Source organism: Ranitomeya variabilis, chromosome 2 (genome assembly GCF_051348905.1).
Source record: "Ranitomeya variabilis isolate aRanVar5 chromosome 2, aRanVar5.hap1, whole genome shotgun sequence".
NCBI lineage: Eukaryota > Metazoa > Chordata > Amphibia > Anura > Dendrobatidae > Ranitomeya > Ranitomeya variabilis.
The window spans coordinates 141,434,039-141,578,217 of NC_135233.1; the positions used below are offsets into that span (position 1 = coordinate 141,434,039).

The 144,179-nt window shown below is 43.8% G+C and overlaps 1 protein-coding gene across 3 annotated transcripts; it reads right to left on the reverse strand.

The window, feature by feature from the left end:
* Nucleotides 1–239: 239 nt before the first annotated feature.
* On the reverse strand, nucleotides 240–108,959 carry STX11 (syntaxin 11). 3 transcript variants are annotated; one of them, XM_077283036.1, is made up of 2 exons: nucleotides 98,989–99,383; nucleotides 240–3,570 (listed from the first exon to the last, which is right to left on the reverse strand). In XM_077283036.1, exon 2 carries the CDS (start codon nucleotides 3,563–3,565, stop codon nucleotides 2,708–2,710), a length of 858 nt encoding a protein of 285 aa, XP_077139151.1. In that variant the 5' UTR covers nucleotides 3,566–3,570; nucleotides 98,989–99,383; the 3' UTR covers nucleotides 240–2,707. The 3 variants fall into 3 exon arrangements, with proteins under 3 accessions (XP_077139151.1, XP_077139152.1, XP_077139150.1); XM_077283037.1 differs by lacking the exon at nucleotides 98,989–99,383 and adding an exon at nucleotides 108,831–108,959 and having other exon boundaries at nucleotides 246–3,570; XM_077283035.1 differs by lacking the exon at nucleotides 98,989–99,383 and adding an exon at nucleotides 36,381–36,530 and having other exon boundaries at nucleotides 246–3,570.
* Nucleotides 108,960–144,179: the final 35,220 nt, after the last annotated feature.

Below are 144,179 nucleotides of genomic sequence, written 5' to 3' on the forward strand. Positions count from 1 at the left end.
TCAGGTAGTCTTTATTATGGTACATAGACTTTCTTTATCTGAGTGGTTGCGATTTCCCTGCAGTAACCACAATGTCTGGCTGGTCACAGCTTACCTCAGTAAAATCAGGCATTTGGTGTGGATGCCAGTAGGTGTAGAATATTATTCCGTAGGGTCGGTAGATGATCCTAGTCAATTTTCTGAGTGGCTTTAAAATATTACATTTTAAAATCCACATAAACAAACAATGCAAGATTAATCATTCAGCTATGAGAATTTTAATTTTTATTCAAAAAAATAAGACAAAATGTAACACAAACATGATACAGTATGTGAAAAACTAAAAAATGGTTTACATTTATGACATGCATGGGTTTTTACACATGTATAAAGATATAAGACAAATTGTAAAAGGGTTGTCCCCTTCTGCCTATTTTTAGGCCAAAGGGTTAGCGATATGTAAAATAAACTGAGCTTTAATGTCTCTGTTGATTGGCTGAAGCACTGATATCGGCACCGCAGCTTGTCACGGACTTCAGTGGCTCAGCCGAAGCAGACGGAACAAGCGACTGAATGCTGATTAGGTGTAGTGCTCACGTCAGCAGCGCAGCATTACTGGAGACCAGAGCCACAGATGGACTTAAGGAGGGCAAGTAGAGCAAGGGCATGTAGAGCTCAGTTTGTTGTTTTTCTTATCCCTGACCCTCAGAACTAAAGATAGGGGAAAGAAGACAACTTTACCATTTTTGCCAAAGTGTGCCCAATTAGCTTTTAATTGGAATATGATTACATGGCTCACATTTTACTCTTTTCAGAGAAAAGCATAGTTGAAGTATCTAGTCCAAGAGGCAGGTTCCCACCAACTTCTACCAGTCTGTTCAGCCAGATGGACAGCTCTCTCCCTATACACATTTAGTCCAAGAAGCAGGTCCCAGCTATAAACACACACAGGGAGAGAACTGTCAGTCTAGCTGAGCAGCCTAGAGTCAGTGGGGACCTGCCTGCTGGGTTCACATTGCGTTAATGGCAATGCGCTGACGGCATCCGTTACATAGCGGCACTAACGCTATGTAACGGATGCGTTAGCGCACCCATTAGCTGCCATTATGTAGCGCATCGCTAATGCATGTCATAATCGGCATGTGTTAGCGATGTGCCGTCATTCTGTGACAGACCCTCAGACGCAGTCTGCAGCGTTTTCGGGTCCGTCACCGCTAGCACAGATGAAGCATCTGCGCTAGCGCGATCGCATAACGTGATCTTTAAAAGGCACTTGCGTTGCGCAGTCCGTTTAACGCATGCGTTGAACGGACTGCACTAACGCAATGTGAACCTAATAGGCACATCGTCCCAGCCATGCTTTCAACTAGGGGTTTTGGAATAAACAGTATCCCGTTTCTAATTCATGGTGCCTGTGGTTCAGGTAGCATGAATCAGCTGACAGGTTTTCTGTAAAGCACCACCATCAGGACCAGCAACTAAGAAGCACATAAAAGGATCATTGTGCTAAGACCTCTGCCCATTAACTATGCATTATTGAAGACCCTCCTAGTCATGTTGAATACACAAAAGTAGTCAGCTCCTAATCCCTTCATGTGTTTTTAGTTGCTACAGACACTTATTGTAGTGTGGCAGCAGTGCTCTCATGTGTGCCCAAGGAGTGAACAAGAATGTCCTCTCCAACCTAAAGAGGAGGACAAATCCCATTCATTGGGCATTAGCAAAACAGTGCATTCTCTTAGGCAGTTTCTGCAGCACCCATTCATCTATATTGGCAAAAGCTCTGCATGTGCAACAGGTGATCAAAGCCTCATATATAAAAGACCATATTATAGCTACATAGAACCTCCAAGTGGTACGGAGCCAAGGTAGGGAAACTTAAGACTTCTACAGCTACCTATGTAGAATGGATAACGATAAAGCGTTACTGGGATTGGTGAGATTATCGAGATTATAGTACTGACACAATCAGTGCTCAGTGATATTAATCCAATCAGTCAAAGTGTTATATTTGGAAAAAACAAAATTTTAATAGAACAATGAACAGAAATATTGTGTCAATAGTTAGCATCAAGTGTTAAACTGCTTAAGCGTGCAGTGTCACAATAACCACAACATTTAAAGTAATAGGATTTTAAGTGCACAGCAATTCTTGTATGTGCATAACCGCTAACTCTTAAACATCACAAGGGATGCAAAAACTAACTTTCTGCCCGTTGAAACAAAAGATCATGACACAGGTTATTGTTCCTTTTCTGTCATGATTATTACCTCTCAAGATTCTAAAACATGAGGGGTTTTTTGAAAACATGGTGCAATTACGAGCAATGAAAAAACAAACAAAAACCAACCAGCTATTTTTTTTCTCCCATTTTAAATGAGTTACCCATCTAATGTAAGTGTGGTGGAGATAAAATATTGTATGAATAAATATTTGAGTGTAAATAGTCAGGTTTGGGATGTTTTTCCTAATATCTTTCCTTTTTATTAAGAGCTCTTTGAAACATCTATACTAGTTTTGATATTCAATATATAAAATTTAAAAAACGTCTGCAAAGCATAAAACCAGTTGAAAACTTTTAGTTGCATTTATACATACATAAAACAGCCACAACATGTGACACTTCACTTGTTGGGTTCTTGTAACGCACTGCAATTCTATAAATACAGTAAGAAGCTTTATGAAGGATTGATCATGGTCTCAAAGGTTTGTATATAGTTTAGAGCTTTAGTCACAGCAAGGACAGCAACAACAGAACATCCTGCGGCATGGATGCTTTTTCTTGTACTCTACAGCTTGTTTGATTTGAGTCTTTGCTGCCCCAACATAATCTTTTACTTTTTCCATGTTTAATTCAACAACATTCAGCGTCTCAGCCTGCTCTTCAACCAATAAAGCCATTTGCAAGAAGAGATCATGGACCTCTTTTATACGGGTCTCAAGCTTTATGAGCTCCTTGTGTCGTGTTTCTATTTCATTCAGTGCTGATCGTGCAACTTTAACATCAGAAAGAAGATTTTCAGAGAAGACATCCCATTTCCCATGTTCAATCATATCTTCAATCTGGTTTCCAGAAACATCTTTCCCCATTATCTCAAGCTGACGTTGGATTCGAATTTTGCAATTCTCCCGTTGAACCATCTCTGCTTCATTATATTCGACCATGGCTTGCTGGAAAGCACGTGTAAGGGTAATATACTGAGATTTGGAAACACGTGCTATAACTGAACTTTCCCCATACTTGCTATCTGCATCTTCACTGAGGTTTTTGAGGTTCTGGAGTCTCCTGTGGATACCTTCTCCCCGTAGCTTAATGTCTTTCGCTATACTGTTGGAGTCCCTTTTTATGCTGCTAAGGCGACGCATAGAAGTAAGAAAGCGTGTTGTTTGCTTCCCCAAACGTTTCACATCAACCTTTAACAAGTGGTTTTCCGTCCGAATGAGTTGCATTTCTCGGTACAGGACTTCTAAAGAATGGTCAGTTTCAAACATAGCAATGTCTTGTGCAATGTTCTCATCGCTATTCTCAACATATTGACTGTGAAGTCTTGCATATTCCAACAGCTCACTGAGACGGTCCTTCATGATGACTGTGAAAAAAATAAAGATATCTAGTAAATATTGGCAAAAAAAATAATGAATACATATACGTTCTATAAACTACTCTAATGACCAAGACATTACTGCATACAATATTGTGCTGCAGTGTTTAAGTAGACCATAACTGAACTAAAGTGGGTACAGAGAAGAACAACCATTGCTGTTAAGGGAAAGGGAGAACTGCAATACCAAGACAGGAGTCATGACCCAGTCCGGGTTTTGAGTCCTGTCTGCCCTTTTCCCGGGCTGCTCATTTCTTTTCAAATAATTTTTATTGTATCTTTTGAAATTTAGTATTAACATGCGAAAATAGTCATATAATCAGCTCTCAAGGGAATAAGGGTAAGGAGAGGGAGGAAGGTAAGGGAAATGGGACTGGGAAAAGGTAAGTACAACTTTGTGGACACGCTGTCCAGACATAACAGAATTTGATAGTTATTAACAATTTTAACAGATTAACATATTTTATCCTCACAGGTATGCGGTAACCACCATCTTTTCTTTTAATGCGGTAAGTTGGAGTCTACCTCAACCCACTTCTTCCATTTCCTATCATATTTGTTATAATAATTGTTTGCTATTGCGAAGTTTTCTTCATATGTTTTATGTAGGTTAATTTGGTCTATAATTTCGGTAAAGGCCGGTAAGATCGGATTTTTCCAATGGAAGGCTATAATTTGTTTAACTACGAGACAGATATGAATTATAATAGATCTCACATTTGTGTCCGTGCTTTCCCAGTTCAATGACAACAAGGCCATTGCAGGGGTGACTATAGTGTTGTCTGTTAATAGTTTATTGATTAATTTTATGGCCGGTCTCCATAAGGGTTTCACCCGGGGGCATGTCCAAAACACATGTAGCAAACTTCCGTGTTCTCCACATTCTCTCCAGCACAATGGAGATCCTCCTGACGGTAGATGAGAGAGGCGAACCGGAGTATAGTACCATCTTGTGATGATTTTATAGTATGCCTCTTTCAATGTCATGCAGATGTTTGAGGCGTAAGTAAAGGGGATCGCATTTTCCCACTGTTCTGGAGTGAACGTTGTATTCAGATCCCTTTCCCATTTTGTCATGTGAGATAACTTATTAAATTGTGTATCATTGTTAAACCACCGATATATTTGCTTGTTGCTCCAAAATAGATGATGTTTGTTTTTTTTAATAATTTAATAATTGCTTCAGATATTTTTGGTTTGTTTGTGATGAAGTTTTGAGCTTGGTCCTTCAGTGCCAAATAAGGGAAAAAGGCTGAGGAGGGAATTTTAAATTTTTGTTTTACAGAGCTGAAGCTGAGAAATTTAACCCCATCGTGGATATCATTTAATTTTTTGATCCCATTGTCTCTCCATATGGGAGAGGGGTTAATATTTTGGATAAGCATGATAATCTCTATAGGGGTGTTGTGAAGAAGGATTTTCCTGTTGGATCCTCTCTTTCGTTTAGACAGTTTGTCCCAGGCGTATATAATGGGAGAAAAGATAGGGTGATGAGCGTAGGCATTACAAGGTCTGTTTAGAATATGGTCAAAAACCAATTCTTTAGGTGATTTATTATGGTTATGTGCAATTTCAAGATCAAGCCAGTTCAGAGAGTCTTCTTACATAAACCAGTACTGGCTTTGTTTTATTAAATTCGATAAATATAAAGCAGTTATGTTTGGTAGGCCTGTGCCCCCAAATTCCTTGCATTTATATAAAATGTTTGTGGGAATGCGGGCCCTTTTTTTATTCCAAATAAACAGATTAATTGTGGATTGAATACTAGTCAGGTAGGAAGTGTTGACTTTTAGGGGGAGTTTTCTCAATATATAAGAAATTTTTGGGACGATAAAAGTTTTTATTGCCAATACTTTGCCCCACCATGAGAGATCTTTGGTGCCGAGGAAATTTAGGTCCTTGTTTATAGTCTCCAAGAGTTTGTCCAGATTTTTCTTCATTATTGTGTCTAAGTTTTTTGAGATGATTGTACCTAGATAGTCTAAGTCTCCTTCTGACCAACTTAATGAAGCTATGTCCTCAATTTTCTTTGTTTCCGATTCCGTCAAGTAAAATGGCAATATTTTCGATTTATTTTCATTTATCTTGAAGAAGGTAATATTTGAAAAAATTTGAAGGGTTTTTTGTAGCTCAGAAATTGACTCATAGGGATCCGTCAGGGTAAACATCAGGTCGTCAGCAAAAAGCCCGATCTTGTAATGACGTGTTCGCGTTTGTAAACCTTTTATGTTATTATTTTGCCTAATTGATTGCGCCAGTGGTTCCATTGATAAAATGAAAAGAAGCGGAGATAAGGGGCAACCTTGTCTTGTACCATTTGAAATATCAAATGGTGTAGAGGAATAATTGTTTGCATAAATTTTAGCTTTTGGCCTTGAATAGAGTGCCATGACGCTGTTGATATATTTTTCGTTACACCCAAATTTCCGTAAAACTGATGTTAAGTAAAGCCAGTTTAGTCGGTCAAAAGCCTTTTCGGCGTCTAGAGTTATAATTACCGTTGGCACTTTAGAGGAATGAATCAATTTGATTGAGTTAATAAGTCTTCTAGTGCCATCTGGTGCTTGACGACCCGTAATAAAACCCATCTGGTCCCCAGGAATCAATGACGGCAAATAGGATTTGAGCCTATTTGCTATTGGCTTGGAGTAAATCTTCAGACCTGTATTAATTAGGGAAATTAGCCTGTAATTTTTAATAAGGGTTAAGTCGGAATTGTGTTTGGGGATCAAAATAATTGTCGATTCTAGCATTTCTGCTGGGAAATTACCTGAGGAACTAGCTATATTAAAAAGATTTTGTAGATGTGGGGAGAGTAATTTAGTGAAAGTTTTATAATATTCGTTTCCGAAACCATCTGGGCCTGGCGATTTAAAGTTCTTGAGTTGGAGGATAGTTTTTTCGATTTCTTCTTGGGAGAATGGGGAAGTTAGGTTTTCTAAATCGTCGTGGGTCAATTTTGGAAGGTCAATTGAGGTCAGAAATTTTTCGATGTCAGAAATATTGGGATGTGGGGTGGAAGGTTGGGAATGTAAATTATACAATTTGCTGTAATAATCTGCGAAGGAGTTGGCTATATCTTGGGGATGAGATACTGTTGTACCATTTTGAGTTTGTATTTTGGTGATCCTGTTTACTTGAATTATTTTTTTCATTCTATTAGTCATGTATCGCGTTGGCTTATTAATTGAGGAATACTGCTTCATTTTGGAAATTTTGACCATGGTGTGGTATGATGAAAATATGATTTTCTTGAGCTCCTGCCTGAGTTTTAGTAGCTCTGTTTTAATTTGAGTAGATGGAGGGTTTGAATTTAGTTGTTCGCTTTCTTTATCTTTTATTTTATTTTGAATATCCTCAATCTGGATCCTAAACATTCTTTTCCTTTTTGCAGAGATTTGGATCATGATGCCCCTTATGACCGCTTTATGGGCGCACCAGTGGGTGAATGGGGTTGTTTCAGTAGGTAAATTTTTTGTGAAATAATTTGTTAATGATTTTTCTATTGTTGATCTGTGATCAGGGTTGTGTAATAGATTAGCGTCACATTTCCATAGTGGATTTTTATTAATCGTGTGGCCAATTTGAATTTCCGCTGAAACTGGGGAGTGATCTGAGAAGGTTTTCCAATCTATAGTAATGCTATGGATTTTGGGGAGCGTAAAGATATCTGATAAGATTAAGTCAATTCTTGACGCTGATTGATGAGGGTCAGAAAAATGGGAGAATTCAATTGAAGTGGTGTTTAGGCACCGAAAGATGACAAATAATTCGTTTTGATGTATCCAATTGTCTAAAGTGTGTGGTCTGTATCTATTTGGGTTGGAGGAATCCATATTTGCATTCGGAACCATATTAAAGTCTCCTAACCAAATCATGGCACCTCTCTTGACTGACATGACTTTTTTATTTACTTTGTTCAGGAAACCTATTTGACCCGTGTTGGGGGCGTAGATATTAACAATTGTGCAAATCTGGTTATTCAGAGAACAAACAAGAATATGAAATCTCCCTTTAGCATCTTTGATCTCCAGAAATTCAAATGAGATAGTTCCTTTGATGATGGTGACCACGCCGGGTTTCTTTTTTGTGTTGTCAGACTTGTAGATATATGGGAAGTTTTTATGCGAAAATTTTGGGTTATCTGTGTGTTTGAATTTGGATTCCTGTATACAAATTATTTCGGCATGGCTTTTAATTAGTTCCCCGGGCTGCTCATTTCAAGGGTTAACTTTGCTCTGCCTCATTCTGTGTTTGGGTTTGCCATTTAGCTTTGCTGCATCCTGCAGACGGTGTCAGTTATATTTTCTGCCTACGGCGTGAGTATCTGACTCTGGTAGTACCTTGATTGGTCCTGCTGCGCTTTCTGACCTTGCCTGTGTCTATTCCTCCTTCCCTGCCCGTCCTGTTGTGAACTCTGTTTTTGGGCTCCCTCTTGTGGTCACAACTGGTACTGTGTGAGTGCTGTCTTTGGGCTCCCTCTGGTGGTTCTTTGTGTCATTCTGCAGGTCTGAGGCAGGATCAGCTGTATCGTTATCTCTTAGCTGGTTTCCTATTTAGTTCACCTGGACTCTCAGTTGTTGCCTGCTGTCAATGTCTTCAGTGCTATTTTGGAGCTCTCCTGCAGTCCTTCGTTATCAGTCTCTTCAAGAGAAGCTAAGTTTTGCTTGGTTCATTTTTTGACCATCAGTGGTCATATGTTTCTTGGTTTATTTTTGTTTCTTGTCCAGCTTGCTAATATGTGATTTCCTTGCTTGCTGGTAGCTCTAGGGGGCTGAGTTTCTCCCCTCACACCGTTAGTTGGTGTGGGGGTTCTTGTATTCTCAGCGTGGATATTTTGCATAGGGTTTTTTACTGACCGCACAGTTCCCTATCTAGTATTAGCGGGCCTCATTTGCTTAATCTGTTTTCATTTCTACGATTGTGTTTTCCCCTTACCTCACCGTTATTATTTGTTGGGGGCTTCCTATATCTTTGGGGTGATTTCTCTTGAGGCAAGTGAGGTCTTACTTTCCCTCCAGGAGTAGATAGTTTCTCAGGCTGCGTCGAGACGTCCAGGATTTTAGGCACGTTCACCGGCTTCCGTTAGTGTGTTGGTTAGGATCAGGTTTGCGGTCAGTCCAGTTACCACCTCCCTAGAGCTCGTGTCTATGTTCATAAACTTAGCTAGTCCGTTTTGTGATCCTCAGCCACTAGGATCATAACAGTACAGCAGGCCAAAAAAGTGTTTAATGCATCGCAGAAGTGGGATAAGAGAAGCCCTGAGTACAATTTTTTTTTTCTTTCTCTATCTTTGCTGCAGTTTGTCCAGCTTCTCTCAACCCCTTAATCTCTGGGTGGTTTTGTGTTCAGCTGCAGACATGGATATTCAGAGTCTGACTTCTAGTGTGGATCATCTTGCTGCAAGGGTGCAAAGCATTCAGGATTTTGTTGTTCATAGCCCTATGTCAGAGCCAAAAATACCTATTCCTGAGTTGTTTTCTGGAGATAGATCTAGGTTTCTGAATTTTAAGAATAATTGTAAATTATTTCTATCTTTGAGACCTCGTTCCTCTGGTGATTCCGCTCAGCAAGTTAAAATTGTTATCTCCTTGTTACGTGGCGACCCTCAAGATTGGGCCTTCTCTCTGGTGCCAGGAGATCCTGCATTGCTGAATGTGGATGCGTTTTTTCTGGCGCTTGGACTGCTTTATGAGGAACCTAATCTTGAGAACCAGGCAGAAAAGGCCTTGCTGGCTCTTTCTCAGGGCCAGGATGAAGCTGAGGTGTATTGTCAAAAATTTCGGAAATGGTCGGTGCTTACTCAATGGAATGAGTGTGCCCTGGCTGCAAATTTCAGAGAAGGTCTTTCTGAAGCCATTAAGAATGTTATGGTGGGGTTCCCCACGCCTGCAAGTCTGAATGACTCAATGGCTTTGGCCATTCAGATTGATCGGCGTTTGCGGGAGCGCAAATCTGCGCACCATCTGGCGGTGTTTTCTGAACAGAGACCTGAGTCTATGCAATGTGACCGAGTTCTGACCAGAATTGAGCGGCAAAATCATAGACGTCAAAATGGGTTGTGCTTTTACTGTGGTGATTCAACTCATGTTATCTCAGCATGCTCTAAGCGCGTTAAAAAAAAAAAAAAATCGCTAAACCTGTCACCATTGGTACTATACAGCCTAAATTCATTTTGTCTGTTACTTTAATTTGTTCTTTGTCATCCTACTCTGTTATGGCTTTTGTGGATTCAGGTGCTGCCCTGAATCTGATGGATTTGTCGTTTGCCAGGCGCTGTGGTTTTGTCCTGGAGCCTTTGGGAATTCCCTATTCCACTGAGGGGAATTGATGCTACACCATTGGCTGAGAATAAGCCTCAGTATTGGACTCAAGTGACCATGTGCATGACTCCTGTACATCAGGAGGTGATTCGCTTTCTTGTGCTGCATAATTTGCATGATGTTGTCGTGTTGGGTCTGCCATGGCTGCAGGCCCATAATCCAGTTCTGGATTGGAAAGCTATGTCTGTGTCAAGTTGGGGTTGCCAGGGGGTTCATGGCGATGCTCCTTTGGTATCAATTGCTTCTTCCACTCCTTCTGAGGTCCCTGAGTTTTTGTCGGACTACCAGGATGTATTTGATGAGCCCAGATCCGGTGCCCTGCCTCCTCACAGGGATTGTGATTGTGCTATAAATTTGATTCCTGGTAGTAAGTTCCCTAAGGGACGACTTTTTAATTTGTCTGTACCAGAACATGCCGCAATGCGGAGTTATATAAAGGAGTCTTTAGAGAAGGGACATATTCGCCCGTCCTCCTCCCCTTTTGGTGCAGGATTCTTTTTTGTGGCCAAGAAGGATGGTTCTCTGAGACCTTGTATAGATTATCGTCTTCTAAATAAAATCACGGTCAAATTTCAGTATCCTTTGCCATTATTATTTGATCTGTTTGCTCGGATTAAGGGGTCCAGTTGGTTCACCAAGATAGATCTTTGTGGTGCGTATAACCTTGTGCGTATTAAGCAGGGGGATGAATGGAAAACAGCATTTAATACGCCCGAAGGCCATTTTGAGTACTTGGTGATGCCTTTTGGACTCTCTAATGCTCCTTCTGTGTTCCAGTCCTTCATGCATGACATCTTCCGAGAATATCTGGATAAATGTATGATTGTGTATCTGGATGACATTTTGGTCTTTTCTGAGGACTGGGAGTCCCATGTGAAGCAGGTCAGGATGGTATTTCAGGTCCTGCGTGCTAATGCCTTATTTGTGAAGGGCTCAAAATGTCTCTTCGGAGTACAGAAGGTTTCCTTTTTGGGTTTTATTTTTCTCCTTCTACTATTGAGATGGACACAGTCAAGGTCCAGGCTATTCATGACTGGACTCAGCCTACATCTGTTAAGAGTCTTCAGAAGTTCTTGGGTTTTGCTAATTTTTACCGTCGCTTCATTGCTAATTTTTCTGGCGTGGTTAAACCCTTGACGGATTTGACCAAGAAGGGTTCTGATGTGACTAATTCGTCTCCTGCGGCCGTGGAAGCCTTTCGGGAGCTGAAGCGCCGGTTTTCTTCGGCTCCAGTTTTGTGTCAGCCTGATGTCTCTCTTCCTTTTCAGGTCGAGGTTGATGCTTCTGAGATTTGAGCAGGGGCTGTTTTGTCGCAGAGAAGCTCTGATTGCTCTGTGATGAAGCCTTGTGCTTTCTTTTCAAGAAAGTTTTCGCCTGCCGAGTGAAATTATGATGTTGGTAATTGGGAGTTGTTGGCTATGAAGTGGGCATTTGAGGAGTGGCGACATTGGCTTGAGGGAGCTAAGCATCGTGTAGTGGTCTTAACTGATCACAAAAATCTGATTTATCTCGAGTCTGCCAAGCGGCTGAATCCTAGACAGGCTCGTTGGTCGTTGTTTTTCTCCCGTTTCGATTTCGTGGTCCCGTACCTGCCTGGTTCGAAGAACGTGAAAGCTGATGCTCTTTCTAAGAGTTTTGTGCCTGACTCTCCGGGAGTTTCAGAGCCGGCTGGTATCCTCAGAGAGGGAGTGATTTTGTCTGCCATTTCCCCAGTTTTGCGACGAGTGCTGCAGAAATTTCAGGCGGATAGACCGGACCGTTGCCCACCAGAGAGACTGTTTGTCCCAGATAGATGGACCAGCAGAGTTATTTCCGAGGTTCATTCTTCGGTGTTGGCAGGCCATCCTGGGATTTTTGGTACCAGAGATTTGGTGGCTAGGTCCTTCTGGTGGCCTTCCTTGTCGCGGGATGTGCGTTCCTTTGTGCATTCCTGTGGGATTTGTGCTCGGGCTAAGCCTTGCTGTTCTCGTGCCAGCGGTTTGCTTTTGCCTTTGCCTGTCCCGAAGAGGCCTTGGATGCACATTTCCATGGATTTTATTTCGGATCTTCCAGTCTCTCAGAGAATGTCTGTCATCTGGGTGGTGTGTGATCGTTTTTCCAAAATGGTCCATTTGGTGCCTTTGCCTAAGTTGCCTTCCTCCTCCGATTTGGTTCCTCTATTTTTTCAGAATGTGGTTCGCTTGCACGGCATCCCTGAAAATATTGTGTCTGACAGAGGATCCCAGTTTGTGTCCAGATTTTGGCGGATCTTTTGTGCTAAGATGGGCATTGATTTGTCTTTTTCGTCGGCCTTCCATCCTCAGACGAATGGTCAAACCGAGCGAACTAATCAGACCTTGGAAACTTATTTAAGATGTTTTGTTTCTGCTGATCAGGATGATTGGGTGACTTTTTTGCCATTGGCCGAGTTTGCCCTTAATAATCGGGCTAGTTCTGCTACTTTGGTTTCGCCTTTTTTCTGCAATTCTGGTTTTCATCCTCGTTTTTCCTCGGGTCAGGTTGAGCCTTCTGACTGTCCTGGGGTGGATTCTGTGGTGGATAGGTTGCAGCAGATTTGGAACCATGTGGTGGACAATTTGAAGTTGTCACAGGAGAAGGCTCAGCGCTTTGCCAACCGCCGTCGTGGTGTGGGTCCCCGACTTCTTGTTGGGGATTTGGTATGGCTGTCTTCTCGGTATGTTCCTATGAAGGTTTCCTCTCCAAAATTAAAGCCTCGCTTCATCGGTCCTTATAAGATTTTGGAAATCCTTAACCCGGTGTCATTTCGTTTGGACCTCCCAGCATCGTTTGCCATTCATAACGTGTTCCATAGGTCTTTGTTGCGGAGGTATGTGGTGCCTGTGGTTCCTTCTGTTGAACCCCCTGCTCCGGTGCTGGTTGAGGGCGAATTGGAGTACGTGGTGGAGAAGATCTTGGATTCTCGTATTTCTAGACGGAGGCTTCAGTATTTGGTTAAGTGGAAGGGCTATGGTCAGGAGGATAATTCCTGGGTTGTCGCCTCTGATGTTCATGCGGCCGATTTGGTTCATGCCTTCCATGTGGCTCATCCTGATCGCCCTGGGGGTTTTGATGAGGGTTCGGTGACCCCTCCTCAAGGGGGGGGGGGTACTGTTGTGAACTCTGTTTTTGGGCTCCCTCTTGTGGTCACAACTGGTACTGTGTGAGTGCTGTCTTTGGGCTCCCTCTGGTGGTTCTTTGTGTCATTCTGCAGGTCTGAGGCAGGATCAGCTGTATCGTTATCTCTTAGCTGGTTTCCTATTTAGTTCATCTGGACTCTCAGTTGTTGCCTGCTGTCAGTGTCTTCAGTGCTATTTTGGAGCTCTCCTGCAGTCCTTCGTTATCAGTCTCTTCAAGAGAAGCTACGTTTTGCTTGGTTCATTTTTTGACCATCAGTGGTCATATGTTTCTTGGTTTATTTTTGTGTCTTGTCCAGCTTGCTAATATGTGATTTCCTTGCTTGCTGGTAGCTCTAGGGGGCTGAGTTTCTCCCCTCACACCGTTAGTTGGTGTGGGGGTTCTTGTATTCTCAGCGTGGATATTTTGCATAGGGTTTTTTACTGACCGCACAGTTCCCTATCTGTCTTCTGCTATCTAGTATTAGCGGGCCTCATTTGCTTAATCTGTTTTAATTTCTACGTTTGTGTTTTCCCCTTACCTCACCGTTATTATTTGTTGGGGGCTTCCTATATCTTTGGGGTGATTTCTCTTGAGGCAAGTGAGGTCTTACTTTCCCTCCAGGAGTAGATAGTTTCTCAGGCTGCGTCGAGACGTCCAGGATTTTAGGCACGTTCACCGGCTTCCTTTAGTGTGTTGGTTAGGATCAGGTTTGCGGTCAGTCCAGTTACCACCTCCCTAGAGCTCGTGTCTATGTTCATAAACTTAGCTAGTCCGTTTTGTGATCCTCAGCCACTAGGATCATAACACCGTCCTGTCTTAGTGATTCCTTGTTGCTTTTGGATTTCCTGGTATTTGACTCGGCTTTGACTGACTTGACTTTGCCTCTGGTCCCTGGTACTTCTGCCTTTTGTCTGGTATTGACCCTTTGGCTATCCACTGACTGTGCTTGTTTTTACCCTTTGTACTGCATGACAGTCTAGGTTTTGACTCGGCTTGTTTGACTATTCTGCTGCCACCTGGTTGTAGCTTCGCTGCAGCACTGCAGGTCTGCCATTGCAGACTTGTTACTATCCTTCCACTCTATTGCCATCTAGTGGAAGTGACGGTTACCTGCATAGCTGCAGTGTGACAACAGGTTATCAAACTTGGGGTCATTCAGATTATAATAAGATCGCCCGTAAACCTTTGTGTTTCCAATGTACAAATATATGAAGGGACAGTAGAGAGAACTTTCTTTAACTAGGCCTACTAGAAACTAAAAGGTTTAATCAAAAGGATGGATTTTTTTTTTTCAAGAAAGGAATCTCTATCACAGGTTATAGGTACTAGATTTTGTGATGTGACATTGATCCAGGGAACTGGTCTGATGCCAAATATGCAGTTGGGAAGGAATTTTTCCCTAATATGGGGCAATTAGGATCAGCCTCTTGTGTTTTTTGCCTACCTCTGTGTTGCTTGTTATGGTTCTCAATGGCAAGAGAACATAGCCCAGCAAACATACGAACTAGCTCTTGGAAGGATGGAAACTAAACTGACCATGAACTAAACCTGCCGCACAACTAACAGTAGCCGGGTAGCGTAGCCTGCGTTTATCCCTAGACGCCCAGCGCCGGCCGGAGGACTAACTAATCCTGGCAGAGGAAAATATAGTCCTGGCTCACCTCTAGAGAAATTTCCCCGAAAGGCAGACAGAGGCCCCCACAAATATTGGCGGTGATTTTAGATGAAATGACAAACGTAGTATGAAAATAGGTTTAGCAAAATTGAGGTCCGCTTACTAGATAGCAGGAAGACAGAAAGGGCACTTTCATGGTCAGCTGAAAACCCTATCAAAATACCATCCTGAAATTACTTTAAGACTCTAGTATTAACTCATAACATCAGAGTGGCAATTTCAGATCACAAGAGCTTTCCAGACACAGAAACGAAACTACAGCTGTGAACTGGAACAAAATGCAAAAACAAACAAGGACGAAGTCCAACTTAGCTGGGAGTTGTCTAGCAGCAGGAACATGCACAGAAAGGCTTCTGATTACAATGTTGACCGGCATGGAAGTGACAGGAGCAAGGCTAAATAGCGACTCCCACATCCAGATGGAAACAGGTGAACAGAGAGGATGATGCACACCAGTTCAATTCCACCAGTGGCCACCGGGGGAGCCCAAAATCCAATTTCACAACAGTACCCCCCCCTCAAGGAGGGGGCACCGAACCCTCACCAGAACCACCAGGGCGATCAGGATGAGCCCTATGAAAGGCACGGACCAAATCGGAGGCATGAACATCAGAGGCAGTCACCCAAGAATTATCCTCCTGACCGTATCCCTTCCATTTGACCAGATACTGGAGTTTCCGTCTGGAAACACGGGAGTCCAAGATTTTTTCCACAACGTACTCCAACTCGCCCTCAACCAACACCGGAGCAGGAGGCTCAACGGAAGGCACGACCGGTACCTCATACCTGCGCAATAATGACCGATGAAAAACATTATGAATAGAAAAAGATGCAGGGAGGTCCAAACGGAAGGACACAGGGTTAAGAATCTCCAATATCTTGTACGGGCCGATGAACCGAGGCTTAAACTTGGGAGAAGAAACCCTCATAGGGACAAAACGAGAAGACAACCACACCAAGTCCCCAACACAAAGCCGAGGACCAACCCGACGCCGGCGGTTGGCAAAAAGCTGAGTCTTCTCCTGGGACAACTTCAAATTGTCCACTACCTGCCCCCAAATCTGATGCAACCTCTCCACCACAGCATCCACTCCAGGACAATCCGAAGATTCCACCTGACCAGAAGAAAATCGAGGATGAAACCCCGAATTACAGAAAAAGGGAGACACCAAGGTGGCAGAACTGGCCCGATTATTGAGGGCAAACTCCGCTAAAGGCAAAAAAGCAACCCAATCATCCTGATCTGCAGACACAAAACACCTCAAATATGTCTCCAAGGTCTGATTCGTCCGCTCGGTCTGGCCATTAGTCTGAGGATGGAAAGCAGACGAGAAAGACAAATCTATGCCCATCCTAGCACAGAATGCTCGCCAAAATCTAGACACGAATTGGGTCCCTCTGTCAGAAACGATATTCTCCGGAATACCATGCAAACGGACCACATTTTGAAAAAACAGAGGAACCAACTCGGAAGAAGAAGGCAACTTAGGCAGGGGAACCAAATGGACCATCTTAGAGAAACGATCACACACCACCCAGATGACAGACATCTTCTGAGAAACAGGAAGATCCGAAATAAAATCCATCGAGATGTGCGTCCAGGGCCTCTTCGGGATAGGCAAGGGCAACAACAATCCACTAGCCCGAGAACAACAAGGCTTGACCCGAGCACAAACGTCACAAGACTGCACGAAGCCTCGCACATCTCGAGACAGGGAAGGCCACCAGAAGGACCTTGCCACCAAATCCCTGGTACCAAAGATTCCAGGATGACCTGCCAACGCAGAAGAATGAACCTCAGAAATGACTTTACTGGTCCAAACATCAGGAACAAACAGTCTACCAGGTGGGCAACGATCAGGTCTATCCGCCTGAAACTCCTGCAAGGCCCGCCGCAGGTCTGGAGAAACGGCAGACAATATCACTCCATCCTTAAGGATACCTGTAGGTTCAGAGTTACCAGGGGAGTCAGGCTCAAAACTCCTAGAAAGGGCATCCGCCTTAACATTCTTAGAACCCGGCAGGTAGGACACCACAAAATTAAACCGAGAGAAAAACAACGACCAGCGCGCCTGTCTAGGATTCAGGTGTCTGGCGGACTCAAGATAAATTAGATTTTTGTGGTCAGTCAATACCACCACCTGATGTCTAGCCCCCTCAAGCCAATGACGCCACTCCTCAAAAGCCCACTTCATGGCCAAAAGCTCCCGATTCCCAACATCATAATTCCGCTCGGCGGGCGAAAATTTACGCGAGAAAAAAGCACAAGGTCTCATCACGGAGCAATCGGAACTTCTCTGCGACAAAACCGCCCCAGCTCCGATTTCAGAAGCGTCGACCTCAACCTGAAAAGGAAGAGCAACATCAGGCTGACGCAACACAGGGGCGGAAGAAAAGCGGCGCTTAAGCTCCCGAAAGGCCTCCACAGCAGCAGGGGACCAATCAGCAACATCAGCACCCTTCTTAGTCAAATCAGTCAATGGTTTAACAACATCAGAAAAACCAGCAATAAATCGACGATAAAAGTTAGCAAAGCCCAAAAATTTCTGAAGACTCTTAAGAGAAGAGGGTTGCGTCCAATCACAAATAGCCTGAACCTTGACAGGATCCATCTCGATGGAAGAGGGGGAAAAAATATATCCCAAAAAGGAAATCTTTTGAACCCCAAAAACGCACTTAGAACCCTTCACACACAAGGAATTAGACCGCAAAACCTGAAAAACCCTCCTGACCTGCTGGACATGAGAGTCCCAGTCATCCGAAAAAATCAAAATATCATCCAGATACACAATCATAAATTTATCCAAATAATCACGGAAAATGTCATGCATAAAGGACTGAAAGACTGAAGGGGCATTTGAAAGACCAAAAGGCATCACCAAATATTCAAAGTGGCCCTCGGGCGTATTAAATGCTGTTTTCCACTCATCCCCCTGCTTAATTCGCACCAAATTATACGCCCCACGAAGATCTATCTTAGAGAACCACTTGGCCCCCTTTATGCGAGCAAACAAATCAGTCAGCAGTGGCAACGGATATTGATATTTAACCGTGATTTTATTCAAAAGCCGATAATCAATGCACGGCCTCAAAGAGCCATCTTTCTTAGCCACAAAGAAAAAACCGGCTCCTAAGGGAGATGACGAAGGACGAATATGTCCCTTTTCCAAGGACTCCTTTATATATTCTCGCATAGCAGCATGTTCAGGCACAGACAGATTAAATAAACGACCCTTAGGGTATTTACTACCCGGAATTAAATCTATGGCACAATCGCACTCCCGGTGCGGAGGTAATGAACCAAGCTTAGGTTCTTCAAAAACGTCACGATATTCAGTCAAGAATTCAGGAATCTCAGAGGGAATAGATGATGAAATGGAAACCACAGGTACGTCCCCATGCGTCCCCTTACATCCCCAGCTTAACACAGACATAGCTTTCCAGTCAAGGACTGGGTTATGAGATTGCAGCCATGGCAATCCAAGCACCAACACATCATGTAGGTTATACAGCAGCACAAGAAAGCGAATAATCTCCTGGTGATCCGGATTAATCCGCATAGTTACTTGTGTCCAGTATTGTGGTTTATTGCTAGCCAATGGGGTGGAGTCAATCCCCTTCAGGGGTATAGGAGTTTCAAGAGGCTCCAAATCATACCCACAGCGTTTGGCAAAGGACCAATCCATAAGACTCAAAGCGGCGCCAGAGTCGACATAGGCATCCGCGGTAATAGATGATAAAGAACAAATCAGGGTCACAGATAGAATAAACTTAGACTGTAAAGTGCCAATTGAAACAGACTTATCAAGCTTCTTAGTACGCTTAGAGCATGCTGATATAACATGAGTTGAATCACCGCAATAGAAGCACAACCCATTTTTTCGTCTAAAATTCTGCCGTTCACTTCTGGACAGAATTCTATCACATTGCATATTCTCTGGCGTCTTCTCAGTAGACACCGCCAAATGGTGCACAGGTTTGCGCTCCCGCAGACGCCTATCGATCTGGATTGCCATTGTCATGGACTCATTCAGACCCGCAGGCACAGGGAACCCCACCATAACATCCTTAATGGCATCAGAGAGACCCTCTCTGAAATTCGCCGCCAGGGCGCACTCATTCCACTGAGTAAGCACAGCCCATTTACGGAATTTCTGGCAGTATATTTCAGCTTCGTCTTGCCCCTGAGATAGGGACATCAAGGCCTTTTCCGCCTGAAGTTCTAACTGAGGTTCCTCATAAAGCAACCCCAAGGCCAGAAAAAACGCATCCACATTGAGCAACGCAGGATCCCCTGGAGCCAATGCAAAAGCCCAATCCTGAGGGTCGCCCCGGAGCAAAGAAATCACAATCCTGACCTGCTGAGCAGGATCTCCAGCAGAGCGAGATTTCAGGGACAAAAACAACTTGCAATTATTTTTGAAATTTTGAAAGCAAGATCTATTCCCCGAGAAAAATTCAGGCAAAGGAATTCTAGGTTCAGATATAGGAACATGAACAACAAAATCTTGTAAGTTTTGAACTTTCGTGGTGAGATTATTCAAACCTGCAGCTAAACTCTGAATATCCATTTTAAACAGGTGAACACAGAGCCATTCCAGGATTAGAAGGAGAGAGAGAGAGAAAGGCTGCAATATAGGCAGACTTGCAAGAGATTCAATTACAAGCACACTCAGAACTGAGGAAAAAAAAAAAAAAAAAAAATCTTCAGCAGACTTCTCTTTTCTCTCCTTTCTCTGTCAATTAATTTAACCCTTTTGGGCCGGTCAAACTGTTATGGTTCTCAATGGCAAGAGAACATAGCCCAGCAAACATACGAACTAGCTCTTGGAGGGATGGAAACTAAACTGACCATGAACTAAACCTGCCGCACAACTAACAGTAGCCGGGTAGCGTAGCCTGCGTTTATCCCTAGACGCCCAGCGCCGGCCGGAGGACTAACTAATCCTGGCAGAGGAAAATATAGTCCTGGCTCACCTCTAGAGAAATTTCCCCGAAAGGCAGACAGAGGCCCCCACAAATATTGGCGGTGATTTTAGATGAAATGACAAACGTAGTATGAAAATAGGTTTAGCAAAATTGAGGTCCGCTTACTAGATAGCAGGAAGACAGAAAGGGCACTTTCATGGTCAGCTGAAAACCCTATCAAAATACCATCCTGAAATTACTTTAAGACTCTAGTATTAACTCATAACATCAGAGTGGCAATTTCAGATCACAAGAGCTTTCCAGACACAGAAACGAAACTACAGCTGTGAACTGGAACAAAATGCAAAAACAAACAAGGACGAAGTCCAACTTAGCTGGGAGTTGTCTAGCAGCAGGAACATGCACAGAAAGGCTTCTGATTACAATGTTGACCGGCATGGAAGTGACAGAGGAGCAAGGCTAAATAGCGACTCCCACATCCAGATGGAAACAGGTGAACAGAGAGGATGATGCACACCAGTTCAATTCCACCAGTGGCCACCGGGGGAGCCCAAAATCCAATTTCACAACAGTTGCTGTAAGCCCCGGAAAATTTCTAGTCTCACACTGGCTAGGCAGGCGTATGCAATTGCGAAATTATTACTCACCCCTTTTCCTGTCCATAATTCAGCCCACCCCTCTGCATCGGCGTCGGTGTTTGGGTGCAGTAATTCTACCATATTTCTCACCCACGGATCGCATCGCAATCCTTGGACTAGCTGCTTGCTCTCCTGACCCGAGCATAACCGCATGTACTTCTATGCAGCTTTCACGCTCAGGTCAGAAGAGCTGATGGCCAGTCCAAGGATTGCAATGCAAACAGGCAAGTAATACAATAGTCTGACTGAATCAATGACGCCGGTGCAGAGGGGTGGGAGGGAGTATGGTTGGAGAAGGGGCGAATATTAATTATGCGGCTATACATTTTCTCAGGTTTACAGTAATACAATGAGGCAACGTACAGCAATAGAAAAGTAACATATCCTGAAAGAGCTGCCCAAGCCCAGTTTTGGGATACTATTAGTAGTGTACGCAAAAATGATCTGACAGATTCCCTTTAACCTTACAAAATATGAAACATTGCCCCAATTAACAGCTAAAAGATAAAGCACATTGCTAAAGTTTCTGTGACTTCCTTTTTAAGTCCTAAAGTGTGATCAGCCACATTGGTGTCACAGATGTTAGGGTGCGAGTAATTAACCGTGTCTTTTTATTTTAAAAGAGGTTTCTTATAAGCACTAATGCCATAGCTTTTTTACAGATGGTTAGGGTGAAGGGTGCAATGGCTCTTTTGGCCTTTGCTCCCAAGTTACCAAGTTAGTATGAGCAGCAGGGTCTAATAGCATTTAGCACTACAACCATTAAAATGTAGCACGCAGTGTACAAACAATATGCCAACAAATAAACAATGTTTGAAACAAAAGCTAAAGTCTGTATTCTGGATTAATTAACATTTGACAGGAGAGCCAGGTTATTCCTGAACTAATAACTGTCTGGGTTTAATCCTTGTTGTATAAAGAATTTGCCTTTTAATGCCATTTGGCATGCTCTCCGTGCAACATTTCTAACATGGCTCATCCTTCTGATGCTCCGACCAACCTCTAAACCCAAGATACATTTTAGACATTCATAACATGAATTCCTTTATATGTTAAAGTGCAGAATTCCTTTAAATAACAACTACTGGTACATTTTTAAAGTTGCTTTCATAAATCAACAGACAAGTGAAGATTAGAAACTGCGTAATAAATGAGGAATTTCTCAGTCACTTCTATCCTGTACTGATCATTCACTCTCAAAAACTGCTCAAATCTGTCTACAGTTATGCCTTAAAGGAAAGGTGCCGCATTTTATTTTTTGTATTAAAAATGATTGTTTATATAAACAATTATTTTTAATACAAATTTACATTTTTTAACTTTAACATTTTTTTTATTATTAATTTTTTTTTCAGCCACTGGGCGCCGCCATTTTGCTTTTCAGGAGTGTAAGTGTAGCTGCACGGCACTTTCACTCTGCATTTACGGCAGCCCAGGGCATAGAGATCTGCAGTCGGGAGCCGACTCTATACCTACCATTATAAGCTGCTTTCTGCTGTGTCTGGCCACGCCCCCTGAGCCGTCCACAGCACGGCAGAGGCAGGAGACCAGCGCCATCTTCCTGGAGCTCACACTGCCTCTGTGGGCTCCAGGCCAGCTTTCCAGGATGATCGCAGGAGCCCTGCAGTCATAGGAGGAGGAGGAGACCATGGACGGGAGGGAGAAGGACTCAGCAGGCAGCCGTGAGTATCAGTGGGGAGGGGGAGAGGGAATCTAATCCTCTCCTTTGTGGTGCTGACTCTGAGCAGTTATCTCCTCCCATGTATGTTACTGAGCTGTGTATCTACTCCTCTCCTGTGTGATACTGTCTGCTTAGCCATGCATCTAATCATCTCCTGTGTGATACTAACTGAGCTGTGTACCTAATCCTCTACTGTGTGCTGAGCCATGCATCTAATCCTATACTGTGTGATACTATGCTGAGCCATGCATCTAATCCTATACTGTGTGATACTATGCTGAGCCATGCATCTAATCCTATACTGTGTGATACTATGCTGAGCCATGCATCTAATCCTATACTGTGTGATACTATGCTGAGCCATGCATCTAATCCTATACTGTGTGATACTATGCTGAGCCATGCATCTAATCCTATACTGTGTGATACTTTGCTGAGCTGTGTACCTAATCCTATCCTGTGTGATACTGTGTGTTGAGCCATGTATCTAATCCTATACTGTTTGATACTGTATGCTGACCTGTGTATCTAATCCTATCCTGTGTGATACTATGTTGAGCCGTTTATCTAATCCTCTACTGTGTCATACTGTCTGCTGAGCCGTGTATCTAATCCTATCCTGTGTGATACTATGCTGAGCCACTATGCTGAGCCGTGTATCTAATCCTATCCTGTGTGATACTGTGTTGAGCCATGTATCTAATCCTATACTGTGTGATATTGTATGCTGACCTGTGTATCTAATCCTATCCTGTGTGATACTATGTTGAGCTGTATATCTAATCCTATACTGTGTGATACTGTCTGCTGAGCCGTGTATCTAATCCTATCCTGTGTGATACTGTCTGCTGCGCCGTGTATCTAATCCTGTGTGATACTGTGTTGAGCCATGCATCTAATCCTATACTGTGTGATACTATGCTGAGCCGTGTATCTAATCCTATCCTGTGATACTATGTTGAGCCATGTATCTAATCCTCTCCTGTGTCATACTGTCTGCTGAGCCGTGTATCTAATCCTATCCTGTGTGATACTATGTTGAGCCGTGTATCTAATCCTATCCTGTATGATACTGTTTGCTGAGCCGTGTATCTAATCCTGTCCTGTGTGATACTGTGCTGAGCCGTGTATCTAATCCTATACTGTGTGATACTGTATGCTGACCTGTGTATCTAATCCTATACTGTGCTGACCTGTGTATCTAATCCTCCTGTGGAATACTGACTGCTGAGCCGTGTATCTAATCTGCTCCTGTGTGATACTGTCTGCTGAGATATGTATCTAATAATCCTCTCCTCTGTGATACTGACTGCTGAGCTGTGTATCTAATCCTCTCCTGTGTGATACTCTCTGCTGAGCCGTGTATCTTATCCTATCCTGTGTGATACTATTACAGAGCCGTGTATCTAATCCTATCCTGTATGATACTGGCTGCTGAGCTGTATATCTAATCCTATCCTGTGTGATACTGTCTGGTGAACAGTGTATCTAATCCTCTCCTATGCATTCCTTTCCCCCCTGCATGTCTTTCCCCATTGCACACACAACTCTATGCGTGCGATAACAGGAGCTGCAGGGGTCATGCTGTATTATGGCATTATGTGAGATCTATATGACGGTATTATGTGATCTGTATGGTGGTATTATGCTTGATCAGAATTGTGAGAATTATATGGTGGTATTGTGTGTGATCTATATGGCGGTATTATGTGAGATCTATATGGCGGCATTGTGTGATCTATATGGCGGTATGCGAGAACACTGGCGGTATGTGTGATCTATATGGTGGTATTATGTGAACTGTATGACAGTATTGTGTGATCTATTTGATAGTATTGTGTGTGATCTATATGGCGGTATTATGTGTGATCTATATGGCGGTATTATGTGAGAACACTATGGCAGTATTATCTTCAGAAAGCCGACCCATTCTATGGTGGTTCTGGCTGAGCACCTGCACGCGGGTCTGGGGTAATAGAGGGGGCAGCATGACCTCCAGTTAGGTGCAGTCAGGGCTGGTGAGGCAGCTTTAGAGAGGGGTCTCATTTTTATCGTTACTATATGGCTACATTTCCCCCCAGCGTCACCCCAGACTGCGCCTGTCGTCTCACTTTCACACATCGCCAAGACAGGATCTGAGGAGCCCGACGTACCGACGCATGCTGTGAAAGAAATGCCCGACGTGGGCAGCGGAAGCAGTCTTACAACGCTTCCGCTGCCCCATTGTAAGGTCTGGGTAGGAGGGGGCGGAGTTTCGGCCGTGCATGCGCGGTCGAAAATGGTGGCACTCGACAAACAAAAAAAGTTACATGTAACTTTTTTTGTGGCGGCGGTCGCACGACGGTTGCGACGTGTGGCAATACATCGCAATGCGTCGGTAATGTTAGTCTATGGGGAAAAAACGCATCCTGCAGACAACTTTGCAGGATGCGTTTTTTCTCCTAAACGACACATTGCGACGTATTGCAAACAACGCTAGTGTGAAAGTAGCCTAAGGCTGCGGTCCCACTATCAGTATTTGGTCAGTATTTTACCTCAGTATTTGTAAGCCAAAACCAGGAGTGGGTGATAAATGCAGAAGTGGAGCATATGTTTCTATTATACTTCTCTAAGTGTTCCATTCCTGGTTTTGGCTTACAAATACTGAGGTAAAATACTGACCAAATACTGCTAGTGTGACGGCAGCCTTACTCTGCAGTCACCAACAAAATGGCTGCTCACTGGATTCCTGAATATCATCCGCTCTTATCCCTTAGCAGACACCCAGAAGGGAAGGAGAGGAGACATCACACACGTCAGCAGACTCCGCCCATAATTACTGCAGTGCTGTAATGTGAGCTAGTTGTACACTAGGTTTTTCTGAAATTTCAGCAGCTGCTCCCCCTAGTGTTTAAAAGTGGAAATTCCAAAACTTTTAAAATTATTTTTCATATTTTACTAAATTATAAACAAATGATAATATTTTTTAAGAAAATGTAAACATTAATTCTTTACATTTTTACAATTGCTGTAAAAAAAATTTTTTGATGGCACCTTCCCTTTAAGTGAAAAATCAAATTTCACCTGATTACTGTAATAGTCTATGGAAAGTGCATAACGAAATAGATCGAAGGAAACACAAAGTAATGACTAGATACCTCAATAGTTTGAGCATAGAGAGGACGAAATTAGTTAAAAAGGCAAGATACAAGTCATTTAATGGCCAGAAAAATATTGGGCCCATGCAGGCCAGTCTTGATGAGGGGTATGTTGGAGTCAGATGCTCTCAATTCATGAAGAGGCGCACAGCGATTATTGGATGAGTGGAGTCTGCCTCACCAGAAATCCTACTACAGTCCCTGCTGAAGTAAGACGTGTCATAGGGAACAACGATGCTCATCATAAATTTGAATTGCGCCGGTCGCCACACACCCGTCCCATCCCAGCTCCACACGTTTTGGCAGAGCTGAGAGAAGACGCCTGAAGTCGAAAATTTAAAAGCAGCTCCAAGTTGCGCCTTAATTTTGCGATTTTTCAAAGCTTTTAGTCCAGAACTCTGGTTTGGAAGCTTTGATGCATCAGTCCTAATAGTGTTTATCCTCATGCACAGTTTATTCTGACTTCTCGAGAAAGTGCATTTCCTCTTTAAGACATATTTAAAGGGATTTTACAACACCATTAGGAAAATGATTAGGTAGGTGCTCACACTTCAGTAAGCAGCATCCTTCATCTTTGTGTCAAATTGACTCCATTATAAAAATAACTAATCAGCATTAAATATAAATAGGAAATGTATCAAAACTAGAATACCTGTTAAATGACTCATTAAGGGAAGCTGCAAATAAATAGCCTTACACCACAGATAAAACATTTGTGTAAATGTACTAGAAAATAAACCACAAGTTTAAATCAAAAGCGTGCATGTTGTCGACTCTTGTTAGGGTCCTGTGGCAAACATGATGCAAATCATAGGACAAAATTATTTTCATAAAAACATTGGAAACAACTACAAAATTAACAAATTCAATTATAAAGCAATAGATCTATTAAGCTCGGTGGTGTTCGCCATACAAAGGAGCTGGCAATTCTGTTTGTTTCACAACAATGCCTCTCAACCCCTGCCCTCTTCCCCCACCAAAAGAGGTTTAGGTCTTTGTAAATAAAGGTTTGCCCGATTCTTTCATTGCATTGGCAAGTAAAACAACGGCAGACCTTATTCTGATCTCCCCAAAGATGGAAAAGAAAAAATGGAGAGGGGCACATAGGGTAATAATGTATTTTAAAAGTGAATTTACAACTCCAATAAATGCCTGTAGATCACTCAACTGCTGCAGTCATGTCTGCAGACAAAGAAAAGGTACTTCTACTGCATGTAGATTGACAAGAAGTAGGAGATAGACAGTCCAGTAGACCACGCTGCTGTGAAAAGGGAATACCGGTAGTTCCAAGTGTAATAATACTTTAAGTAGCTTTTATTAACACATTGTACAGAATAATTTCTCAAAACCTGAACTACATATACCTATTTACATGTATTTCAGTTTTGAGAAAGGGTTCAGTTTGAACCCAATATGAGTTAACAAAAGCTTCTTAAAAGTATTACCAAATGTGGAACTATTCCCTTTTTCACAGAAGTGCGGTCTACCAGAAAGTCCATCTGCTACTTCTCCCCACAAATGGGGGTGTTGGGGGATTTTATTAGTGGCGTTTTCCCATGATACTTCTTGCATTAAGCATGCATGATAAGCAGAATGTACAGAAAACAAAATCCACGTTTGCTGTATTCCCCAAGATCAACTGAAACTGAGCATAACAAGTGAATAATAGAAAGTACATAATAGCAAGTCATTTGAACCTTGCTGATATTAACATCTCCTTTATTTACTGCACAACAGGTGACAGAAGGCCAGAAAAACAGGCTTCGGAGGTTCAACTTAAAGACTATACTTTGGATAAGAGCGTAAAGGGTGTGCCATGTTTTGAAACCGAAAACAAAACATGGCACACTATAAGCATGCTGCAATTTGAAATAAACTGAAGAAATTTTGGAGAAAAAAAGAAAAGAAGTTCCCTCATGGTTCCCGTTCCACTACTAGGATCACAATAATGGACAAAGCTTTAGCTGCGCTATGCTTCTGATAGACATCTTTTAAAAAAGTGTAATTTCTAGACCGCATCCATTGGTTGGTTATCTGCAGGAATTGAAAACAAAGTAGTCACCATAATGTCCTGCAATCAGTCTGACATTCCACGTAGTACCCGAGTCACTCACTTCTACATACATTAGAACAAGATATTTGCGCAGTTGACAGTTATGTGTAGGCGTGACGTCCACGCTGCTGCTCAGCTTCTAATGCAGGAATGAGTGTTGGTGAGAACCCCTTCAAAAGGTTTTATTGTAAGAGTTAAAACATATTACTGATATTGATCTTAAGTTGTTTGAAACAGTAACTTTGTAATGTACTCAGGGTCTGCAAAGGACCTTAGTTTCGAGATTTCATTGCAGATCATGTGGCACATAACTACCAACAACATCTAAACAATAAAAGTTTCGGCCACCCTGCTGCTTATGTGCTGTTACAAGTAAAGTGCTGTCTTGCTACTTATTGTCAGCACCTGGCAGGGCACAGTGTAGTGCCATGTAGATAGACAATAGATTGTGGGACACACTCACTGCTGCAGGGAGGAGGCAGGAGGATACAGCAGCTGAAATACTGCACTGTAAGTCTCAGCAAGACAGCAGAGCAGTGGAGAAGACAGGGAGGCAGGCTCGGACTGGCCCACAGGGTAACAGGGGAATCCCCCGGTGGGCCCCTGTTCAGATCTGGGCTCCCAACCCCACTATATTGTCAGTACTTGGCATAATTCACTTGATTCACTCTGTACAGAAAAAAGCAGCATCTCATCATTCACTAACCACGCTACCCAGTTTATTATTATATAGAGATATAGGTAAATTTGTGAATGAGGGTAGTGTAATATTTGCATGCAGGTGAAAAGTGGGCCCACCAAAGTCAATGTTATTGGTGGGCCCTTGTCACCCCAGTCCGACACTGCAGGAAAGAGCCACTACACCTTTTTAGAATCTGCAATAGATTCATGGGAATCGTAGTTTGAGCACAGAAAAACTCTCCACATTAGCAACCAGAGAATGTAAACACGTGGCGTATGACAAGATCATTGGAACCAGTAAACTACTTTTTTTTTTTCACTCTCAAGGTTATATTAAGTTTAGCAAAATCTGTAAAAGCTTCCTATGGCTAGAGCACTAGCCAGTGGAGAATGCATTTATCTTCAGGACATTTAATGTAACCACGGCTTTCAGGCATCGAGCATTCAGTTTTAGACACTAAATCTTGCATAACTATAAATACGAAACTAAAAGTAAATAGATGTAAACTGTCACACAGTTAGTCTTAAAACATTCACTTTAGGAGGTGGTCTGTATTTTAGATAATCTAGCCAATACTTCCTACCACAAAGTTTAAGGAAGTTGCAACAGTCCAGATTAGCACTGTTGTTAACGGACCATTGCGTTATTAAAGACAGGCTGTACAAACTCACTGTTCTGACAAAACAAATAATCAAGAACTCGAGTTGAAAAAAAAACAGAATGAGAAAGACCAAAAAGACACAACTTAACTACTAAATACAAAGTGTATATTTGCCAGGCCAAGCAGCACAGAGATGGGTACTTTCTGGGAAGCGGATGGGAGGAGGAGAGAGAACTATTGCAGTGGTGCAAGTGGCTGCATGTTAGTGTCTACATGTTTGAACGGAACCTGTCACCAGAAAAAAAAACACTATTAACCTTGTGGTGCGGTGACCCATGTTACAGCCAGGGGGCGCTGTACGTGTGCTTCAGGATGCGCTTGGAGGCATAATTATGGTGATGAGACAAAGTCCGGCAGGATTGTAAATGGCCGGTATGTGTCGCAGAGGTGCTCTGCGCTGTAAGCCCAAAATGATATGGTTATGCTGGGACTTTAGTTCCACAAGAGTTTGTTGTGTCTACTTATAAGGGCGGGCTTATAGGGTTAGCTGGTGAGCTGGGCGGAACTGGCTAACCACCCACACTCCCATCTAGGGGAGTGGTTACAACCATATAATGTGACTGAGGTCTGGTCACATGGTCAGAGCATATGGATCTGTTTGGTCCATGTGCAAGGTCCTGGACGGTCGGTGTTGGAAGCTCCTGTGAGTAGAGTCTTCCTGGAAGCACCTGAGAGACCGTGGACCTGGTGGTCGGTGTTGGAAGCTCCTGTGAGTGGAGTCTTCCTGGAAGCACCTGAGAGACCGTGAACCTGAATGCTCAGGGTGTTGGATTGTCCTGGGATGGACTGGAGTCCTGCAAGCACCTGGGGAGACCATGGACTGATGGCCTGTGTGTTGGAAGTGCCTGTGTTTGGACTTATTGAAAGCGCATGGAGAGGCTGCACCTACAGAGCCTGAAACGGTTTCTGTGTTGGGGAAGTTACAGTTCCTACTGTGGGTCTGGACTATCCGAGGTGCCCTGGTCACAAGGACGGTGATCCCAGTGAGGCAGCTTTCCCCTGAGAACCAGCATTGACAGGAGTCAGTGTGTGGAGCCAGAGCTCCTGTAAGGTAACTCCAGATAACAAGGGGTTACGGGCAGACACGGATCTGCCATTGGAACAGACTGTAGATGGTAAATGTGTTCTGTTGATCTATGTAATGAACTGTTTGTCTTATGGTTTATGACGCTTAATAAACCGAATAAGACTGTTTAGCTGGAGAAACCGTGCCTGAGTGCTTAAATCCCGTGCCAAGCGAGTGTTCCCCAACCCACTCAGGTAGCGTTTCACCACAACCTGCAGATATGGGGTAAATCTGCAGGTTATAGCATTACTAACCTGCCCAGTGCCTGCATTTAGCTAAAACGCTGCTGGGAGAAAATTAACTTTAGGCCGGAGTCACACTACAGCGAGATACGGCCGAGTCTCGCTGGTTAATAACAACCTCTGGCACCGGCACTGCAGAGCGGAGCATGCGGCTCCATGTATTGCTATGTGGCCGCACGCTCCGCTCTGGAGTGCCGGTGCCAGACCTTGGTTTTAACCTGCGAGACACGGCCGTATCTCGCTGTGTGTGATCCCGGCCTTATTTTCCCAGTCACAGGGGCGCCACTGGCCCTGACTGACAGCTGACCCCAATGCAGAGTGAGTATCATTCAGTGTGGGGACAAAGTTACAGGTGCCACTCTCTATACTCAGAGCGGTGACTGAACCAGCGCAGGAGCCATCCCCATAACTGAAACCAGAACATTGCCAAGGCGAAATGTAATTTTCTCTCGCAGCGTTAGACTACGTGCAGGCGCTAGACGGGTTGACTCCATATCTGCAGGTGCTAATAACGTTCTTGTGACAGGTTCCCTTTAAACCCAAATACCTAAACTAAAGCTCTACTGTATTCAAGAAACTTAACTATTGGTTAACGCAATGAAAATTCTCAGATTCTATTGATATATATCATTACTGCACTGATCAACCAGTTAGCACATTCTCCAAATAGGAAACCCATAAATGTTCTATCGCCTCTGCTAGATCAGTGGTGGATTAAAAAAGCTGATTAGGCGATTAGCGTTTTTATATTCTTTTATAACGTGTGCATATTTTACAAACTTCCTCTAAAGTATTTTGCCATTAAAGCTGTTTGACATAAAAAGTTGTTTCATCCTCGATTAAATGTGTCACGATAGATCTAATTAAACTTATGAACTTCGTGCTCTTTAATTTTAAAACACCACCACAAATGTTTTGATGAAGCAATAGGAAATTATAATTCCCCTGGTACCTCTGCTGTATTTTCAGAATTGCTATTACTGGCAATGAGAACATTTTCCTTTATGTGTAGGGAAATTTCTGGGTTCCAAGACACACTGCGTTATGCCTTTTTTTGGTGTTTTTTACAATACCTGTATCATGTATTGCGCTTTAGACCCCGCAAAACATCATATTTATTTCGTCACACAAAAAGTTTGAGTTTTAAAAGTTTGTCACAAAAAAACAGAAAAAAACATGTATATCATCATGCGTTTGGTGTAGGAAAGACTAAGTGCAACATGAAGGGATAAGGGGAAGGAAACCCAAGACTAGGGAAGGGGTGAGTGGAGACCACTGGCAAATCTAACGTCACCCTGTCTGCCATAAACATCCCTACAGTCAAGGCCAAAAGTATTGACACCCCTGCAATTCTGTCAGATAATACTCAGTTTCTTCCTGAAAATGATTGCAAACACAAATTCTTTGGTATTATTATCTTCATTTAATTTGTCTTAAATGAAAAAACACAAAAGAGAATGAAGCAAAAAGCAAAACATTGATCATTTCACACAAAACTCAAAAAATCTGCCAGACAAAAGTATTGGCACCCTCAGCCTAATACTTGGTTGCATAACCTTTAGCCAAAATAACTGCGACCAACCGCTTCCAGTAACCATCAATGAGTTTCTTACAATGCTCTGCTGGAATTTTAGACCATTCTTCTTTGCCAAACTGCTCCAGGTCCCTGATATTTGAAGGGTGCCTTCTCCAAACTGCCATTTTTAGATCTCTCCACAGGTGTTCTATGGGATTCAGGTCTGGACTCATTGCTGGCCACCTTAGAAGTCTCCCGTGCTTTCTCTCAAACCATTTTCTAGTGTTTTTTGAAGTGTGTTTTGGGTCATTGTCCTGCTGGAAGACCCATGACCTCTGAGGGAGACCCAGCTTTCTCACACTGGGCCCTACATTATGCTGCAAAATTTGTTGGTAGTCTTCAGACTTCATAATGCCATGCACACGGTCAAGCAGTCAGTGCCAGAGGCAGCAAAGCAACCCCAAAACATCAGGGAACTTCCGCCATGTTTGACTGTAGGGACCGTGTTCTTTTCTTTGAATGCCTCTTTTTTTCTCCTGTAAACTCTATGTTGATGCCTTTGCCCAAAAAGCTTTACTTTTGTCTCATCTGACCAGAGAACATTCTTCCAAAACGTTTTAGACTTTTTCAGGTAAGTTTTGGCAAACTCCAGCCTGGCTTTTTTATGTCTCGGGGTAAGAAGTGGGGTCTTCCTGGGTCTCCTACCATACAGTCCCTTTTCATTCAGATGCCGACGGATAGTACGGGTTGACACTGTTGTACCCTCGGACTGCAGGGCAGCTTGAACTTGTTTGGATGTTAGTCGAGGTTCTTTATCCAACATCCGCACAATCTTGCCTTGAAATCTCCTGTCAATTTTTCTTTTCCGTCCACATCTAGGGAGGTTAGCCACAGTGCCATGGGCTTTAAACTTCTTGATGACACTGCGCAGGGTAGACACAGGAACATTCAGGTCTTTGGAGATGGACTTGTAGCCTTGAGATTGCTCATGCTTCTTCACAAATTGGTTTCTCAAGTCCTCAGACAGTTCTTTGGTCTTCTTTCTTTTCTCTATGCTCAATGTGGTACACACAAGGACACAGGACAGAGTTATTGCCAACACCTGTTAGGTGCCACAGGTAAGTTACTGGTGCTGTTAATTACACAAATTAGAGAAGCATCACATGATTTTTCGAACAGTGCCAATACTTTTGTCCACCCCTTTTTTATGTTTGGTGTGGAATTATATCCAATTTGGCTTTAGGACAATGCTGTGTTTTTTCATTTAAGACAAATTAAATGAAGATAATAATACCAAATAATTTGTGTTTACAATCATTTTCAGGAAGAAACTGAGTATTATATGACAGAATTGCAGGGGTGTGAATACTTTTGGCCATGACTGTATATAGGTTCTGCACTTATCTGCGAGCAGGATACCTAACCCCTGCCAGACCCTGTCGATAAGCCCTGCATAGGGAAGGATGAGCACTAGTCAATCCCCATTACCACTAAAGACATATGGTATGCACAAACAAGGGGAACAATTAGCTTGAGTAGACTCAGAGAGAAACAAAGACATCCTCCAAACAACAAAGAGGAAGATTAACTGCTATAGCTGCAAGTCTCAACAGGGAAATGGAAATATCACCAGCAACTCCCAACAGCAAGCTGGGAGTTATAAACACCCCAGTCCAGGTGTGTCAACTAGAGTCGGCGGAGGTTGTCACTGGGTTCTGAAGTCAGAAGGACTAGGAAAGCCAACCGCTGAGACCTTCTGCAGCTAGATGCAGCGCAACTGTCTGCAGCCTCTGACACACCAGTGACAGTTTTGTGGCTTTTTTTTATTATTGTGCTACATGTTGGATATGGATTTTTAAAAATTTTTTAAAGGGAACCTGTCACCGCCAAAATCGATGGTGAGGTAAGCTCACCGTCATCGGGCTTATCTACAGCATTCTGTAATGCTGTAGATAAGCCCCCGATGTTACCTGAAAGAGGAGAAAAAGAGGTTAGATTATACTCACCCAGGGGCGGTCCCGCTGCAGTCCGGTCAAATGGGTGTCTCAGGTCCGGTCCGGCGCCTCCTATCTTCATTCCATGACATCCTCTTCTGGTCTTCACGCTGCGGCTCCGGCGCAGGCGTACTTTGTCTGCCCTTACTTATTTACAGCAGACCTCCAGCAGAGGAGATCCACAGTGATACCCACATTGGTATATACCACTGCAAAAATCATTGAGAAAGCTGCATATTTCACTAGTTGCTTCGCAAAGGGTGGAACTCGCCTATACATGCAGCACAAATTGACATGCTGTGGATCTCAAACCCACAGCCTCTATCAGTTCCAGACAAATTCACAATAGAATATGACTTTTATATGCAATTTTTAATGCAATTGTTGTAGAATGGTTTTTGACATCAATATATTGTTTGGTGCAAATCTCACAAAGAATTTGCATTAAACAAGTAACGTCATTATTTTTGTTTTGTTAATGTTTCAGACCCTTCAAAAATAAAATCTCACTGTATGAGCAAGCAGAATCCGCTCCAAATTCCACACGAAAAACTGTAAGCATACCTCAAGTCTATGTGCACACAACGTCTTTCAAACGCAGTTTTTTCAAGCAAAAGATGTGTCTGGAAACTCGGATTTTCTTTTTACTGAAGAGTTTTTTGTTTCGTTTCCTGAGCGTTTCTCAGACGGTTTTAGCCACCGGTGTTTTTTTTGGAGGGTTTTCCAATGGCTTTTATAACTTTTTTTACTGTCATTTTGCAGTCTTTTTTACGCCATTGACTAATGAAACAACCACTAACAATTATTTTTAAGCAAAAAGAACTGACAAAACCATAAAAAAAGCCTAGTCTTCCGGGCACCTTTAGGAGTTTTCCCATTGACTTTCCCATGCCTACAAAAAAGTACAAAGTGTCTTCTGAGCAGAAAATGTCAGTAGAATGAACAGGTCACTTCCTTTAGGATGCTTTCACACTGCGCTGAGGCACCCGTTCAGTAGGCCCATCGGGGCTTACATCCTAACCCCCCCACAAAAAGGAGTTTGGACATATGCGCTACGGGGACATGTAATGGTGCTTGTACAGCGAACGTGCGCTCTGCCGTGCATAATTTTTGGGAGTATACTCCTACTGGGGCAGACACCCAGACCCAGTCTACTACATCTGAGTGTCCGCCTCCAGTAGACGCATACGCTCGAAAATGATGTATGTCAGAGAGAACATTGGCTCTGCTGGCACCATTATAGTCTGTCTATGCCCCATCGGCGCATATGTCCAAATCCCATTTTGCTTGGGGGCTTGGATGTAACCCCCTGGCGGGGCCACCTAATGGGTGCCTAAATACAATGTGAAAGCTCCCTTACTTACCAGTTTGGTGCTTTTAGAAACCTGAAGTGGTTAATAGAAGTTCCAAAACCTGAACAAATGTATAGCTTTTACATAGAAATGCTTATGTTAATTCTTGTTAATGTTTTGTGGGGGTTTTTTTTCCCCCCAGACGGAATACGCTTTTAGAAAAAAACTTCTTGTGCGCATAGCCTAAAAAAATGTGGTCAAATCTATGAATTTTTCAATGGAAACCACTTTAGGACATGTTCCTTTTTTGGGGGGAGTTTGTGTTTTCTGAAGCAATTTTGGAAGAGTTTTAGAGTGAATTACATCAGTAGCCACTATAAAAAAAGTGACATTTGTTCCCCACCAATCAAGCATTTTTTTCTTTTAAACCTGGAGGCAGCACACACACACACACACACACACACACACACACACACACACACACACACACACACACCTCAAAGAATATACATATGAACAGCAAATGGTTTTACAATAGCGATGAAGAATCAAACTTTTTAAATTGATTTCAGACATTTTTTAAAATGAACCCCCCCAAAAAGTCTTATGCCCATACCTTAATAATTGCAAAAAAAAAGTCTAGAAACTTTAAATGCCTTCCATTGTAACATCTTATATTATTTTACATTTTGAAAGCTAAAATTTATCCAACATTTTTTTTTTTAAATAAATAAATTTAGCTCATAACAATTCTTAGCTTCTGCTTCAGAGTCTTGTCTCTAGATCCCTGCTGGGTTTGCATAGACATTCAGATCCCTTGCATTGTTTGTGAATCTGTTGGGTACACTGTGATTATCACGTGTGAATAGATAGCAATCAGCATTTGTTAATGCTATAGAACCTCAATCAGTAAAAAAAAAAAATGCATGTTAAAATTTCCCCATCATTAGAAGTTATGGAACACGTGCAAAATATAGCAAGATATCACACAAAATGTATGGAAATGCTCGCCTCTTAACACAATTTGTGCATCTTTGCCTGTCAAAAAAATCATAAAAAAGTAAGAGAGTATAAAAGAGTATTGTAAAAAATTAAAAACTTTACACTTTCCGAACACAGAGGCCCTTCCATCAGTTGCACATTGCAACTTTTCAAAGCAAAGTCAAGTTTACCAAATATCCTTATTGGCTAACAAAAATATTATATAGATATATTTTTTTATAATGTTTGCCATAAAAAAGAAAAATCTTTCCATAAATCTTCTATGTTACATGTTCCTCTTTTTGCTCCATGCTCCCTTCCTAGTTAATACCCCTCCCCATCTCTTTACAGCTCTCACCCTGTCCTGCACTGCACCATTGACTACCAATACAGTATGTTGATGTATTAAGAATACATTCTAGCAATGACGTGTTATCAGAGCATGCTCGGGTGTTATCCAGGTATCTTGAGCGTGCTCGAATAGTATGTTCCCGCGGCTGCATGATTTGTGGCTATTAGGCAGCCTCAACACATGTGGATTCTCTAACAAACAAGCAATCCTCGCATATGTTGCAGCTGTTCTGCTCCATTACAATTTACCATTATTTCGTGTTAGAAAAGGGTCAATAGTGGATCTGTGGGACTTTGCTATATTTAGAGGTAATGCCTAGAGTGCCATTTCAGTTTTCATTCTGTTAATGTAACAGAAAGCATATGTGACAAAGAAGAGTATTAAACACCAGGTTCAACGTTTGAGGGGTTTAAGGCAACATTCATATCATCTCTCTCTACAGACGAGACAAAAACTAACCTGGATTCTCAGCCTGCTCGGTTCTTGAATCCTCCATCTTCTTACTAAATTAAAATTACCACCAGAGACTGAAATAAAATAATAAATTCTAAATGAAATATCTGAATGTGATGCAGCTATAAGCCCATTGAGCTTTTAGAGTGTCTGACTGTGCAGACACCGCTGGTGGCTGGATACTGAAGAGACAGCTTGCTCTTGCTTCTTTTGCAAGACCAATCAAATGAGTCAAGTTGCCAAAAAGGAAAAAGAGGATGTTTGATAAAAGCAGAAATAGCAAACACTTCTGTTTTTTTCTTCAAATTATTAAAAAGAGTGTCGGCGTGTCAGATTCTGTCATGGAGAGATATGAACAGCTTATTCATCCAGATAAATTGTGGAAACTGAGGTGTAACAATCGGGAAGAGAGGTTGGGACCAGAGGGTGGTCCACCCTGATCCCCGGAAAGGCAGACACAGCTTTCACCTATGCGCATCCTCATGACATAGATACAGTTGACAAGTTAACTTTGCAAAGCGCACGTCAAGTGTCGCAATGAAATCACTTCACTGTGCCACCTTTGCCAGATTGACTGCAATGAGGAGCAGAGTTGAGTCAGTCACTCATTGTGAGTGGGGATAAGGAATATTTGGTTGTTTTTTTTACTTTTTCTGCGCTTTCAAAAAATAAAAGTGTTGATATGTTGGGTATTTGCGCACTCAGGAAATTTTTTTTTTTTACGAGAAACTAAGGTCCATTTTTTCCTATTAGGCCTTAGAAAAATTAAAAATTTGAGGCCAAAACAACATGCTAGTGGTAAAAATGTAATTATTTTTTCTGTACCACCCAATAGTATAAATATTTGTGAGGCACATTTGGTGTCAATAGGATCACTGCACCCCTAGATGAATTAATTGGGGGGTGTAGTTTGTAAAATTAGGTAATATATGAGGGGTTTCTGCTGTTCTGGCTACCCAGAGTCAAATTCCAGTGGAAGTACTTGCGCTCAACACTAATGATCTTTTTTAACTTTTTGAAAAAACCCTATTCCCAACCCTAATGGCAAAGTATGAAAGAACTAAAAATGAAAGTGTAATCTGACAAAAGGGGATGACACACATTTTTTCCCCAGTAAGTTTTGGTAGAGGCCCAGGGACAGAGCTGGAGGGACATGGAATGGTGGAGGTGACGGGGGGATGGTTTAGGGACCCCATTTCTCTCTCCTCTGACATGTATATCATGATAGAGCTACCCCCAGTAGCTGAAACCCTGTAGAATTTCTGACGACGGGGGGCACTATACCCTTACTCCCGATCACCGTTTTAAAATGGCAATGAAGGAATAAGGCCCCCTTAACGGCCGCTGTTTTAATGCGTATCTGTGGCCGTTAAGGGGTTAATACATATGTTAAACAGAGACTGTGATGTATACTTTGCAGTGATGGCCATTGCCCATAGACTATGATGGCATCTGTTTCACCACTTCATGAGCTTGCAATTTTCTGAGGGTTTTTTGTTTGATTTTTCCTCCCCTTTTTCCAAGAACCGTAACTTTTTTATTTTTCCTTCAATATAGTCGTATGAGTTCTAATTTTGAATGACACCATTCATTTTATCATGTAATGCACTGGAAAGCAGGAAAAAAAATTCCAAGTGCATTGAAATTCCCCAAAAAGTATAATTTCACATTTTTTTTTTTACCATGTTCACTCACTGACCTGCCCCCTATATACAGCTCTGGCAAAAATTAAGAGACCACCACATCAAAACCCTGTCATGGACAGCCCAATCTCCAGACCTGAACTCCATTGAAAACCTCTGGAATGTAATCAAGAGGATGATGGATAGTCACAAGCCATCAAACAAAGAAGAACTGCTTACATTTTTCGCGCCAGAAGCAGTGTGAAAGACTGGTGGAAAGCATGCCAAGATGCATGAAAACTGTGATTAAAAATCATGGTTATTCCACAAAATATTGCTTTTTGAACTCTTCCTGAGTTAAAACATTAGCATTGTTGTTTGTAAATGATTATGAACTTGTTTTCTTTGCATTATTTGAGGTCTGAAAGCACTGTTTTTGTTGTTGTCAAAAGTTTACAGAATAAAAGAGCAATTTACATTTTATTCAAAAATATACCTATCAAGAGAAAACTCAGACAAAATGAACATTTTGCAGTGGTCTCTTATTTTTTGCCAGACCTGTATATAAAAAATGGAACAGCACAATACCTATAAGCGGGTGCACAGGCCTCCTCAGCAAAGTATCCAAAACTTTCCCCAATCCAGATAGAGAAAAAAAATTAAGGCAATGTGGATTTTATTCAGACCCACATGGCCCATTATATAAAATAGGGGGAAGGTCACTGAGGCATCAGTGACCTGTCAGAAGCCATACAGATGAATACCTAAGCAGAACACCTCATGAAGACCCCCCACAGACTGCCCCGGAGCACGAGCATATCATTAACTCAAAACTGAAAATAAAGATTAAACAACCACAAGACTGATTTCATCAACCAAGGTGTAATTTTAATCAGTATAACGGCGCCAACCTGACACTGTGTGTAGGTTACTGAGCAACATCCTGCTAACAGGTTCCCTTTCAGGCCATGTGCACACGTTCAGGATTTTTTGCGGTGTTTTCGCGTTTTTTCGCTATAAAAAACGTGATAAAAACGCGAATAAACGCGAAAAAAACGCTTACATATGCCTCCCATTATTTTCAGTGTATTCCGCATTTTTTGTGCAAATGTAGCCTTTTTTTCCGCGAAAAAAATCGCATAGCGGAAAAAAAAGCAACATGTTCATTAAAATGCGGAATTGCAGGGGATTCCGCACTCCTGGGAGTCCATTGATCTGCTTACTTCCCGCACGGGGCTGTGCACACCATGCGGGAAGTAAGCAGATTATGTGCGGTTGGTACCCAGGGTGGAGGAGAGGAGACTCTCCTCCACGGACTGGGCACCATATAATTGGTCAAAAAAAAAAAGAATTAAAATAAAAAATAGTCCTATACTCACCTTCGATGTCTTCCCGCCTCTCCACTGCACGCTGTCGCTTCGGTTCCTGTAGCTGGTGTGTGGTGAAGGACCTGCCGATGACGTCGCCGTCTTGTGATTGGTCGAGACCGGTCATGTGACCGCTCACGTGACCGCGACGTCATGGAAGGTCCTGCGCGCACACACCATCTATACGGAACGGACGCCGGTGAGTAGATCAGCTGTCTGCGGGTGAGTATAAGCATTTTTTTTATTATTTTTAAACATTCTATCTTTTACTATAGATGCTGCAAAAGCAGCATCTATAGTAAAAAGTTGGTCACACTTGTCAAACGCTATGTTTGACAAGTGTGACCAACCTGTCAGTCAGTTTTCCAAGCGATGCTACAGATCGCTTGGAAAACTTTAGCATTCTGCAAGCTAATTACGCTTGCAGAATGCTAAAAAAAACGCGAAAAAAACGCAAAAAAAAAAAAGCGGATTTCTTGCAGAAAATTTCCAGTTTTCTTCAGGAAATTTCTGCAAGAAATCCGGACGTGTGCACATACCCTAAGGCAACCAGTAAGAGAAAAAAACTTTAGTCAATGAAATTTTGCAACTGTTCTAAATCCCTTAGTGAAGCACAAGAAAGGAAAAATCTTTTGATTATTGGACCTGCATATTTTGTGCATCAAAGAAATTACTGTTTGTTTTATAATTATTGACCATTTCTTAAAACTAAGCATTGATAAAAGAGCCACAGTCAGCAGGAGTAGGTCAAGTGAAGGCGATGTATGCCTTAAAATGCGATGGACTCTTAACTATGTCATGAATTTTCTATGACATCTAGGGCCCTAGAGCTAAAAAAATGCTTTGTTGAAGACATCTGTATTTGTCCTGTGTGTTGTGTTTGGTGCCTCATCTAGACTCTACATAAAATGCAATGGATGAAATTTTACCATGCACAATTATTAGGAACTAAAACAAAACACTTGTTAAGGGTGTGATAAATAACAACAAAGTGGAGTAAGGACATTGTGCACTTGTCTATGGCTCCTCTTGACTTATCCCTACCATTATTAGCCCTGCAGAGTCTGCTGTCAATCAAGAAACATGGGCGTTATAAGTGGGGAGAAGCGAATATGATCCATAGACTCCAAGTGCACCGATTCATGTCTAAAGCGCTGTGAAATTAAGTGGCGCTTATAAAAGTGAGCAAAATAAATACACCACCAGTGTCATTGCAAAAATTTGCATATCAATAAAAGAAACCTTTTAGAGTAACAATGTAGAGGATGCTGCTTTAATAGGGTACTGTAAAACAATATGAACAATACTATAATGTCTAGTTAAAAAGTCACTGAGCAATATATGTTAATTACATGAATTCCCATGTTTTCTGGATTGCCCCACATGTAACGTGATGCTCCCAGTGCTTTTTCTGTCTTCCTGTGATGCTACAACTGGTCCTTTGCATTAACCCATTTGAAAAGAAGTAACAGCTAATGACACATGCAAGGTTTATTGTAAATAAGAGTGTGTAGGGAATCTGCAATTATTCTGTAATAAGGTTTAAATTGGTGGGGGGTATATTTGATAAGAAATTTCAGAGCTTTAAAAAATAAGTGCAATAAAAATAATGGAAAACGACTTTAAAAGGTAATCTGTCAACCCCTGGGATGTTTTTAACCTATTAACGTGGGCATACAAGTGATAGAATGGTTAAACTAGTCATACCTGTAAGCCCGTATCTGCGGCCTTGTTGAAAAATCAACATCTTTTATTTATTTATGCTAATGATTTATTCCCGGCTCTGGGGCATGCAGAGCCTGGAAGAAAACTCTGCCTCCAGTCTTAAAGAGAACCTGTCACCAGGTTTGGTCTATACGAATTATGGCCATCATCTTTCAGGGCTTATATACAGCATTCTATAATGCTGTAGATAAGCCCCTGGTCCAACCTGCAAGATAAGAAAAATACGTTTTATTATACTCACCCGGGGGGGGGGGCGGTCCGGCCCCTCCCATCTTCTTGTGATGCCGCCCTCCTGTTGCTTCATCACTCCTTGGCATCGCGTTCCTGCGCAGGCGTACTTATCTGCCTTGTTAAGAGCAGAGTAAAGTACTGCAGTGCACAGGCGCTGGGCCTCTCAGACCTTTCCCGGCACTTGTGCACTGCAGTACCCTCAATAGGGCAGATAAGTACACCTACGCAGGAGTGCGATGCCGGGGAGTGATGAAGCAACAGGAGGGCGGCACCGCAAGAAGATGGGAGGCGCCAAACCCTGAGCTGCGTCACCCATCAGACCAGACCGCCCCCCGGGTGAGTATAATATAACTTATATTTCTTATCTTTCAGGTCAGACCGGGGACTTATCTACAGCATTATAGAATGCAGTAGATAAGCCCTGGAAGGCAGTGACTGTATCTTATATTGGCCAAAACTTCTGACAGGTTCACTTTCATTTGTGTATCACCCCATTCCCATCAGCGTCACAGAGGGATATCCTTTTCTTGACCGCCATACATGGTGATAGCAGCATCCCCACAGCTATACAAGGTACCTCTACACAGGAGTATACAATAAGGGGGGGGGGGTTAACTCTCTGATCATGTCCTCCAGCCATACAATGCCATGACAAAAAACAAGGTGTGGTACAAGAAGCTGACTGTACACAGCGTACAGATGGCAATGTATAACGCTTTCATGCTATCATGATGTGCAGGCCAGACAGGGACCTTCCTTCAGTTCCAGGAGGTAGTGATCAAGGCCATAATATTTGGAAGTCAGGAAGGAGTTGGTCCCAGTACTTCAGTAACTGAATGTGCCCGTATCATACCAGGGCAACATTTCCTCAGTGAGGTTTCTCAAACAAGAAAGGAAAGTCGCAAAAAGGTGCCGAGTGTGTTACATAAGAAGGATAAGAAAGGACACCATGTGACAATGCGACAACTGCCAAGAAACCTGGCCTGTGTATAAAATAATGATTCAAACTGTACCACACATCCATGGACTACTAAATATATTTCTGACATACACAACTCACGTATGCCAACCAGATGCACTCTCCACAACTCTCGTATGCCACCACATTATAAAACTCACATACCGGGAAAAGACTAGATCAATTCCAATATAGGGTTTCCACTGTTGAGACAAATTAAGGGCTCTCCAAAGACGACATGGTATCCGCTCTCGATTCTAGCCATTTTCGCATTCAAAAAGTCAAAACGTTCTTCTTCCCTTTCGAGCCCTGCGCCCAAACAGTAGTTTTCTCCCACATATGGGGTATCTGCAAACTCAGATGTTGCACAACAAATTTGGGATTTTTTTTTTTTTTTTTTTTTTTTTTTTTTTTTTTTAACAACATGTTTCTGGTATTCAAAAAGAAAAAAAAATAGAAAAATCTGTTTGATAAAAGGTTAAAAAAAAAAATGAACAAGACAGCTAAAACATCTGACATGTCCCTATGATCTTTGAGGGCAATATCATTTTTTTGTGACTTAAGTAGTTATCAATCCATGAGCAGACATCCCAAAAATCATAAGAACATAGTACTCCTATGGCTTTTCTGCAATGAATGCCATTGGTTAAAAGGACTCTGCCAGCACAGAATGACTGTTAAAACCAAGTACAGGCACTCGGTGCTTCATGGCGGAGTCAATCACTTAAATTCACCTTCCCACCTGCTTGGTTTCCCCATCTATCTCTACCCGTCCTTGACAGCTCTGTCTTTATAGAGCCAATCCAAGAAGATGGGTTGGGTGATGAATTGGATCTTGAGAGAAAACGTGTATTTAAAATGATTGGCCACACCTTTGTGCACCAAACGCCTGTACTACGTTTGTACAGTAATTCTGTCTTGACAGAATCCCTTTAATTGGAATCACTCAGGATATAAAAGATTTGTACGTCCAGTGCAATCATTACAACGTGACTCCTAAGCTTCACAAGTTAAACAAGTAATAAAACCTATAAAAGATGAGCTTGCCTATATGCCTATTGCCTATAAATCAGTGTAAACGCTACAAATCTACAGGTTGCCGTGAACTTTACACAAAGTGACAGAAGCATGGTGGTTTGTCACCAAACCCTAAAACAAGCTCAGACAGTAAAACCTACATTCCAGCAAATACAAGGCAAATCAACAAGAACAAAAGTTACAATAAACAAAAAAAAAAAAGTTCTTCCTGGAAGTTTAATACAGAACAATTAAATTAATTACATTTTTTACCATTCCTTATGGATTTCAATTATGCTTTATTTTATTCAAAGGGAAAAATAAAAGTATAAGAATTAAGCCATATTTCTGTCTAAGCATATCTCATATGTCCCCAATACCAAAATTAAGCATTTTAAAATAATTTTTTCCTACTATTCTCTTGCAGTCAACGCCATGACTTATGTTGTTTACCACGCAATTCTCATGGGTAAAGCCATCACCATTGTCCAATGACGCCATTGTCTAGCTACCTAGGTTTTTTTATTCTTTACTTTCAAGAGTGTGTTTTCATCGAGCATGCACAAGAGCTTCCACTCACTTGTTTGCCACTCTAAGGCTATGTGCACACTTTGCGGCGTCCTCTGCGGGTTCTCCCGCAGCGGATTTGATAAATCTGCAGAGCAAAACCGCTGCGGTTATCCCTGCAGATTTATCGCGGTTTGTTTTGCGGTTTCCGCTGCGGGTTTACTCCCTATACTATTGATGCTGCATATGCAGCAATATGCAGCATCAATAGTAATGTTAAAAATAATAAAACATGGTTATATACTCACCCTCTGACGTCCCGATCTCCTCGGCGCTGCACGTGGCGGTCCGGTTCCAAAGATGCTGTGCGAGAAGGACCTTCGTGACGTCACGGTCATGTGACCTCGACGTCACGGTCATGTGACCGCGACGTCACCGCAGGCCCTGCTCGCACACCAACCCTGATACCGGACGGCCACGTGCAGCGCTGAGAGGTGAGTATATCATTATTTTTTATTTTAATTCTTTTTTTTTTTTTTTTTTTTTTTACACAAATATGGTTCCCAGGGCCTGGAGGAGAGTCTCCTCTCCTCCACCCCGGGTACCATCTGCACATTATCTGCTTACTTCCCGCATCGTGGGCACAGCCCCATGCGGGAAGTTAGCGGATCAATGCATTCCTATGGGTGCAGAATCGCAGCGATTCTGCACAAAGAAGTGACATGCTGCGGAATGTAAACCGCTGCGTTTCTGCGCGGTTTTTCCCGCAGCATGTGCACAGCGGATTGCTGTTTCCATAGGGTTTACATGTAAATGTAAACGCTATGGAAACTGCTGCGGACCCGCAGCATCAAAATCGCCGCGGATCCGCGGTAAAACGCGCAAAGTGTGAACATGGCCTACGGAGCTGAATAAAGCAAACGTCCATGAAGTCTCCTACTCAGCTGCACTTGACACATTGGTGGACAGCTAAAGTCAGTGCAAGCTGCTCTTTCACTTTTTGTACAATATAAAATTATATTGTGGTACCATGCTAGCCAGAGAAAACACTATCTACATATACGTTTTAGCACACAGAGACAAAGCTTCCCTGTCTCCTCTCCATAGACAATAAATGGTTGTGTCGCATGACCTCTATATTCCTTCTCTTTTAACCCCTTTCCGACATATGGCGTAATACTATGCCCATGTCAGACTCAACCTGTTTGATGCAGGGTCCGGCACACATGACAGCTGATATGTGCCTGCAACAGATGCGGGTGGAATCTCGATCCACCTGCGGCTCCCAACTAGTTAAATGCCACTGTCAATCTCTTACAGCGGCATTTAACTCGCGTTTACAGGACACATGTCGCTAATCCAGCTCATCGGTGACCCCGTCACATGATCGCGGGTCAACGAAGGGTCGGCATGACAACCAGAGTTCTGCAGTAGACTTCTATGTTTGTCATTGCCAGATTGCTATGTGCGCTGCCCTGTGGTTGGCGCTCATAGCAAGTGAGCATTTCTGCTACACACAGGTGATCTGATCATCCCCTGTATGTACAGTAGTAGAGGTGATCAAAGTATTGCAGCTTATAGCCTCCCATGGAGCCTACTGAAGCATGCCAAGAGTTAAAAAAATGTTTTTAAAAATATTTAAACAAAATATAAAAGTTCAAATCACCCATTCGCCTTATTCAAAATAAAACGGTAAAAACAAAATAAAATAAAAATTCGGAAATTTTTTTGTACCACTTAAAAAAAGAAAAACCTCTGAGGTGTCCGTGAACTAGTAATGACCTGGAGAATAATAATGGCAGGTCAGCTTTAGCCTTTAGTGAACATGGTACAACCCCCCCCCACACACACACACACACACACACACACACACCCCTACACCTGCCCTTTTTTTTTGCAATTTATTCGCACTTGGAATTTTTCTCCCGTTTTCCGGTACACGATACGTTAAAACTAGGGTTGAGCGAAACGGATCGGTCAATTTCATAGGTCGCCGACTTTCGGCAAAGTCGGGTTTCGTGAAACCCGAGCCGATCCTAGTGTGGGATCGGCCATGTGGTCGGCGATCTTCGCGCCAAAGTCGCGTTTCATATGACGCAGGGGGTGGGGGGTATAACCGCCACCTTACCGTTTTGGATGTAGCGATATACACTGTCCGAGGAGAGAGAGAGAGAGAGAGAGAGAGAGAGAGAGAGAAAAACGACTCGAAACCCGACTCGATCCTAAAAAAGTAAAAGTTGCTCAACTCTAGTTAACACCAATAGTGTTGTTACAAGTAAAACTTGTAAAACGAGCCCTCACGTGGCCATATTGACCAAAAAATAAAAAAGTTATGGCTCTGGGAAGGGGAGCAAAAAACGGAAATTAAAAAAACTGAGATACCCCTGGTCGTTAAGGGGTTAAGCAAGACAGACTTGAGCTGACTTTTTCACAGTGGATGACAAGATCAGGAAGCAGGGTGAGAAAGATGTAAGTGGGGAAGGAAGCCAGTTTCTCTGATAAGAGACATTGCAATAGTTTCTTACACCGTAATTGCATGTACTATCGATTTATGCAAAGACTGATACAAAGTACAGTTCTGTGTTGAGCAACATTTCAAAGATATTGCTTTATAGTTATCTTGTGCTAATCATCATGTCTTGTAACCAACTTATCCAGGGCTGGGTACATATTCAGCTGATTTCCAGATCGATATCACATCTACCAGCTCCTGTAGGCTGCTTTCACACATCAGTTCTTTGCCATCAATCTCAATCCGTCGAATTTTGAAAAAAAACGGATCTGTCGCAGATTGTGAAAAACTGATGCGATGGATCTGTTTTTCCCCAGATCCGACTAGCTGATCCGGCTATTGGATCCAAAAAAAAAAAATAAATCAGAGCATGCGCAGTTTAAAAAAACGGAATCTGTCGCTGTCCGTTTTTTCGCTGAACATAAAAAACGTTTCTTTGTGTGTCTCCGGCAGCCTAATCGACAATTTTCAACGATCCGGCGAACAACGGATGAAACATGAAGCCATCTGCAGCAATCCGTCGCTAATACAAGTCTATGAGAAAAAAACGGATCCGGTGGCATCAGTCGCTGGACCCGGTTTTTTTTTTTTCAAAATTCGACGGATTGCGACTGATGGCAAAAACTGATGTGTGAAAGGGGCCTAATGTATACACTGCTGTAATACATGGGATGTAGCATACTGCAGTATATACTGTAAGTTATTGAATTTGGCACCAAAATGTTTAAAGGGAACCTGTCACCCCGTTTTTTGAAGATGAGCTAAAAAAAGCGTTAAATAGGGGCAGAGCTGGGCGTTACATTAGTGTCTTTTGTGTGCCTTTATTACCCACCTATGCTGCTGAAATACCTTTGTAAATTCACAGTTTTCTGCTGTCACTCACGCTGGTCTGGTCCTATGGGCGTGGTGACGGCGCTGTTTCTCCCCCAGATCAGGCTCATCATTCCGTTGGTGGCGTAGTGGTGTGCGCATGTCCAACAGAGAATATCCACTGCCCAGGAGATGAAAAAGAGCGCGATATGCGCTATTCAGCCGTTTACCGGTGGGCGCGGCCATCTTTCTGTGGCCGCGCGTGCGCAGATGGAGCGCTCTGCTGCCCGGGGCTTCAGGAAAATGGCCGCCGCGATCTCCATCTGCGCATATATATATATATATATATATATATATATATATATATATATATATATATATATATATATATATATATATATATATATATATATATATTATAATCCTTCCCCATACTTGCATATTCCACCCCCATAGGAGTATAATGCACCCCTATACCAGTATAGTGCACCCCCATACTGCGGCTTTACAAAAAAAAAAAAAAAGTTTCTCCTTACCTGGCTTTGATTAATGTAGGGACAGAACGCAGCTGGAGAGATGGACAAAATTCAACTGCGCACGCTGCAAAAAAGCCTCTTTTTGTACTCTGCACGTGGGAGTACTGTACCAAAAAAAAAAAAGGCTGTGTTCTCTGCACCCTCGCCTGTGGGACTAATGTGACTTTAAGTCTGTGTATACTCTAAACCCATATATGTGGAAGTACTGTACCAAAAGGTCGCTGTGTACTCTGCAGCCATGTCTGTACGAGTAGTGTGCCTAAAAAAAATAAATCTACTATGCTACCATCTCTTTGCAAGTAGTGTGCAGAAAAACCACTTCCAAAAATGAGGAAAACATCAAATAGGGGACGTGTAGGAGCTGGTGTAGCTGCTGCAGGGAGAAGACATGGTCATTCTGTGCCTGCTACATGCCCAAATGAAACACCGTCCTCTGGTGCACCCAGGTGACAGGACGTTCAGCGTCATTTCGTAGGGCCGAGTACCGCTGCATGAATGGCGAGTCCACAAGATGTTGATAAGGTGTTAGACTGAATGGCTGAGAGTACCTCCAGTTCCTTCACATTATCTTCCACCCAGTCCACTGTAGAAAGTGCCCAGTTGGCACCTGAGTACCATGGTCATCCGGCTTCCACAGCACCCCCTTGCAAATCAGCCAAGCGGTGTGAGTCCCAAGTCATGCAGCAGTCTCTCCTGCTTTTTTGTGACTCCACTGGCTGCGGTTCAGTGGCCCATCCACCTGGCCCTGCCCCAGAAGTGGAAGTGCACTGATTCCCAACCACTTGTTAGGTTGGAGGAGGAATATGTGGGATGATTAGAGCACATGGTCAGTGGACCACCAAAGAACATGTCAGAGGATGACGAAACACAGTTGCCAACTGCAGAGTCTTTCTGCAGTGTGCATACCGGCAAGGAGGGCAGAGTTGAGGAGTCAGTGGAAGATGATGCGGGAAATGATCCTACGTGGAGCAAAGACTATCCTAGTGACTTACTCAGTTGGATGAAGAGGAGGTGGCCATACTGGCCCAGCAAAATAGGGAACAGGGTGCGAAACACAGCTGGCGGCCCCTAGCTAGTATGTCGGCTGCTACTGCCTACTGAAATCAGAACACCAAAGACAGCTCAAAAGAGCTCTCTGGAGTGGCATTTTTTCAGGAAAAGAAAGTAGAGGAGATACCTACGAGCCATGGTCCCAAATGTCAAATTACTGGTCTTTGAAACGCTGCCATTCTGGCTGGTGGAGGCAGAAAGTTTAAAAAAACTGATGGCGGTGGCTATCCCACAGTACATTCTTCCCAGCTGCCACTACTTTTCCAGGCGTGCCATCCCTGCCTTGCACACACATGTCACGGACAAAAGTGTACACTGTGCAACGCCATCAGTGGCAAGGTCCACATAACCACTGATAAGTAGACCAGTAAGCATGGCCAGGGACATTACATCTCCGTAACTGTCCACTGGGTAAATGTAGTGGTGGCGGTGACAGAGGCGGAAGGCGTTCTAGCCCTTGTCCTTCCACTAGGATTGTTGGACATTTCTCTGTCCAGGTTGTCTCCTCCTCCTACTCCACTTGCAGCAGCTCTGGGCTTAGCCAGTTTGAAGCACATCTCTTGGCGCATGTGGTGCAGAGCTTCATGAAAAACTACCCACAAATGCCAGAGCTGCAGCTAAAAGTGCCGGCAGTGTATGTGTGCTTTCAGCATTCTCATCCTGCTGCTGCTCACCTGTCTGCGCTGCAGCGTCACTTCTGCCTTTCCGCACACTGCCTCATATGTGACGAACCAACAAGGTGGAACTCCACCTTGCATATGCTGGAGAGACTGTGCGAGCAGCAGCAGACAATAGTGAAGTTTCAGCTACCGCACGCATACCTGTGTCGCTCTGTGGAACAACACCGCTTCACCATCAATGAGTGGGCCTACATACGGGGTGTGTGTGCGCCATGTTACACGGCTTCTAATATTCCACCTATATGGCCAGCGCTGATTACACCATCATCAGCGTTACAATACCACTTATATACCTGCTGGAAAATACAATTCAGGAGATGGTTGATGAGGTGGTGGCACAGGAGGAAGAGGAGCAGGGCCAATTCACATAGTTAATCGGGCCTGTCCTCAACACATTGCTCAAAGGGTGAATTACTGCCCCAACGGCAACCAGGTACCCAACGCTACAGCCAGGGGTCAGTTTGGGAAAAAGGAACAACAGTGTTCACGCCAGGATGGCACTCAAAGCAGCTCATAGGCATCACTGGAGCATGGCTGGGAGGGATTCAGAGGACCCAGACAATACACCTCCCACCGAGGACTGCTTGTCATTGCCTCTGGGCAGCCTGGCACACAAGCCAAAACAAAAAATCCAAAAGGCTTCCCTATCACGCAATCTTTTTTCCCTATCGCCACCTCGTATGTCTTTGTATATCTGTTCTATGGCAAAAACTCTCAAAGATGAGGTTTGTCTATTGTGGGTTTTTATAAAATGATTAGACGCATTAGACACATGGCGAATTGTCGGTTGTACGATGTCATGAAGATGTTCACGAAATCTATCTTTTAGTTTTCTTATTGTGGAACCTACATAAAGTAATTCGCAATCCACACATTCTATGATATAAACTACATAATCCAAATTACAATTTAAAAAACGCTTTATAAAAAAGTTCTTTTGTTTTTTAGAACAAAAAAAAGTTGCAGTCTTTTTTGTGAGATAGCAGGTTTTGCAAGGATATGATCCACAGTTGAAAAAAACCTTTTGTAGACAACCAATTTGAGGGATTTTTGGATGTATTGGAATTGAGAAAGCTTGGAGAAAGAAAGTTGCCCAATGTGGGAGCTCTTTGAGCATGCCAAAATATCCGGCACCACCTTCTGATATGGTCCGTATTAGCAGGCACCGTTACAACAACATGATGGAAGAGTACCTGACCACACATCTCCACATACTAACTGATGGTTCTTCCAAATTTAACTTCTGGGTCTCCAAATTGGACACATGGTCTAAGCTTGCCCTTTATGCCTTCTAGGTGCTGGCCTGCTCTGTTGCAAGTGTATTGTTGGAACGTGTGTTTAGTACGGCAGAGGGTATGAACACAGGAAGGCGCATCTGCCTGTCCGCAGTCAACGTGGGGATCCTAACATTCATTAACATGAACCAGGCGTGAAACCCACAGCACTTGTCCATAATTTTGTATGACTAGACAACTATACCAGCAGCACCCAGCCAGTATTCAACTCTATTTGCCATTAGATACATTTGGGTGACTCCTCTCCAAATAAAAAAAAACAAAGCAAAACCTTTGTTGGCTACCCACTCTTCCATTTCCACTTACTTGTCCACCGCCTCTTCCAGTTGGACCTCCGCCCATTCTTGTAGCTTATTAGTTTATTTTGAGTTCATTCTATGTTCTTTAACCCCTTCATGACCTTGGGATTTTCCGTTTTTCCGTGTTCGTTTTTCGCTCCCCTCCTTCCCAGAGCCATAACTTTTTTTTATTTTTCCGTCAATTTGGCCATGTGAGGGCTTATTTTTTGCGGGACGAGTTGTACTTTTGAACGACATCCTTGGTTTTACCATGTCGTGTACTAGAAAATGGGAAAAAAAATTCCAAGTGCGGTGAAATTGCAAAAAAAGTGCAATCCCACACGTTTTTTGCTTGGCTTTTTTGCTAGGTTCACTAAATGCTAAAACTGACCTACCATTATGATTCTCCAGGTCATTGCGAGTTCATAAACACCTAATATGACTAGGTTATTTTTTTATCTAAGTGGTGAAAAAAAATTCCAAACTTTGCTAAAAAAAAAAAAAAAAAAAAAAAAAATTGCGCCATTTTCCGATACTCGTAGCGTCTCCATTTTTCATGATCTGGGGTTGGGTGAGGGCTTATTTTTTGTGTGCCGAGCTGGCGTTTTTAATGATAGCATTTTGGTACAGATACGTTCTTTTGATCGCCCGTTATTGCATTTTAATGCAATGTCGCGGCGACCAAAAAAACATAATTCTGGTGTTTTGAATTTTTTCTCGCAACGCCGTTTAGCGATCAGGTTAATTCTTTTTTCTATTGATAGATCGGGCGATTCTGAACGCGGCGATACCAAATATGTGTAGGTTTGATTTTTTTTTAATTGATTTATTTTGATTGGGGCGAAAGGGGGGTGATTTAAACTTTTATATATTTTTTTATTTTTTTAACTTTTTTTTTTTAACTTTTGCTATGCTTCAATAGCCTCCACAACGCGATCGGCTCTGCTACATAGCAGCGATCTGATGTTCGCTGCTATGTAGCAGAAATGCAGGTGTGCTGTGAGCGTCGACCACAGGGTGGCGCTCACAGCTACCGGGGATCAGTAACCATAGAGGTCTTAAGGACCTCTATGGTTACTATTCAGAAGCATCGCCGACCTCCGATCATGTGACGGGGGTCGGCGATGCGCTCATTTCCCGACGCCCGGCCGGAAGCGGTAGTTAAATGCCGCTGTCTGCGTTTGACAGCGGCATTTAACTAGTTAATAGGCGCGGGCAGATCGCGATTCTGCCCGTGCCTACTATGGGCACATGTCAGCTGTACAAAACAGCTGACATGTCCCGGCTTTGATGCAGGCTCACCGCCGGAGCCCGCATCAAAGCGGGGCTTCTAACCTCGGACGTACTATCCCGTCCGAGGTCAGAAAGGGGTTAAAGGTCGGTTCCTTAACAAAAAAAAAAAATATATATATATATATATATATATATATATATATATATATATATATATATATATATATATATATATATATATATATATATATATATATATATATATATATATATATATACACACACACACACACACAGTGCCTAAAAGTAGTATTCAAACCCCTGCAGATTTAGCAGGTTTAATAAGATGCAAATAAGTTAGAGCCTTCAAACTTCAAACAAGAGCAGGATTTATTAACAGATGCATAAATCTTACAAACCAAAAAGTTTTGTTGCTCAGTTAAATTTTTATAAATTTTAAACATAAAAGTGTGGGTCAATAATTATTCAACCCCTAGGTTTAATATTTTGTGGAATAACCTTTGTTTGCAATTACAGCTAATAATCGTCTTTTATAAGACCTGATCAGGCCGGCACAGGTCTCTGGAGTTATATTGGCCCACTCCTCCATGCAGATCTTCTCCAAGTTATCTAGGTTCTTTGGGTGTCTCATGTGGACTTTAATCTTGAGCTCCTTCCACAAGTTTTCAATTGGGTTAAGGTCAGGAGACTGACTAGGCCACTGCAACACCTTGATTTTTTGCCTCTTGAACCAGGCCTTGGTTTTCTTGGCTGTGTGCTTTGGGTTGTTGTCTTGTTGGAAGATGAAATGACGACCCATCTTAAGATCCTTGATGGAGGAGCGGAGGTTCTTGGCCAAAATCTCCAGGTAGGCCGTGCTATCCATCTTCCCATGGATGCGGACCAGATGGCCAGGCCCCTTGGCTGAGAAACAGCCCCACAGCATGATGCTGCCACCACCATGCTTGACTGTAGGGATGGTATTCTTGGTGTCATATGCAGTGCTGTTGTGAACTCCGTTTTCAGGCTCCCTCTTGTGGTCACAGATGGTATTGTGTGACTTTGGTTTTTTGGCTCCCCCTGGTGGTTTGGTTTATTATCCTGTGGGTCTGGCTGGATCAGCTGCCTCGTTATTCACCAGGGAGGCTCCTATTTAGCTCTGCTTCACTTCCACTTGTTGCCGGCTGTCAATGTATTCAGTGCTATTCTGATTACTCCTGATTATCTCGTTTTCTGCCTCTTCAGGATAAGCTAAGTTCTGTTTGAATATTTTTTGCTCATCTGCCTGCAATATGATTTCTGTGTATGATGAGTCTAGTCCAGCTTGCTAATATGTGATTTCTTTTTGCTGGTAAGCTCTGGGGTATGGAGTTGCTTCCCCCGCACCGTTAGTTGGTGCGGGGGCTCGAGCAATCTCTGCGTGGATATTTTGAATAGGGTTTTTTTATTGACCGCACAGTTTCCTTCCTATTTTCTGCTATCTAGTATTAGTGGGCCTCATTTGCTAAATCTGATTTCATCTCTGCGTTTGTGCTTTCCCCTTAACTCACCGTTAATATTTGTGGGGGGCTATTCTATATCTTTGGGGTCATTCCACTGAGGCAAGAGAGGACTTTCTTTCCCTCCAGGAATAGTCAGTTTCTCAGGCCGTGAAGAGACGTCTAGGATTTTTAGGTAACGTTCCACGGCTGCCTATAGTTGTTTGCGGATAGGATCAGGTTGCGGTCAATCTAGTTACCACTTCCCCAGAGCTAGTAGTCTGTTCAGTTACTTAGCTAGTCCGACCTGCGATCCTTGCCACTAGGATCATAACAGTACAGCCGGCCCGGTAAAGTGTTAATTGCATGGCAGAAGCAGGAGAAAAGAAGCTTGGAGATATTTTTTTTTTTTTGCTGCAGTGTGTCTAGCTGCTGTGTGTCTGGCTTCTCTCCTCCTCTTAATCTTGGTGTGGCTCTGAGTTCAGCTGCTGATATGGATATCCAGAGTTTAGCCTCCAGTGTAGATCATCTTGCTGCAAGGGTACAAAGTATTCAGGATTTTGTTGTGCACAGTCCTATGTCAGAGCCTAGAATACCTATTCCGGAGTTGTTTTCAGGAGATAGATCTAGGTTCCTGAATTTTAAGAACAATTGCAAGTTGTTTCTTTCTTTGAAACCTCGTTCCTCTGGGGATTCTGTTCAGCAAGTTAAGATTATTATTTCTTTCTTGCGTGGCGATCCTCAAGATTGGGCTTTCGCATTGGCTCCAGGGGATCCTGCATTGCTCAGTGTGGATGCGTTTTTTCTGGCCCTTGGATTGCTCTATGAGGAACCTAATCTTGAGAACCAGGCTGAAAAAGCGTTGTTGGCCCTCTCTCAGGGGCAAGATGATGCAGAGGTGTACTGCCAGAAATTTCGGAAATGGTCGGTGCTTACTCAATGGAATGAGTGTGCCCTGGCTGCAAATTTCAGAAAAGGTCTTTCTGAAGCCATTAAGAATGTCATGGTGGGGTTCCCTACGCCTGCAGGTCTGAATGAGTCAATGACTCTGGCCATTCAGATTGATCGGCGTTTGCGGGAGCGCAAACCTGCGCACCATTTGGCGGTGTCTTCTGAACGGACACCTGAGTCTATGCAATGTGATAGAATTCTGACCAGAAGTGAACGGCAAAATTATAGACGGCAAAATGGGTTGTGCTTTTACTGTGGTGACTCAGCTCATGTTATCTCAGCATGCTCTAAGCGCACAAAAAAGATTGATAAATCTGTCACCATCGGTACTTTACAGCCTAAGTTTATTTTGTCTGTTACCCTGATTTGTTCCGTCATCTTACCCGGTTATGGCTTTTGTGGATTCAGGTGCTGCCCTGAGTCTGATGGATTTGTCATTTGCCAGGCGCTATGGTTTTGTTTTGGAGCCTTTAAAATTCCCTATTCCACTAAGGGGAATTGATGCTACACCATTGGCTACGAATAAACCTCAGTACTGGACACAAGTGACCATGTGCATGACTCCTGTTCATCAGGAGGTGATTCGCTTTCTTGTATTGCATAATTTGCATGATGTCGTGTTGGGCTTGCCATGGTTGCAGACTCATAATCCAGTCCTGGATTGGAAAGCAATGTCTGTGTCAAGTTGGGGTTGTCAGGGAATTCATGGCGACGCTCCTGTGGTGTCAATTGCTTCATCCACTCCTTCTGAGGTCCCTGCGTTTTTGTCAGATTACCAGGATGTATTTGATGAGCCCAAACTCAGTTCTCTACCTCCTCATAGGGGTTGTGATTGTGCTATAAATTTGATTCCTGGTAGTAAGTTTCCTAAGGGACGACTTTTCAATTTGTCAGTGCCGGAGCATGCTGCTATGCGGAGTTATATAAAGGAGTCTTTGGAGAAAGGACTTATTCGCCCCTCCTCCTCCCCTCTTGGTGCGGGGTTCTTTTTTGTGGCTAAGAAGGATGGTTCCTTGAGACCTTGTATTGATTATCGCCTTCTAAACAAAATCACGGTCAAATTTCAGTATCCTTTGCCATTGTTATCTGATCTGTTTGCTCGCATTAGGGGGTCTAGTTGGTTCACCAAGACAGATCTTCGTGGTGCGTATAACCTTGTGCGTATTAAGCAGGGTGATGAATGGAAAACTGCATTTAATACGCCCGAAGGCCATTTTGAGTACTTGGTGATGCCTTTTGGACTTTCTAACGCTCCTTCTGTCTTTCAGTCCTTTATGCACGACATCTTCCGCGAATATCTGGATAAATTTATGATTGTGTATCTGGATGATATTCTGTTTTTTTTGGATGATTGGGAGTCCCATGTTAAGCAGTTCAGGATGGTGTTTCAGGTCCTGCGTGCCAATGCTTTATTTGTGAAGGGCTCAAAATGTCTTTTTGGAGTCCAGAAGGTCTCTTTTTTGGGTTTCATTTTTTCTCCTTCTGCTATTGATATGGACCCAGTCAAGGTTCAGGCTATTCATGACTGGACTCAGCCTACATCTGTTAAGAGTCTTCAGAAGTTCTTGGGTTTTGCTAATTTTTACCGTTGCTTCATCGCTAATTTTTCTGGTGTTGTTAAGCCATTGACGGATTTGACCAAGAAGGGTTCTGATGTTGCTAATTGGTCTCCTGCGGCTGTGGAGGCCTTTCGGGAGCTGAAGCGCCGGTTTTCTTCGGCTCCGGTCTTATGTCAGCCAGACGTCTCCCTTCCTTTCCAGGTCGAGGTTGATGCTTCTGAGATTGGAGCGGGGGCTGTTTTGTCGCAGAGAAGCTCTGATGGCTCTGTGATGAAGCCATGTGCTTTCTTTTCAAGAAAGTTTTCGCCTGCCGAGCGGAATTATGATGTTGGTAATCGGGAGTTGTTGGCTATGAAGTGGGCATTTGCGGAGTGGCGACATTGGCTCGAGGGAGCTAAGCATCGTGTGGTGGTCTTGACTGATGACAAGAATTTGATTTATCTCGAGTCGGCCAAGCGGCTGAATCCTAGACAGGCTCGTTGGTCGTTGTTTTTCTCTCGTTTTGATTTCGTGGTCTCATACCTGCCTGGTTCGAAGAATGTGAAGGCTGATGCTCTTTCTAGGAGTTTTGTGCCTGACTCTCCTGGTGATTCAGAGCCAGCTGGTATCCTCAGAGAAGGGGTGATTTTGTCTGCCAACTCCCCAGATTTGCGACGAGTGCTGCAGGAGTTTCAGGCGGATAGACCTGATCGTTGTCCACCGGAGAGACTGTTTGTCCCGGATAGATGGACCAGCAGAGTTATTTCCGAGGTTCATTCTTCGGTGTTGGCAGGCCATCCTGGGATTTTTGGTACCAGAGATTTGGTGGCTAGGTCCTTCTGGTGGCCTTCCTTGTCGCGGGATGTGCGTTCCTTTGTGCAGTCTTGTGGAATTTGTGCTCGGGCTAAGCCTTGCTGTTCTCGTGCCAGTGGCTTGTTGTTGCGTTTGCCTGTCCCGAAGAGGCCTTGGACGCACATTTCCATGGATTTTATTTCAGATCTCCCTGTCTCTCAGAGAATGTCAGTCATTTGGGTGGTGTGTGATCGTTTTTCTAAAATGGTCCATTTGGTGCCCTTGCCTAAGTTGCCTTCCTCCTCAGAGTTGGTTCCTCTGTTTTTTCAAAATGTGGTTCGTTTGCACGGGATCCCTGAAAATATTGTTTCCGACAGAGGATCCCAGTTTGTGTCTAGATTTTGGCGGACCTTTTGTGCTAAGATGGGCATTAATTTGTCTTTTTCGTCGGCCTTCCATCCTCAGACGAATGGCCAAACCGAGCGCACTAATCAGACTTTGGAAACCTATTTAAGATGTTTTGTTTCTGCTGATCAGGACGACTGGGTGACTTTTTTGCCATTGGCCGAGTTTGCCCTTAATAATCGGGCTAGTTCTGCTACTTTGGTTTCACCTTTTTTTTGTAATTCAGGGTTTCATCCTCGTTTTTCCTCGGGTCAGGTGGAGCCTTCTGACTGTCCTGGAGTGGATGTTGTGGTGGATAGGTTGCATCAGATTTGGAATCATGTGGTGGACAATTTGAAGCTGTCACAAGAGAAGGCTCAGCGCTTTGCCAACCGCCGTCGCTGTGTGGGTCCCCGACTTCACGTTGGGGATTTGGTGTGGTTGTCTTCTCGCTTTGTTCCTATGAAGGTCTCCTCTCCTAAGTTTAAGCCTCGGTTTATCGGTCCTTATAAGATTTTGGAAGTCCTTAACCCCGTGTCATTTCGTTTGGACCTCCCGGCATCGTTTGCTATTCATAATGTGTTCCATCGGTCATTGTTGCGGAGGTATGTGGTGCCTGTGGTTCCTTCGGTTGAGCCTCCTGCCCCTGTGCTGGTTGAGGGAGAATTGGAATACGTGGTGGAGAAGATCTTGGATTCTCGTATTTCTAGACGGAGGCTTCAGTATTTGGTTAAGTGGAAAGGCTATGGTCAGGAGGATAATTCCTGGGTTGTCGCCTCTGATGTTCATGCGGCCGATTTGGTTCGTGCCTTCCATGTGGCTCACCCTGATCGCCCTGGCGGTTTTGATGAGGGTTCGGTGACCCCTCCTCAAGGGGGGGGTACTGTTGTGAACTCTGTTTTCAGGCTCCCTCTTGTGGTCACAGATGTTATTGTGTGACTTTGGTTTTTTGGCTCCCCCTGGTGGTTTGGTTTATTATCCTGCGGGTCTGGCTGGATCAGCTGCCTCGTTATTCACCAGGGAGGCTCCTATTTAGCTCTGCTTCACTTCCACTTGTTGCCGGCTGTCAATGTATTCAGTGCTATTCTGATTACTCCTGATTATCTCGTTTTCTGCCTCTTCAGGATAAGCTAAGTTCTGTTTGAATATTTTTTGCTCATCTGCCTGCAATATGATTTCTGTGTATGATGAGTCTAGTCCAGCTTGCTAATATGTGATTTCTTTTTGCTGGTAAGCTCTGGGGTACGGAGTTGCTTCCCCCGCACCGTTAGTTGGTGCGGGGGCTCGAGCAATCTCTGCGTGGATATTTTGAATAGGGTTTTTTTTAATCGACCGCACAGTTTCCTTCCTATTTTCTGCTATCTAGTATTAGCGGGCCTCATTTGCTAAATCTGATTTCATCTCTGCGTTTGTGCTTTCCCCTTAACTCACCGTTAATATTTGTGGGGGGCTATTCTATATCTTTGGGGGTCATTCCACTGAGGCAAGAGAGGACTTTCCCTCCAGGAATAGTCAGTTTCTCAGGCCGTGAAGAGACGTCTAGGATTTTTAGGTAACGTTCCACGGCTGCCTATAGTTGTTTGCGGATAGGATCAGGTTGCGGTCAATCTAGTTACCACTTCCCCAGAGCTAGTAGTCTGTTCAGTTACTTAGCTAGTCCGACCTGCGATCCTTGCCACAAGGATCATAACACAGTGCCATCCAGTCTCCAAACGTCACGTGTGTGGTTGGCACCAAAGATCTCGATCTTGGTCTCATCAGACCAGAGAACCTTGAACCAGTCAGTTTCAGAGTCCTCCAAGTGATCATGAGCAAACTGTAGACGAGCCTTGACATGACGCTTTGAAAGTAAAGGTACCTTACGGGCTCGTCTGGAACGGAGACCATTGCGGTGGAGTACGTTACTTATGGTATTGACTGAAACCAATGTCCCCACTGCTATGAGATCTTCCCGGAGCTCCTTCCTTGTTGTCCTTGGGTTAGCCTTGACTCTTCAGACAAGCCTGGCCTCGGCACGGGAGGAAACTTTTAAAGGCTGTCCAGGTCGTGGAAGGCTAACAGTAGTTCCATAAGCCTTCCACTTCCGGATGATGCTCCCAACAGTGGAGACAGGTAGGCCCAACTCCTTGGAAAGGGTTTTGTACCCCTTGCCAGCCTTGTGACCCTCCACGATCTTGTCTCTGATGGCCTTGGAATGCTCCTTTGTCTTTCCCATGTTGACCATGTTTGAGTGCTGTTCACAAGTTTGGGGAGGGTCTTAAATAGTCAGAAAAGGCTGGAAAAAGAGATAATTAATCCAAACATGTGAAGCTCATTGTTCTTTGTGCCTGAACTACTTCTTAATACTTTAGGGGAACCAAACAGAATTCTGGTGGGTTGAATAATAAATGACCCTCTGAAAAGACTTTTCACAATTTAAAAAAAAACAAAAAAACAAAGAAATAAGATTCTTTTTTGCTGCAGTGCATTTCACACTTCCAGGCTGATCTACAGTCCAAATGCCACAATGCCAAGTTAATTCCAAATGTGTAAACCTGCTAAATCTGCAGGGGGTTGAATACTACTTGTAGGCACTGTATAATATATATATATATATATATATATATATATATATATATATATATATATATATATATATATATATATATATATATATATATATATATATATATATATATATATATATATATATATATATATTTGTCTAAGTGGTACTTCCGTCTTTCTATCTGCAACTTCCGTCATGGAAATGTACCAAATAAACGTCAGGAGGGCACCGCAATGTATATACAGGGGATACACCCAAGGTCTGTACACAAGTAATACAGTACAAACAGAGAAAAAGCTACAGACCAAAAATTGGGGATCACCAAACACAAATATAGTAATAATAATTTTTATTGAATACAAAACCAACATACATTAAAAACAGTTAAAAAAGTCCAAACAGACTTGTAAGCTGTTTGGGTTTCTGATGTCAAGTCTGTTTGGACTTTTTTCCTGGGAACGGAAAATGGCGGTAGCCGCGCGCGGATCGCCAGAGCTTCGCTGGATCCCGGCGGGTGAGTATATAACTATTTTTTATTTTAATTATTTTTTTTATTTTATTTAATTTTTTTTTTTAAACAGTGATATGGTGCCCACACTGCTAAATACTATTAGGGCTGTGTTATATACCGCGTGGGCTGCGGTATATATTACATGGCTGCTATATACTGAGTGGGCTGTGCTATATACTATGTGGGCAATGCTATATACTGCGTGGGCTGTGTTATATACTGTTTGGGATGTGTTATATACTGTGTGGGCTGTGCTATATACTACGTGCCCTGTGTTATATACTGCGTGGCCTGTGTTATATACTACGTGGCTGCTATATACTGCGTGGGCTGTGTTATATATTGTTTGGCCACTGTTATATACTGCATGGGCTGTATTAACGCATTGGGTATTCGACAATATGTATGTATGTATGTATGTATGTATGTATGTATGTATGTATGTATGTATGTATGTATGTATGTATGTATGTATATATATAGCAGCCACATAGTATATAGCACAAGCCACGTAGTATTTGTCTGCTATATACTACATGGCTCCTTTATACTACGTGGCCTGTGCTATATACCATGTGGCTGCTATATACATACATATTCTAGAATACCCGATGCGTTAGAATCGGGCCATTATCATATATATAGATAGACAGATAGACAGATAGATAGATAGATAGATAGATAGATAGATAGATAGATAGATAGATAGATAGATAGATAGAGTGTCGTGGATTACTCCTCCCTTGCCTCTTCCACCTACAATAATAATAATAATAATTTTTATTTATATAGCGCCAACATATTCCGCAGCGCTTTACAAATTATAGAGGGGACTTGTACAGACAATAGACATAACAGCATAACAGAAATCACAGTTCAAAACAGATACCAGGAGGAATGAGGGCCCTGCTCGCAAGCTTACAAACTATGAGGAAAAGGGGAGACACGAGAGGTGGATGTTAACAATTGCTTTAGTTACTTGGACGAGCCATAGTGTAAGGCTCGGGTGTTCAAGTAAAGCTGCATGAACCAGTACACTGCCTAAGTATGTAGCAGTACAGACACAGAGTGCTATTAACTCAATAAAGTGTATGAGAACATGATGCGAGGAACCTGATTATGGTTTAAGTTGTTTTGGGTTTTTTAAATAGGCCACACAGGGATAGTTAGGTTAATGCGTTGAGGCGGTAGGCCAGTCTGAACAAATGAGTTTTTAGGGCACGCTTAAAACTGTGGGGATTGGGGATTAATCGTATTAACCTAGGTAGTGCATTCCAAAGAATCGGCGCAGCACGTGTAAAGTCTTGGAGACTGGAGTGGGAGGTTCTGATTATTGAGGATGCTAACCTGAGGTCATTAGCAGAGCGGAGGACATGGGTAGGGTGGTAGACTGAGACTAGAGAGGAGATGTAGGGTGGTGCTGAGCCATGGAGTGCTTTGTGGATGAGGGTAGTAGTTTTGTACTGGATTCTGGAGTGGATGGGTAGCCAGTGCAATGACTGGCACAAGGTAGAGGCATCGGTTTAACGGTTGGTGAGGAATATGATCCTGGCTGCAGCATTCAGGACAGATTGGAGCGGGGAGAGTTTGGTAAGAGGGAGGCCGATTAGTTGACAGTTACAATAGTCCAGACAAGAATGAATAAGTGAAACAGTAAGAGTTTTTGCAGAGTCGAAAGTAAGAAAAGGGCGAATTCTAGAAATGTTTTTGAGATGCAGATAAGAAGAGCGAGCCAGTGATCGGATGTGGGGGGTGAATGAAAGCTCGGAATCAAGGATGACCCCAAGGCAGCGGGCATGTTGCTTTGGAGTAATGGGGGAACCGCACACGGAGATGGCAATGTCAGACAAAGGTAGGTTAGTAGAGGGAGAGAACACGAGGAGTTCATTTTTTGACAGGTTCAGTTTCAGATAGAGGGAGGACATGATGTTAGAGACAGCGGTAAGACAATCACAATCACTGACAATGCTATGTCCACATCCACGATTATTTTCTTTATTTCTGTTCGGCTTAGCATTGGGACAGGACCAGAGCATAGCTACTGGAGGGAGTGGGGAGAGGGGGAGGTAGAGGTTGCGGTCACCCTGGGCCCCACCCAGAGCTATGCTACTGCTAACTGCGCGACATTCCCTCTCTCCCATCATTCTCCTCCGTGTCTGACATCACTGATGCAGACACTGACAGCGGGGGCATAATGACGTCACTACATGGCGCATGCTGTGCTGAGCTGTGCGGGCGCTCGCTGCAGAGGCCAGAGCAGCAGGGGAATGAGGAGGAGAGGTGAGTATTACATTTTCTTTTTTTAAGGGGATTGCATTATACTGTATGGAGGCCGATGAAGAGTGCATTATACTATGTGGACCTATGTAGAATGCAGTATACTATATGGAGTTCTATGGGGTGCATTACACTACATGAATCATACAGTATGGCAACTAATGTGGGGTCTTTGTATAGTGTTGGGGCCAACAAACAGTTTGGGGGCTACTAAGGGGTCGGTATACTGTCTGGATGGTACAATACAGTTAAAGGGCATTATACTGTGTATAGGAGAGCATCAGATTGTGTATAGGGGAGAAACTCAGGACTTTTAAATGTTAAGTGGGCACTTGCTATAGGGGTACTCTGGTTATTGTGACTGTCAAAGGGGCACAAAGAGGGCATTATTACTTTCATAGTAACATAGTTATTAAGGTTGAAGGAAGACATTAAGTCCATCTAGTTCAACCCATAGCATAACCTAACATGCCCTAACATGTTGATCCAGAGGAAGGCAAAAAAAAAAAACCCATGTGGCAAAGAGTAAGCTCCACATTGGGGGAAAAAATTCCTTCCCGACTCCACATACGGCAATCAGACTAGTTCCCTGGATCAACGCCCTATCAAGGAATCTAGTATATATAACCTGTAACATTATACTTTTCAAGAAAGGCATCCAGTCCCCTCTCAGACTATGTGCACACGTAGGAAAAGAGGTGCAAAATTTTCTGCACAAAATCCGCATCTCCTGACAGAATCCGCAGCTGCGGGTTTGCCGCGGTTTTTATGCGGATTTTGTACAGTTTTTATGCGGAATTGATGCGTATTTTGCGCTGATTTTCTGCGGATTTTGCCACTGCGGATTTTTAACATGGAGGGGTGCAGAAACGCTGCAGATCCGCACAAAAGAAGTGACATGCACTTCTTTGAAATCCGCAGCAATTCCGCACTGATTTTTCAGCACCATCTGCTCAACTATTTTTTTATCCCATTGATTTACATTGTACTGTACATCACAGTGCGGATCTGCAGCGTTTCTGCGCGGAAAAATCCGCTGCGGATCAGCAGCAAATCCGCATTGTGTGCACATAGCCTTAAATTTAAGTAATGAATCACTCATTACAACCGCATACGGCAGAGAGTTCCATAATCTCACTGCTCTTACAGTAAAGAATCCGCGTCTGTTATTATGCTTAAACCTTCTTTCCTCCAGACATAGAGGATGCCCCCTTGTCCCCGTCTCAGGTCTATGATTAAAAAGATCATCAGAAAGGTCTTTGTACTGTCCCCTCATATATTTATACAATAAAATAAGATCACCCCTTAGCCTTCGTTTTTCCAAACTAAATAGCCCCAAGTGTAATAACCTATCTTGTTAACCCTTCAGGTGTTTCACAGCAGCAGAAGCAACATGGAAGGAAAAAAATGAACATTTAACTTTTTAGTCACAAAAATGATCTTTTAGCAACAATTTTTTTATTTTCCCAAGGGTAAAAAGGAGAAACTGGACCCCGTAAGTTGTTGTACAATTTGTCCTCAGTACGCTGATACCCCATATGTGGGGGGAACCACTGTTTGGGCGCACGACAGGGCTCAGAAGGAAAGGAGCGCCATTTGACTTTTTGAATAAAAAAAATTGGCTCCAATCTTTAGCGGACACCATGTCGCGTTTGGAGAGCCCCCTGTGTGCCTAAACATTTGAGCTCCCCCACAAGTGACCCCATTTTGGAAACTAGACCCCCCAAGGAACTTATCTAGATGCATAGTGAGCACTTTAAACCCTCAGGTGCTTAACAAATTGATCTGTAAAAATGAAAAAGTCTTTTTTTTTTTTTCACAAAAATTTTTTCAGCCTCAATTTTTTCATTTTCACATGGGCAACAGGATAAAATGGATACTGAAATTTGTTGGGCAATTTCTCCTGAGTACGCCGATACCTCATATGTGGGGGTAAACCACTGTTTGGGCGCATGGCAAGGCTCGGAAGGGAAGGCGCGCCATTTGACTTTTTGAATGGAAAATTAGCTCCAATCATTAGCGGACACCATGTCGCGTTTGGAGAGCCCCTGTGTGCCTAAACATTGGAGCTCCCCCACAAGTGACCCCATTTTGGAAACTAGACCCCCCCAAGAAACTTATCTAGATGCATAGTGAGCACTTTGAACCCCCAGGTGCTTCACAGAAGTTTATAACGCAGAGCCGTGAAAATAAAAAATCATTTTTCTTTCCTCAAAAATGATTTTTTAGCCCGGAATTTTTTATTTTCCCAAGGGTAACAGGAGAAATTGGACCCCAAATGTTGTTGTCCAGTTTCTCATGAGTACGCTGATACCCCATATGTGGGGGTAAACCACTGTTTGAGCACACGTCGGGGTTCGGAAGGGAAGTAGTGACGTTTTGAAATGCAGACTTTGATGGAATGCTCTGCGGGCGTCACGTTGCATTTGCAGAGCCCCTGATGTGCCTAAACAGTAGAAACTCCCAACAAGTGACCCCATTTTGGAAACTAGACCCCCAAAGGAACTTATCTAGATGTGTGGTGAGCACTTTGAACCCCCAAGTGCTTCACAGAAGTTTATAAAAGCAGAGCCGTGAAAATAAAAAATCATTTTTCTTTCCTCAAAAATAATTTTTTAGCCCGCAATTTTTTATTTTCCCAAGGGGTACAGGAGAAATTTTACCCTAAAAGTTGTTGTCCAGTTTCTTCTGAGTACGCTGGTACCCCATATGTGGGGGTAAACCACTGTTTGGGTACACGTCGGGGCTCAAAAGGGAGAGAGCACCATTTGACTTTTTCAACGCAAGATTGGCTGGAATCAATGGTGGCGCCATGTCACGTTTGGAGACCCCCTGATGTGCCTAAACAGTGGAAACCCCTCAATTCTAACTCCAACACTAACCCCAACACACCCCTAACCCTAATCCCAACCCTAACCGCAACACACCCCTAACCCTAGTCTTAACCCTAATTCCAACCCTAACCCTAAGGCTATGTGCCCACGTTGCGGATTTGTGTGCGGATGTTTCCGCACCGTTTTTGAAAAATCTGCAGGTAAAACGCACTGGATTTCCAGTGTTTTTTGTGTGGATTTCACCTGCGGATTCCTATTATGGAGCAGGTGTAAAATGCTGCGGAATCCGCACAAAGAATTGACATGCTGCGGAAAATACAAAGCAGCGTTTCCGTGATGTATTTTCCGCACCATGGGCACAGCGGATTTGGTTTTCCATAGATTTACGTGGTACTGTAAACGTGATGGAAAACTGCTACGAATCCGTAGCGACCAATCCGCTGCGGATCCGCAGCCAAATCCGCACCGTGTGCACATAGCCTAATTCTAGCCCTAATTCTAGCCCTAATTGTAACCCTAATTGTAACCCTAATTGTAACCCTAATTGTAACCCTAATTGTAACCCTAATTCTAACCCTAATTCTAACCCTAATTCTAACCCTAATTCTAACCCTAATTCTAACCCTAATTCTAACCCTAATTCTAACCCTAATTCTAACCCTAATTCTAGCCCTAAGTGCAACCCTAGCCCTAAGTGCAACCATAACCCTACGTGCAACCCTAAGTGCAACCCTAGCCCTAAGTGCAACCCTTAGGGTCGGAGGGGAGAGGAAGGTGCTTAGGACAGGACGGAGGGGTAGGGAACAGATAGTAATATTTCACCAATTTTCATAGGTGAAATATTACAGATTGCTCTGATTGGCTGTTGAAAGTGAAACAATATTGGCCCAATACTGACCCCTGTGGTACCCCACTGCTAACCACGACCCAGTCCGTGTGTGTTCCATTAATAACCACCCTTTGTTTCCTATCCCTGAGTCAGCTCTTAACCCACTTACACATATCTGATATCAACCCCTATATGGCTGTAACATCAATGTTGGTCTTTGTAGAGAGATTTTTTTTTTTTAGCAACAGCGCGGTCATCTGCTGACGTTCTCCTACATCCACTATTAGGCTATGTGCACACTTTGCGGGTGACCTCTGCGGGTTCTCCCGCAGCGGATTTGATAAATCTGCAGGGCAAAACCGCTGCGGTTATCCCTGCAGATTTATCGCGGTTTGTTCCGCTGCGGGTTTCCGCCTATACTATTGATGCTGCATATGCAGCATCAATAGTAATGTTAAAATAATAAAAAAAAAATTTATATACTCATCCTCTGACATCTCGATCTCCTCGGCGCTGCACCCGGTGGTCCGGTTCCAAAGATGATGTGCGAGAAGGACCCTTCGTGACGTCACGGTCATGTGACCGCGACGTCATGGTCATGTGACTGCGACGTCACCGCAGGTCCTGTTTGCACAGCAACTCTGACCGGCCGGGTGCAGCGCTGAGAGGTGAGTATATCATGATTTTTTAATTTAATTTTTTTTTTTTTTAACACACAAATATGGTTCCCAGGGCCTGGAGGAGAGTCTCCTCTCCTCCACCCCGGGTAACACCCGCACATTATCCGCTTACTTCCCGCAACGTGGGCACAGCCCCATGCGGGAAGTAAGCGGATCAATGCATTTCTATGGGTGCAGAATCGCTGCGTTTCTGTGCGGTTTTTCCCGCAGCATGTGCACAGCGGTTTGCGGTTTCCATAGGGTTTACATGTTAATGTAAACGCTATGGAAACTGCTGCGGACCCGCAGCATCAAAATCGCCGCGGATCCGCGGGAAAACCTGCAAAGTGTGCACATAGCCTTAGGGTGTGCCACCATAGTTGTAATTTGAATAACCTAGTTAGGCGCCCACTCACAAGTTTTGCCCCACCTCCCCATGAACCAAAACCCTAGCTACGCCTCTGTACAGGAGGCAGCTGTTGTGAGGGACAGTATTAGGTCTTGTGTTTATGCAGTTTTCCAGAAAGAATTTCGATGTGTACTTTGCACCCGTGCACATGATCACACTATGCGTACCAAAAGGTTTTTCTACTCTGCACCCGTATCTGTGGAAGTCATGTACGTCAAAACAAATTTTTCTAACTTGCAACCATGTTTGTGGGAGTACTTTGGCCTAAAAAACACTTAAAAGGAAGAGAGCATCAAATAATGGACGTGGACGACAAGTTCTTGTTCTTTGCCATCTTGTTGCATTTCTTCTCATTTCAGATTGGTATCATCTGCTGGAAATGAGTGTTCACTCTGTTCACATACATCCCTTCCACAGTCCACAACATGCTAGCTGCTTTCCATGCATTCCTTTAACAAGTTATAATTTTATGGCGATCTGTAGCCAGAAATTAAAAAAAAAAAAAAAAATGTAATCCAAATTGACTGATTTTATGAACATTCCCAGTTTCACTATAACATCTGTATGTACAGGATATTGGTGGGAGACTTTTGTGTCCACAACAGGAATTACCGCAGCTGCTGGCACCAGGTTTGCCTTCCAATAGATGCTCATTAAAGGATTTAACTACAATATGTTCCAAATTATTATGCAAATGATATTTTTCTCGGATTTTCCTAAATGGTCGGTCCAAATGACAGTCAGTCTAATAAAAGTCACCCTTTAGAGTATACATCGAATTTTATTGAAGAAACCTCCCAATGATAACAGTATAATCTCCAAAATGAATAAAAACTCAAAATGCACTGTTCCAAATTATTAGGCACAGTAGAATTTCTAGACATTTGATATGTTTTAAAGAACTGAAAATGCTCATTTGTGGAATTTGCAGCATTAGGAGGTCACATTCACTGAACAAAAAAGCTATTTAATTCCAAAACATCCTAACAGGCCAAGTTACATGTTAACACAGGAACCCTTCTTTGATATCACCTTCACAATTCTTGCATCCATTGAACTTGTGAGTTTTTGGAGAGTTTCTGCTTGTATTTCTTTGCATGAAGTCAGAATAGCCTCCCAGAGCTGCTGTTTTGATGTGAACTGCCTCCCACCCTCATAGATCTTTTGCTTGATGATACTCCAAAGGTTCTCTATAGGGTTGAGGACAGGGGAGATGGTGGCCACACCATGAGTTTATCTCCTTTTATGCCCATAGCAGCCAATGACTCAGAGGTATTCTTTGCAGCATGAGATGGTGCATTGTCATGCATGAAGATGATTTTGCTCCTGAAGGCATGTTTCTGCTTTTATACCATGGAAGAAAGTTGTTAGTCAGAAACTCTATATACTTTGCAGAGGTCATTTTCACACCTTCAGGAAACTTAAATGGCCCTACCAGCTGTTTCTCCATGATTCCGGCCCAAAACATTACTCCTCCACCTCCTTGCTGACGTTGCAGCCTTGTTGGGACATGGTGGCCATCCACCAATCATCCACTACTCCATCTATCTGGACCATCCAGGGTTGCTCGACACTGATCAGTAAACAAGACTGTTTGAAAATTAGTCTTCATGTACAGTGCCTACAAGTAGTATTCACCCCCTGCAGATTTACACATTTGGAATTAACTTGGCATTGTGACATTTGGACTGTAGATCAGCCTGGAAGTGTGAAATGCACTTCAGCAAAAAAGAATGTTATTTCTTTGTTTATTTTTTTTTTTTTTAAATTGTGAAAAGTCTTTTCAGAGGGTCATTTATTATTCAACCCGTCAACCCACCAGAATTCTGTTTGGTTCCCCTAAAGTATTAAGAAGTAGTTCAGGCACAAAGAACAATGAGCTTCACATGTTTGGATTAATTATCTCTTTTTCCAGCCTTTTCTGACTATTTAAGACCCTCCCCAAACTTGTGAACAGCACTCATACATGGTCAACATGGGAAAGACAAAGGAGCATTCCAAGGCCATCAGAGACAAGATCGTGGAGGGTCACAAGGCTGGCAAGGGGTACAAAACCCTTTCCAAGGAGTTGGGCCTACCTGTCTCCACTGTTGGGAGCATCATCCGGAAGTGGAAGGCTTATGGAACTACTGTTAGCCTTCCACGGCCTGGACAGCCTTTGAAAGCTTCCTCCCGTGCCGAGGCCAGGCTTGTCCGAAGAGTCAAGGCTAACCCAAGGACAACAAGGAAGGAGCTCCGGGAAGATCTCATGGCAGTGGGGACATTGGTTTCAGTCAATACCATAAGTAACGTACTCCACCGCAGTGGTCTCCATTCCAGAAGAGCCCGTAAGGTACCTTTACTTTCAAAGCGTCATGTCAAGGCTCGTCTACAGTTTGCTCATGATCACTTGGAGGACTCTGAGACTGACTGGTTCAAGGTTCTCTGGTCTGATGAGACCAAGATCGAGATCTTTGGTGCCAACCACACACGTGACGTTTGGAGACTGGATGGCACTGCATACGACCCCAAGAATACCATCCCTACAGTCAAGCATGGTGGTGGCAGCATCATGCTGTGGGGCTGTTTCTCAGCCAAGGGGCCTGGCCATCTGGTCCGCATCCATGCGAAGATGGATAGCACGGCCTACCTGGAGATTTTGGCCAAGAACCTCCGCTCCTCCATCAAGGATCTTAAGATGGGTCGTCATTTCATCTTCCAACAAGACAACGACCCAAAGCACACAGCCAAGAAAACCAAGGCCTGGTTCAAGAGGCAAAAAATCAAGGTGTTGCAGTGGCCTAGTCAGTCTCCTGACCTTAACCCAATTGAAAACTTGTGGAAGGAGCTCAAGGTTAAAGTCCACATGAGACACCCAAAGAACCTAGATAACTTGGAGAAGATCTGCATGGAGGAGTGGGCCAAGATAACTCCAGAGACCTGTGCCGGCCTGATCAGGTCTTATAAAAGACGATTATTAGCTGTAATTGCAAACAAAGGTTATTCCACAAAATATTAAACCTAGGGGGTTGAATAATTATTGACCCACACTTTTATGTTTAAAATTTATAAAAATTTAACTGAGCAACAAAACTTTTTGGTTTGTAAGATTTATGCATCTGTTAATAAATCCTGCTCTTGTTTGAAGTCTCTAACTTATTTGCATCTTATTAAACCTGCTAAATCTGCAGGGGGTTGAATACTACTTGTAGGCATTGTATGTCTGAGCCCACTACAACCGTGTCTGCTTGTGAACACTGTTTAGGGGTGGCCAAATAGTAGGTTTATGAACCAAAGCAAGCCTTTGTAGGATCCTACACCTTAAGGTTCGAGGGACTCCAGAGGCATCAGCGGCTTCAAATATCTGTTTGCTGGTTTGTAATGGCTTTTTAGCAGCTGCTCTCTTTATCCGATGAATTTGCCTGGCTGAAACCTTCCTCATTATGCCTTTATCAGCACGAACACGACTGTGCTCAGATTCAGTCACAAATCTCTTAATAGTAAGATGATCACGCTTAAATTTTCAAGAAATATCTAATGTTTTCATCCCTTGACCAAGGCATTGCACTGTTTGATGCTTTTCGGCAGCAGAGAGATCCTTTTTCTTTCCCATGTTACTTGAAACCTGTGGCCTGCTTAATAATGTGGAACATCATTTTTAAGTAGTTTTCCTTTAATTAGAATCACCTGGAAAACTAATTATCACGTGTTTAAGATTGATTTCAGTGATCCATTGAGCCCTGAGGCACAATACCATCCATGAGTTTATTTGAAAAACAAAACAATTAAATCGTTTTGACACTTAAATCCAATTTGCATAATAACTTGGAACACAGTGTACTCATTCCAATTACAGAGTCTGACTCGGTTGAGGAGTGGTTAATTTGCTTTACCGCTGCCTTCTTTGGATGTGGTGGTCCTTTTTTTGGGGGGGGATTCTATTTTATTTTAAATCATTTCCCTGACCACATTTGCTTGCAGGGCACATGTCCTGCTTTAACCCCCCATTTTCCAGCCCCCTATCCCTTACTATAGCTATTTTACATCCATTTTAAAAGCACCGAAGTTCAGGTCACCATTGACTATTCGTTTTGGGGTCATGTTCGGATGCCGAACTGCACTTTGAACTGTATTTCAACCGAATCCGATCATCCACTGGGGTCGCTCATCCCTAATCTTTGGTTAATAGAGATTTTCACATTAGTAAAAAGGAAAATGACAGTTGGGGTTTATAAAGTTCTAAGAAGATGGGAGACAGGAGCTAGAGGCAGACACATATTCTGCTGCAAGTTCTCCTGAAACCAACTATGAGTCACATAAAAGAACTCTTCAGCCTAAGGCTCCATGCACAAAGTCTATATGGCAGCAAGGGAGTCCCTATGGTTCTTTATTACATACCTAAATGCACTCATGTCACAACGTTTTATCTTTCAGATTAATGTAATCTTTAAAAATAAAATACAACGATTTTCTGTATAATTACATGTACAACTGAAGGCACAAAGACAGCATTGAGCAATAGAGTTCTATGCCCACATTATATTCAGCACAGTTCCCTTTATATACAGGTGCTTCTCACAAAATTAGAATATCATCAAAAAGTTGAGTGATCTATATCAAGTTTTTTTTTCTGTTTATGTTGATTATGGCTTACAGCCACTGAAAATCGAAAAAGTCATTATGTCAGTAAATTCGAATAAGTAAAAAAACAAACACCTACAATGGCTTCCTAAGCATTTAAAAATGCCCCTTAGGCCTCTTTCACACGTCAGTGTCTCCGGTACGTGTACTGACAGTTTTCTCACGTACCGGAGACACTGACACACGTAGACCCATTCAAATGAATGTGTCTATGCACATGTCTCCGTGTTTTCATGGACCGTGTGTCCATGTTGAAAACACTGAGACATGTCCGCTTATCTCTGGCAGCACGTACAGCAATAAGTCCTGCACACGTGCACATGGAAAACAGTGTGCACTCTCCTCCGTGTGCACGTACCGCCCGCAGGAGAGACAGCGCTACAGTGCTGTCCCCCCTGCGTGTGGTGCTGAAGGCGGCATTCATCTCTTCTCCCCTGCAGGAGAGACGAGATGAAATATCAAGTTTTTGTTCTTTTTTTGTTAAAAATAAAGTCTGCTGGTGACCTCCCACCTCCCATCCCCAGTGCGCCGCCCGGCCGCTTGCAGAGAAATACTCACCAAAGCTCCTGCGATGTCTCCTCTCTGCGCCTTCAGCCTATCCTGTGTGAGCGGTCACGTGGTGGGACCGCTCATTACAGTGGGGAATATGCGCATATTCATCACTGTAATGAGCGGTCCCACGTGATCGCTCACACAGGACAAGCTGCCAGCGCTGAGAGGAGAGTGGAGACATCGCAGGAGCTGGGTGAGTATTTCTCTGCAAGCGGCCGGGCGGCGCACTGGGGATGGGAGGTCACCAGCAAACTTTATTTTTAACAAAAAAGAACAAAAACTTGATCTTTCATCTCTTCTCTCCTGCAGGGGAGAAGAGATGAATGCCGCCTTCAGCACCACACGCAGGGGGGACAGCGCTTACTGTAGCGCTGTCTCTCCTGCACGGTCCGTGTGGTCCTCAGGCAGCACATGGCTGCCGCACGTATGCCACACTGATGTGCCACGTGAGCACACGGACAATTCCGGTACCGGAATTATCTGGACGTGTGAAACCGGCCTTAGTCTGTTTCTGTAGGCTCCACAATCATGGGAAAGACTGCCGACTTGACAGATGTCCAGAAGGCAGTCATTGACACACTTTACAAGGAGGACAAGCCACAAAAGGTCATTGCTAAAGAAGCTGGCTGTTCACAGAGTGCTGTATCCAAGCATATTAATGGAAAGTTGAGTGGAAGGAAAAAGTGTGGTAGAAATAAGTGCACCAGCAAAGGGATAACCGCAGCCTTGAAAGGATTGCTAAGAAAAGGCCATTCAAAAATTTTGGAGAGATTCACAAGGAGTAGACTGCTGCCAGAGTCATTGCTTCAAAAGCAACCACACACAGACGTATCCAGGACATGGGCTACAAGTGTTGTCTTCCTTGGGTCAAGCCACTCATGACTAGAGTTGAGCGAAACGGGTCGTGCATTTTCATAAGTCGCCGACTTTTGGCAAAGTCGACGTCTCATGAAACCCGACCCGATCCCTGTGCGGGGTCGGCCATGCGGTACGCGATCTTGGCGGCAAAGTCGCGTTTCGTATGACGCGTTTAGCGCCATTTTTTCAGCCAATGAATGAGCGTGGGCAGAGTGATGACATAGGTCTTAGGGGAGTGAACGCCTATCGTCATGTTATCGCTTGTGCGCAGTAGGGATTTGGAATGTGCAATACGAAATTTTCTGTGCTGGGACGGAGAGAGAGAGACAGAGAGAGAGAGAGAAAAAAAAAATTCCTTCATTGGGTTTCGTGTTTCGGCCGAAACCCGACTTTTCACGGTGGTCGGCCGATTTCACTCGACTCGACTTTTAAGACAGTCGGGTTCCACAAAACCCGATTCGACCCTAAAAAACTAAAGGTCGCTCAACCCTACTCATGACCAATAACAACGCCAGAAGCGCCTTACCTGTGCCAAGGAGAAAAAGAACTGGACTGTTGCTCAGTGGTCCAAGGTGTTGTCTTCAGATGAAAGTAAATTTAGTATTTCATCTGGATTAAGAGTGGAGAAACACACAATCCAAGCTTCTTGAAGTCTAGTGTGAAGCTTCTGCAAGCAGTGATGGTTTGGGGAGCCATGTCATCTGCTGTTGTAGGTTCACTGTATTTTATCAAGACCAAAGTCAGCGCAGCCGTCTACCAGGAAATTTTAGAGCACTTCATGCTTCCCTCTGCTGTGCTTGATTGGCCAGCAAACTCGCCTGCCTTAACCCCATAGAGAATATATGGGGTACTGTCAAGAGGAAGATGAGAGACACCAGTCCCAACAATGCAGACGAGCTGAAGGCTGCTATCAAAGCAACCTGGTCTTCCATAATACCTCAGCAGTGCCACAGGCTGATCGCCTGCATGCCACGCTGCATTGATGCAGTAATTGATGCAAAAGGAGCCCCAACCAAGTATTAAGTGCATTTACTGAATATATATTTCATTAGAAAGATACCAGTAGCATGAGAATATCCCACTGTTTAGACTCACTCAGACAAATTATATAAAAAGGAGAACCAAGAGTTTGCTAAATATACCATTTATTATATCAAAAAAAGTTTTTCACAATTAAAATAGGATATTATATATCGAGTACATGCTAGGTGAACTACCCAGGTGAGTAAATTTGACCATAGGTGAACACAGGATAACCCAGTATGACCAATATAATTAAATAGGCTGTGGTACTAGACAGATAAATGCACAGATAAGTGGTAGCTTCTTAATACACTATTTGTCATGTTACTGCTCAGTGCTAATTCAATAAGCCACCCACCATACGGTTCTACTTATATCAAAAGCACCAGCCCATTTATAAATTGCTTAATAATAGTTACCCATTGGTGTTATCCAATTCCTGTGAGGACCTCGGTCACCCCAACGCGCGTTTCGCAGACTTACAATAGCCTCGCTTCCTCAGGGGGCCCCCTGAGGAAGCGAGGCTATTGTAAGCACGCGAAACGCGCGTTGGGGTGACCGAGGTCCTCACAGGAATTGGATAACACCAATGGGTAACTATTATTAAGCAATTCATAAATGGGCTGGTGCTTTTGATATGAGTAGAACAGTATGGTGGGTGGCTTATTGAATTAGCACTGAGCAGTAACATGACAAATAGTGTATTAAGAAGCTACCACTTATCTGTGCATTTATCTGTCTAGTACCACAGCCTATTTAATTATATTGGTCATACTGGGTTATCCTGTGTTCACCTATGGTCAAATTTACTCACCTGGGTAGTTCACCTAGCATGTACTCGATATATAATATCCTATTTTAATTGTGAAAAACTTTTTTTGATATAATAAATGGTATATTTAGCAAACTCTTGGTTCTCCTTTTTATATGAATATATATTTCAGTAGGCCAACATTTCGGATTTTAAAATCATTTTTCAAGCTGGTGTTCTAAATAAAGTATTCTAATTTACTGAGATAATGACTTTTGGCTTTTAATTGGCTGTAAGCCATAATCATCAACATTAAGAGAAATAAACACTTGAAATGGATCACTCTGTTTGTAGGGACTCTATATAATACTAGATGGTGGCCCGATTCTAACGCATCGGGTATTCTAGAATATGCATGTCCACGTAGTATATTGCACAGCCCACGTAGTATATTGCCCAGCCACGTAGTATATTGCCCAGTTACGTAGTATATTGCCCAGTGACGTAGTATATTGCCCAGTGACGTAGTATATTGCACAGTGACGTAGTATATTGCACAGTGACGTAGTATATTGCACAGTGACGTAGTATATTGCACAGTGACGTAGTATATTGCCCAGCCACGTAGTATATTGCCCAGTTACGTAGTATACAGCACAGAGCGACGTAGTATACAGCACAGAGCGACGTAGTATACAGCACAGAGCGACGTAGTATACAGCACAGAGCGACGTAGTATACAGCACAGAGCGACGTAGTATACAGCACAGAGCGACGTAGTATACAGCACAGAGCGACGTAGTATACAGCACAGAGCGACGTAGTATATTGCACAGCGACGTAGTATACAGCACAGAGCCACGTAGTATATTGCCCAGCCACGTAGTATATTGCCCAGCCACGTATGTCACAGGTTAAAAAATAAACATATATTCACCTTCCGAGGGTACCCTTGTAGTTCTGTCGCCTGTGTTCGGTGCAGGCGGCAGCTTCCGGTCCCAGGGTGTGATGACTTCACGGTCACATGACCGTGACGTTATGGCAGGTCCTTCTTGCGCAGGACATACGATGACGTCGCGGTCACATGACCGTGACGTCATGGAAGGTCCTTCTTGCATACCATCCTTGCCACCGGAACGTGCCGCTTGCATGGAGGAGTCACCGGAGTATCGCGAGGAGCGGGAAAGGCGGCGGAAGGTGAGTATCTCATGATTTTTTATTATTTTTAACCTTAGATGTTTTTACTATTGACGCTGCATAGGCAGCATCAATAGTAAAAACTTGGTGACACAGGGTTAATAGCGGCGGTAACGGAGTGAGTTACCCGCGGCATAACGCAGTCCGTTACTGCTGGCATTAATCCTGTGTGAGCGGTGACTGCGGGGAGTATGGAGCGGGTGCAGGGCACTGACTGCAGGGGAGTAGGGAGGGACTAATCGGACTGTGGCCGTCGCTGATTGGTCGCGGCAGCCATAACAGGCAGCTGGCGAGACCAATCAGCGACTTTGATTCCATGACAGACAGAGGCCGCGACCAATGAATATCCGTGACAGACAGAAGGACAGACAGACAGAAAGACGGAAGTACCCCTTAGACAATTATATAGTAGATGAGTTTCACTTTTTGTACCGAAGAACTGAAATAAATTAACTTTTTGATTATATTCTAATTTTGTGAGAAGCACCTGTATCTAAGATTAAATTTACGCAGTATAAAATCATTAAAACACTATCCCCTTTCATAATTTCAATATCAAAGCATTTCTCAACTCCATTGTGAAAGAATATTTAGACGGCTTCTAAACAACTTATACTGTGTCTTCACAGAAACGCCTCTTATAACAAGTTCTCACTTGTACTACAGAGAGAGAAACCAGCTTAGAAAAGGTTTACCCATGTTCTAAATCTGGTCACAATTATTGTATGTCGATGAGTGTACTATTTTAATTACAGCAGAAAAATATTGCAGAACGTTATTAATGTGAACTACTGGAAAAGTAGTCCAGTTATCTGTTTTCAGAAGTTCTAGTCAGCAGGTTATGGTGGGAATTCAATGGCAGATTGCAAACAGCTCTCAGAGTTTCCAAAAGTGGTTTCTGATAAAACTTTTATGAAGCAAATTTTCAAACTGAATCAAAACTTTACTCAATCTATTTTTTGGCTCCATTTTGTCCCCAATAGGTTATAGCATACAACTACATAACAAAAAACTGCCGTTGTAGCTTTTTAACCCCTTAGTGACAGCCAATACGTCTTTTAACTGACCTGAGATATAAGAGAATAGTATACCCATGCAGGTGACAATCCAGCAGCTGTTGGCTGTACACTATAGCTGACAACTTGCTGCATCAGCCATCATCAGTGTTTGCACCATCCATATCTGTTTAACCCCTTAGATGCTGCTGTCAATAGTGACTACATCATTATAAATGGTTAACAGAGTGTGGGGGCTTCCTCTTTATCCAAATTGGTGCCCTCAGATCATGATTTTGTGGTCCTGATGTTTGCCATGGCAATTCAAGACCAAATAGTGGCCTAAGAATCTAACGGCTGTAGTAATCTGTTCAGAAGTTAGAGGCATTTAGGTGATAAAAATACACATTTTCATTTCTGTCATTTCACTTTGCATTAATTCCTGTAACGCACCTGAAGGGTTAATAAACTACCTGACTGCAGTATTCAATACGTCAGGGGGTGCTGATTTAAAAATGGTATCACGTTTGGGGGTTTCCAAATATATGGGACCCCTAAAGTCACTTCAAACATGGATAGGTCTCTAAAAAAATAGATTTTGTAAATTTTCAGGAAAAAATGAAAAATTGCTGCTACATTTTTAATCCTCCTAAAATGCTAACAAAATAAAATAACATTTTACAAATGGTGCTGACGTAAAGCTGGCATGTGGGAAATGTTATTTATTAATGGTTTGTTGTGGTATGGCCATCTGGATTAAAGGGACAATCATTCGAATTTTGAAAATTGCTAATTTTTTAACATTTTTCTCAAATTTTTGATATTTTTTATAAATAAACACAAAACATATTGATCTAAATCTACTATTATCATAAAGTATAATGTGTCACGAAAAAACAATCTCAAAATCACTGGCATTTGTTGAAGCGTTGCAGAGTTATTAGCACATAAAGTGACACTGGTCAGATTTCAAAAATTTGGCTCCGTCACTAAGGGGTTAAATCATTGTGCACTTTACGTCAGCCAGTCAAACAAAACAGTGTACAAGGATGACTTCAATTGCAATTTCTCCCCTAAAGACGAGGGACCCTCAACCTATACACCAACCGTCTGATTCAGAAGACCCTTCAAAGGTCAGGAATTGCTGAACACTATGAGAGATCTTCTTGCTCCTGGATTTTCTCTAGTGTCCACCAGGAGCCCAAGTCAAGGTTTAGCTTACCATGAAATGGGAGCTGGGGCAAGTAAAGAAATTGATGGTCAGATGAACATTCTTAGACCACCAGGTGAGGACATCCCATATTGGCACCGTATCCTGAAAAATTACATATGACAAGCAGTCGTGCAAAGTGAACAATACTAGGGATTAGACAAACAGGTCCACACCTGTCCAAGGCCGATATTCGGTATTGTAGTTTTGCTACAATGAGGTTGTGGGCGGCAAATCATTGGTGTAACTTATGCGGAGATCTCAAGCGCGCAGTTCATGCTAGACAGCCCAGGAATTTACAGGAACTGGTGGCTTTTTGCCAAGAAGAGAGGGCGGCTTTACCGTCTGAGAAAATAAAGAACCTCATCCACAACTACCACAAAAGACTTCAAGCTGTCATTGATGTTAGAGGGGGCAATACATGGTATTAAGAAATCAATGTGAACTTTTGATCAGGGTCATTTGGATGGTTTCAGTTGTCATTATGATTTAAAAAAGAGAAAACACAGTAGTTTGACAATAAATTGCTTCACCCAACCACTAACCATGAGTGGAGAAAAAGTTTTGGTGTTATCATTCATATTCTCTGACAAAACGCCAAGAAAGCAAAAATTCTGCCTGGGTCTGTAAACTTTTGAGCACAACTGTATCTAACCAAAAGAAAGCATTTTTATTTAAATCCAGATATATCAAAAAGAGACAAAAACTACAGCTGAAAAAAAACATACAAAAAAAATGCAAATAACCTAATTTAGCTAATTAGTGTAGAAAATTTGAAGCATAAAAATGTACCAAATACTCATTGTGGCAATTTCCCTGAAGAGAACCAGTCAGAATGTTCATGTTAGAGGGGTTGTCCACTACAGGACAACCCTAGATTAAAGAGACACTCCCATCAAAATTTGTAACTCCTTAATATATTGCATCATATTATATAGCACTGTGTACTTACAATTGCTCATTTTGCCCTTCTACCCAGTTAGTTCTTCTGTTTTCCATTAGGTCATGTGATTAACAACGGACTAGCTGAATCCTACTAAGCTCTATGTATAAACAGGAGGTAAATTTTCCCCACATGAGTCATGGGTCACTGCAAAAGTCCTTGGCGTGGGAGGGCAGCTAGGTAAGGAGTTCAAGAGGGGAATGATTTATGTAGGGAAAAACATGTTTTTATATAGAGCAGAGAAGAGTGGGGAATTATCTGGGTAGAAAGGATAAACGAGCAATTGTAAGTACACGGTGCCATATCATATGGTGACTGTAATATATTAAGAGGTTAAAACCTTTGATGGGAGTGCTTCTTTAAGAAATTCAAAACTCCATATAAAATAAGATTAGTGGATACTCACCTTCTGTAGCAGTAGTAGTACCATTGCAGTGATGTCAGCGCTGCTATTCCCGGAGAGAAATGTGACAAGTGCCAGCTGCACCCAATAAGTGACCGCCTGTCAACTGCAGCTTTTACTATTACTTCAGTGTGGACATCCGCCATAAAGGACTATTGAGGAGCTGCAGTTGATGAACAGTCTCTCATTGACTGCAGCCTTTACATGACATAAAAAGTCACTCTCCAGAGACAGCAGCACAGACATTGTTGCAGGAGATATCCACAGTTATTATTTTTTGTGAGCACTGTGACCTAGGAGTCTGACATATTCATGAGCTGCGGACAGGGACAGCTTTAGGGCAGGGCAGACTAGGCAGCTGCCTAAGGCCCCCACTCTCTTGGGGGCCCACAGTGTCTGCAGCAGTTTCACTGATAATAGCATTATCAGTGAAGCTTCGATGTAGAGACTGGTTGAGGACCTGTAGTGACATCACAATCTCATGACTGTGATGTTATCACAGCCCATGTACTCTGCGAGTGTCAAGACCTTTGGTGAGGGGGGCCTGGCATTGAAAAAGGAGTGGCCAGTGAAGGAAAAGACATCTGCCACTGAACCTCCCCCATCAGAATTCTAGAAGTGCTCATTGGCCAGAGCTCCTGTCCTCTTGGGTGCATCTGAGGGAGAGCCAGAGACAGCAGCTACCAACCTGGGCTGTCAGATAAGTAGTACAGCATCCACTGTGTGTGCCGCTCCTGATGAAAAAGGCTCCTATCCTGACGTCAGCTCCTCCTGCTCTTATTGGCAGTCACAGCAGAGGAGAGGGCAGAAAGTGTCTGCTGGAACAGTGCTGCTAGTAGCAGGAGAAGCAGCAGCTGATAGTGTGGAACATCTCATTCCCTCCAGCATAAAGCAGTGTGTGTATCTGAGGTGTGCGCAGTGTGTGTAGTGTGTACTGTCTGTGTGAGTTATGTGCATGTTTATATTAATCACATCAAACGAGCATTTGTTGTGCAGCGTGTGTGTGTGTGTGTGTGTGTGTGTGTGTGTGTGTGCGCCATTTACATGTGTGAATATATAATTTTTTGCATTATTCTAACTTGAATATATGTTAACCCCTTCCCGACCCATGACGCCACGTAGGCGTCATGAAAACCTGTGCCAATCCGACCCATGACGCCTATGTGGCGTCATGGAATGATCGCGTCCCTGCAGATCGGGTGAAAGGGTTAACTCCAACTTCACCTGATCTGCAGGGACAGGGGGAGTGGTACTTCAGCCCAGGGGGGGTGGCTTCACCCCCCCCCCCCGTGGCTACGATCGCTCTGATTGGCAGTTTCACTTTCAACAGCCAATCAGAGCGATTTGTAATATTTCACCTAAAAAACTGGTGAAAGATTACAATCCAGCCATGGCCGATGCTGCAATATCATCGGCCATGGCTGGAAACACTGATGTGACCCCCCCACCCCACCGATCGCCCCCCCAAGCCACCGATCTGTGCTCCGCTCCCCGTCTTGTGCTCCGCTCCCCCGTCCTCCTGTCCGCTCCCCCCGTGCTCCTATGCCACCCCCCCGTGCTCCTATGCCCCCCCCCCGTGCCCGATCTCCACCCCCTTATACTTACCGAGGCTCCCGGTGTCCATCCGTCTTCTCCATGGGCGCCGCCATCTTCCAAAACGGCAGGCGCATGCCTAGTGCACCCGCCGAATCTGCCGTCCGGCAGATTCGTTCCAGGTATATTTTGATCACTGAGATATAACCTATCACAGTGATCAAAATAAAAAAAATAGTAAATGACCCCCCCCTTTATCACCCCCATAGGTAGGGACAATAATAAAAAAAAGAAAATATATTTTTTTCTTTTTCCACTAGGGTTAGAACTAGGGTTAGGGTTAGGGTCAGGGTTAGGGCATGTGCACACAGTGCGGATTTGGCTGCGGATCCGCAGCGGATTGGCCGCTGTGAATTCGTAGCAGTTTTCCATCAGGTTTACAGTACCATGTACACCTATGGAAAACCAAATCCGCTGTGCCCATGGTGCGGAAAATTCCGTGCGGAAACGCTGCGTTGTATTTTCCGCAGCATGTCAATTCTTTGTGCGGATTCCGCAGCGTTTTACACCTGTTCCTCAATAGGAATCCGCAGGTGAAATCCGCACAAAAAAACAATGGAAATCCACTGTAAATCTGCAGGTAAAATGCAGTGCCTTTTACCTGCAGATTTTTCAAAAATCATGCGGAAAAATCTCACACGAATCCGCAACGTGGGCACATAGCCTTAGGGTTAGGGTTGGAATTAGGGCTAGGGTTGGAAATAGGGTTAAGATTAGGCTTGTGGTTAGGGTTACGGATAGGGTTAGGAGTGTGTTGGGGTTACAGTTGTGGTTAGGGTTGGGATTAGGGTTGGGATTAGGGTTAGGATTAGGGTTAGGGTTGGGATTAGGGTTACGGGTGTGTTGGGGTTAGGGTTGTGGTTAGGGTTAGGGCTACAGTTGGGATTAGGGTTAGGGGTGTGTTGGGTATAGTGTTTGAGTTAGAATTGAGGGGTTTCCACTGTTTAGGCACATCAGGGGTCTCCAAACGCAACATTGCGCCACCATTGATTCCAGCCAATCTTGCGTTCAAAAAGTCAAATGGTGCTCCCTCCCTTCCAAGCCCCGACGTGCGCCCAAACAGTGGTTTACCCCCACATATGAGGTACCAGCGTACTCAGGACAAACTGGGCAACAACTATTGGGGTCCAATTTCCCCTGTTACCCTTGCAAAAATAAAAAATTACTTGCTAAAACATAATTTTTGAGGAAAGAACAATTATTTTTTATTTTCAAGGCTCTGCGTTATAAACTTCTGTGAAGCACTTGGGGGTTCAAAGTGCTCACCACACATCTAGATAAGTTCCTTGGGGCGTCTAGTTTCCAAAATGGGGTCACTTGTGGGGTGTTTCTACTGTTTAGGCACATCAGGGGCTCTGCAAATGCAATGTGACGCCAGCAGACCATTCCATCAAAGTCTGCATTTCAAATGTCACTACTTCCCTTCCGAGCCCTGACGTGCGCCCAAACAGTGGTTTACCCCCACATATGGGGTATCAGCGTACTCACAACAAACTGGGAAACAAATATTGGGGTCCAATTTCTCCTGTTACCTTTGTGAAAATAAAAAATTGCTTGCTAAAACATCTTTTTTGAGGAAAGAAAAACACCAAGGTTACTTACCGGTAGCCGGTTTTTCCGGAGCCCATGACAGCACACCTGAGAGAGGGATCCGCCCAGTCAGGACAGGAAACCTACTGAAATAAAAGGGCGGTACCTCTCCCTCGCTTCAGTTGGTTTTCCAGAGCATGAGAGGCCCTTTTGGTTAGTACATGGTAATCCATCACCACATTATAAATATAACAAAATACACCCAGCTAAAAAGTGCACACCAAAGGGTGAAAAAAGAAGGGAGGGAATATACAGGTGCTGTCATGGGCTCCGGAAAAACCGGCTACCGGTAAGTAACCTTGGTGTTTTCCCGTCTCCCATGACAGCACACCTGAGAGATTTTTGGAGAAAGAACACCTTAGGGAGGGACCACCGCTTGTAGCACCCTTCTACCAAAGGTAAGGTCAGACGAGGAGGATAGATCTAGCCGGTAGTGTCTAAAGAAGGTAGACGGAGAGGACCAGGTAGCGGCTTTACAAATTTGATCTATCGATACCTCTACTTTTTCAGCCCAGGAAGTAGACACGGCCCTGGTGGAGTGAGCCTTGATGCCATCAGGGATCGGGGCGCCACAGGAAGCATAGGATAAGGAAATAGCCTCCCTAATCCACCTGGCAATAGTACACTTGGATACCCCATATCCTTTCCTACTACCCTGGAAGGCTACGAAAAGGGATTGATCTTTTCTCCACTGATTAGTCAAGGATATGTACTGCACAATAGCCCTCCTCACATCCAGTGTATGAAATTTTTCCTCCCCTGGGTTCCTAGGATTATTACAAAAGGAGGGCAACACAATCTCTTGACTTCTATGAAATTTAAGTACAACCTTTGGAAGGTATGCCGGATCTGGTCTGAGTACTACCCTGTCATCAAAAATTTGCGTGTAAGGAGGGGAGACGGACAGGGCCTGTAAATCACTCACCCTACGGGCTGATGTTAACGCAACCAGGAGTACCGTTTTAAGAGTGAGTATCTTTAATGATGATTCCTGCAGGGGTTCAAATGGACTATTGGTTAGAGCATTTAATACCAGATTTAAATCCCACGGGGGAAGTCTCTGAATTTTTATCGGTCTAGACCTACTACAGGATTTAATAAAGCGGGACACCCATCTATTGGAGGCAAGATTGCAATTATATAAGGCACCTAATGCCGACACCTGGACCTTGAGTGTATTGGTTGCCAACCCCAGTTGTAAACCCGCTTGTAAAAATTCTAAGATGGTACCCACAGGAGCCTTGTCCCCCAAAGGTTGCCCCGAAAAATCCAGAAACTTTTTCCACGTTCTACCATAAATTCTAGATGTTACTGGTTTTCTACTTTTTAATAAGGTGGAAACTAATCCCGGCGAAAACCCCCGCCTACTTAGTAATGCCCTCTCAAATTCCAGGCTGCAAGATGGAAGCCCTTCACCTGAGAGTGGCATATTGGGCCCTGGGTTAGTAGGTCCGGAATCTCTGGTAGGATCCACGGATCGGTTATAGACATTTGTCTCAGGAGGGAGAACCAAGGTCTTTTCGGCCAAAATGGAGCAATCAATATTACTCTCGCTTGCTCCATTCTGATTTTCCTCACTACTGCTGGTATCATTGCTATTGGTGGAAACACATACGCGAGACTGAAATCCCATTGAATCTGCAGGGCATCTACTGCGAAGGGATTCTCCCTCGGGTCTAGTGAACAGAACCTGTCTACCTTCCTGTTGTTTAGAGTGGCAAACAAATCTATCACAGGTAAGCCCCAGGCCTGCACTATTTCTTGAAAGACCCGGGGATTTAAAGACCACTCCCCCTGCCTCAGTGCCTTGCGACTTAGGTAGTCTGCTCTCGAATTCTCGATTCCCCTTATGTGAAGAGCAGAGAGGGATAGCAGGTGGTGTTCTGCTATTTGTAGGAGGACAGACGCTGACTTCATTAGGGAAGGGGATCTCGTCCCCCCTTGGTGGTTGATATATGCCACCACTGCGCGATTGTCCGACATGACCCTGGTATGGTGGCCCTGAATGATGGGAAGGAAGTGTTTCACAGCTCTTTCTACGGCCCATAATTCCCTTAAATTTGACGCTTGTTGTGACTCTAGATGGGACCACGATCCCTGAACAGAGAGAGTCCCTAAATGAGCTCCCCATCCTGTACCGCTTGCGTCTGTGGTGATGACCTGTTCTATCGGAGTTACCCACTGGACCCCAGATGTTAAATGATTTCTTATGGTCCACCATTTTAGCGAATCCGTTACCCCCAATGAAAGACACAGCTTGCCCTCTAAACGCCCTTTTAACAGTTTTTGCGCCGACAGGACCTCCCACTGTAATAATCTTAGGTGGAATTGAGCCCATCTTACTGCGGGTATACAGGACGTCAGAGAGCCCAGCAAGGACATTGCTTTTCTCAAAGTCATTACAGGGTGTTGAATTGCTGTTTCCACAAGATTTTGGATTTTGACCAGCTTGTTTTCTGGTAGAAGACAAAGCTGACGCCCGGAGTCCAGAACCAGGCCTAGAAAGGACTGAACCGGCTCCGGCGTCAACCTTGATTTGGCAAGATTTATTTTCCACCCCAGCAATTCTAGTGTCGTCATAACCTCTTCTATTTGTGACAGGCAGTGCGCCGCTGAGTTCCCTATTATCAGGAAGTCGTCCAGATATGGAACAATTACCACGTCCCGTGAGCGGAGGAAGGACATGACCTCTGACATCAGCTTGGTAAAAATTCTTGGCGCTATAGACAGGCCGAACGGGAGGGCAGTGTACTGATAGTGCCTGAGACAACCTTGGACATAAACCGCTACCCTTAGGAATTTTTGAAAATCTTGATGAATTGGGACGTGATAATAGGCGTCTTTTAAATCGATAGCTGCCATGAAGCACTGTGGGAACAAGAGTTTTATCGCTGTATTTACAGACTCCATTTTGAAGGAACAGTTTACTACCGATTGATTGAGGCGTTTTAGATTGACGATAGTTCTTAGTGACCCGTCTGGTTTTTTTATCAAAAAAAGAGGGGAATAAAAACCTTTTCCCTGTTCCTTGCACGGGACTTCTATCAAAACACGTTTTGAAACCAGCTCTAGTACCTCTGTTTCCAAGGCTAGCTGCTCTTCCGGGGTTTTTCTTTGGGGTGTTGAAATAAAAGTCCGTCGCGGTGGATAAACAAAATCTATTTTTAGGCCGTCTTTGACCACCATCAGAGCCCAATGAGAGGGGGAGATGTTTACCCAGGCTGGGAAAAAAGATGAAAGCCTCCCCCCTACTGGCCTGGCGTCATTGGGAGGGCTTTTTAGTTGAAGTTGAGGGACCTTTAAACATATATCCAGATCCCCTTTTGTCTCTGGAGTCCCAGCCCCTTCTGTCTCCCGGGGGGCGGCCTCTACTAAATTTGCCCCTCCGAAAATAAGGCCTTCTAAAGTCCACTGGAAAGCGAGGAAAACCCTTTTTCCTGTCACCGGCTTTTTCCAGAATGTCCTCCAACTTTTTACCGAAGAGGAAATGGCCATCACAAGGTATAGAACAGAGTCTGTTTTTTGAGGGCAGGTCTCCCGGGCACCCCTTTAACCAGAGAGCACGCCTAGCTGCATTGGATAAACCTGCAGCTCTGGCCGCCAACCTTACGGAATCTGCTGATGAGTCTGCTATAAAGGCGGCTGCCCCTTTAGCCATAGTCACATTAGATAAAATTTCGTCCCTTGGAGCTTTAGATGTCAACTGCTCCTCTATTTGCTGTAGCCAAACAATAAGGGAACGAGACACACAGGTTCCTGCAATTGCAGGTTTCAGAGCGCCTGCGGTTGCTTCCCAGGTGTGTCTTAAGAAACCGTCCGCCTTTTTATCTAAGGGGTCCCTTAATACCCCAGAGTCCTCTAAGGGAAGGGATAGCTTTTTAGAAGATTTTGCTACTGCGCCATCAATCTTAGGCACTTTATCCCAAGTCTCTGAATCTTTTTCCTCAAAGGGGTAACGTCTTTTAGAAGCCGAGGGCAGATTACCCGATTTTTCCGGCTTTTTCCATTCTTTTTCAATAAGGGCTTTTATTTTGGAGTTAACGGGAAACGTACGTTTTCTTTTTTCCTCCAACCCCCCGAACATAATGTCCTCCAGGGATTTGGCTGTCTTCTCATCTTTTAGGCCCATAGAAGCTCTAACGGCTTTAACCAGTTTGTCCATGTTTTCGGTAAGAAAGCATGGACGCCCCCCAATATCACTATCTGAAGAGGAGCCAGGGGACTTAGAGGCGGAGGAGCAGGGAGACAATGGATCCTCCTGATATTCCTCTTCAGAATGAGAAACCTCCGACGCGGAAACTGGTTCTGGGTCTCTACTACCCTTTTTCTTAAGGGCCGCTTTAACAGAGCCTTCTACTTCTGCTCTAATTATTGCCCTTAGAGTAGAGGCAAAGTCAGGGGTTTCTTCCTGGATGGTTTTTTGAATACAATCTAAGCAAAGACTTTTCTGCCACTGGACTGCCAACGGAGCTCTACAGAGGGCACATTCCTTATTCCTGGTCTTGGAGCTAGCCTTCCTCGGCGCCTGCCAAGTAAACAGAAAATGTAGCCTATTACCACCAGGGTGACATTCACGTAGATCACTCACCACCCGCTGACCACAAACGGTACCGGAATCTGAGGCGGACTAGGAGCACGTGGAACGATTCTTCTGGGGGTAGAATCCTGAGACGACCGACCAGGGCGTTTGCCACTCCTTGCGCTCGAGCGGCTATCTTTTTTGGTACGCTGGTGAGCAGGCGTATCACTTGACAGGGGCTCACGCTGCTACTGCTGCTGTAAAGGCTGCTGCTGCTGCTGGAGTTCCATACGATCCTCCATGTCTGGAATAGCTGTATGGAAATGAGCGTTGTTCCAGCGTTATTTCTCCCTTAATAAAGGGTACTCGTGCTCTCCACCTCTTCCGGTGACCGTTGCGCTCTTTTTCCTTCCCCCTGGATACCGCCGGGTAGCCTGTGGCGTTACCGGCGTTCTCTGCATGGGCGCCGCCATCTTGGATCCGGCGCGCCGGTCTGACGTCACGCGGGCACGCCCACTCCCAGCGTACCTTGCGCGCAACGTCAGCCGCGCACCCGGAAGTGGCCCAGCTAAGGGGGAGAGAGCGGCGTGGCGGACAGAGACCGGCCCCAGGAGTCCGGACTGTGCCGGACCGACGCCCGCACGTGCGCAAGAGCCCTATGGGATCTGCGAACGGCGCTACCGCTCCTGAAGGCCGACATACAGGCGCCCTGCCTGTGCTTCCAGTGCCGGGACAGGAGCGGGTAAGAAGATCTTCTGTCAATAAAATCGAACCGCCGTTCTTCAGCACAAGGGGTTCCCATCAGGACAGGAAACCCAACTGAAGCGAGGGAGAGGTACCGCCCTTTTATTTCAGTAGGTTTCCTGTCCTGACTGGGCGGATCCCTCTCTCAGGTGTGCTGTCATGGGAGACGGGAAAATGAATTTTTTAATTTCACGGCTCTGCATTGTAAACTTCTGTGAAGCACTTGGGGGTTGAACGTGCTCACCACACATCTAGATAAGTTCCTTGGGGGGTCTAGTTTCCAAAATGGGATCACTTGTGGGGGGTTTCTACTGTTTAGGCATATCAGGGGCTCTGCAAACGTAACATGATGCCTGCAGACCATTCCATCAAAGTCTGCATTCCAAAATGTCACTACTTCCCTTCCGAGCCCCGGCATCTGCCCAAACAGTGGTTTACCCCCACATATGGGGTATCAGCATACTCAGGAGAAATTTGACCCCAAAAGTTGTTGACCAGTTTCTCCTGTTACCCTTGGGAAAATAAAAAATTGTGGGCTAAAAAAATATTTTTGAGGAAAGGAAACATTTATTATTTTCACGGCTTCTGTGAAGCACTTGGGGGTTCAAAGTGCTCACCACACATCTAGATTAGTTCATTGGAAGGTCTAGTTTCCAAAATGGGGTCACTTGTGGGGGAGCTCCAATGTTTAGGCACACAGGGGCTCTCCAAACGCGACATGGTGTCCGCTAATGATTGGAGCTAATTTTCCATTCAAAAAGCCAAATGGCATGCCTTCCCTTCCGAGCCCTGCCGTGCGCCCAAACAGTGGTTTACCCCCACATATGGGGTATCATCGTACTCAGGACAAACTGGACAACAACATTTGGGGTCCAATTTCTCCTATTACCCTTGGGAAAATAAATTCCGGGCCAAAAATCATTTTTGAGGAAAGAAAAATTATTTTTTATTTTCACGGCTCTGCGTTGTAAACTTCTGTGAAGCACCTGGGGGTTTTAAGTGCTCACTATGCATCTAGATAAGTTCCTTGGGGGGTCTAGTTTCCAAAATGGGGTCACTTGTGGGGGAGCTCCAATGTTTAGGCACACAGGGGCTCTCCAAACGCGACATGGTGTCCGCTAACGATTGGAGCTAATTTTCCATTCAAAAAGTCAAATGGCGCGCCTCCCCTTCTGAGCCTTGCCGTGCACCCAAACAGTGGTTTACCCCCACATATGAGGTATCGGCGTACTCAGGAGAAATTGCCCAACAAATTTTAGGATCCATTTTATCCTGTTGCCCATGTGAAAATGAAAAAATTGAGGCTAAAATAATTTTTTTGTGAAAAAAAAAAGTACTTTTTCATTTTTACGGATCAATTTGTGAAGCACCTGGGGGTTTAAAGTGCTCACTATGCATCTAGATAAGTTCCTTGGGGGGTCTAGTTTCCAAAATGGGGTCACTTGTGGCGGAGCTCCAATGTTTAGGCACACGGGGGCTCTCCAAACGCGACATGGTATCCGCTAAAGATTGGAGCCAATTTTTCATTCTAAAAGTCAAATGGCGCTCCTTCCCTTCCGAGCCCTGCCGTGCGCCCAAACAGTGGTTTACCTCCACATATGAGGTATCAGCGTACTCAGGACAAATTGGACAACAACGTTCGTGGTCCAGTTTCTCCTTTTACCCTTGGGAAAATAAAAAAATTGTTGCTAAAAGATCATTTTTGTGACTAAAAAGTTAAATGTTCATTTTTTACTTCCATGTTGCTTCTGCTGCTGTGAAACACCTGAAGGGTTAATAAACTTCTTGAATGTGGTTTTGAGCACCTTGAGGGGTGCAGTTTTTAGAATGGTGTCACTTTTGGGTATTTTCAGCCATATAGAACCCTCAAACTGACTTCAAATGTGAGGTGGTCCCTAAAAAAAATGGTTTTGTAAATTTTGTTGTAAAAATGAGAAATCACTGGTCAAATTTTAACCCTTATAACTTCCTAGCAAAAAAAAAATTTGTTTCCAAAATTGTGCTGATGTAAAGTAGACATGTGGGAAATGTTATTTATTAACTATTTTGTGTCACATAACTCTCTGGTTTAACAGAATAAAAATTCAAAATGTGAAAATTGCGAAATTTTCAAAATTTTCGCCAAATTTCCATTTTTTTCACAAATAAACTCAGAAATTATCGACCTAAATTTACCTCTAACATGAAGCCCAATATGTCACGAAAAAACAATCTCAGAATCGCTAGGATCCGTTGAAGCGTTCCTGAGTTATTACCTCATAAAGGGACACTGGTCAGAATTGCAAAAAACGGCCAGGTCATTAAGGCCAAAATAGGCTGGGTCATGAAGAGGTTAATAGTATATGTATAGTATTTTTTAGATTATAAAATGCACTTTTTTTCCCAAAAAATGGGGGGGAAAAAAATCGGGGTACGTCTTATAGTCGGAATATACTTACAATTAGTGTGGCGGCAGCAGGAATCAGGCGATTCTGCGGCGGTCCCGGTCTGACGCTGCAGGGCGATGATCACACTCCCTTCCCAGGCTGGTGCAGCAGTGCTCTGTGTTGCAGGGGTGCTTCGATGGCACTTTCACAAAATGCTGGAGGAGCACCCCCCGCATCACGGAGCAACGCTGCACCAGCCTGGGATGGGATTTCCCGGAAGCCACTGCATCGTAGCAATGGATGTGCGGTGGCCTCCAGGCTTTCACAAAATGCCGGCGCCGCCCTCGCACCACAGAGGACCACCGAACCTGCCGCACCAGTCTGGGATGGGAGTCATATCGCCAGACCACCGAACACACCCTGAGACCACACTCCACCAGCGCTGTCGATTACTCTCAGAAAGCTGAATTTGGACTGTAAGATGGACCACGATTTGACACAATTTTTTTTCCCTATTCTCCTTTTGAAAATTTGGGTGCGTCTTATGGTCTGAAAAATACTATAGATGGCTTGGTATAGACAGTGGTGTTAGCAGTGTATATATGAATGACGCGTGTGTGTGTTGCACATTTTTAAATGCCGGCTGCACAGACAGTGGCAATCGGTGGCATGTTGGTAATTGTCCCGCGAACAAGCAAAATGCTCCTTATTCATTGTGTGATTGGATTGTTTACGGCAGAACATAAATCATTGTTCTCGGCAGCACATCGCCGGTGTAACCTGCAGATATGCTGCTGATCAATGCTGTGGAGTCAGTAAGCCACACCTCCAACTCCTCAGCTTCCCTGACTCCCAACGCCACAGCCCTGCCTCCCTACTGAGCATGTACATAAAGTGCAGCACAGATTCATCTCAACTAAAAGCCGAGAGCCTTAGATCAGGAACAGAACAGACATTTATAGGACGTCGCAACTTTCCCAAATGATTGTGAAAACATTTACAGCACGTACTGCATCCAGTGTATTATAGGAGTCAGAGTCAGTCCATTTGATACTAACTCCACCAAAATGGACACCGACTCCAACTCCACAGCCTTGCTGCTTATAACAGTATATGTATGGGGACAGATTGATTTATTAGCGATCGTTCTGTCCCCATCATTCTTCATTAGCCGGTGTAAAGAGGCCGAGAAACAACCCAAACGACTTCAATATTGTCTATCACACTCATTGAACGTCCTGAACTCAGCGCATGTAAATACAACCAAAATATTTGAGTGTCATGGTGCAATATGTGAGCATTTAGGGCCTCATTTTAAACTTTTGCCTAGGGCCCCACTTTGTCTAAAACCGGCCCTGACTGTGGGTTCACGACACCAGAACCATATTCTCACATTTTCAACATGTCGGGTACTGCTTTACACTTCACTCAGGCAGGTTGCCCGCCATAAACAGCTCCTTCTGTTGACGTAGGCACAGAAACAGGTGGAAGAAAACTATGACTAAACTCCCTGGGCCTCGAAAATAAACTTTTCAAGAAAGCAGGGCTTGACTTTCTTTGAACATGACTGACAGGTCACCTGATACACAACACTACCTTGCCAGTGCAGTTTTTAGGAATTCTCATTGTTGCCCCAGCAGTTGTGTGTAAGCCTCAGAATATTCTATTACAAAAATGAAAAGTAGGCCACCAAAGTGTAAATGAAATACTAAATAGATCACACTACATAAAAGTTCCCAAACAAATACTTGTAACATGAACTTTACAGGTAATGAGGCATATTTACCCGCAGTCACCCCTCCCCAGCCACCATTGGCTGCCCAATTTACATCAGTACATTTTAACCCCTTCATGACCTTGGGATTTTTCGTTTTTCCGTGTTCGTTTTTCACTCCCCTCCTTCCCAGAGCCATAACTTTTTAATTTTTCCGTCAATTTGGCCATGTGAGGGCTTATTTTTTGCGGGACGAGTTGTACTTTTGAACGACATCATTGGTTTTAGCATGTCGTGTACTAGAAAATGGGAAAAAAATTCCAAGTGCAGTGAAATTGCAAAAAAAGTGCAGTCCCACACTTGTTTTTTGGTTGGCTTTTTTGCTAGGTTCACTAAATGCTAAAACTGACCTGTCATTATGATTCTCCAGGTCACTAAGAGTTCATAGACACCTAACATGACTAGGTGACTAGGTTATTTTTTATCTAAGTGGTGAAAAAAAAATCCAAACTTTGCTAAAAAAAAAAAAAAAAAAAATGTGCAATTTTCCGATACTCGTAGCGTCTCCATTTTTCATGATCTGGGGTCGATTGAGGGCTTATTTTTTGCATGCCGAGCTGGCGTTTTTAATGATAGCATTTTGGTGCAGATACATCATTTTGATCGCCCGTTATTGCATTTTAATGCAATGTCGCGGCGACCAAAAAAACGTAATTCTGGAGTTTTGAATTTTTTTCTCGCTACGCTGTTTAGCGATCAGGTTAATGCTTTTTTTTATTATTGATAAGATCGGGCGATTCTGAACTCGGCGATACCAAATATGTGTAGATTTGATTTTTAATGATTTATTTTGATTGGGGCGAAAGGGGGGTGATTTAAACTTTTATATTTTTATTATTTTTTTCACATTTTTTTTAACTTTTTTTTTTTAACTTTTGCCATGCTTCAATAGCCTTCATGGGAGGCTAGAAGCAGGCACAGCACGATCGGCTCTGCTACATAGCAGTGATCTGATGTTCGCTGCTATGTAGCAGAAAATCAGGTGTGCTGTGAGCGTCGACCACAGGGTGGCGCTCACAGCTGCCGGGGATCTGTAACCATAGAGGTCTCAAGGACCTCTATGGTTACAATACTGAAGCATCGCCGACCTCCGATCATGTGACGGGGGTCGGCGATGCCGTCATTTCCGGCCGCCCGGCTGGATGCGGTAGTTAAATGCCGCTGTCTGCGTTTGACAGTGGCATTTAACTAGTAAATAGGCGCGGGCAGATCGCGATTCTGCCCGCGCCTATTACGGGCACATGTCAGCTGTTCAAAACAGCTGACATGTCCCGGCTTTGATGCGGGCTCACCGCCGGAGCCCGCATCAAAGAGGGGCTTCTGACCTCGGACGTACTATCCCGTCCGACGTCAGAAAGGGGTTAACATAGGGACAGCTTAGGAGAAAGAACAGACCTTCACACACAGACCACTAAGTTCTCATGACAAGTTTTTGGTGCTGCGTATTTTCACTGTGCAAAAACACGCAGTGCAGTGAATGGGATTTATAGAAATGTCACGTGCACTTTTTTTTTTTTTTTTTTTTTTTAAAGCAGCGTAAACTGACTTGTGCTGCATGTTTCAAATCCGCAACATGTCAATTTCTCTTGCGAGTATGCTGAGGTTTATTTGCAGATTTTCGCATTAGATGCAGGAAATGTGCAAGTAAAAAACACACATGCATTAAGCGCGATTTCGCTTCCGAAACACGCTAGAAACACATAATCAGCACAGGACTATCACTATAGTTTTGTCAAAAGCCAAATACCAGGAAGTGTCAAAAAACAAAACAGCTTTATTTAAAACCTGACAAAAATGTCATAAAAATGCTTGTAAAAAACACATTTGACCCAATAGATGCAGAAATGCTGCAACATCAGAAACTCACTAGGTACTCATTGTGGGAACGTAGCCCAATAGTAACAGTATCTCAGAACTATAAGACAATTCCATCATCACCTTATATTTCAGATGCGATACTATAGTGAAAAAATACATACATAATGGGAAAAAAAAATTATATATTTAAAAAAAAAAAAAAAAGAAGAAATGCAGGTAGCACCTCAGTTAAATGGTGAAAAAAGTGCTATTTAATAGCCAAAAATGGTAACGTCTCGGCCCAAAGTGTGAGCCTTTCTCAAGCATGATGACGTAAGCATTCTTCAATAATTGTCACTTTATGAGCAGAATCTGCAATACACAGCATGGAGCGGTGTTTTCCTTATGCTCTTTGGCCACAGCTTCCTCTGTTAAGGCTATGTTCACACGTTCAGGATTTCCATCCTTTTTTTTTCCTGACTGAAACTGCAGGTCTCTGCAGAAAACGCAGGTGCGTTTTTTGGTGCGTTTTGGTGCGTTTTTGGTGCGTTTTTGGTGCGTTTTTTAGTGCGTTTTTTGATGCAGTTTTGTCTGCAGATTGTCTGTGTTTGACAGAAATAAAGTTTACTGCAGTGGGGGGGAAAAAAAAAAAAAAAATGATGTCATTTCCTTGTCCAACCCTTTTCTTCTTCCATCCTCCATTTTGGGACTAAACACCAAAATGAGTGGACGTGTTTTGAATGACAGCGCTCCGCGTTTTGCGCCGCATGCGTCACTGCAGCGCACGCATCCGGGCGCAGAGGACGCAGCAAGTTGCATTTTTGCTGCGTCCTAAATCAATCAAAAAAAGGACGCATGCGGCGCAAAACGCAGCGTTGTGCATGCGTTTTGCTGCGTTTTACTTTGCGTTGTGTGTTGCGGCGCCGACGCTGCGGCGCACAACGCAAATGTGAACATAGCCTAAGTGCCACGTATTTCAGTGCCACGTGCCACGTATTTCAGTGCCACGTATTTAAGTGCCACGTGCCACGTATTTCAGTGCCACGTGCCACGTATTTCAGTGCCACGTGCCACGTATTTCAGTGCCACGTATTTAAGTGCCACGTGCCACGTATTTAAGTGCCACGTGCCACGTATTTCAGTGCCACGTGCCACGTATTTAAGTGCCACGTGCCACGTATTTCAGTGCCACGTGCCACGTATTTAAGTGCCACGTGCCACGTATTTCAGTGCCACGTATCACGTATTTAAGTGCCACGTGCCACGTATTTAAGTGCCACGTGCCACGTATTTCAGTGCCACGTATCACGTATTTAAGTGCCACGTGCCACGTATTTAAGTGCCACGTATTTCAGTGCCACGTATCACGTATTTAAGTGCCACGTGCCACGTATTTCAGTGCCACGTATCACGTATTTAAGTGCCACGTGCCACGTATTTAAGTGCCACGTGCCACGTATTTCAGTGCCACGTATCACGTATTTAAGTGCCACGTGCCACGTATTTCAGTGCCACGTATCACGTATTTAAGTGCCACGTGCCACGTATTTAAGTGCCACGTGCCACGTATTTCAGTGCCACGTATCACGTATTTAAGTGCCACGTATTTCAGTGCCACGTATCACGTATTTAAGTGCCACGTGCCACGTATTTAAGTGCCACGTGCCACGTATTTCAGTGCCACGTATCACGTATTTAAGTGCCACGTGCCACGTATTTCAGTGCCACGTATCACGTATTTAAGTGCCACGTGCCACGTATTTAAGTGCCACGTGCCACGTATTTAAGTGCCACGTGCCACGTATTTCAGTGCCACGTATCACGTATTTAAGTGCCACGTGCCACGTATTTCAGTGCCACGTATCACGTATTTAAGTGCCACGTATTTAAGTGCCACGTGCCACGTATTTAAGTGACACGTATCACGTATTTAAGTGACACGTGTCACGTATTTAAGTATCCACGTATCCCACGAAGATTTTTCATGGAGAACAGACACATCCAGAGATATGTCTGCTCTCCACGGCTGCAGCAACACACTGACAGGAGCCATAGTTCCTGTCGGTGTGTCACTGCGCATGCGCGAGCGAGTTTACCGGCGGTCATTGACCCCGGCACTCTCGCTTAACGGCAGTGCTGCGTGGGAAAGTTCAACGCAGCTGTACTGCTGTTAACCGAGACGCCGGAGCCATTGAACTCCGGGACAGTACGCGATACACTGCTAGGAGCTTCGCTCCTGGCAGTGTATCGCCGGAGAGCAGCCGATCGGCGTGGGACACTCGTTTTATGGATTCTGCGGACAGGGAGTATGGATTTGGTTTATTATTTTTGGATTTTTTCCTGGAGGATCGAGGGCTTCGCCTACCAGTGTGCTGTTGGTGAGTATATACTCTGTGTTATGTGTTGTATGTACTGTACTGTGTGTCATGTTTGTGTATTGTGTGTAGGTGTTTGGTGTAAACTTTACTATTGTGCTAAGTCGCCGGACACAGGGACAACTCTCCCATCCTAATACCGGATGGGAGTAGTAGTCCCATACGGCGACTTAGCACAATGGAGGCACTATCGTCGCATGGGGACGGGGACACACACACACACACACACACACACACACACACACATCAATCAAACGGCCGACACGATCCCCATGCGACGCTATGCCTCCATGTCTCTCCGCCCACGCACTTCCGGCCCCGCACTTCCGCCCGCTCCCCCGCACTTCCTGCAGCAGCGGTTCTGCACATCAAACCGCAGTAAAACACGCAGATATATTTTTGATCTGCGTGTTTTACTGCGATTTTGACCTCACAATGGAGGTCTATGGGTGCAGAACCGCTGCGGTTCAGGAAGAAGAATTGACATGCTCCTTCTTTTTTCCGGGAGCTATTCAGCACGGCTTTTTTTTTTAAATTTCCGGACCATGTGCACAGTGTGTCCTGTTTTCCATAGGGTACAGTGTACTGTACCCTGCATGGAAAACAGCTGCGGAACCGCAGCGGCAAAACCGCCGCGGTTCCGCGGTAAAAAACGCACTGTGTGAACATGGCCTAATGCCGATATCAGACCCCGGCGACTTGATTATTTTTTACTGATTGACCCCTTTCATCCATTGACCTCACCAACAAAAACAGCTCTCCCAGTAGCTGCACAGGCCTATAAAGCCTCCAGCATCATTACCTGTCGTATGTGGCCGCTGCCCAGCAATTCAATGTACAGTTATACTTTATCTTATTACCAAAGGAAAGTGGCCACCTGGAGTATCTAGCATAGGACTAGTGGTAATATTACCTAGATTATTTATAAATTAGCAAAAATATGTTGTTATAAGCCAGTACTACTCCACTCCACACAGCAAGTGGGCAGACTTTAGCCAAAAGAGCATGTGTCCAACAAAATCATCATAATTTACACCACAAAACCGTCCCTGGAAGAGATTTCTAGTGGTATCGCATGGCAGCTGAAAGACTCTAGTGCATGATCTTTCACCAGGACTGACGTACACAATGCTGGTCTTGATGAATAAGGACCTCCATGTTAATAATAATTAATTATTATTATTATTATTATTACACCATTACATGGCGCTTTACATGAGAATACGGGGCAAATATAGACAAATACATTAAACATGAGCAAAAAACAAGGCACACGGGTACATAAGGAGGGAGGACCGTGCCCGCGAGGGCTCACAGTCTGCAGGGGATGGGTGAGGATACACTCGGAGAGGGTAGGGCAGGTTGTGCGGTTTGTGTTATTCTATGACATGAAATATTAATAGAAATATTAGTAAGCGCTACGCCACCAATACAGAAGTAGCACAGTTTAAATGTATCACTCAGCCCTGCTCTACTGATAACCAGAGCTCTGCCGTGTCAGAGGAGCTGGGCTCTAAGGCCTCCAACAAACACACCTCTGCTGCATCTCCTTTATACAATATTTTAAAGGGAACCTGTTATCAGAAAAATTGCTGTTGATCTGCAGCTCCTGCACTTAGCCGAATGCTGCGGGGAGAAATTAGCTTTATATGTCCTCCCCCACCCACACCCGTGGCAGTGTTCCGGGTCAGTCACAGCTTTGAACCTCACCCCTGGCCCTGACTGACCCTGGCTCTGATTGAGGCTATCAGCACAGTGACTGCCGGTCTCCATACTGCGAGCAATGACTAAACCAGCGCTGGTGCCGCCCTCCTGACTGATACCAGAACGCTGCCGGGAGGAGGACAATTCTCTTTCTCCCCATAGCGTCCGGCTACGTGCAGGTTAGTAACGCTATTAATCTGCAGAAACCCCATTTTTCTTGTAACTGGTTCCCTTTAAACGTTGCACTAGATCAGCTCTGCTACATATGAATAGCTCAGCTCCCGAGGCACAGACACACTATGCTGCCCTGTGATCTCTGACAACACCCGAGCTTGTACAATGTAGCAGAGCTGAGTTAGGACATAAGGAAGTGCCAGCTATCATGGGTGTCTTCATACATTACTAGCCAGCAGAGATTGCGCTTCCCGGGCTCAGGATGTGGCCTCTCAGGGTAGTTTGTCAATGACTGAAGTTGGGGCACAATTTGCCTAATCGTCCTTTTAGTGAAGCTCGTTGTCTCACCTGCCCGAAGCCCCAGACTACGCCGTCCCATCACCGGACGCACTCACCTGCGGTGTGGCTGACAGCTAGCTATGTCCGTATCATACAGCAGTGAGAATCATTCCCCCAGAGCCACCATGTCCGCGGGTCCCCGTGCGCTGCTGCCGGGCAGTCTGCTGCTTGTCTCTGTAGCGTCTCTTACATACAGGTGGAGGGAGTGCCCAGAGGAAGCGGTGGGAGACAGACACTCGCATCTGAGGGAGGGAGGTGTTTCCAGCACATGTCTGCCGCTGGTTCACACTAGTACATTCTCCTCCTGTGATGTAATGTGGAGGACTGTATGTGACAGAGCGTGGCTGCCTGTGCGTGGCCTGAGGTACGGTCTGTCTCTGACGCTCGTGCCCAGTGGCGTAACGTGAAGCTTGTGAGCCTCGATGTATGAACTCCAGCAGGGCCCCCAACTAGCACAGGTCTTTAATAGTAGTGGTCTTCTCTTATGGGCCCCCAGGACCCAGGCGTGACTGCAATCCCTGCACCCACTATGGCTACGCCGCTGCTGGAGCCGTACGGTGGGCGATGAAAGGTCTGACTGTGCTAGAGTACAGGGGCTGGGGTGAACACTGGCACAGCACAGCCATTACCTTATCAGCAAGGAAGTTACCTCAGGTAGTGAAGAGCGAGCGTGCCCGGATTAGGCTACTTTCACACTAGCGTTGTGTGACGTACGTTGCGATGCGTCGTTTTGGAGAAAAACCGCATCCTGCAAAGTTGCCCGCAGGATGCATTTTTTCTCCATAGACTTGCATTAGCGAAGCATTGCCACACGTCGCATCCGTCGTGCGACGGATGCGTCGTGTTTTGGCGGACTGTCGGCACAAAAAAACGTTCCATGTAACTTTTTTGTGCATCGCGTCCGCCATTTTTGACCGCTCATGCGCGGCCGAAACTCCACCCCCTCCTCCCCAAACATTACAATGGGGCAGTGGATGCGTTGAAAAACTGCATCCGCTGCCCCCGTTGTGCATTTATTTCACAACGTGCGTCGGTACGTCGGGCCGACGCTAGTGTGAAAGTAGCCTAAGGTGTTATCGGAGCACTCTTCTATCCTAATCGAATATTTTTGGCGTGCACGAACAAAAAAGTTGCCACAGCTGCATGTCTCGCAGCTACTCGACAGCCGCATACATACAGCCATGGCGACATGAGCTTCTTTATTCGAGCACGCTGAAAATACTCGGATTAGGACACGCTCATTACCACTCGGGGGGGAAGCCATTTTCTGGGGTTTCCCTATGCTAGTAAGCTGGGGGCTCACATTTACAGTCAGTTCTGCCTCCCACCCACATATTCACACTGTGAATGGGAAACTGACTCAGTGGAAACTCCCTTGATAGAAAGTCACGTCTGGTCACTATCAGCAGAGCAGGGGTCTCGTTTACTAGAAAGGGAAAATTAACAAGGAACATCAGAAGGAAGCAGTAATATTACCCCCCCCCCCCCCCCCCCGAAACGCAGATGTGTAATGGGGGTCTCACAGTAACACAGACCCTTATAGGTTATTAATCCTGCAATTTGTATTTGGTCCCTATTTCAAAGGTGTAATCTGTTTATTAATGGTCATTTACAGTAAGCTGTGGTATTGTCCATGAGCAGGTTCTGTCCAGTTTTGTCTGGTTGTTCTTGGCGCCATTTTCAGGCTTTGGATTGGACAATCTTGAAAAAAAGGCAGGAAGGATTTATGTATAAATAAATGATGGGCTGTCAGTTATCCTTCACATCCTGTCAGAAGATTGAAGATCCCGCCCCACCGCCTCTTTTTTATACTCTTTAATCTACAGTATGTTATGATATTTATTTGAGGGGGGGGGGGGGGGGGAAATTCACACAGTATTTTGTGGGTGGATTGGATTATATATAGGAATCATTTATTGGTGTTATGTAATTTATTTAAATGTTATATATGGTTACCTTCAATGAACACCACGGCCATTATTCTCCATTCGTCGGTGTCTTGTTTTATTTCTAATGGGTTTTGTGTTACCATGTCACTTCTCTGATATAACTAACCAGAGCCCACGACAACAAAGTGTAGTGACCTAGGCAGAAAATCAGAGTCCCTGGATGCAGTGTCTTACAAAAACATACTGCAATTTACTCACCATCCCCAGGTCCAGTAATGAGTCTGCCACTGCCCCCAGTATCTGATATTGGCTGCAGTGCTGACGTGACGTCGACAGCCAATCACTGAGCTCTGCGGCTTTAAGCTGCTGAGCTCAGTGATTGTCTTTTGCTCTGTCAATGTAATGTCAGCGTTGCAGCCAATATCAGATAATAGGAGCAATGGTGGAGACTCAGTGCGGCATCCAATGAGGGTGGGTATTAAAGGGAAAAAAAACAAAACAGGCACGTCCATGAGTACATTTAAAAGTGATTCCTCCATTAACAAGTAAGGCTACTTTCACACTAGCGTCCTGCACTGCACGCCGCTATGCGACGTTGCAGCACACTGACGCTAGCTGTGGAAGCGCCGCACAACGGGGGCAGCGGATGCTGTTTTTCCACGCATCCGCTGCCTCATTGTGAGGTGCGGGGAGGCGGGGGCGGAGTTCCAGCCGCGCATGCGCGGTCGGAATTGCTGTACACAACGCACAAAAAAATGTTACATGTAACTTTTTTTGTGCCGACGGTCCGACGCAACACGACGCAACCGTCGCACGACGGCTGCGACGTGTGGCATTGCGTCGCTAATGCTAGTCTATGGAGATAAAACGCATCCTGCAAGCACTTTTGCAGGATTCGTTTTTTCTGCAAAATGACGCATAGCGACGTGCAGTGCACGACGCTAGTGTGAAAGTAGCCTATTTGTGTTGCTTTATCATGATTGCCACTTATCCACCGGTATCCCATAGTCCATGACTAAGGCCGGCGTCACACTAGAGAGTTTTACAGACGTATGAGAGGCGCAAAAACTACGCATTGCACACGGACCAATGATTCTCTATGGGGCAGCTCCTATCTGCCGTATATTTCTCAGCCGTATTTTACGGGCGTAGAAAATCACAGCATGCTGCGATTGTCAGTGTATTGCGCAAAAAATCCGCCAATGAAAGTCTATGGGGGCGAGAAAAATACAGATTACACCTGGACCAACAGTGTGACTTGCGAGACATACGCACTGGTGTTCTAGAGAAAAGCCGGCAATTCAGTGCGGTGTACAGTAAAATCACACTGACAGGTTAGAATAGGTAGAATAAATGTCTACACATATATATATATATATATATATATATATATATATATATATATATATATACACATATACATACATACATACACACACACACACACACTAGCTGTTTCCAGCCAGCTAACGCTCGGCACGCTCATTGCTATCTAATTAACGCTGCTGGTGATTAAACTAAAGTAAATAATGACAACATTCAATAGCGCTTACGCAGGTGGTAAATTAACTTAAAATGAAGTTAATAAAAATAATATCTCTCTCTGTCCTTATCAATCTGCTCACGTGTTCGTTGTTGATAACCAATCCTACGATTTAGTCGATATTGTTGTTGTCGATCAGCTACTGCATCGTTGTCCGGATTTTCCTGCGGCCTGTGAGATGGACCTGGTGACTCTTCTTGACTCATTTTGTTTGGGAGAATGCGGATGCAATTAAATGTACGTTTACCTTGGCTGAAGTGGTTGAATTACATAGAAAGGAAGTGCTGCATGTGGTAATGTGGGGGGCGGAGCCTTGTGTGGTAATGTGGTGGGGGCGGGATTATGTGTGGTAATGTGGTGGGGGCGGGATTATGTGTGGTAATGTGGTGGGGGCGGGATTATGTGTGGTGATGTGTTGGGGGGCAGGATTATGCATGGTGATGTGGTGGGGGGCGGGATTATGTGTGGTGATGTAGTGGGGGGGCGGGATTATGTGTGGCGATGTGGTGGGGGCCGGGATTGTGTGTGGTAATGTGGTGGGGGCGGGATTATGTGTGGTGATGGGCAGGATTATGTGCGGTGATGTGGTGGGGGGCGGGATTATGTGTGGTGATGTGGTGGGGGGCGGGATTGTGTGTGGTGATGTGGTGGGGGGGCGGGATTATGTGTGGTAATGTGGTGGGGGTCGGGATTGTGTGTGGTGATGTGGGGGGGCGGGATTGTGTGTGGTAATGTGGTGGGGGGCAGGATTGTGTGTGGGAATGGGGTGGGGGACAGGATTATGTGTGGTGATGTGGGGGCGGAGCTACTGTGCAGGGGGCGGTATTAGCGAGTAATCACGATGCTATATATATATATATATATATATATATATATATATATATATATATATATATCACACACATACATACATATAATTGTCTAAGGGGTACTTCCGTCTTTCTGTCGGCAACTTCCGTCACGGAAATCCCGCATCGCTGATTGGTCGCGCCAGCTGCCTGTCATGGCTGCCGCGACCAATCAGCGACGGGCACAGTCCGATTAGTCCCTCCCTACTCCCCCCCCCTGTCAGTGCCCCCTGCGTGCTTCACTGCTGACACATGACCCGCACATGGTGCACGAGGTTATAATGGGGAGAAAGCAGCCCGGGCCGTGTGCTGCTCCTGCACTGCCGGAGATGGCGTCTCTGCCGCTCTCACCACCGGCCGTACATCTGCTCCTCTCATGGACAGACGGGCCGGAGACGGTCTCCAAAAAGCTGCCATACTACTTGGGCTGTGTTACATACTTCTCTGTGTCATATACTACGTGGCCTCTGCTATATACTACGTGGCTGGGCAATATACTACGTGGCTGGGCAATATACTACGTGGGAAAATATTCTGAAAAGTTCCCACGCTCGAGTTCATATGAAGACATCCAGCAGAGGGCGCATCACCGCGACTCGAGGTAACTACAGTACATTCCCCTGCATTCCATTCATTCACTAAGTTTTACAGGCAGGATCACAGATGCATTAGCAGAGCTCCTGGGTGTAAAATGATTTAACCCCTTCAGATGGATTTACAGCGTGGGACAAGACTGTAACGACGGAAGGTATGGAATATTGTTGTTTGTTTTTTTTAACTTTATTTCAGGTGACAAGGGTCTTCAGGTGGATTAAGAGTATAATAAAATATTAAAACACCCTGTGTCTTTATTTCATTAAAATACTTTTTAATAATGTGTGTGTGTGTGTGTGTGTGTGTGTTTTATTAACCATTTCGTACTATTGGATTAATAACGGGTAGGTGTCATAATTGACGCCTCTCCATTATTAACCTGGCTTAATGTCACCTTACAATAGCAAGGTGACATTAACCCTTCATTACCCCATATCCCACCGCTACAGGGGAGTGGGAAGAGAGAGGCTAAGTGCCAGAATAGGTGCATCTTCCAGATGTGCCTTTTCTGGGGTGGCTGGGGGCAGATGTTTTTAGCCAGAGGGGGGCCCAATAACCATGGTCGCCCTCTAGGCTATTAATATCTGCCCTCAGTCACTGGCTTTCCCACTCTGGCGGAGAAAATTGCGCAGGAGCCCACGCCAATTTTTTCCGTGATTTAAACCTTTAATATAACAGAGCCACCAAATTTTACACAAAGACACTTCTTACGTTAGTAAAGAGGAATATGTAATAAAAGAAGGGATATGAGATGGTTTACTGTATGTAAACCATGTCTCATATCCTGTCGGGTTTGTGAAGGAGATAGCAGAAAAGCCTGTAATTTAATTGCCGGCTTTTCCTATCTAGCGCTGAAATATATATATGTTTTAAGAATATTTGACCCGATGGATCCATGATATGTCCATTTTGCAAGACTGCGAGAAAAAAAATCGCCGTACGGAAGCCATACGGATACCATACAGATGACACAGGGATAATTTGTGCGTAAAAATCGCATCCTTGCATTGAATACGGAACAGTGTTTTGGGACAATTACTGCGTATTACGGCCGTAAAAAATGGACCCTATTTACTTACGCCTAGTGTGATGCCGGCCTAAGACGCTGCGTTTTTGATGCGGGGAAAACGCACAGCGTCAAAAACGCTATAAAAGCTCATTATGTTTCACCTGCAAAACCATGTAGCTGATCATAATGACTTTGTGGCCCTTTAGGAGAAACAGATGTTTCCATGCAAGATAGACTGTGTTGACACAATCAGTTGTTTGTGAGTTTTTTTTAATCTCAGTATTTGTAAGCCAAAACCAGGAGTGGGTGAAAAATGCAGAAGTGGTGACGTGTTTCTATTATACTTTTCCTCTGATTGTTCCACGCCTTATTTTGGCTTAGAAATATTGATGTAAAGAAACTCCTCACTCAAACTGTGGACATGGCTTAAAAGTTCCAGCAAATTGGATGGGATTTATAGAAATATCATGCCCGCTGTGCTTTTTTTGTTTACTCTGTGTAAGGCTGCCGTCACACTAGCAGTATTTGGTCAGTATTTTACATCAGTATTTGGAAGCCAAAACCAGGAGTGGGTGATAAATGCAGAAGTGGTGCATATGTTTCTATTATTCTTTTCCTCTAATTGCTCCACTCCTGGTTTTGGCTACAAATACTGATGTAAAATACTGACCAAATACTGCTAGTGTGAAGGCAGCCTAAGCTGACCTGAAATTCATATTTCAGATCCAAAACGTGTCAATTTTTCTTGTAGATATGCATCAAAAACGCATGTAATCAACACAAGGAAGTATTAAAGCGAAGCAGCTTTGTTTAAAACATGACATTCCAATAAGAGACAAAAAAAAGCAGCGTAGCAAAACTGTATGTAAAAACCACACTGAAAAACTACAAGTAATCTAATTTACTTAATAGGTGAAAAAAATCTGCAACATCAAAAGCTCATTGCGAGAATGTAGCCTAGGCCATGTGCATACATTGAACATTTGGTGCGTTTTTTTACCTCAGTATTTGTAAATTGGTGATGAGCGCAAGTGCTCGTTACTTTTGTTTGCCATGGTTCTTGAGTATGCTCCAAGTATTGTGGGTGCTCAAGTGACATATTCCAGTCCCCACCCCGCATGTTTTGCAGCCGCCTAACAGCCACAAAACATTTGGGGGACTGCCTGACATACACCGGCGATCTCCACATGTTTTGGGGCTTTCTAACAGCCACGAAACTTGCGGGCGTGGGGACTCGAGCATGTCACTCGAGCACCATGATACTCGGTGCATACCTGAGCACCGCAGGCAAACTCGAGAAACGAGCACTTGCGCTCATCACTACAAAGAAATACTAAGGTAAAAAAACCTCACCAAAAACTCAATGTGTGCACGTGGCCTTAAAGGCCAATTCATTAAAGGTATTTAAGACTGGAATAAAACATCTTAATACATTGCAATATTTTTGTGCAACTTAAAAGTTGTACAAAAATGTGTTACTATTAGCACTACCATGCCAGCTGTGCCCATATGAGCAAAGCATGGGTGGGACAGGCTGTGGCTAATTCCACCCATCATATTCATGACAAATTATGCCACGTTAGTAGCCTAACTAATTGGGTAACATTTTTGCCAAAGTCTTATGGTAATTGTAAAATGCACCTAATTCATTACAGGAAGTGCGCCTCTTAACCCCTTTCCGACATCGGGTGTAATAGTGCGCCGCCTTTGACGTGGGCTCCGGTGCTGAGCCCACATCTTTTCTGGCATATGTCAGCTGCTTTGAACAGCTGACATGTGCCTCTAACAGCCGCGGTTGGAATTGTGAACCACCCGCGGCTGTTAACTAGTTAAATGCCACTGTCAAATTGACAGCAGCATTTAACGCGCATTTCTGGAGAGCGTGCAGTAAATCCCACCCATCGACGTCCGTGTCACATGATCGCGGGTCGCTGATGGGTTGGCATGACAATGTGGGTCGCCGATGGGTTGGCAGACCTATGGTTGTCAATGCCGGAATGCTATGAGCGCCACCCGGTGGTTGGTGCTCATAGCAAGTGAGCAATTCTGCTATATACAGGAGATCTGATCATTGCCTGTATGTAGCAGAGCCAATCAGGATGTGGCAGATTCTAGTCTCCCATGGAGACTATTAAAGCATGCCAAAAAGTTAAAAAAAAAAAGTTTGCATCCTAATCAAAAATCAATCAGTAGAGCTGGCATGACTAGATTTGCACATCCCAGTCCATCTAAGTGTATGAGCACATGTTGCGGAAAGGTTTGCGGATTTTTCCACACTGATTTTGGTAAATCCGCAGGAAATCTGCACTGCGGATTTACTGTGGAATTACCGCGGTTTTTGGCTATGTGCACACAATGCAGATTTACTGCGGATCCGCAGCGGTTTTTTTCCACGCAGAAACGCTGCAGATCCACAAAGTGATTTACAGTACAGTGTAAATAAATAGGGAAAAAAAATGCTGTGCTAATGGTGCGGAAAATTCTGCATTGAAAACGCTGCGGATCAAAAGAAGAAGCATGTCACTTCTTTTGTGCTGATCTGCAGCGTTTCTGCGCCCTTTCATTATAGAAATACGCAGGGGTAAAAAACGCATGAAATCCGCACAACATCCACAACAAAAACGCACAAAATCCGCACCAAATCTGCATCTGCGTTTTCTGCCGGGAGATGCAGATTTTGTGCAGAAAATTCTGCACCCCAATCTGCAACGTGTGCACATAGCCTTTCCATGGATTTCACCTGCGGATTCCTATTATGGAGCAGGTGTAAACTGCTGTGGAATCCGCACAAAGAATTGACATGCTGTGGAATAAACAACGCAGTGTTTTAGCACGTTTTTTTCTGCAGCATGTGCACTGCGGATTTGGTTTTCCATAGGTTTACATGGTACTGTAAACTCATGGAAAACTGCTGCGAATCCGCAGTGGCCAATCCGCAGCAAAATCCGGAACGTGTGCACGTAGCCTGACACTTCACCCTGGAGCAATGTCACAAATGCGCCATACTGCAGCGATGATATTGTGCCAAGACATCTACGGTAATCAAAATAAAGTCCACCGATGCTGTCTGGTAAAAGCCATTCTACAACTCCTATTTATAGTTGTCAGTATGTCAGCGATACCCTAATATACTTAATGACGTTCTGATGGATACAAATATCTGCTATTCACAACATGGTTGATGTATTTTTCAGCCAAAATCTTATTTATAGTTGTCAGTATGTCAGCGATATCGCTGACATACTGACAACTATAAATAAGATTTTGGCTGAAAAATACATCAACCACGTTGTGAATAGCAGATATTTGTATCCATTCTACTACTCCTGTCCAGACGATGGATTGGGATGTGCAAATCAATTCAATTCACCAACTCAGCGACAATATAATTGGTCCAATCTCTGTAGGTTAGCAATGTATATATGAATGACGTGTGTGTATTTATATGTAACACCTACGGTATATATCATTGATGAGGTTGATAGTTATCCTGTATACTGGAGGTTACAGTGTCAGCATTTCTGAGCACATAAGTTTTACCTTATCAGACGTAGTCGACAGAACTTGTAAGATGTAGCAGAGCTGAGTTGCCTGATTGAACAGGTGCAGCTTGTCTAATATAGTAGTGCTGTGTTTGTCACAAAACAGAGTTGTACTTCTGGCAAGTAGCAAAGCTGAGCTTTCCTTGTATTTCTTAGGGCCAGATTCACATAGTCCTATGGAAAACTAACCTTTTCCATCCAAACAAAAAAATATTTTCGTCCATGTCTGTTCTTTACATGTTTATACAACAGCAATTAATACAAAACCAAATATGTTTGTTATGTAATTATTGCAACAAATTTGTTACAAACAGGTTCCATATGGTTCTGTTTACCGCCCATTGAGTTTAATGTGAAAAGTGCACAGTACGCTAGTCATGCGTGAGGGGCTGTTGTTCTCCCACACCTTAGCACCCCACAAATAATTGGTGTCCCAGTTTCCATGTGCTGTAAGTGCAATGCAGTCCACTCACGTTTTGGCCATAGGCCTGGTTCTCACAAACGCCTTAAACTAGTGGAGATTTCAGGTAATAGGTAAATAGATTGTGTCAAAGAGAACAACTAAGAAATCAGTCAGATCCTACACCTGCCACCAATTTGCCGTGGAACAACACTCCGCTGCCTCCAATCATCAGGACAATTATGAAAAAAAAAAAAAAATTTTCTTCTCCATTTAATTTTTTTTTCTTCTCTTTCAAGTCTACACCTTTCTTTCAACACTACTAGCAGCCTCATGAATTAATGACCTTCATCACTGTGTTTCTTCACACACACATCAGTGTTCGAGTCCAGAGAAACTGGGAAATTAAAATATATTTTTATATTTTTCTTTTCATAAATACAAGAAAGGAAAGACATGTTTTTATCAACAGCATATTTATCATATGAAGTTTATACCTTTGGACAAGTTCTGTTTATTGCTTTTATTCATATGTGTGTGCAGTTTTCAATTATTTTTTTTTATTATATAAAAAAATATAAGTGTAAACTGTATTTTTCAGATTATAAGACACACTTTTTTCCCCAAAAATTTAAGGGGAAAATGAGGAGTCGTCATATAATCCCAATTGTAGCTGTGTTAGGGCTCATACTCTATCATACTATCATATCGGATAAGACCCTATTTTGCGCTTATCTCTCCTGCAGTTTCTCTAGGGGTGATACAGGGGGAGGTGGTGCAGTCAGGGGTAATACAGGGGTAGAGGGGCTCAGACAGGGTGATACAGGGTGAGGAGACAGTCAGTCAGGGCTAATATAGGAGGAGAGGGGCTCAGTCAGGGTGATACTGAGGGATGTGGCTCAACCAGGGGTGATACAGGGGGAGGGGGTGCATCCAGGGGTGATATAGGGGGGGTGCAGTTAGGGGTGATACAGGTGGAGTAAGCTCAGTCAGGGGCGATACAGGGGGAGGGGGTGCAGTCAGGGGTGATACAGGGGGAAGAGGGTGCAGTCAGGGGTGATACAGGGGGAGTGGGCTCAGTCAGGGGGGTCATACAGGGGGAGGGGGTGCAATCGGGTGATACAGGGTGAGGGGGTGTAGTCGGGTGATACAGGGGGAGGGGGGTGCAGCCAGGGGTGATACAGGGGGAGGGGGTGCAGTCAGGGGTGAAACAGGGGGAGTGGGCTCAGGGGTGATACAGGGGAGTGGGCTCAGCCAGGGGTGATACAGGGAGGGGGCACAGCCAGGGGCGATACAGGGGGAGTGGGCTCAGTCAGTGGCGATTAGTGTTGAGCAATACCTTCCGATATTTGGAAATATCGGTATCGGATTGGATCGGCCGATATCAAAAAAATATCGGATATCACCGATACCAATGCAAGTCAATGGGACACAAATATCGGAATTAAAATAAGCCCTTTCTGTCCTTGTACATCCTGTTCCAGAGGGGGGAAGAGTGTGGGCGGTGCGTGGGCGGAGACTGCGTGACTGTGTTGGACCGTGGGGGGCCTGTACGGGCCTCTCAGGGGTCTGTGCGGCTGGCCGGGGGTCTGTGCGGGCCTTTCTGGGGTCTGTGCAGCCTGCCGGGGGTCTGTACGGGCCTGCCGAGGGTCTGTATGGCCTGCCAGGGGTCTGTGCGGCCTGCCGGGAGTCTGTGCGGCCTGCCGGGGGTCTGTACAAGCCTCTCTGGGGTCTGTGCGGCCTGCCGGGGGTCTGTACGGGCCTCTCTGGGGTCTATGCGGCCTGCCGGGGGTCTGTGCGGCCTGCTACAAGTCCCATCGGGCTATGCCTGCTACAATGGCAGTGATTGACACATTAGCCAATGATGGGACAGTAGTGGTCCCGTCATCCGGCTAATGTGTTGAATGTAAAAAAAAAGCAAACCATACATACTACATACATACATACAACATAGTACATACATACATACATGCGGTCAAGCACAGACCCCGCCCGCACACACAGACGCAGTCTCCGCCCACGCACCGCCCACAGTCCATTATAGTGCATCATTGCACTATAGGAACTTCCGTTTCCGGTATCCGATATCTTAAAAATATCGGAACTCAGTATCGGAAATCCGATACAGCGAATATCGGCCGATACCCGATATTTGCAGTATCGGAATGCTCAACACTAGTGGCGATACAGGGGGAGTGGGCTCAGTCAGGGGCGATACAGGGGGAGTGGGCTCAGTCAGGGGTGATACGGGGAGGGGGTGCAGTCAGGGGCGATACAGGGGGAGGGGGTGCAGTCAGGGGTAATACAGGGGGAGTGGCTCAGTCAGGGGTGATACAGGGGGAGGGTGTGCAGTCAGGTGATTCAGGGGGAGGGGGCGCAGCCAGGGGTGATACAGGTGGAGGGGGTGCAGTCAGTGGTGATACATAGGGAGTGGGCTCAGTTGGGTGATGTAGTGGGAGGGGGCTCAGTCAGGAGTGATATAGGGGAGGCTATGTAGTCATGGGTGAAAGGAGAGATGACTTAATGGAGCCCTCATTCATCCCTAAGTAACTTAGCCCCTCCCCCTCTCTCACCCCAGACTAAAGGCCCCCCATTTACACTTACTCACTGTTAGGCTGGCAGGAAGGACCTTCTTCAACCATTTCAGCTGTAGCAGGGAGTCGTCTATCTCCCTCTGCTGGAGGATGGGAGCGCACGTTATAGATGACAGCACAGCAGCTGGGGAGAAGAGGACAGAAACAAAGCTAACACTGATTGGCTGCACTGCGGACAATCAGTGTTAGCCTTATCAAGAGCTGCACCACTCTCCCTGCTTGTTCAACGCAGGGAAGAGCAGTGACAGAAAAAGCCATCAGGATTAGTGATGAGCGAACGTGCTCACCACTGCTCGTTACTCGCCCGAATATCAGGGTACTCACCGAGCAGCGAGCATTTCCGGGATTATTTGGCGGTAACTGCAGTCTCCACCCCGTGTTTTTGGTGGACTTTAGAGACCCAATCACGGTGCAGGGATTGTCTGCCAGGCCATGAAACACCGCAGCCATCTTTGTTGTGGTCGTGCAGTGATTGGCTGGGCCGTACAGCATCATCCCGAGTATGAGACCAGGCGCCGCCCTGCTTGCCGCATTCTGTTCCTGTTTCAGCAAGAGTAGGGAGAACTGCTGCCGAGACAGGGTCAGAATCGTGGTTTTAGAGTTAGTGTAGGTCTGCAACTCTTACATCCACAACTCCTGAGAAACCAACAGTCCTTTTTAGGGCAAATTCGTGGGTCCCGATATTGCAGCGCTAGGTAGGCAGGGCACAGCATATCCACATCAGTGCAAGGCCTGCAGGCACTGTATGTGCGTCCATTGGTCCCACTGCATCCTTCCCAAAGCTCCATAACTGCCTGCTGCTGCTGCTGTAGCAGCTTATTTACTGTCTATATGCCTATTTTTTTTTCCACAAATTTCCCCCCCCCAAAAAAAAAAAAAAAAAATACAGTCTGTTCTGTCAGACTGAGGCCTGTTGAAAAGTGATAGTTTGTCAGGCATACGTAGCATAGTTGTGTGTGCTACCTTTGTGCCCCTTTTTTTTTTTGGTGTTTTAAATTCTCCTAAAAAGGCCTCGTATATCTGCGTGCTCCAAGTTTGGTCATTGGAGGTCAGTGTACTTATTTTTTGGCTGTGTGATACACAAATTCTATACAGCGCTATTCAGCATAATAAAAATTGAAAGGCCACAGATTTGCCAGTGTGGTATTTCCGTTACATCCGTCATATATCTCTGTGCTCCAAGTTTGGGCATTGGAGGCCGGTGTACTTATTTTTTGGCTGTGTGATACTCAAATTCTATACAGCGCTATTTCGCATAAATTAACTTTAAAAAAAACAAAAACAGAAATTGAATACAGTCTGTTGGGTCCGGCTGAGGCCTGCTTGGTGTATGGGTTTGAAAAATCGTAGCTTTGCAGGCATACTGATCATTTAAAATAGTGCAGCAGTCCATTTAAAATTTTTAAGGCAAGAGGCAAGGGATGGGGAAGTGGACGTGATGCTGATGGTGCATCCAGAGGACGAGGCCGTGGGCAAGGTGAAAGTGAGCAACAACAAAGACCCACATCTTCTCGCTCGACCTTCCTGTCCCGGATTCTAGGGGACCGCAGCACACCACTATTGAAGCCAGAGCAGTGTGAAACGGTTGTTGGTTGGATAGCGGATAATGCTTCTAGTCACTTAGCCACCACCACCATCTTGTCTTCCACAAGGCCAAGTCTGAGTAGCCAGGATATTCCTCACCCTGATCCTCCTTCTTCCCACCATGCCGAGTGCCCTGAGACAACTGATCCCACATTTGGACACTCTGGAGAGCTGTTCAGTTTTCCATTTCAAGATTCAGAAATCTCTGCCGGTCAACTTGAAGTGGGGAAAGATGAGATCGCATGTAGAGCTGCCCAAATCTTTGACCAGCCCCGGTCACACGAAGGTGATGGTGGGAAAGTGTCACAAGAGGTGGACGATGATAAGACACAATTGCCAGAAAGTCAGGATGACGAGCAGGGTGCGGATGTGGAAGACGAGGTGGTGGATGACGTAGTGACTAACCCAAACTGGCAGGAGGACATGCATAGCGAGAACAGCAGCACAAATGGGGAAGGAGGCATATCCCCCCAACAGGCATTAAGAAGCAGTGTGGTGGCCGCAGACAGAAGGCGTGCATCTGTGCCCCGTAACACCAACATGAGTGAAGTTGCAATTATAATAATAATAATAATAATTTTATTTATATAGCGCCAACATATTCCGCAGCGCTTTACAACTTATAGAGGGGACTTATACAGACAACAGACATTACAGCATAACAGAAATCACAGTTCAAAACAGATACCAGGAGGAATGAGGGCCCTGCTGCTCGCAAGCTTACAATCTATGAGGAAAAGGGGAGACACAAGAGGTGGATGGTAACAATTGCTTTAGTTATTTGGACCAGACATAGTGTAAGGCTCGGGTGTTCATGTAAAGCTGCATGAACCAGTTAACTGCCTAAGTATGTAACAGTACAGACACAGAGGCTATTAACTGCATAAAGTGTATGAGAACATGATGGAGGAACGTGATTATGTTGTTGTTTTTTATTAATAGGCCACACAGGGATAATTAGGTTAATGCGTTGAGGCGGTAGGCCAATCTGAACAAATGAGTTTTTAGTGCACGCTTAAAACTGTGGGGATTGGGGATTAATCGTATTAACCTAGGTAGTGCATTCCAAAGAATCGGCGCCGCACGTGTAAAGTCTTGGAGACGGGAGTGGGAGGTTCTGATTATTGAGGATGCTAACCTGAGGTCATTAGCAGAGCGGAGGGCACGGGTAGGTTGGTAGACTGAGACCAGAGAGGAGATGTAGGGTGGTGCTGAGCCATGGAGTGCTTTGTGGATGAGGGTAGTAGTTTTGTACTGGATTCTGGATTGGATGGGTAGCCAGTGTAATGACTGGCACAAGGTAGAGGCATCGGTGTAACGGTTGGCGAGGAATATGATCCTGGCAGCAGCATTCAGGACAGATTGGAGCGGGGAGAGTCTGGTAAAAGGTAGGCCAATTAGTAGAGAGTTACAATAGTCCAGACGAGAATGAATAAGTGAGACAGTAAGAGTTTTTGCAGAGTCGAAAGTAAGAAAAGGGCGAATTCTGGAAATGTTCCACCTGTGAGATCTTCCCGAGTCTGGTTATTTTTTAAAGACTCTGCCGATAACCCCAAACAGGCCATTTGCAGCACCTGCCATGCCCGCATCAGCAGGAGTAGCAAAACAACCAGCCTGACCACCACCAGCATGATCAGGCACATGCAAGCAAAGCACCTGACTTTGTGGGCCGAACCCCAGGCTCCAGGACCACTGCCTGCTGGTCACACCACTGCTTCTTCCACTGCTTTGCGTGGAAGCCAATCCCCAGTACACAGTGCATGTGAAGATGCCTCTATCCCCGCACCTGTTGTGGCCCACAGTCAAGCAGCACCATCAGCAAGCCCGTCCACGTCCTTGTCCCAGCACAGCGTTCAGTTGTCTATACCCAGTCTTTGGCGCGCAAGCTGAAATACCCCGCCAACGCCCCACAGGCCACAGTCCTCAATTCTAGAATTTCTCTTCTGCCTGCACTGGAAATCCTGCCTTTTAGGCTTGTTGAGACGGAAGCTTTCCACAACCTGATGGCGCCCTCAACAATGCTGTTACCAGGAAAGTTCACCTAACTACAGACACGTGGACAAGTGCTTGTGGGCAGGGATGGGACATCTCAATGACGGCACACTGGGATAACATAGTGGAAGCCGGGACCCAGTCGGACCTTGGGATGGAACACATCCTCCCCACGCTGAGGATTGCTGGCCCTATGTCAATCAGGGTTGCCCCCACAGTCTACAGCTCATGCACCTCCTCCTCCTCTTCTTCCTCCATCTCTGAAATCAACACATCAGTCAGAAGCTGGAAGCACTGCAGCACTGCCTCAGCCAAGCGGCAACAGGCTGTGCTGAAGCTAATCTGCATAGGTGACAAACCGCACAATGCAGAAGAGTTGTGGACAGCGCTGAAAGAGCAGTCAGATGTTTGGATGACACCGCTGAACCTACAGCCAGGCATGGTGGTGTGTGACAATGGCCATAACCTGGTGGCAGCTCTGAGGCAAGGTGAGCTCACACACGTACCTTGCTTGGCCCATGTGCTTAACCTCGTGGTTCAACGTTTTCTGAAAAGCTACCCGGAGCTGCTGGATCTGCTAGTGAAAGTATGCCATCTGTCTGCCCATTTTAGAAAGTCTGCTACAGCTTCAGTGCTTCAGCAGCATTTTCAGCTTCCAGCTCACCGACTGTTGTGTGATATCCCCACGAGCTGGAACTCTACACTGCATATGTTGGAAAGGATTTGTGAGCAGAAGAGGGCCGTTGTTGACTACCAATATCAACAAGGCCGTCGAATTTCAGGTAAGACTCCACACATAAGACCTCAGTAGTGGACATGGATGTCAGACATAAGTAACATCCTCCAAAACTTTGAGGACTGCACCAAGATGGTGAGCGGCAATGGCGCCATAATTAGCAATACCATCCCGCCTCTCAGCATTCAAAGAGGATGCATTGCAGGCGGAGCACGAGTGCATGGAGCAAGGAAACATACAGGGGGATTACACTCAGCCCAGCCTCATGTCTTCTCAACGTGGATTGGTAGGCAATGAGGAGGAAGAACAGGAGCTACTTTCATGCGCTATAGATGGTACTACAAACACATCTGTATTAGCTTCTGTTCAGCGGGGATGGCCTGAGGACAGGGAGGAGGAGGACAGCATGGTCAGTCGTCCTGTTGGTGAGGACACGAAAGTCTTGCCTGTTAGCAGTCTGGCAAACATGGCTGACTTTATGTTGCGCTGCATTTCACGTGACCCTCGGATTATCAAAATTTTGGGTGACACTCATTACTGGTTAGTGACACTTCTAGACCCATGCTACAAGGAGAACTTTCAATCTTTTCTGCCTGAGGTCGAAAGGTATACTAAAATGTTGCAGTACCACAGGGCCCTTGTAGCGGAATTACTTAGGAAATTCCCATGTGAGAACACTGGCAGCAGGCGTCAGAGTTTGTTGAACAACCAAGGACTCCAAACGAGAGAGACAGAAGTACAATCCAGCTCAGGCAGGGGAACAATGGCCAAGTTCTGGGACAGTTCTCTCAGACTCTCCCATCATGGCGGCACAGAGGCAAGGGGTGCTGTCACAAGAAGTGCAATGTTTGGGAAGATGGTGAGTGAGTACCTTGCAGATCATACAAACGTCCTCCGTGATTCCTCTGTGCCTTTTAATTAATGAGTATTCAAGCTGGTCACGTGGCATGAACTGGCACTCTACGCCTTGGAGGTCCTGGCCTGCCCTGCTGCTAGCGTTCTGTCAGAGAGGGTTTTTAGTGCCACTGGTGGAATTATAACAGATAAGCGCATCCGCCTGTCAACTGAAAATGCTGACAGGCTGACTCTTATAAAAATGAACAAGGCCTGGATTGGGAAAGACTTCAGTGCACCACCAAGTGAAAACAGCGAAACATAACCTCAAATACATTCTCTCTTTTGGGGAGGTGTATTCTCATGCACCTGTTCACAACCACACATGGGTATACGCTTACACATTTGGTCTGTTTGTTGTTCTCCTCCTCCTTTTCCTCATCGTCATCATCCAGAACCACTAGATGACCAGAGTGAACGTGCTCTGTACTGTTATAGGCCGGTGATTTTTGGGCACGGGGGCAGTGAAGGCAGTATTTCATTTTGTAAAAACAGGACCCCACATTAGGGAATTGGGCATTACATTACAGTGGGCCTACTTCTTAAGTCTGTCTCCTGCATTGTGTCCTTTAACTGCCACTAGATGACCAGGGCGTACGTGCTCAGTACTGCTATTGGCCGGTGAATTTTGGGCAAGTGGGCTTTGATGGCACTATATTTTTAAGTCCAAAAAGGACAACACATTGGGGAATTGGGCATGACGTTTCTTTGGGCCTACTTCTTAACTCGGTCTCCTGCAATCTGCCTTGTACCTGCCACTAGATCACAGGGTCAATGTGCTCTGTACGGTGCATTTTGGCCAAGGGGGCTGTAATGGCACTATTTTAATCAGTCCAAAAAGGACACCACATTGGGGAACTGGGTATAGCATTCCATTGGGCCTATTTCTTAACTCGGTCTCCTGCAATCTGTCCTGTACCTGCCACTAGATCACCAGGGTCAAGTGCTCTGTACGGTGCATTTTGGTCAAGGGGGCTGTAATGGCACTATTTTAATCAGTCCAAAAAGGACACCACATTGGGGAATTAAGCATGGCATTCCATTGGGCCTACTTCTTAACTCTGTCTCCTGCAATGTCTCTTGTTTAACTGCCACTAGATTACCAGGGTGAACGTGCTTTGTACTGTTATAGGCCGGTGAAGTTTGGTCAAGGTGGGGCTGTGATGGCACTAGTCTATTTTTACAAAAAGGTACCCCACATTGGTGAAACCACATCCTGTTGGAAAACACTTCATAAAATTTGTGTATCTTAAAGAGCTCACTTGAAAAGCTCCTTTTTGTGTTGCCTGGTTGCGAACATTGGACACAATACGCTTCATATAAATTTGATAAAGCAATGCTGTTTCTTTGCCTCAGTAGTTCATTAAAAATATAGCTTTGTCCACTATATTAGTTTCTCTCCTTTCGAGCCTTAACTTTGTCTGCCTCAAATGTACAAATGGAGAACATACAAATGGCTATTTGTAAACAAGATTGAAATACTGTATTCAGACAATCACATAGCTGCATTTCTTGTAAAACATTTAGAGATGTGACAGACAATGCTCATAGTGACACAGTCTTGATAAATGTTTGTTTATTCACTTCACAAACAGTTCTAAGCCTCTATATGTTTGCTGTTTGTCATTGTAAAACATTAAGGTTTACTGAAACTGTCGGTGGTGGTTTGATCTAAATCCTTGCGGATTTTATTTTCTAGGGGTTTATGGCCCCTCGTCTGATGACTCCATGATATCTCAGTTTCATCCAACCTTGAAAAGTGGCAACTTGAAGGTGTGGGTGAAACTAGAGTTACTACATAGTGTTATTCACTATATAAGACCAGAGAAACATGACTAAGACAGATGCCAAAACTGGGGTACCTGTACATGTACAGAGTGCTGATACCTGCATAATTGGGGACGCCCATGCAGTGTAGGTAATCACCCAGGGGTTCTCTGCCTTGGTGTTGCTTCTCTGATATTCCAAACGGATGATGTTTAACCCCTTAATCCCATATAGCAAAAGAAAAAAGGAATGTAGTCAGCTTACCGGTCTTAGACGAAATCCCCAGACCTGCCAACGCCCAGCACGGTTCGGGGTGAGCGCCCACAGCAAATGAAGACAAACAGAGAAATGATCCAGCTGGAAGTGGAGGCAGATCATTTCTCTGTTTGTCTTAATCCCATATGACGTACTATCCCATCGAGGTGGGGTGGGCCTTAATTCCCACCGACGGGATAGTACGTCATATGCGATCAGCCGCGCTCACGGGGGGAGCGCGGCCGATCGCGGCCGGGTGTCAGCTGACTATCGCAGCTGACATCTGGCACTATGTTCCAGGAGTGGTCACGGACCGCCCCCAGTACACTAACCCCCGGCACACCGCGATCAGACATGATCGCAGTGTTCCGGCGGTATAGGGAAGCATCGCGCAGGGAGGGGGCTCCCTGCGTGCTTCCCTGAGACTCTCGGAGCAACACGATTTGATCGCATTGCTCCGAGCGTCTCTTACCTCCTCTCCCTGCAGTCCCCGGATCCAAAATCCAAAATGGCCGCGGGGCTGCATCCGGGTCCTGTAGGGAGGTGGCTTACCAAGCGCCTGCTCAGTGCAAGCGCTGGTAAACCTGCAGTGCTGGAAGTCAGATCGCTGATCTGACAGAGTGCTGTGCAAACTGTCAGATCAGCGATCTGTGATGTACCCCCTGGGACAGAGTAAAAAAGTTTAAAAAAAATTTCCACATGTGTAAAAAAAATAAATAAATTAAAAAAAAAATTCCTAAATAAAGAAAAAATATATATATATTATTCCCATAAATACATTTCTTTATCTAAATTAAAAAAACAATAAAAGTACACATATTTAGTATCGCCGCGTCCGTACTGACCCAACCTATAATACTGTCCCACTAGTTAACCCCTTCAGTGAACACCGTAAAATTTTTTTTTCAAAAACGAGGCAGAAAACAACGCTTTATTATAATGTCGCAGAACAAAAAGTGGAATAACACGCGATCAAAACGACAGATATAAATAACCATGGTACCGCTGAAAACGTCATCTTGTCCCGCAAAAAACGAGCTGCCATACAGCATCATCAGCAAAAAAATTAAAAAGTTCTAGTTTTCAGAATAAAGCGATACCAAAATAATTATTTTTTCTATAAAATAGTTTTTATCGTATAAAAGCGCCAAAACAAAAAAAAAATGATATAAATGAGGTATCAATGTAATCGTACTGACCCAAAGAATAAAACTGCTTTATCAATTTTACCAAACGTGGAACGGTATAAACAACCCCCCCCAAAAGAAATTCATGAATAGCTGGTTTTTGGTCATTCTGCCTCACAAAAATCGGAATAAAAAGCGTTCAAAAAATGTTACTAATAAATACGTCAACTCGTCCCGCAAAAAACAAGACCTCACATGACTCTGTGGACCAAAATATGGAAAAATTAAAGCTCTCAAAATGTGGAGACGCAAAAACTTTTTTGCTATAAAAAGCCTCTTTTAGTGTGTGACAGCTGCCAATCATAAAAATCCGCTATAAAAAATGCTATAAAAGTAAATCATACCCCCCTTCATCACTCCCTTAGTTATGGAAAAATAATAAAATAAAAAAAATGTATTTATTTCCATTTTCCCATTAGGATTAGGGCTAGGGTTAGGGTTAGGTCTAGGGTTAGGTCTAGGGTTAGGGCTAGGGTTAGGGCTAGGGTTAGGGCTAGGGTTAGGGCTAGGATTAGGGTTGGGGCTAGGGTTGGAGCTAAAGTTAGGGTTAGGGTTGGGGCTAAAGTTAGGGTTAGGGCTAAAGTTAGGGTTAGGGTTGGGGCTAAAGTTAGGGTTAGGGTTGGGGCTAAAGTTATGGTTGGGGCTAAAGTTAGGGTTAGGATTACCATTACGGTTGGGATTAGGGTTGGGATTAGAGTTAGGGGTGTGTCAGGGTTAGGGGTGTCGTTAGGGTTACCGTTGGGATTAGGGTTAGGAGTGTGTTTGGATTAGGGTTTCAGTTAGAATTGGGAAGTTTCCACTGTTTAGGCACATCAGGGGTTCTCCAAACGCGACATGGCGTCCAATCTCAATTCCAGACAATTCTGCGTTGAAAAAGTAAAACAGTGCTCCTTCCCTTCCAAGCTCTCCCGTGCGCCCAAACAGGGGTTTACCCCAACATATGGGGTATCAGCGTACTTGGGACAAATTGGACAACAACTTTTGGGGTCCAAGTTCTCTTGTTACCCTTGGGAAAATAAACATTTGGGGGGCTAAAAATCATTTTTGTGGGAAAAAAAAGATTTTTTATTTTCACGGCTCTGCATTGTAAACTGTAGTGAAACACTTGGGGGTTCAAAGTTCTCACAACACATCTAGATAAGTTCCTTGGGAGGTCTAGTTTCCAATATGGGGTCACTTGTGGGGAGTTTCTACTGTTTGGGTACATCAGGGGCTCTGCAAATGCAACGTGACTGCAGACCAATCCATCTAAGTCTGCATTCCAAATGGCGCTCCTTCCCTTCCGAGCTCTGCCATGCGCCCAAATGGTGGTTTCCCCCCACATATGGGGTATCAGCATACTCAGGAAAAATTGAACAACAACTTTTGGGGTCCAATTTATTCTGTTACCCTTGTGAAAATACAAAACTGGGGGCTAAAAAATCTATTTTGTGGAAAAAAAAAGAATTTTTGTTTTCACGGCTTTGCGTTATAAACTGTAGTGAAACAGTTGGGGGTTCAAAGCTCTCAAAACACATCTAGATAAGTTCCTTAGGGGGTCTACTTTCCAAAATGGTGTCACTTGTGGGGGGTTTCAATGTTTAGGCACATCAGGGGCTCTCCAAACGCGACATGGTGTCCCATCTCAATTCCAGTCAATTTTGCATTGAAAAGTCAAACGGCGCTCCTTCCCTTCCGAGCTCTGCCATGCGCCCAAACAGTTGTTTACCCCCACATATCAGGTATCAGTGTACTCAGGACAAATTGTACAACATCTTTTGGGGTCCATTTTCTCCTGTTACCCTTGGTAAAATAAAACAAATTGGAGCTGAAGTAAATTTTTGTGAAAAAAAGTTAAATGTTCATTTTTATTTAAACATTCCAAAAATTCCTGTGAAACACCTGAAGGGTTAATAAAGTTCTTGAATGTGGTTTTGAGCACCTTGAGGGGTGCAGTTTTTAGAATGGTATCACACTTGGGTATTTTCTATCATATAGACCCCTCAAAATGACTTCAAATGAGATGTGGTCCCTAAAAAAAATGGAGTTGTAAAAATGAGAAATTGCTGGTCAACTTTTAACCCTTATAACTCCCTAACAAAAAAAAATGTTGGTGCCAATATTGTGCTGATGTAAAGTAGACATGTGGGAAATGTTACTTATTAAGTATTTTGTGTGACATATCTCTCTGATTTAAGGGCATAAAAATACAAAGTTTGAAAATTGTGAAATTTTAAAATTTTTTGCCATATTTCTGTTTTTTTCATAAATAATCGCAAGTAATATCGAAGAAATGTTACCACTATCATGAAGTACAATATGTCACGAGAAAACAATCAGAATCACCAGGATCCATTGAAGCGTTCCAGAGTTATAACCTCATAAAGGGACAGTGGTCAGAATTGTAAAAATTGGCCTGGTCATTAACGTGCAAACCACCCTTGGGGGTGAAGGGGTTAATATGACAAATTCTTTACATTTTTCCAAATCATAGCTTTTTTCTTGCAGAATATCTCTGTTCATAATATCAAAGTCTGGTCGATTTGGTGCTGGTAAACCTAAAATTCTATTAGAGTTTTACTATGCACCTTTCTTCTAAAATCAAGAGGGCTTTGTTGAATATGTTAGCAGTGAAATTTAAGTCTAAGTCTGGATTATCTCTCCTTTGCGCTCTAACAATATCTTCACTAAGATATTCTTTGTATTTGTCCCAAAGCGCACAGGGATTGGAAGATGTGCAGGTTGTAATTATTATAGTGAACAGGTCTCTTAGTTGAGGTGGAAAGCGAGTGAGAGATGCTTCCTGCAGTGTCATGTCCCAGTGTTGATTGTCTTCGATAAGACCACGCTTTTGGCATGCTTCCCTGTACGTCTGACACAGCTCTCCATCAACTATTTTCAAATCTGTGAAAGAAGTTGCCCCACGGACAGTGTGAAGCAGTAATCGGAGGTAGTAACTCTCTGCGTTGTTTGGATGCACTGTATACACACGTCCAAGAGCATCACTGGAATGTCCGTCCCATCCTTTGACCCTTGCACCTTGTTTCCTCTTGCAAAATACTTTTCTCGATTTATTCCATGTATAATATTTTGGAATATCTGAATATAATAAAGGCCTTGAAAATGGATCTGCTTGACATAGGAGAAAGAAAGCTGTCAATGTTGTATTGGGTGGTTGAGCAGCTCTTTCCTCTGCATTGTTGGAAGTTAAACAAACTAGTCCATTTTCAAGATGGACACTGAGATGAACTACAGTCGGATGTCTTTCATGGATGGGAAACTATAGTAATGGCCACACGGCTTCATTACTACTTATATACCTTCCCATCTGATACAGCATAATCACATCAGATGTACACTTTGGATTCTCTAGCTAGAAAACTGCCATATCACTGCCCTTGTTAACATATTATTTGCAAATGTATTTAATTGACTTAACAGAGTTACAATATTCTACTTTAATGTGCGCATCAAACATTTTTGAAAGCAGTGGCGAGTAAGGTACAACCCATCGATTATCTACTTCAATATCTGTGTTTTGTTTATCCCTTTCTAATCTGATAGTTGCCATATATCCTTCCTGTTCAGGTTTCCATCTTCTGTAAAGAGGATAACCATCATCTCCTGTTTGTGTTTCTACAATCAAGTTGTGAGGATACTTTTTAGTATATTTTCCATCCTTCATACATGGTGATCTTGGGTTAAATGGCCCACATGGGCCATGTACCATATTTTTAGAAATAGTTTCAAAAAGTACCGGGTCCTCTTCTGGATTTGGAAGCTCAGCAGAAATAACACTGTCAATTTGATCAGGGCGTATCTTATCCTTTAGACATATCAGTACATGAGCATGTGAAGACCTCTTTTTTGCCACTCAATTGAATACATCCAACACTGACTTTCACCAAAAATGTAACACTTTGTAATTACGTCCATGAGCTTAATCAGTTTTTGTTTAACCCCTTCACCCCCGGAGCTTTTTTCGTTTTTGTTTTTCGCTCCCCTCCTTCCCAGAGCCATAACTTTTTTATTTTTCTGTCAATATGGCCATGTGAGGGCTTATTTTTTGCGGGACGAGATGTACTTTTGAACAATACCATTGGTTTTACAATGCCATGTAACGGAAAACGGGAAAAAAATTCCAAGTGTGATGAAATTGCAAAAAAAGTGCAATCTCACACTTGTTTTTTGTTTGGCTTTTTTTCTAGGTTCACTAAATGCTAAAACTAACCTGCCATTATGATTCTCCAGGTCATTATGAGTTCATAGACACCTAAAATGTCTAGGTTATTTTTTATCTAAGTGGTGAATAAAAATTCCAAAGTTTGCTAAAAAAAAAAAAAAAAATTGCGCGATTTTCCGATACCTGTAGCGTCTCCAATTTTCGTGATCTGGGGTCAGGTGAGGGCTTATTTTTTGCGTGCCAAGCTGGTGTTTTTAATGATACCATTTTGGTGTAGATACGTTCTTTTGATCGCCCGTTATTGCATTTTAATGCAATGTCGCGGCGACCAAAAAAACGTAATTTTGGCGGTTTGATTTTTTTTCTCGCTACGCCATTTAGCGGTCAGGCTAATCCTTTGTTTTTATTGATAGATCGGGCGATTCTGAACGCTTTGATACCAAATATGTGTATGTCTGATTTTTTTTTATTATTGTTTTATTTTGATTGGGGCGAAAGGGGGGTGATTTGAACTTTTATATATATTTTTTTTTTTTTATATTTTGAAACACTTTTTTAAAAATTTTTTGGCATGCTTCAATAGCCTCCATAGGAGGCTAGAAGCATGCACAACTCGATCGGCTCTGCTACATAGAGATGAAGTACAGATCACCTCTATGTAGCAGAAATGCAGGTGTACTTTGAACGCCGACCACAGGGTGGCGCTCAAAGCAATCGGCCATCAACAACCATAGAGGTCTCAAGGAGACCTCTGGTTGTTATGGCAATGCACCGCTGACCCCCGATCATGTGACGGGGGTCAGCGGTGCGAGTACCTCCGGCCGCGCGGCCGGGAGCGCTAGTTAAATGCCGCTGTCAGCGCTTGACGGCGGCATTTAACTAGTTAATGGGCGCGGGCAGATCGCGATTCCGCTCGCGCTCATTGCGCGCACATGTCAGCTGTACAAAACAGCTGACATGTCGCGGCTTTGAGGTGGGTTCACCGCCGGAGCCCACCTCAAAGCAGGGGATCTGCCAGCTGACGTACTATTCCGTCAGCTGGCAGAAAGGGGTTAAAAACTGTAATAAACAAATCAGAACAACCATATATCCGAACATATACATTGGCATCCTGAGTATACTCATGAATATGTCTGGGACTTCCAGTAAATGTAGTCAGTAAAATAAACATACGCCTAACGTCAGCCACGTTGCCATCATTAGCAACAGCATCTTTTAAATGAATGTATTCATCCACTCTAAGTTTTTGTTGGTTCAATCGTATGTACAAAAGATGCTCACTTTCCACCTTGGCATTCATATCAACTATAAATTGATGAAAAAGTTGCCTACATTGTAAAATGTGGTTTGAAGACCCATGTCTGATCATTATTTGGTAGGCATAAAAGTCCATAGTTGATATTTTTTTTATTGGTTGGCCTAGCAGTCTTGGGATCAGTCTGTGTTAGATTAAAGTGATAGCCATCATATGATCTATGTGTTTCTGCAATACGTTGAAGATTGTTGCTTCGTCGCTGAATAATTATATCTCGGCTTTGAAAGTCCTGTTCAACCATTACAATAGCTACTTCGTTAACTTATTACAACTTGATATTCATCACTTGGCATTCTTTCTAAGGCTATTTTGAAAAGGTTTACTAGCTGATTGTGCTGACGTAAAAATCTTTGCAAATTCAACACAATCTCTTTTTTTGTCTCAATTTTAGCTTCACGTCTATCAGCTTGCATTTGTTCGTCTCCCAAAAATTAAGCGTGGATCTTTGGATCTTCATTTGCTACAGGAAGTATTGAACCGAGTTTGTGATATATTTGGCCCTGGACTTTAAAAGTAGGCATAAATCCTGCTTCCTGGAGTACAGCTGTCGTACCAAAGGATGTCATCTGAAAAGATGAACTGAATCTCCTAATATTTTGCAGAAAATGCTTGGACTCGGGAGTTGTTCCTGACTTGTATGAAAGAAGTGGTTCAGGAGGTAGATCTAACGGTGACAAACTGACTTTGCCATTTGAGCAGCACATACAAGGTGATTCCAAGTTAAACTTCTTTGCTTGACAATGTTTGCATATTATGTCCATTTTGCCAATTATGACTTTCTGATGTGACCTATAGTCTTGAATTGGGTTGTAGTGAAATGCTCCCAAACTCAAATCAGCCTGCCTACATCTTTGCACATGTTGCATATGTCGTATGCGGTCATTTTCACAGCGTTCATCCTTTTGTTCAGATGTTTCCATATTCCTTGCTTTAGCCTGCCTTATCCGATTCTTGTGAAGACGACATTCCTGTTGCTCTGATGTCTCAGCTGCCTTACATCTAGCCTGTCTCATCCGTTTCTTTTCAAGCCATGAGTCACGTTGTTCACTTGTCTCAGCTCTTTGACACAATTTTGCTTTCTTAGCTTTTGGATGAACTTGCTCAATAGATGGTCATTTTATGGGCGGCATATTAAAATACAATCCTTAGTATTATGACCCTTTAGTATTCACCTGACACTGATAACTGATGTAATAGGATTAATTTTTCGCCTGACCAATATTGCTGCTCAGTAATGTTCGTCCGTGTGTGTAGGGTGCATCCATCTGAGTGTGCTTGCATGCATGTGTGGTCCTTGTGTTTGTGTGTGTGTGTGTGGTTTGCATGTGGTATTTATGGGGTGGTGTTGTGGTATTTGTGGGGTGGTGTTTGTGGTGTGTGTCTGGAGTGGTCTGGTGTTTGTGTCGTGTGTTGTGACATTTGTGTGGTGTTCTTGTGGGTTGGTGTATGTGTGCTGTGAAATGTTTGTATGTTGTGTGTGGTGGTGCTGCCCCTTTAGCAGTGACTCTTTGGCGCCGTCGCTATAATCCGTCCCTTTCAGTCACAACTGTTGTTTTCCCCGAAGCACTTTTACTTTCACCTTCACATCTCCATTATATGTATAGGGCCTAAATTCTGGGGCCCCAATCTCATGACGGGGGGACACTAGCGAGATTTAATGTGGGCAGTATTCTGCTCCTGTGGGTGGAGAGGGGGTGTGCTAAATTTCACCCAAATCGGACTGTAGATTTGTATAGAGCGGGCTACTACAGATTTTGAGTTTTGTATACTGTATATAGATAACTTCCTACCAAAAAAAATTTTAGTTCCAAAATTGTGCTGATGTAAAGTAGACATGTGGGAAATGTTACTTATTAAGTATTTTGCGTGACATATCTGTGTGATTTAACCCCTTCACCCCCAAGGGTGGTTTGCACGTTAATGACCGGGCCAATTTTTACAATTCTGACCACTGTCCCTTTATGAGGTTATAACTCTGGAACGCTTCAACGGATCTTGGCAATTCTGACATTGTTTTCTCGTGACATATCGTACTTCATGATAGTGGTAAAATTTCTTCGATATAAGTTGCGTTTATTTGTGAAAAAAACTAATATTTGGCGAAAATTTTGAAAATTTCGCAATTTTCCAACTTTTAATTTTTATGCCCTTAAATCACAGACATATGTCACGCAAAATACTTAATAAGTAACATTTACCACATGTCTACTTTACATGAGCACAATTTTGGAACCAAAATTTTTTTTTGTGACGGAGTTATAAGGGTTAAAAGTTGACCAGCAATTTCTCATTTTTACAACACCATTTTTTTTTAGGGACCACATCTCATTTGAAGTCATTTTGAGGGGTCTATATGATAGAAAATACCCAAGTGTGACACCATTCTAAAAACTGCACCCCTCAAGGTACTCAAAACCACTTTCAAGAAGTTTATTAACCCTTCAGGTGTTTCACAGGAATTTTTGGAATGTTTAAATAAAAATGAACATTTAACTTTTTTTCACACAAAATGTATTTCAGATCCAATTTGTTTTATTTTACCAAGGGTAACAGGAGAAAATAGACCCCAAAATTTGTTGTACAATTTGTCCTGAGTATGCTTATACCCCATATGTGGGGGTAATCCACTGTTTGGGCACATGGCAGAGCTCGGAAGGAAAGGAGCGCCATTTGACTTTTCAATGCAAAATTGACTGGAATTGAGATGGGACGCCATGTTGCATTTGGAGAGCCCCTGATGTGCCTAAACATTGAAACCCCCCACAAGTGACACCATTTTGGAAAGTAGACCCCCTAAGGAACTTATCTAGATGTGTGGTGAGCACTTTGACCCAACAAGTCCTTCACAGAAGTTTATAATGCAGAGCGGTAAAAATAAAAAATCATATTTTTTCACAAAAATGATATTTTCGCCCCCAATTTTTTATTTTTCCAAGGGTAAGAGAAGAAATTGGACCCCAAAAACTGTTGTGCAATTTGTCCTGAGTACGCTGATACCCCATATGTGGGTGTAAACCATTGTTTGGGCGCAGGGCAGAGCTCGGAAGGGAAGGAGCGCCATTTGACTTTTCAATGCAAAATTGACAGGAATTGAGATGGGACGCCATGTTGCATTTGGAGAGCCCCTGATGTGCCTAAACATTGAAACCCCCCACAAGTGACACCATTTTGGAAAGTAGACCCCCTAAGGAACTTATCTAGATGTGTGGTGAGCACTTTGACCCAACAAGTGCTTCACAGAAGTTTATAATGCAGAGCCGTAAAAATAAAAAATCATATTTTTTCACAAAAATGATCTTTTCGCCCCCAATTTTTTATTTTCCCAAGGGTAAGAGAAGAAATTGGACCCCAAAAATTGTTGTGCAATTTGTCCTGAGTACGCTGATACCCCATATGTGGGTGTAAACCATTGTTTGGGTGCAGAGCAGAGCTTGGAAGGGAAGGAGCGCCATTTGACTTTTCAATGCAAAATTGACTGGAATTGAGATGGGATGTCATGTTGCATTTGGAGAGCGCCTGATGTGCCTAAACATTGAAACCCCCCACAAGTGACACCATTTTGGAAAGTAGACCCCCTAAGGAACTTATCGAGATGTGTGGTGAGCACTTTGACCCAACAAGTGCTTCACAGAAGTTTATAATGCAGAGCCGTAAAAATAAAAAATCATATTTTTTCACAAAAATGATCTTTTCGCCCCCATTTTTTTATTTCCCCAAGGGTAAGAGAAGAAATTAGAGCACAAAAGTTGTTGTGCAATTTGTCCTGAGTACGACGATACCCCATATGTGGGGGTAAACCACTGTTTGGGCGCATAGCAGAGCTCGGAAGGGAAGGAGCGCTATTTTACTTTTCAATGCAAAATTGACTGGAATTAAGATGGGATGCCATGTTGCGTTTGCAGAGCCCCTGATGTGCCTAAACATTAAAAACCCCCACAAGTGACACCATTTTGGAAAGTAGACCCCCTAAGGAACTTATCTAGATGTGTTTTGAGAGCTTTGAACCCCCAAGTGTTTCACTACAGTTTATAACGCAGAGCCGTGAAAATAAATTCTTTTTTTTTTTCACAAAAATGATTTTTTAGCCCCCAGTTTTGTATTTTCACAAGGGTAACAGGATAAATTGGACCCCAAAATTTGTTGTCCAATTTGTCCTGAGTATGCTGATACCCGATATGTGGGGGGGAACCACTGTTTGGGCGCATGACAGAGCTCGGAAGGGAAGGAGCGCCATTTGGAATGCAGACTTAAATGGATTGGTCTGCAGGCGTCACGTTGCATTTGCAGAGCCCCTGATGTACCCAAACAGTACAAACCCCCCACAAGTGACCCCATATTGGAAACTAGACCCCCCAAGGAACTTATCTAGATGTGTTGTGAGAACTTTGAACCCCCAAGTGTTTCACTACAGTTTATAACGCAGAGCCGTGAAAATAAATTCTTTTTTTTTTTTCACAAAAATGATTTTTTAGCCCCCAGTTTTGTATTTTCACAAGGGTAACAGGATAAATTGGACCCCAAAATTTGTTGTAAAATTTGTCCTGAGTATGCTGATACCCGATATGTGGGGGGGAACCACTGTTTGGGCGCATGACAGAGCTCGGAAGGGAAGGAGCGCCATTTGGAATGCAGACTTAAATGGATTGGTCTGCAGGCGTCACGTTGCATTTGCAGAGCCCCTGATGTACCCAAACAGTACAAACCCCCACAAGTGACCCCAAATTGGAAACTAGACCCCCCAAGGAACTTATCTAGATGTGTTGTGAGAACTTTGAACCCCCAAGTGTTTCACTACAGTTTATAACGCAGAGCCGTGAAAATAAATTCTTTTTTTTTTTTCACAAAAATGATTTTTTAGCCCCCAGTTTTGTATTTTCACAAGGGTAACAGGATAAATTGGACCCCAAAATTTGTTGTAAAATTTGTCCTGAGTATGCTGATACCCGATATGTGGGGGGGAACCACTGTTTGGGCGCATGACAGAGCTCGGAAGGGAAGGAGCGCCATTTGGAATGCAGACTTAAATGGATTGGTCTGCAGGCGTCACGTTGCATTTGCAGAGCCCCTGATGTACCCAAACAGTACAAACCCCCCACAAGTGACCCCATATTGGAAACTAGACCCCCCAAGGAACTTATCTAGATGTGTTGTGAGAACTTTGAACCCCCAAGTGTTTCACTACAGTTTACAACGCAGAGCCGTGAAAATAAAAAATCCTTTTTTTCCCACAAAACTTATTTTTTGGCCCCCAGTTTTGTATTTTCCCAAGGGTAGCAGGAGAAATTGGACCCCAAAAGATGATGTCCAATTTGTCCTGAGTACGCTGATACCCCATATGTTGGGGTAAACCCCTGTTTGGGCACACGGGAGAGCTCGGAAGGGAAGGAGCACTGTTTTCCTTTTTCAACGCAGAATTGGCTGGAATTCAGATCGGATGCCATATCCCGTTTGGAAAGCCCCTGATGTGCCCGAACAGTGGAAACCCCCCAATTATAACTGAAACCCTAATCCAAACACACCCCTTACCCTAATCCCAACATTAACCCTAACCACTCCTCTAACCCAGACACACCCAACCCTATTCCCAACTGTAAATGTAATCCAAACCCTAACCCTATCTTTAGCCCCAACCCTAACTGTAGCCCCAACCCTAGCCCTAACCCTAGCAATAACCCTAGCCCTAACCCTAGCAATAACCCTAGCCCTATCACTAGCCCTAACACTAGCCCTAACCCTAACCCTAGCCCTAACTCTAGTCCTAACTCTAGCCCTAACCCTAACCCTAATGGGAAAATGGAAATAAATACATTTTTTAATTTTTTTATTTTTCCCTAACTAAGGGGGTGATGAAGGGGGGTTTGATTTACTTTTATAGCGGGTTTTTTAGCGGATGTTTATGATTGGCAGCCATCACACACTGAAAGACGCTTTTCATTGCAAATAATATTTTTTGCGTTACCACATTTTGAGAGCTGTAATTTTTCCATATTTGAGTCCACAGAGTCATGTGAGATCTTGTTTTTTGCGGGATGCGTTGACGTTTTTATTGGTAACATTTTCGGACACGTGACATTTTTTGATCGCTTTTTATTCCGATTTTTGTGAGGCAGAGTGATCAAAAACCAGCTATTCATGAATTTCTTTTTGGGGAGGCGTTTATACCGTTCCGCGTTTGGTAAAATTGGTAAAGCAGTTTTATTCGTCGGGTCAGTACGATTACAGCGATATCTCCTTTATATCATTTTTTTAATGTTTTGGCGCTTTTATACGATAAAAACTATTTTATAGAAAAAATAATTATTTTGGTATCGCTTTATTCTCAGGACTATAACTTTTTTATTTTTTTGCTGATGATGCTGTATGGCAGCTCGTTTTTTGCGGGACAAGATGACGTTTTCAGCGGTACCATGGTTATTTATATCAGTCTTTTTGATCGCGTGTTATTCCACTTTTTGTTCGGCGGTATGGTAATAAAGCGTTGTTTTTTGCCTCGTTTTTTTTTTTTTTTTCTTACGGTGTTTAGTGAAGGGGTTAACTAGTGGGCCAGTTTTATAGGTCGGGTCGTTACGGACGCGGCGATACTAAATATGTGTACTTTTATTGTTTTTTTTATTTTATTTAGATAAAGAAATGTATTTATGGGAATAATATATTTTTTTTTTTTTCATTATTTTGGAATATTTTTTTTTTTTTTTTTTTTACACATTTGGAAATTTTTTTTTTTACTTTTTTACTTTGCCCCAGGGGGGGGACAATACAGATCGGTGATCTGTCAGTTTGCATAGCACTCTGACAGATCACCGATCTGCGAGAAGTGCAGGCTGCTTCACAGTGCCTGCTCTGAGCAGGCTTCTGTGAAGCCACCTCCCTCCCTGCAGGACCCGGATCCGCGGCCATCTTGGATCCGGGTCTGGAGCAGGCAGGGAGGGAGGTAAGACCCTCGCAGCAACGCGATCACGTCGCGTTGCTGCGGGGGGCTCAGGGAAGCCCGCAGGGAGCCCCCTCCCTGCGCGATGCTTCCCTGCACCGCCGGCACATCGCGATCATGTTTGATCGCGGTGTGCCGGGGGTTAATGTGCCGGGGGCGGTCCGTGACCGCTCCTGGCACATAGTGCCGGATGTCAGCTGCGATAGGCAGCTGACACCCGGCCGCGATCGGCCGCGCTCCCCCCGTGAGCGCGGCCGATCGCGTATGACGTACTATTCCGTCCTTGGGAAGTAGGGCCCACCCCACATGGACGGAATAGTACGTCTAATGACAGAAAGGGGTTAAGGGCATGAAAATTCAAAGTTGGAAAATTGTGAAATTTTCAAATTTTTCGCAGAATTTCCATTTTTTTCACACTCTGCACCCCATCTTGATTGAATAAAAACAGAAATGTAGAAATTTTTGCAAATGTATTAAAAAAGAAAAATTGAAATATCACATGGTCATAAGTATTCAGACCCTTTGCTCAGTATTGAGTAGAAGCACCCTTTTGAGCTAGTACAGGCATGAGTCTTCTTGGGAATGATGCAACAAGTTTTTCACACCTGGATTTGGGGATCCTCTGCCATTCTTCCTTGCAGATCCTCTCCAGTTCTGTCAGGTTGGAGGGTGAACGTTGGTGGACAGTCATTTTCAGGTCTCTCCAGAGATGCTCAATTGGGTTTAGGTCAGGGTTCTGGCTGGGCCAGTCAAGAATGGGCACAGAGTTGTTCTGAAACCAATCCTTTGTTATTTTAGCTGTGTTCTCAGGGTCATTGTCTTGTTGGAAGGTGAACCTTCAGCCAAGTCTCGGGTCCAGAGCACTCTGGAAGAGGTTTTCATCCAGGATGTCTCTGTATTTGGCTGCATTCATGTTTCCTTCAATGACAACCAGTCCCTGCAGCTGAAAAACACCCCCATAGCATGATACTGCCACCACCATGTTTCACTGTTGGGATTGTATTGGGCAGGTGATAAGCAGTGCCTGGTTTTCTCCACACATACCGCTTAGAATTATCACCAAAAAGGTCTATCTTCGTCTCATCAGACCAGAGAATCTTATTTTTCATAGTCTGGGAGTCCTTTATGTGTTTTTTTTTAGCAAACTCTATGCCGGCTTTCATATGTCTTGCACTGAGGAGAGGCTTACGTTGGGCTACTCTGCCATAAAGGCCTGACTGTTGGAGGGCTGCAGTGATAGTTGACATTATGCAACTTTCTCCCATCTAGCTACTGCATCTCTGGAGCTCGGCCACCGTGATCTTGGGGTTCTTCTTTTCCTCTCTCACCAAGGCTCTTCTCCCATGATTGCTCAGTTTGGCTGGATGGCCAGGTCTAGGAAGACTTCTGGTGGTCCCAGACTTCTTTTATTTGAGGATTATGGAGGCCACTGTGCTCTTAGGAACCTTGAGTACTGCAGAAACTCTGTTGTAACCTTGGCCATATCTGTGCTTTGCCACAATTCTGTCTCTATGCTCTTTGGCCAGTTCCTTTGACCTCATGATTCTCATTTGGTCTGACTTGCACTGTGAGCTGTGAGGTCTTATATAGACAGGTGTGTGCCTTTCCAAATCAAGTCCTATCAGTTTAATTAAACACAGGTGGACTCCAATTAATGAGTAGAACCATCTCAAGGAGGATCACAAGGAAATGGACAGCATGTGACTTAAATATAAGTGTCTGAGCAAAGGGTCTGAATACTTATGACCATGTGATATTTCAGTGCTTGCTTTTTTATTAAATTTGCAAAAATTTCTACATTTGTTTTTTTTTTCAGTCAATATGGGGCGCAGAGTGTACATTAATGTGAAAAAAATGAACTTTTTTTTTAATTAACCAAATGGCTGCAATGAAACAAAGAGTGAAAATTTTAAAAGGGTCTTGAATACTTTTCGTACCCACTGTACACATATAGGAAAATACAAACCTAGAAAAATAGACACACACACCTGTACACAGAGGAAAATACACGCACACGACCATACACATACAAACACGCTCACACACCCAGAAAAATAAACACGCCCATACACACATGAGAAAATACACACACACATAAGAGAACACACACTTATACACAGAAAAATACACACATAGGAAAATATAGTTACACACAGAAAAACACACACATGCTTATACACAAAAAATATACATATAAAAAATACACATATACAAATGCACGCAGAAAAATACGCAACACACTCATAGGGTACATTCCCTTTTTCAGGATTTGCTGCTGTTTTGAAGCTACAGAATGTCTGCACCATTTCAGCACATGTTATGGTCCTTTTGTGGCCAGTCCTGAACCCAAAGTCCCCGATCCTTGTGTGGCCAGTCCTGAACCCATAGTCCCAGGTCCTTGTGTGACCAGTCCTGAACCTGAAATCCCTGGTCCTAGTGTGGCCAATCCTGTACCCTAATTCCCTGATCCTTGTATGGCCAGTCCTGAACCCAAAGTCCCTGGTCCTGGTGCGGCCAGTCCTGTACCCGAAGACCCTGATCCTAGCACGACCAGTGCCTGAATTTCATCCCCTAGTCACTTAATCAGTATCCAAGACCTGTGTGTCCTTTCCGTGTCTGCGTACCTGACCCTGTGATCAGCAGCTACCATACCAGGGATTGCCTCGGACTGGAACCTGATGGTTACCTGCAGCCAAGCCTGACTCCACCATGAGAAGCTCCAGTGAACACCTAGTAGCCACTTAGCTATGCCCCTCCTAGCCAATCCCGGCTCCGTGGCACAGTGGGTCCGTGAAACCATGTGTGCCACCTGTGTGCATAACATTCAATATGATGTAAGTATGTGCAAGAAGTAATACATGGCTAAAGCATGTAAAGTAATATACAAGTAAGCAGGCTTGGACTGGCCCACAGGAGAACATGAGAATCCTCTGGTAGGCCCCTGTGCAGGAGTGGGCCACCACCCTCTTACATCAACAGATCTTGTCACAATATACCTGAATCACTATGTATAGAGAAAAGCGGCATCTTAATCATTTAACAATCTGTACAGGTCATTGTTATATAAATTTGTGATCAAGGATAATGTGACATTTGCATGAAGCTGAAAGGTGTAGCCCTGAAGTTGGTATCTGGTGGGCCCTTAGCATCCCAGTCCTACATTGCAAGTAAGGCTATGTGGCTAAGTTTACTAGTGATGAGTGAGTATGCTCGTTACTTGGGTTTTCGGAAATGCTCATGTGGTCTCCGAGTATTTTGGGCATGCTCGGAGATTATGTCTGATGACAGTGGAATATCACTGTGCAAAAAAGTGTAATTTGACATTTAACCAGACATTGGTTAATGGTAAATGATCTTAATCCTTTTTAAGTGAGATAACATTCTGTGACAAGTTGTCAAGAAAGTGCATAATTTTTCAAGTTGAACTTGGCTACATCTGTAAGCTGAGCAAATTAAACTGTGGAACACATGTTGCTAGTAACGAGTATTATCACAATAATAATGGAGGTGTATTTCCTAATGACTTAGTGCAATTAGTTGGCTCCTAAATTTATCGGCAATCCAATATAGAATTTTAAACCATTAAGAAATACATATATTGTAAATGCCAATAACTGTCTCCAAGCTATCACCAACATATTAATTAATTAATTAATTACTCCAATATATGTAACTTGTCATGGGCAATAATTTTGCATGAATTTAGGTAAACAAGGCTACTCACACTTTGCTGTCTTCACAGAACAAAGTGCTCATCTTTATTCAGAAACAAAAAAAACAATGGTAACAACAAACGCTGATATGCTGTGTCTATCACAATACTTGTCTCAGATGACAATACTTGTCTCAGATGTGGACCAGTGGAAACACTTTACAGCAGCAAGTTGCTGCAGAAACAATCAAAAACAATAAAAATAGATTTATTTATCAAAACACCTCAGACTTAATTAGAAAATAATAATTCAGGATCATTGAGTGTCACCATAAAAACTTCACTAAAATTGCAACATTAATTTAACCTTCTCAGTTGCTTCGCTTCAAGTTGAACTATCAAATACACTTCATGTTGTAACAATGTCTTCGTATTAGCCATCTCATCTCGAATTATACCAACTTCTTCTAATACTTGCCAACACAACTCAGCTATATAATGCTGACACTGGTGAAAGTGTCGAGTAACAGATGTATCCCCAAATTTACCACAGTTGGCTTCAGAAATTGGTGCCTTTTCTACTTTACAGACTGGAAGGGTTGTGGTCACAAAGAGAGATGCTGGATCCCTAAGAAGGATGTTATGCTCTAATCTTGCCCAAGAGATTTAATGCTAAACATCTTTCTTTTGCTACTGACTCTTCTGGGAGGGGCACTTGTCTTAGCTCCAGGGCTGGGCTCTGCTCACTTCCTCTATGGCCAAGACTCATTGCTGTTTCAAAAGTTACCCTGCAAACTCCAGTGACATAATCACATTAGGCCTTTTCCATTTGACTTAGGGCCCCTTCACACTGGTCGATTCTGCTACGATTACGACGCATTTGCGTCATATTCGACATCGCAGTACGAGCTCGTAGCCAGCGGTCACACTCTACGATGTTAACGCTTTTTCTGACGTAGTTGCGATGTGAACGTCACGCGTCGCAATCGTACGCTACCCTTCACACCGCCATAGTCCTACGACTCCGAGCGTGACGTATTACCAGCATGGGCGTGCTAAAACGTCACGCCCAATCAGGAGACAGGTATGCGGAAGCCCAACCCACGTAGTCGCATTACGAGCTCGTATGACCGCCGTCACATACTACGATTTCGACCGCCACAGCGAGACATTTACGACGAAAGAAAGTTCTGCTCTTTCTTTCACATCGTACGATGCTGGGCTGCGTCGCAAATCGTAACGCCATGTCACACTTTGCAACCTCGGAACGAGGACGGATAAACGTCACAAATCGAACGCTCGTTCAGACTTTGATTGCACAGTGTGAAGGGGCCCTTAGTCACACATATGTGTCAGAGTATTAACCCCTTCACCCCCAAGGATGGTTTGCACGTTAATGACCGGGCCAATTTTTACAATTCTGACCACTGTCCCTTTATGAGGTTATAACTCTGGAACGCTTCAATGCTTTCTCGTGACATACTGTACTTCATGATAGTGGTAAAATTTATTCGATATAACTTGCGTTTATTTGTGAAAAAACGAGTATTTGGCGAAAATTTTGAAAATTTCGCAATCTTCCAACTTTTAATTTTTATGTCCTTAAGTCACAGACATATGTCACGCAAAATACTTAATAAGTAACATTTCCCACATGTCTACTTTACATCAGCACAATTTTGGAACCAAAATTATTTTTTGTGACGGAGTTATAAGGGTTAAAAGTTGACCAGCAATTTCTCATTTTTACAACACCATTTTTTTTTTAGGGACCACATCTCATTTGAAGTCATTTTGAGGGGTCTATATGATAGAAAATACCCAAGTGTGACACCATTCTAAAAACTGCACCCCTCAAGGTACTCAAAACCACTTTCAAGAAGTTTATTAACCCTTCAGGTGTTTCACAGGAATTTTTGGAATATTTAAATAAAAATAAACATTTAACTTTTTCACACAAAATTTATTTCAGCTCCAATTTGTTTTATTTTACCAAGGGTAACAGGAGAAAATGGACCCCAAAATTTGTTGTACAATTTGTCCTGAGTACGCTGATACCCCATATGTGGGGGAAAACCACTGTTTGGGCGCATGGCAGAGCTCGGAAGGAAAGGAGCGCCATTTGACTTTTCAATGCAAAATTGACTGGAATTGAGATGGGACGCCATGTTGCATTTGGAGAGCCCCTGATGTGCCTAAACATTGAAACCCCCCACAAGTGACACCATTTTTGAAAGTAGACCCCCTAAGGATCTTATCTAGATGTGTGGTGAGCACTTTAACCCAACAAGTGCTTCACAGAAGTTTATAATGCAGAGCCGTAAAAATAAAAAATCATATTTTTTCACAAAAATGATCTTTTCGCCCCCAATTTTTTATTTTCCCAAGGGTAAGAGAAGAAATTGGACCCCAAAAATTGTTGTGCAATTTGTCCTGAGTACGCTGATACCCCATATGTGGGTGTAAACCATTGTTTGGGCGCAGGGCAGAGCTCGGAAGGGAAGGAGCGCCCATTTGACTTTTCAATGCAAAATTGACTGGAATTGAGATGGGATGCCATGTTGCGTTTGGAGAGCCCCTGATGTGCCTAAACATTGAAACCCCCCACAAGTGACACCATTTTGGAAAGTAGACCCCTTAAGGAACTTATCTAGATGTGTGTTGAGCACTTTGACCCAACAAGTGCTTCACAGAAGTTTATAATGCAGAGCCGTAAAAATAAAAAATCATATTTTTTCACAAAAATGATCTTTTCGCCCCCATTTTTTTATTTCCCCAAGGGTAAGAGAAGAAATTAGACCACAAAAGTTGTTGTGCAATTTGTCCTGAGTACGACGATACCCCATATGTGGGGGTAAACCACTGTTTGGGCGCATAGCAGAGCTCGGAAGCGCTATTTTACTTTTCAATGCAAAATTGACTGGAATTAAGATGGGATGCCATGTTGCGTTTGGAGAGCCCCTGATGTGCCTAAACATTAAAAACCCCCACAAGTGACACCATTTTGGAAAGTAGACCCCCTAAGGAACTTATCTAGATGTGTTTTGAGAGCTTTGAACCCCCAAGTGTTTCACTACAGTTTATAACGCAGAGCCGTGAAAATAAAAATTCTTTTTTTTTTTTCACAAAAATGATTTTTAGCCCCCAGTTTTGTATTTTCACAAGGGTATCAGGATAAATTGGACCCCAAAAGTTGTTGTCCAATTTGTCCTGAGTACGCTGATACCCCATATGTGGGGGGGAACCACTGTTTGGGCGCATGACAGAGCTCGGAAGGGAAGGAGCGCCATTTGGAATGCAGACTTAAATGGATTGGTCTGCAGGCGTCACGTTGCATTTGCAGAGCCCCTGATGTACCCAAACAGTACAAACCCCCCACAAGTGACCCCATATCGGAAACTAGACCCCCCAAGGAACTTATCTAGATATGTTGTGAGAACTTTGAACCCCCAAGTGTTTCACTACAGTTTACAACGCAGAGCCGTGAAAATAAAAAAACTTTTTTTTTCCCACAAAACTTATTTTTTGGCCCCCAGTTTTGTATTTTCCCAAGGGTAGCAGGAGAAATTGGACCCCAAAAGATGATGTCCAATTTGTCCTGAGTACGCTGATACCCCATATGTTGGGGTAAACCACTGTTTGGGCACACAGGAGAGCTCTGAAGGGAAGGATCACTGTTTTCCTTTTTCAACGCAGAATTGGCTGGAATTCAGATCGGATGCCATGTCCCGTTTGGAGAGCCCCTGATGTGCCTAAACAGTGAAAACCCCCCAATTATAACTGAAACCCTAATCCAAACACACCCCTTACCCTAATCCCAACAGTAACCCTAACCACTCCTCTAACCCAGACACACCCAACCCTATTCCCAACCGTAAATGTAATCCAAACCCTAACCCTATCTTTAGCCCCAACCCTAGCCCTAACCCTAGCAATAAACCTAGCCCTATCACTAGCCCTAACACTAGCCATAACACTAGCCATAACACTAACCCTAGCCCTAACCCTAGCCCTAACCCTAGCCCCAACCCTAGCCCCAACCCTAGCCCTAACCCTAACCCTAGCCCCAACCCTAGCCCTAACCCTTGCCCTAACCTTAACCCTAGCCCTAACTCTAGTCCTAACTCTAGCCCTAGCCCTAACCCTAACCCTAATGGGAAAATGGAAATAAATACATTTTTTAATTTTTTTATTTTTCCCTAACTAAGGGGGTGATGAAGGGGGGTTTGATTTACTTTTATAGCGGGTTTTTTAGCGGATTTTTATGATTGGCAGCCGTCACACACTGAAAGACGCTTTTCATTGCACAAAATATTTTTTGCATTACCACATTTTGAGAGCTGTAATTTTTCCATATTTGAGTCCACAGAGTCATGTGAGATCTTGTTTTTTGTGGGACGAGTTGACGTTTTTATTGGTAACATTTTCGGACACGTGACATTTTTTGATTGCTTTTTATTCCGATTTTTGTGAGGCAGAGTGATCAAAAACCAGCTATTCATGAATTTCTTTTGGGGGAGGCGTTTATACCGTTCCACGTTTGGTAAAATTGATAAAGCAGTTTTATTCTTCGGGTCAGTACGATTACAGCGATATCTCATTTATATCATTTTTTTTATCTTTTGGCGCTTTTATACGATAAAAACTATTTTATAGAAAAAATAATTATTTTGGTATCGCTTTATTCTCAGGACTATAACTTTTTTATTTTTTTGCTGATGATGCTGTATTGCGACTCTTTTTTTGCGTGACAAGATGACGTTTTTAGCGGTACCATGGTTATTTATATCAGTCTTTTTGATCGTGTGTTATTCCACTTTTTGTTCGGCGGTATGATAATAAAGCGTTGTTTTTTGCCTCGTTTTTTTTTTTTTTCCTTACGGTGTTTACTGAAGGGGTTAACTAGTGGGGCAGTTTTATAGGTTGGGTCGGTACGGACGCGGCGATACTAAATATGTGTACTTTTATTGTTTTTTTTATTTTATTTAGCTAAAGAAATGTATTTATGGGAATAATATATTTTTTTTTTTTCTTTATTTAGGATATTTTTTTTATATTTTTTTTACACACATGTGGGGAATTTTTTTTTTACTTTTTTACTTTGTCCCAGGGGGGGACATTGCAGATCATTGATCTGACAGTGTGCACAGCACTCTGTCAGATCGACGATCTGCTGTGCAGGGCTGCAGGCTTACCAGCGCCTGCTCTGAGCAGGCACTCGGTAAGCCACCTCCCTCCCTGCAGGACCCGGATGCCGCAGCCATCTTGGATTAGGGACCTGCGGCGAGGAGGGAGGTAGGAGACCCTCGGAGCAACGCGATCACATCGCGTTGCTCCGGGGGTCTCAGGGAAGCCCGCAGGGAGCCCCCTCCCTGCGTGATGCTTCCCTATACCGCCGGTACACCGCGATCATGTTTGATCGCGGTGTGCCGGGGGTTAATGTGCCGGGGGCAGTCCGTGACCGCTCCTGGCACATAGTGCCGGATGTCAGCTGCGATATGCAGCTGACCCCCGGCCGCGATCGGCCGCGCTCCCCCCGTGAGCGCGGCCGATTGCGTATGACGTACTATCCCGTCGGTGGTCATACGGGCCCACCCCACCTCGACGGGATAGTACGTCAGATGTCAGGAAGGGGTTAAGTAAGCCTTGCATTTGTTATGTTCTGCCTTGGAGTTTCTTCCACCAGTTAGCTTACTTGTTATTATCTCCTCAAACTCCTGTTGCTTCTACAATCTACATTTGGTTCCTTGCTCAGACCTGCAGGTAACTCATCATCTACAGTTGTGCTCAAAATTCAGCAGAATTTAAACCCATTTGTGTCAACTTCTTTGCATGTTATCAGGCCAAAATCACCAGGGTATGTGAACTTTTGATCAGGGTCATTGGATGTTTTGGGTTGTTATTATGATTTAAAAAGAGAAAACACAGTAGTTTGACAATAAATGGCTTCAACCAACCCACTACCCATGAGTGAAGACACATTTTTGGTGCTATCATTCATATTCTCTGAAAAAAGGCCAAGAAAGCAAAAATTCTGCTGGGGTATGAAAACTTTTGAGCACAACTGTATATGTATTTTTCCTACTATATATACAGTAAGAAAAATAGAGTGTAGCAATGATTAAATTACTGTAAGGTTATCTTCACACGTTGCGTTTTTGCTGTTTTTATAGTTCCATCAAAGGCTATGAGATTTCAGAAATTTCATGCACACACTTGTTTTTTTTCCTTACTGAATTGGAAAACTGCTGTGTTTTTGAAAACTGCAGTATGTCTATTCTTTAAGAGTTTTTGCAGCATTTTTCCAGAGTTTTTTTTCACCCATACAAAGCAATGAGTAAAGGCAAAAAAACAGCAAAGGCACAGCAAAAAATGTTATTAGTACAGTTTAATTAAATTAGTGTGTAAACAATGGCCGATCTTCTGAATCCCTATCAATGTGTAAAATTGAACAATGCCTGATCAACTCAATGCACTGCCAATGTGATTGGTAAACTTTTCCAGATGAATTCAACTTCCCCCTCTGTTTTTAGATTTGCAATTGTGTATTTTTCATTAACTATTTTGTTAAGAATAGTCACTATTTTTTTCCACACATAATTTTTTTTTTAATAAATAATTTCATCAAATTGCTCTTTTTTACAAAAATGTTTTATGGTTCCACATGCGCCTTGCATTGGTGGCCTAACACCTTGTATTGTTCATGCTTGCAAAGTGAACTTTGGTATTCTGAGAAACTAAGCAAAAGTGCAGTAAGAAAAGCAGCAAAAAAAACAACAAAACCTGCTTTTTTGACTGCAGGTTTTGGCTGCAGAAAAAAAGCAGCAAAAAAAACATGTGAATATAGCCTAACAGTGGTTAATTTTAGCAGAACTTTGGCATCAATAAATAATTGGTTTATATATATCCCTTAGCACAGTACATTTGGGAAGCCCATAAATGGGTATTGGGATGTCCCAACTCTCCCTGAAAGGCAAATGTTGAATTTCATCATGCTTGCTTCCCTTGTGCTTGAATAAACCTGTCAGGTGATTAATGCTGCCTACACCATGCTGTGGCACTTCAGAGAAAACATACTTTGAGTCGGGGCCGAAGTGACTATGGCACACTATTGTATCTTCTTGCTGGCATCCCACTCCCTGCTCCGTTAGATCTCATTTAGTCATCAGTAATTTTTTTCTGGTACACAAAAAGCAGTTCAATTTTCATCAGTGTTTTGGATCAGAAAAAAAAACAAATTATAAAGATTCTCCTACCCATTGCAATGTTACATACAGACAACACATAGATTGCACAAAGGCATCCATCCGTGTGTTGTTGTAATTTTCACGGACCAAAAGGCTTATATTGGTGATTTTGATCTGTAATTAGGACTAAAAACTCACATTCCTCCTTTTTCTGTAGACCACTTCATCTTGCAAAAAAAAAATGACGTGATAACATCACCAATGACCAGGGATGGGCAATTAATTTTCCCAAGGGGCCACATGAGAGACCATGATTGTTATGGAGGGCCGAGCCAGTAGGCTGAATTTAATTCTGCTCAATATTAATATATTCATTCTAATTGTTATTTTATATTAATATTCATTATATCACTTAATATTGAGCAACATTAAGTATGCTGACATCCCCTATATGCAGTATGACCCCACACACAGCCCACCGTATATACAGAATGAGCCCTCACACAGTTCCCCTGTATACATATTGAGCCCCCACACATCCCCCTTATAAACCAAATGAGCCCCCACACAGCCCGTATAAACAGTTTGGGCCCACACACAGTCCCTTACATAGAGTATGAGCACCCACATAGTCCCTATATACAGCATGAGTTCCCACTTAGCCGCAATATATACAGTATGAGCCCCACAAGACCCACTATATACTGTATGAGCTCACAATATACAATATGAGCCCCCACACAACTTCTATATACAGTATGAGCCGTACACAGTCCTCCTATATACAGTATGAACCCTCACATATCCCCTCTATATACAGGATGAGCACCCACATAGCTGATATGTACAGTATGAGCCCTCATATAGCTCCAAATACACATTATAAGCCCCTATATACAGTATGAGCCCCCACAAATCCCATATATACAGTGTGAGACCCCACATAGCTACAATATGAGCCCTCACATAGCCCCTTAAATACAGTATGAGTCCTCATGTAGCCCCCTATACTCCTATACAGGCACACATTCCATAGAGAGGGTCATATAGTGACGTCACCGTGTTTGCTGTCATAGGGCTCCTTTTCATTTGCGAGCAACTCGGATGAGTCTCGCATGGTTAAAACCCGGCTCTGCACCCAGCAATCAGATCGGAGCATGCGGCCGCAT

Coding starts and splice junctions, on each gene's coding strand:
- STX11 (XM_077283035.1), bottom strand. CDS start 36,417: ATGGAGGATTCAAGAACCGAGCAGGCTGAGAATCCAG. Junction 3,571..36,380: donor CGAGCAGGCTGAGAATCCAG/GTTAGTTTTTGT, acceptor TTTTTTTCACAG/TCATCATGAAGGACCGTCTC.